Genomic DNA, 141,976 nt, shown 5'->3' on the forward strand with positions numbered 1-141,976 from the left:
AACAGGAAAACAAAAAATAAAAAGGGAAACTTCCGCTTTTTAAGATTGAATAAAAGAATCGCCAGCAGAGAAAAATGCCAAAGGGGGTAGAAATAAAAGAGGGCCAAATCTTTCTTGAAGGGCTTTACATGCAAAGATATGCGCACAACGAAAGAAAAAAAACGGTGAGAACTTGTTAGTCGAAAAATTCTCAAACGGGTTGAATGGTCCCCTATCCACACACACACACACACAGACACACACACAAGATCAAGGCATATGAAATAAATACGCATGCAGTGCTGTTGCTATATTTACGAGTTATTAGCGCGATGAGTGAGCGTGAGAGAGGCAAAAGGGATATATAGGATGGCCCTTGAAAGCCATTGCAGCACAGGAGGAGCCAAAGCTAATGAGTCGGAATGAGAGAGAGAGAGAAAGAGAGCGAAATGCGAGCATAGAGTAGCAGTCAGCAGAGTAGCAGCAGCATAATTTCACGCTTCAAAAGACGTCAAGCGGTTCGATCAACAGTTTCGCCTGATGCTGACGTTATATTATAACGCGTTGACGCGTCAATTTTCGAACCGAATTTGATCATCATCGCTGCTGCTTTTTGGGGCGGGGCTTCATACTGATGTTCTCTCACATACACAGCGAGATAGACGAGAGATTCGGGTGTCTTGATTCAAAGGGCAATTGACCGCTATTTATATGTCGCCATGTCGGCCATGTATAGAGAGTGTGGAGACTCCAATCAAGCCGGCGACGATGGGGTATTTACTCTGTAAGTAATCTATCTATATACGAATATATAGGAATAGTATAGGACTCGCCGCTGTAAGGGGGAAGGGGGGGGGGCAATATAGGCTCCTTGTATTAGTAATAAGCTGAAAGCGTTGAAGCTCAGCTTTAGACGAACAAAAGGATAAATCTGATGATCCTGACTGGGGCTAACTACTTCATCGGAACCGGGGAGAAAGCGAGAGGATGTCTGAGTCAAAAAGAAGAAGAAAAAGAAGAAAGATATAGGGGCTAGTTGTACCGCACAGCAGAGGAGCCGTGCGAATGTCGATGGCTCGTCCTCTCTCTCAATGACGCCCGGGGAATCCCACAAAGGGAAAAGAAGAATAAAGCTGCATTATAGTATATATATATATATAGTATGGAAGGCAAGCGTCCTGTATAGCAGTAAGCCATCAACGAGAGACCCGGGGTGTCGCTAATGCTCTTAACTTTTCAGCTTTTCTGTTCCCGTTGGTCCTTTTTTTTTTCTTCTTCTTCTTCTTCTTCTTCGTCTTCTCTTTTTTTTGTATCATTTTCGTTTTGTTTGTCTTTTAGTTGTACCCCAGCGTCTCCTGTAGCGACTAGCGAGGGACAACCCTATTTAGGAGCTAGAGAACAAGTTCCTTCTTTTTATTTCCTCTGATGCTTTAAAAAAATCCTGAACGGCTCATTCGAGAATTGCTTACGTTTTACTTGGATTCCCTCGTTCATCAGTTCAACAAAGTACAGTCTAGCCGTCGATCTAGAGGGCAACGCGGCACATAGAGGCAAATGCAGCCCAGTCTATATGGAGCGTTGACGTGCGCGATGTATTTCGCTATCAGGGCGGCGGCCTTCTCTCCACGAGTCCGGACAGCAGCTGCAAGATGTCGCACGGAGATGAGCTGATTAGGGCGTTAGCGTCTTCCTTCGATTCCTTTTAGCTCCAGCAGGCAGCAACACACTATAGAGGCTTGGGCGACGACGTCGTCATCACCTACTCGTAGTATATTTATCTATCCATGTACAGATAGCCTACAATGATACAACATTTGAGTATATAGTATAACCCGCCCATTGCTTGCGTCCTTTGTTTTGTGGGGGGGTCTCGACACCCGCGCGCCTCTTTATCGCAGCCCAGGGCCGCTGTACATATTATACGGCTCTCAATTATTCATTCAAATCGTCTCGTGTCTTGTTATTCTTCTTCTATTGTGAGCCCCAATATCGGCGATACGACTAATGCTGCATTATGTATGCTACTATCCTGTTCATCGCCTCCTTTCGTTTCCTTGTTGCACTATTACATATTTGCAATTAGACGCTGCGGAATATTGCTGCTCTCTTTAACACTCGCACACCTCTGGTGTTTGACGTCTACGTAGCTGACGTTTTTGGGGGGCGTCATAAGACAAAGGGGTTGGGCCCGCGTTACAATAAAACGTGAGGAAAGTTCTTGAAAGGGAAATAAAAAAAAAGACATCGATATTATCCACGGTGCGCTAAACCCACGCGCACCCCATAAGGTCAGTCACCTGTTCTGCGCTCGCCATATATAATAGCGACCCGTAGGCAGTTGTTGATTGGCACCACGGGGGCAGTTATACAAGGGGGGAATGTAACCCGTTATTTTTCTGCCGACAGCGCACAGCAAGTTTCTTATATATATACTATACTATACTATACGCTCGGGTTCTTATGGGGCGACGAAAAAGGGATCCCGAATAGGTTGGCCAACAACCTGTCCAGCTCTTTATTAACGACGGAATAAGGCGTGAGTGGGAGAAACCTACTGTGACATGTCATAAAAACTTTTGTTGAGAAACAAAGAAAAAAGTTTAATCTGTGTGGGGTGTGTGTGTGTGTGTGTGTGAATTTTCAAAGTTGCCTTCTGCTATTCGTCATCATCCAGTGTGGGTTGGTTGGCTGTCGGACATATCGCGCATAACGTTGCAAACGCATCAGGACGAGCGATGGACACCTGCGAAGTGACGTAAGCGCTCCTGTGGGACCTCATGAATATTCGTCGTCACTCACCACCTTTATATCACTCAGCAGCGGCTATTATCAGCCTGAAATGTCAATTTCACCCCTTTTTACATACGTCTGGCCAGCGATGTCGTGGTGGCCTATTATTCCACCACGACAAACCCTCGGGTCGTCATCAAAAGCGGGCCAGCTCCTTAAAGGAGCCTTTATATGGGTCGAGCGAAGATTTCACGTCGCGGAATGGCTCCGAAATTAGCTAATGAAAATGCCGTCAACGGTTTGAAGCTTAATCGCGGCGCCGTAACCATCGCAACGCAAGCAAAGACACACACACACACACACCACATCAATTTAAATTGGGTGGTGGTGGTGATGGTGGGGTGGGGTGGATTCTTTTTCCCTTTCATGTTTGATGTTTATTTATAATACGTCAGCAGCTAGACAGTTAGACAATCCCATCTCATTGCAGCTGCGTTCGACTCTTATTACAAAACCGGTGCGCATCGCCAGACTCTCATAATAACCGATCGTTAATAATGAATTTACTACCCCGCAAGTTCCCTGCTCCTCTGGTAGTTGTTGTTTTGGTAGTATAGGTAGGAGCAGTAGGAGCCGCTCCTGCTGCCTATATACACATCGAGTCGCGTGCGGGAGCCCAAAAAGAGAATGGAGAGCAGGGTGTTCAACAGTTTGCCCGAAGGGTTCTTTCCTCTATACGGTAAATGTGTGTGTCTGTGATGGCAACATGTGAATCATCATTATATAACCGGTGGTCGGTCACTATATGAGATGTGTGTGTGTGTGCATAAGAGTGAGGGACGGTTAAGAGTTTTTTTTTGGTTTAGTTTGGGGTTGTATAGGTATATAATAGTATGCGCTGTGCCGTTGATATAATAACGCCAGACATATAAAATTACCTCGGCATAAACTGAGGAGGGGGGAAAACTTAAATGTGGGCCAAACTACTGGGGTTCGCAGCCCTGTGTGTAGGTGGTGGTAGGAGGGGGGAGGTGGATAAAGGGAAAGAAGTAGGGTGGTACTAGTACTGGACGTGCGCTATTTTGGAAAACGAAACTCGCGCGGGGTCGGTTGATTGCGTTTGCGTGCTGTCCACAATCTCCCCGTTAGACAATTAAAGTGGGGCTATATAGATGGCGATGAGAAGGAGAGTACGAGAGAGAGAGAGAGAGATGGTATATACATGTATAAAAAGAGAGTGAACGAGTTATAAACCCGTCCATCTTCCCAGCCCCGCTCCTGCGGTATAGAGTGGCGGGGGGAGAGTGCTGCATGGTGGTGGCTGCATCATAGAACTTATTGCTTATACAAAAGTATTAGATCTCTATTAGACAGACTGCTGTGTAAGGAGGCCGAGGCCTGGCAATAACAACCTGGTTCCGTGCCAGCAGTGAATGACTGGAGAGAGAAATAAGAAGATCACGGCGTTCGATCAAAGCTGCTGCTGCTGCTGCCTGCGCCGCCCACTTGTGTTGCTCCTTTTCTAATACACACGGACTCGCGTCAACGGACGATACAACTCGAATAAGATACTCACGCTCAGTCAGCGCATATATTCTTTCACGCGGCTATTGTGTCCGCTTTGCTGAGCCGCTTTTGAACGGGAGAGGGAAAGGGGAAAAAAAATGGCAAGATCACGGCGGAATGCCCGACTCCCGGGGAAAAGTCGGCCCAGTCACACAGATGACAGACAGATCTTGTAGATACTCTGTACTGCTGCTGGTATACTTTATCCTGTGAATAAAAAGTGCAGTGAGTCGGGCCGAACGGAAAGAGACGGAAGGTTCAGCCCAGTTGACCCGCTGACTGCTGCTGGTTGCGCAGCATAGCACGAAACGTTTAAACGCACAGCAGATCTCTTCCGAAAGACTGCCCAGAATAATAGTACAGGGAGAGACTATGTGCAGCAGCAGCAGCTAGCAGGAGCAGCACTGTGTGTGTGTGTGTAAGGCAGAGCAGAACAAATTCGTTCTGATGGATTGATTCCGGGGACCGTGTGTGTGTGTGTGTGCTGTACTCAGTTGAGTGAATCAAATGCTGCAGCGTGCATATATGCAGTGAAGGAAGAAAGAAAAGGGACATGTCGCCCGCCCGGGGTAATTTTAGATAGATTGTGAGAAAAAGGAGAAGGGTCAACACAAGTTGAAAAAAGAAAAAAAAGAAGAAGGAAAAAAAAGGGCGGACTGATTCGTGTTCAGTTGGCCATAAGCAACCTGCTGCTGCCGCCCGCTGTCGCCCCCCTGCCCGTCCTCGGCGCGCACTTTCCGCTTGATTTGCTCGCATTACCCAAGCGCGTGCCCAGGAGTCCAGCCGTGGGAAACGCTGCTGCTCTCTGCTGCGCTCTGTCTGTATCTATACACGGCAGCGCAACTTAATAATATCTCTCTCCTTTTTTTTCTCTTTTATTATTATTTTTTTATTTTTGCGCTTCAACTCGCTTTTCACACAGGGAGCAGCTTTTTCTCATTTCTCTGTTTCTCTCTTTTTTTTTCGTGTTGTTATTGTTGGATATAATATTTGACTTGTGCGCTGCAAACTGCGTGTCTGTGCGCGCCCCTGTTACCATCGCCCCCCTTCTCTTTTGGCACGTGCTACCGACACCGCTCGCGCTCGTCCTTCGGCTTGAAATACTATAGGAGGACGGCACACGACGGTAGCCATTGCTTCCTGTGCCAGCAGCAGCAGCAGGCCTTTCGTCTTTTCCCCATCATATAGTCCCCCCCGAACCATCAATGAAACATGCAACTGGGGGTTCTTCCTTTTTTTTTCCCAGCAGCTAGTGCCAACTTGTTCCCTATCTCTCGCAGCGGCGTTATATCTGTTGTGTTGTTGTCTCTTTTCTCTTCTTCTTCTTCTTCTTCTTCTTCATCCGCCCCTCTATTCTGCAGGGTTCATGTGAGATCGTTGGCATTGATCATCCAACGACTTTTTTGGACGATCGCCGCCCATTGCAATACACTCGAGTGTGCGTATAGTTCTAGTAGACTTTTACTTGTATCTTTTGTTATCCGCTATCGTTTCCTTCGTGCGACCAGCAGTTTACGCGGAGAAGGCAGCCGTATATACGATATTATATGCCGGGTGAACACGCATCAGCAGGGCAGCACCGGCGACCAGAATCCTGTTGAATTGTTCATGGATCGATCGGCATGTGCGATCCACAGCAGCACAAAATAGACTTTTACTGCTCGGTTGTGTGTGTGATGGCAGCTACCAGCAGAGCCTGGCATTTTAGCTTTGTAGTCTCTATATCCTATAGAGATACTATTATAAGCTTCCGTATAGTAATAATTACGAATGCATCTCGAAAATCGACGACAATGTCCGTTTCCCTCTCTCCATAGATGCGCTCTCTCGCTCGCTATATCTGCACTGTTTTGACGTTTTAAATGATGGATGAGTTGATTCAATTATTTGCTATGGCGTCAATAACATGCCAAAAGTGGAAGGCACCGGGACATGTACGCCACGTGAACCTTCGACTTGACACTGTCGCTCGTTTGTTGAACAACAGACGCGGGCGGACATCGAGTTATTAACGAGTGCTACAACTATCTATATTATTCCTTCAACCTACACAGTATTGTATTGTATCTATGTAGTCTCATTAAGATGATTATTTTTATAGATGAATCCACCCACAGTTGGAGGGGGACGACGGTGGCGTTTCAAATCCTTTACAAGCGCCCCACTTTAATGCGGGGACGAACGAGCTGATAACGAACAAGAAAAAAAAATCCAATGGTGTACAATAAAAAAAGGAAGTCACGTCGGATCTATGCGCTGTATGTGAGGCGGCGAAAAAGAAAAGAAGAATTTGACTAACGGGAACTAAAAGCCTAGAATGATGATGAGAGCTGTCGAGTGGGAGCGGCTCCAAATCTCTTCACAATTCCCCTCCCCCCTTCATCGCAGACGTGATGGATACAATCCCGAAGAATTAAAACAAATATCGCACAAGAGGAGAGAGAGAGTCTAGCAGATAAGAAAAACGGCGCCGGTGACAGGGTGCGGCTTCGGTTGTTGATCCATCGATTTGCGGGAACACGAAAGGAGGGGGGGTGAAAATCCCAATCCAATTTTTTTCGTTTTTTCTATTTTTTTTTTTTTTTCCTTTTAGGTTCCTCCTTCTGCGACCCAGCACATTCTCCTATTAGTCCACACCTCGCATTCTATTTTCCGTGTTGATTCCTTTTTTTTCCTTCCCCTCTCCGGTCGATCCTCACAATGGGCTTTTGTTTTCATCGCCCTTTATTCTTTTCTGCTCTTTACTTCTTCCATTTATTTTTTCCGAGAAATTTGCGCCCTCGAGGCCCCAGCAGTTTTCAAGTGTTAACTTGGGGGGATGAGCAGGAGAGGTCTAGAGGAGCGTCGACTCAGGTCGTAATTAAAAGTTGCCAAGCTGATAATGATGGGGCTTCCAACGGGACGATGTTGAGGTCGTCTCCAGACATTGGACATTCATCGCGCTACTCGAGAGAAAGAAAACGCGTCAGTCTATGAGAGAAAACATTGACGTCTGCTGTAGCCGTCACATTTGCTGGGTCAGAAGAGACGTTCGATTTTCTTTTCATTATTAAATTGGGAGAAATGTTATTTACAAGGTAACCCTTAAAAATCGCGGGTATTTCCCGGATGGAAAGGTCATTTAAAATAAAAGAGTTCCCGCCCCATTGTTTTATAGCGACGGATCAATGCTGTGTCCCATTGGCTGCCGTTTTCGTTTTCGAATTGGGCGCCGCGGTACCCAAAAGATAATGGCAATGATGCGCAGCGGATTGAGAAGGAATATAGGAACACGGACATAAATATACAAAGTAATCTGTAGTCTTAACGATGTTAGTTCTGGTCTCATTGCACAGAAACGGTTCGTGAAAAGAGGACACTGCTCGGGATGAGGAATCTAAGCAGACACACCCACAAAGAGAGAGAGAGACACAGACACAGAGATGCTGGATAGTGGATACGGTAGTGATGGATATATTTAGGGCTTTGACGATCAATGTCCTGTTAGCTTTTGTCTATAGACCCTCATTCCGAGTGCCCACCCACGGTGATTAGCCTATCAATCAGACGGAGAGGAGAGCGAGAGAGAGAGAGAGAGAGGGGTGTGGGGAGTGAGGGGACGACTGTTTGTTTCATTACCATCGAATTAATACCACGCCACTGCGACAAATAGTACTCTAGCCGCGCTGCAATATACTATACTCTACAGCTTGTGTGTGCGTATCTCTGCTTTGCGCGCTATAAACTATATAGGCGTCGATGTTGTTGCTTCTCTCGTTACCCAAGTGGAGCGACTCGGCGTGAGCGTGTACACTAGTAGCTAGAAAATGGGACTCGTAAGAAGAGAAAACCAGCATTTGAAAATGCGAGACTAAGGAGCTAAGGACGTCAGAGTAGTGAAAATCTAGTCAGTATTAGCTTAGAGTGGATTCTGCCAAGTTGGCTTCAACACTACAATGCAAATGGCCTCTAATCACTGAATTTCGCTCAAGAAACTGTATAAGGCGCTTGAGCTACATTTCTTCATGGCGATGACGTAATACGCGCGTAATAGTAGGCCTATGGTTGTTCGGAATAGTGAGCAAGCAAGTCGATCGAATATGACGGCGATCAAACTCGGAAAACCGGTGGAGAGGGGAATATAAGGCATAAGATTGAAACTTGCGTATAGCACAGAGTAAAAGTGTACATGCATGGGCGAAATGCGTTTTCATATTGGATGAACCCACGCCCCGCTAGAGCGCCCTGAGTGCAGTGGGCAGCAAGCCGCAACATCCGAGAGAGAGAGAATCGGGAAAATGAGCGGGACTTTCGATCTGAAAGTGGATAAATAATTGATCGGGCAAAGGTAAGATCACGCCATGTAGAAAGCAAGAGTCTGTATGTCAAACGGCAGACTAACGTTCATGTTCGTCCGACCAGACCGACGAAATCGTCAAGCCAGAATAAACAAGTAGGGACGTGGCTGTTGCACATCTTCCAACTTTCAAACAAACAGGCCGACCCCTCTTCCCCTCAAAAAACAAAACAAACGGGGGTCCGCGCACCAGCGAATCATGAACGACGTGAACAGAAAGAGAAAAATAATAAAAAAATTCAGAATGTAATTTTGTGGAACACGCGAAATACATAACACGAGTCTCAACTTACAGCCATCACAACCAAAAGACTATGGTCTGTACACACACAACGCACAACGGCAGCAACAATAACAACGTCCTTGTACGCCATGGTTTACAAGTTAGGCCGTTATTGTTTTGGAAAAAAAACTCGCAATACATGATGCAGAAGGCAGGACGAATGCAACGTTAAAAGTAGCCCAAAACAACTATATAAGCACATGACGTCAGAGTTCTATCGAGTTGATTCGTTTGCTGGGCTTATATAATGCGCTGTAGGCCCAGAATTGGACAGTAAATCGAACCTCAATAGTCTATTCATAATGAAATGGGAATCTAGGGCATGGTGAATGTGGGTATACATACATATCCTATCATCTAGTATCCCATCTCATATGCGTAACAATAAAACTAACGTCTATCAATCTGTTGTCATCTCTCCTGTTCGTCATTTTTGCCTCCTTCTTATTGTTGACTGCATGTTGCAACCGATGTAGCAACTAGCAACAATCCGTCGGATGTGCATTGCACTGGCCTGCCACTTTTTGCGGATCCATCTTCCGTCCGGTTCTAAACAAAAACATCCGTGTACCTTATCTGACATGGAAGAATTTCTTTTTTTTTTTCCGGAAGAACCTACAACAAAAATCTTTTCTAATATTACACCCACCGCATTCCACGTGAATCGCATGAAGAATGAAAAAACAGTTGGAAGGGATGATAATGTACATAATATCATACAGCGCATTTTTATGTACATGAAGCCTCCCCTTCCGTATTGCACACCGCGATATACAGTGCACATGCTACATATAATATATACGCATAGGTATAAATAATGGTATGCTGTGTACAGCTGAGGATCGTTCACCCTCTTCTATCGTAGATGGGGGAGAGTCATATCAGCGCTCTTTTCTTTTTTCTTTCTTACTCGTATATGTGTAGCCTCGTATACATAGAGACACAGCTCGTCGGCAACTGCTTCTGTTGCTGCGCTTTATTGCGGCTGGCTGGCGTGCGCTTATATTCTTCTCTTATATTCCTTCTTCTTTTGATTTTGTTTTTCTCTCTTCCAGCAGATAGGAGGAAGAGGGGGGTGAAAAAGCGAGTAAAAAACAGAAGGGGGGTTTTTATACTGCTGCTGGTTGTTGGGCGTTAGCCAACATCCTCGGTCTTCGATGGTGCTGTTGATATGCGCTGCAGGCGCTCCGCGACGCCCATATAGCTCCCATACTAGTACTATTGCGACGCCAACAGATCTGCCGGTTGCCAATTGCTTTTTATCTCGTCTAGTTCCTTCTTTTTCCTTTCCTTTTGTTGCATTTTCTTTTCATTGGAGCCTTGCTGCGCCGATTGGATTCGGGTTTTTATTATTCGCCACCAATGACACACGTATCCTCCCTAAATATACGAGCCTCGCTAGAATGGCGCCACAGTGTGTCACGTTGCGCCACGAATAGTTACAGACGCGGGAAATAACGTAACGAAGTTCTTTCATCGGGAAAAAATCAGCACGGCAGCATCAGACATTTGGATACTTTTCTTTGGCACCAAGTTATCTCACCGTATAAGTTCAGCACCTTCGAACCGAATAAAGATCTAAGCGAATATCAGAACCGCTAAGGTTGTGGCGTGTCAACTATCATGACGATCATCATCATCATCATCATCATCATCATGTAGAATTGATATGTAGTGGCGATACACACACTCACAGGTCGTCCCGACGTGTTCCCGGTAAAGACTAAATAGTCTCCCTGGATTTGTAATTGTGTAACGTACCCGCGGTTCTTTTTCTACGCCCCCTCGTCAGCTCGTGCAACAATCCCGGCGGGGCTTTCATTATTTCCCGGTGGCGGGCATGTGATGCAAGACGAGCCGCACAAGAAACATCTAGACCGTCTCTATAATGTAACCCCAGTAAAAAAAATAAAAATAAAAGGGAATGCTTTATGTGGTATATTCCTGGAAAATTCAATTCGGGATGCATTCTGATATATTGCGGGTAGAATGCCACGGCTGGAGAAACCAGCAACCTCCAACTAAAAGAAGAAGTAGCTATACATTGGGCGTGGTGGTGCTAACAACACAAATGGGTCGTTTCTTTCCGTTTTTTTTCTTTCTTTCTCTCTCAAGAAAACCCGTGTCTTGTTTTCCAACCTCATCTTGACAAGTGGCCGCCAGAGAGCAGTCCACCAGAGCCCGGCAGGTTCAGGGGGAAAGACATAACACACACGAAGCCGCGTCGTTAATTTTCACAGTTCTAACCTTTTACAATTGTTTTCCCCTGGCTTGGCGCTCTGTGCTCTCTTGATAGATTTCTCTATACAGTTGCGTATTTTACTTCCTTCCGGTGAAAACAAGCTGAGCAGCTTGTTATAGTCCCATCGGAGGTTCTATTCCGTCCTTTTGTGGTTGTTGCTCTTGTGTTGTTGTTTGCAGTGTGTTGTACCACTGGTGATTGGTCTAATAAAGTTGAAGAATTTCAACGGCGAACGACTTTGAGGTCCCGTCGTCGGCAGACATTTGGTGGAGGTGCGCTAGAACCTGAAGAATGTGATGATTAATTGTTTTCTCGGAACAGATAATCAAAGCCGCTTCTATGGTACCCATACAGCAATTAAGAACCGTACACAATGCAAGTCAAAGTTATAACTTTGACGGCTTTTGGAAACAATTTCCGCGGAGGCTTATGTAGAAATAACTGTAGCATCCTCCTCCTATGGCAACAACACCGAGATCAACAATGCTTGTGCAACAAGTTTACCGGTGGATATACAGATGGGATCAATCAGGATTTTAGGGGGGATTTTTCTTTTTTAAAGACAATTCCAAATATATGTTTTGCGATCAAATTTCTCGGTAATGCGACTCGGAAAATAAGAGCCTGGGCGTAGCCCACGCACAGCGGCACAGAATATTCGATTTCCCATTGACTTTTGGCAGTTTGGCCCATCACCAAGGGACTTTTCTTTCAAGTGTATAGCGTTGCATTGTGCCGTAGTACTCGCGGTTGCCTTGGCTCTCTTGCCATTTCCACTCTCTGCTGGGCCACTCACCGATGCATAGAGTTAACGTCTCGTCGACTCGCAATCAAAGTTGGAAGACAGACGAGAGACACACACAGAGAAAAAGAGCATCAACCAAAGTTGCACGACACACGTCCAAACACACACACACACACACAAGAAAAGCTAAACACTACACGGCCGCCGACTCACGCTGCCTCGCCTAGCGTACATCAATTTGAGAAAATCCAATCTCACTTTCTGACATTCTCTACTCCACTGACACAAAAACCAAAGCTATGCGTGCGCCCAGACATTACGCGGCCTACTTCATGCGCTGTCAGAATTCTCTCCACTTCATTGCGATGGACTTCTCACTGTGATGCCCTCGGAAATTGTTTTTTCCTTAAAAACGAATCTTTGATTAATAATGAAGTCCAATGCGGATTTTTTTTCTATCACTTTACCTTCCCGAAAAGTGTAAGAGGAATTGAGTCGTCTTCCATCAAGTCCATGCGCCAGTGGGTCGTATGATCAAAGAAAATCGGACGGAACGCCCGTCAATTGGGCGTGGACATTGCAAAAACAAATCGATGCCGGGAAATTGAAACGACTCTGATATCGTCCATATCACAGCACCCGATGTTTATTTTTAGTATGTATAGCCATCGATGGTATTTTTGGAGTTGAATACAGAAACGGGAAAGCTGAAAGAAGAATGTCGGATCGCGGGTAAATAACTAGCGGACGAATAATAAGAAGAGTGGCATCAAAAACAGTTAAAAGGGGATATGGTGATGTTGGTGTGCATTGGAATCCGATGTCTAATTGAGCTACACATCAGCTAATGGATTGCTCGCCCCAAAGTATTTCCCCCCTTTTTTTGTTATTGTGTTTCTTTTGGAGTAATTTCTTCTTCGTTTGATTTCCCTCTCACATGTCGGAAAAGATATCTCGGTCATATGCGTTTTCATTCTTGTCCGACTGCTGGTTCCCGGTCCCCCCTCCCTTTTTTTTTCTTTGGGATATTTGTTGTTTTCAGTCTGTCCCGTTCCTTCATTCCTCGTGTTGTACCGCTCTGATACGGAATTTATACATCAGTATTGGTGCAGTATCATGTCCGAGAGCTGCTGCTGCTCTAAAAGAATGGCTGGAAGAGAAAAGTCCGCGCTGTAGAAGAAAAGGAAAAAAAAAAAAAAACACATGTCCTCCAGTTAGTGTAGCTGGGAGCGGGAATCGATTGGACTCGACACACGCACGATAGGATTGAATTATCGTGCAACTTTTCTCCTGGTGCCGGGACTATAGGAGCGGCGTGCGCGCGTGCTTAACTTTTTCCTTCTTCCTCCTTTTCTTTTGCCCTTTTTTTCCCCCCGTACTTCTTCATCTACTTCTTCTTCTTCGTTTTCACGATGATTCTCGTCTGCCACAGACGCACTCATTGTTACCTGCTCCTTTTCTCTATAGTCGCTTGTTGGCTGGTCTTTTTTTTTGTGTGTGTGTGACTGTCCGCAGTTCAGACAATCACCGGGCCATCGACCACTTCTTCCAGCAGAGTTTTAAAAGAAAAGGGGGCGAACGGGAGGCATCAAAACTTTCGGGACGATTGTTGAATGGCGGTCGGGACTTGTTGAAACGGGAGTCTCTCGTATATGCGGTTATACATGCCAATCAGAGAGGCTGTCAGATGAAAGCCCAGATATTTAGCCGTACTCGTCATCAAAGAAGTGTAGGTTTATGGCAGCAGCTCTCCGTGTGTCTCCTAAACAACAGGATGAGGGATAAGGAAGAGCTTGCGAGATATAAAGCGTTCACACTCGTCGTACTCTCTTCTGATTGGTTTGACGCCGTCGTCACGAGGGAGATGAATCTGCATTTGATAGAAGCGCCGCGGCCGCTCTTCTTATTTCTCCGATTTTTGAGCGCAACAGAAAGAGGAAAACGGACGCATGCAGCAGCACGCGCCGGGCTGCTTGTCTCCTGTTTTTCTTGTCTTCTTTTTGAAGAAGAGTTGAAACCTGTTCAAGAGTTGTCTGTCTGCTGGCTGGTCTCCGTGTCCCGTTGCCTGCTTGACTGCTTCTCCTTTTGGCTGAAACGGCGGGGGTTTATTGTTCTAGCCACGTACTGTATCTCGCTGCTCCTGTTTGCCAACTTCATCACCATATCCTCAGACTAGACTATACTTCTCTTAATGTTTCCAGTTGGAATGAGCCGGGCGGCAACTTGATGAGGGAAAACTGTCCTCATCATCTTTCATTTGCCCCAAACGTCCGTTCCTCTTCTTCCGACAATCAAATCAATGTGAGAGCTCCTGTGAGAGAGAGAAAAAACTAAACAACCACTGAACAATCAAAGACACGCTCTGACGAGGAACTAATTATCGACAAACAAACAAAACCAGAGAAATTGCTGAGGGGGAAAAAAATCAAAACAAGAAAAAACAAAAAGGAAAATGGATAAAAAGAATAAGCTACATGTTTAAGAAAAAGAAGAAGAATAAAAGAAGGGGGAAACAGAACACATAACCGAAACTTCATTGGATTCCGACGACGAGCGGAGTATACAGAGCATACATATATAGAGCGCACGACATGACTGGATCGCTCACATGTTGTATATTACATATCGGAGGAATAATACAAGAGAGAGAGAGAGAGAATTTTCGGTGCTGGGGGTTGTACGCATCACGCATGTAACCTCTTTTCTTCTCTCTCGTTTTTTTCCCTTTCCCGGTGGGTGGGTGTGCTGGGTTGTTCCGTTCGATCCTTCATAGATCCCGTCTTACTTCTTTCTCTACTCATTTTCCTATTTTTATTTTTTTATTTTTATTTCCCACTGTAATACACAGGACGTGATCCATCATCAACTTGTCACCAAAAAAGAGGAGGAGGGCCAAACAAAAAAGAAGTGGGGTGAAAAAAAAAAAAAACCTTTGCGCCCCTTCTTTCGTCGCGTACACCCTCCAAACACAGTCCTCTTTCTCTCTCTCTCTCTCTCTTTCATCGTCATTCTTCTTCGTGTACTTGAATCATCATCATCCGAGGAGAGTTCAAACTTTTCATCATCAAAGAATGGATCTAACCCCCGTGTCATAATGAACCTTCTCTGTAACCTCCACTTCACAGCTACAAAGCTCCTGGCTGACTGGGCTGGGCTCTCTCTAGCTCCTGTATACTGTACTACTGGCGCTCCTGCGCTCCGGCACCATCCAAAAAACTTGATGATGATATACTAAGTGCGTGCTGAATATAATATGCCATGCATGGCTGTTGTATATGCTTGCGCCCCGCTTTTCAACTGCCATTTGGAAAGGGGAAAAAAAGAAGCCGAGAGAAATCGTGTGTGTTCAATGCACTTATTGACATCATCAGCGTTGGCTTATTCTCTCTCTCTATTTTAGTTTCTCTATGTTCGATTATTGTCGTTTATGAAATGATGGGGGGGAATTCGAAACTAAGAAGAATTTATTTTTTTTTTTTTATAATTCCCCCCTTTAAATTTCTTTTTGACAACCACTGAATGTGCATATCTCCCCCCTTGAAAAGCTATTTTAAAAAATGCTGCAGTGTGATGTGAGAGCTACAGCAGCCGGGGGCAACAGATGTTCGGGATTGAAAGAAGTCAATCTGGCGGACACATAAGAGTTATATATCTTTATAAAAAAATAAAAAGCTCTGGGCATTGAATCGCACGAAATTCGGAAATTTAACTTTTGAATGATGTCTTTGCAGCATTTAAAAATAAAAAATCAGTTCACTCAACCGCGCGGAATTTAATTCAATTTCGATGGCGGGGCCAAATTTATAGATTCCAGGGAAAAGGTTAATTCCTTGCGCAATTCTTTATCCTGTCGGTCGAGTTAGTTTATAATGAAATGGGATTGGACTGATCCGCATCGGAACAGTTGGCTGGTGCTCCAAAGAGCCAAAGACTGTTGTGCAGGACAGCAGCAGTACGTGTAGTATAATAAGAGAAGGGAGGAGTGGGAGGGTAAATTTTCGTTGGCAGCCTCAGAGGAGCAATTCTTGATCCCAGTCTCCCCCCTTATCTTAAATATATATATATATCTATAGTGTGTAGAGCATCTAACATCAGTCAGAGCTATGGCGGAGAAGAGCGCCCCCGCTGATCTTCTTCTTCTCTATCTGTGATACGGAGCCAGTCATCTATCTTTCCCTCACTGCCGTGCTGCTGCTGCTGGATCCTCCCTCTCGATGTCTGACGTCTTCCACAGCTGGCCAAACTCTCCCTGATGCTATACTGCGGCACGGCGCTCGTCCTCATGCTTTACTGGATTGGGGGGAGAGATACTTATAGGGCATGCATTATCGCATGATGAAGGGACTGTCGATCTTGTTCGAATAACGCGCCCGTCTTAGCCGCCGATCCACTCATCGTGCACTACTCTAAGCCTCTCTCCTACGTAAGCCAAAACGGAAGAAAAGCGCAGAGTGGCTGCTGATGCTGGACGATGGTCGATGGTGTATAACGAGCTGATTGATTAGACCCGTGACTTGGAGCACAGCGCACCAGCAAGTCAGGCAACCGTTTGACCTTATTAGTGAAACACCCGTTCCACCAGCATAGTATTATCCTCTCTGTATATATATATATACGTACACATTCACATAGAAGATGTTTATAGTGCGTGTAACCATAGCGACGACAATTCGAACGCAAACGTCAGACATGGGAAATTCAAGGAACCAGAGAGAGAGATGGGAATGGAGATTGGCTTTCGCTCCGAAATCTATTTGCCGTTCTTGGGGGGCGCGAAGGGTGTGATGATGTCGCAAAAAAAAAACCAAACTGATTGCATGTGGGAGACCCGTTTATGTAGCGTCTAGCGTTTCTAGCCCGTCTCAACCGGTTTGGACGGTTAGCCCCGAGGCCCATCCATTATGCACCGGGATTCCCTGAACGATTATGGTTGAATTTTTTAGCGCGTTCAATTGCCAGCCGTGATCATTGTCGGGTCGACACAACTTTTGAGGCTAGGGGAAAAAAGGGCTGCGTGTTTTCTGTTTGGTGGAGGAATAATAAAAAAAAAAGGGATCGAGCGACGTTATTGGCAACACGGCGGAGTCGTTGCAATAGAGACGAGAGATATGCTATTACAGGTTGGTGCCTTATAGCTCAGGCGCACAATTGGGTTGCAACAAGGAACGGTTCAAACGCTCCAGGGAGAACAGGAAACCTCTCCCGATCCTGAGCCGCGCCTCTCACCATCAAATAACAGAAAAGCTGAGAGCGGGAGATGAAAGCTGAATATAAAGCCCAGTCAAAAAGGGATAGGGTAGGAACCTGTTGCCAAAAAAGGACTGTTTGACGCTGGCTGCAAAACTTGGCAGACGAAGGAGAAATCCTCATTGAAAAAAAGTAATGGAGCAAAGGAACCTATCAAGGGATTGAACTTTGGCAAAAGAAAATCGATGAAATAAGAAATGTCTTTAAGAAGTCGCTTATTAGAATTCCTTGTACGAAAATGCCATCGATGAAAGTTTTCCTTCTGAAACCTCTTGTATGCAAAGTGAATTCATTTCTATTAAAAGCTTATACGAAAAAAATGATGGGCTTTTTTTTCGTAAATGTTGAAAACGTAAAAACTGACTTTGGGGCGATGACCGTATCGTGCAGTATAGCTGATGACGACTTGATCCCTTCGTTACGTACGAATCTCTCGGCCATAAAACGCAGAAGGAGAAAAATATTATGACGTCTTTGCCACCACCAGTCGGAGATGCAAGGCTTTTTTTTTTTTTTACATTGCGTAATATTAATAATGGCAGCGCAGCAGCGCAGTTCAATTTGAGTCATGTTTATATGGCCCGTTTTTGCCTGCTGGCCGGATATGATTGTGTCCAATTGATGACTGAATGGACCACTTATTTTCGTTATCGATTTTAGGAAATCCTTTTCATCCTTTTCCTCCTCCGGCAACAGCAGGAGCAGCACATTATTAAGGGCGACGAGTCCGCTTATTTCCTGGCAATCCGCTTTCCGGATTTCAAAAATGCCCCCACGGTTTTATATGTTTTATTTTTTATTTTTTTTTTCCTCCTCCCATTTTTTTATTTCATTCCGGTTCTCTGCTGTTGGACTGGTTTTAACAGCGAGAGAGAGAGACTTGTTGTACCCTCTATCGCACCCCGGCTATACCAAAGAACTTATACGCTCCTAAACATCTAATAGCCTTTGCGGCTTATTGTTACATTTACTACGTTACGTATGGATGCTGGTGTTGGCCTTTTTTTTTTTCTGTAGGCGACGAGCGCGCTGTTCTGGCAAGACTTTTCCTCCAAGAAGTTGCAGCCATTTCATAATTGAATTTTCATTATAATTAACTTGAACTCTTTACACGTCTTGAACCGCCCGCTACGCTCTTCTAGTTTCCTTAACAGCCACAGCACGGCACACGTTCGTGTTTGATAGATAACGTTCGCCCTTATTCTTCACTGCTAGCAGTGTGTATTGAAACAAACCCAAGTCTCTTGCTGTCTCTCTAGCTCTCTTTCTCCTCTATTCTTTTATATAGGACCGGGGGTCGGACGAATCTAAAAGTTTTTCGGAAGGGAAAACTTTTTCTCCCGTGTGTTTTGTTTTCATTCTCTCTTTTCTATCTCTTTTCTTTCCCATTTTCGATGTACAGCCAAAAGAAGGGAAAAAAAAAGAGAGAGACTGGACAATCATTTGACGTCGAGTTCCACATAGCGTCGTCGTGGGGTGTTTTTTTTTTCTAGCCGTCGTTCCCTCCCTATCCGTCGGTGGGAGGGACTCCCTAGTGGTCCGTCCTTTTCCCGTCTCTCCTCTCTCGTCCTTTCTCATTATCGACTGTCGACCATGTTTCAGAACAAAACGTGACTTGTAGTTCCCTTGGTACTTCTCTCTCTCTCTCTCTCTGACTCTCTCTCTCCTTGAAGCCGGCCTACTCTAGCTTATATTCTTGCTCAAGTCTTTTTTTTTTTATATATCAAGTTCAACCCTCTGTCCGGGCAATGGGGACTTGGGCTCCTCTTTTTTTGTTGTTTCTCTTTTAGATTTTGTTTTGTTTTTCAGACTTGGCACAGGAGTAGAGCACAGGACGCCGCCACCATTGATGTCCTGTAATTTCACTCCCTTTTCTTGTTGCTTCCAACTTTTCTACCTCGTTCCATCTTCAGACAACACGTCTAGACACGACGTTATATCTAACGCCGGACCTCTTTTTATCAACTCTGGAAACCAATAAACGCCACTGCGACAATTGTTTTTACCTCGCCGCCGTTACATTATTACTTTTTTCATTCGGCCGGGCATGATCTGTTTCCACAATAGATGGGTAATTCTTTTTTCATAATATCAAACGTCGATAAATAACCGACTCCCATATTGATACCGACGTGATTTAGCGCAGAGGAAATCTCGTCGACATCTATATCTCCACCGCATGATTGATGAGCGCTCGATAATAATATAGTATATACGATACAAAAGGAAATAAAAGAATAGGTCAACTACAAATTCCTCCCCGACACCAGGCAGCCACCACATATCGTCTAAAAAAATATATCTAACGAAAATTAAGCTCTCTATGGCCCTAATCCGTTGGTATACATTTTTTTTCAGTCTTCTCTTTTGTCGATGAGTAGGAGGGAATCTTTTGACAGGCTGCTTTTCATATTTATTTTCGTTTTTTCTTTTTCTAAGGTTTCATAATTTTAAAAGAGTGAGGCAGACAGGTGGTAGTGCTGGAGGGGAGGGGGGATCAGCTTCCCTTTATATTTTGTCAAACCAAAGAGAAAATAATAAAAACCTAAAAAGTCAGTTGTGATGTAACGGTCACGTTTGCTGCCGCAAGGTGTGGGCGAGGTGACCGATTGGTCAGGGAGAACGATGAGTGTGAAGACCCTGCAAACACTTGCACAAACACGGAGGACCTGGGCAAGTCTTGTCCTCCTTGTTGGCTGTTGAATGTCATCTAAAGCTTCCTTTCACTTTCTGCTTTTTTGCCTTTTGGGAATTATCAAATTGATCACGGCACCTTGAAGCGAACGTCAACGGGTTCGTTTCTTTCTGTGTTCTTTTGACAATCCGCTGGCGCGTCTCACTTGCGCTGATAAAGCACGAAAGCGGCTTGACATCTTTGTGATGACAAGAAAGGGGCGAATAAGAATAATAACACAGCAAATGATAATAATAAAAAAAGAACACATCAGTCCCTTTTTTATATTTCACCAGGAGCAGAGGAGAGAGAGGGGGAAAAAATCCTGGAATTGGAGAGAGAGTCTTACGGTACACTAACAAACTAAAGAGACAGCAGACGGGGGCCGAAAAAACATGACAGGAGTGGAGCCAACAATAACGAGCCCATCAAAAAGGAGCCGTGAGCTCTCTCTCTCTTTTAAGATGTATAATGGCATCAAAAGCCATGAAACTGTCGCTGATAATATACGGCTGTCGCTCTTTAGACTCGGTGCCTCACAGTGCAGCGCACAGACCATCGGTTGGCACGCAACGGCTATATCAATTGGAACACCATATCTCGCTGCTCTGCTCTGCGATGGCTCCTGGGCTAGGACTTTTACTTGGGAAAAACACACAGAGTGAGATCGTCTTCCACATGTGGGCGACAGGGAGTCGAGAAACAAGGATGAGGGGACGTAAGAATAAGAAGATTTGACTGTTGGGGGATTCTCGTATCTTCTATAAACGGCATGAAGCATCAAAGGAAAAACACGGAAACATTATAGACCTCAGCCAAAAGATCTACTCACACTGGGGATGATTTGAAATAGAAAAAAAGTGGAAGGGGGGGGGGAGACAGAGAGGTGGAGCAAAGTGGGCGGTATCGCATGTCTTGATGGATTGGATGGATGGCAAAAGAGAAACCAAACATATGGGAGAAATACACATTTTCCTATTTTTGCTTTTTCTTTCGATCGGTTGGAGTTGACACTAAAACAAGTTGTTATTTCAATTTTTATTTATTACATCAATAAAATATTTGAGAATATTTTAATACCGACAGCAAAAAAAAGAGAGAGAAGCCGATCTAATACGAGACGATGAATAAAAATAATCTAAACGAAATCAAACGAAACCCCCTAAAATTTTGTTCACGTAAGTGTAAGAACGAAACGTTAAAGGAGGGATTTGATCCCATAAAGGAGAGAGACTATAGTAGTTGAATGTCACCTTTTCATTTCTCTTTCTACTTAAATAATCAAGGAGCGCCACATTTTTTTTTTTTTTTATTCACGCCAACTTATCTCCTTTTAAATCATGGCTTCTGTTTGGTCGCTGTTGTCAACGCCCATACTATTATATTCAGTCTACGTGTAGAATGTCGGTAGTCACCGACTATTCATCGCAAATTCACGGCTTCTTCCCTAAATACACGAAATTTTCATTCTTGGCTTGTTTTGTTTTATTCAAATTGAGTGCGAGGGTTAGAGTGAATCGTAGTGCAGCTCCGCTCTTGTATTTTATTCACATTTATTCCTGCTTTTTTTCCTTCAAAGGAATAGCAATATAATAGGGCTATAACGGAAATCAACTAAACAGCCTACGGTTGGCACTTTTCTTTTCTCCAGACACAAATAAGACACTGCAAAAGGCTCTCCTCGTCTATAGGCCTGGAGCACTTGAATCCACGGCATGTTAAACACTACTTACTGCCTGTCTCCTTCTTTCACTTTCTTTTTCGCTCTCTCTGCAGCTCTGCATCGAGCGACTTGGAAGTTGTCAAACAAAGTTGAGCGCGCGTAGAGTTGATTTTCTTCTTTCTTCTCTAAAGACAATCAAATCATTTCCAAACTTTGCGCTAGATGATCCAGAAGGTGGGGATATTTTGTAGATTGTTTCGTCCATGTCTATAATGACTCATTTTCATCTTTATAAATTGAACTGAATTAAAGCAAGCGCGTATTCGATCCTGGACAAAAATATCTTAAGTTGACGGGCGCGATGCGGAGCCAACCTAACCAGCACGGGCTGTTGCTGCCAAAGGGCCGTCGATGACGTCTTCTCAGTCTCTCTTGATTGGACAAGACACTCGCATGTGAAGGACTTGCGTCATATGGTCAGGCACCCACGTTACAAAGCCTCTGCAAGAATTGAAGGAGTCTCTGATGAATGTTTGAACGTCAGTGTGTTTTACACACGACCCGCCCGCTGCTGTGTATAGTAGCTCCAACAATGAAAGAACGGATAACCCCAGCCTGGCCGCGAAGGAAAAAAAAAAAAAGGTTTGCGCAAATACCTGTACGTGCGTGAACTGTGGATTTCGTTATGACCGAGTGTCCATTCTCTCACCTATATCTCACGCTACACGTGCAATAAGAAGTAAAATGGCCAAAGATTCGAGTCTCGATTTTTCTCTTCTTCTGAATCCCGAAATAAAAAAAAATTTTAAATCCCCTTTAGCTATGGGCGCCAATCCCGGACGTCACTCTATAATATGTCCCACGGTGCTCAAGGTTGCAGTAATGATTCTTTCACACACTAGCTATCTACTATCTAGAGAGTATATAGAGTATATATCTCGAGAAAGGGAAGAAAAACAAGGGACTCTGGGTTCGATTTTGGGGTCGCCTTTTCATATTCTTCCATCGATCATATTATCCAGCTCTCCCCCTCTCCTCTTCCATTTTTCGGGAGATAAGAGAAGGATCCTTCGGATATAGCTCAAGGTAAATACTCGTGAAGAACTGTCAGCATAGCCTCATACCCCACGTCAAACACACTCGCACACTACACAAAACTCGTAGAAAAAATAAATAGTGAAAATAATAGAACATACGCACCATTTATTATTTCCTCAACCGTATTATTTGATACGTATATACTCTGCACCTCTATAGCATATCTCCGTGCATCCTTCCTTTTGCCGACATCCAATTTGTGTGGCTTAATCGGTCGGAAGTAAATATAACACTCCCTCTGAAAAGGAAGAATAAGTATATAGCTTTAGATGGGTACGGTATATTATAGCTGTATATTCTCAAAATTCTCGTAGGCCATAAATTTTTACACAGACCCAATTTCAGGGTGAATGCAGTGACGTCACAATGGCCTAAGGATCATTTATAATCGAACGGTAAAAGCAAGACAGTGAGTAGTAGTTGGATGAAAGGTGAGAGCTGCTGGATAACTGGAATGAGGAGGCCTTTGCCTCTCCGTGCCTTGCAGCGATGCAGACAGGTGTTGGAAGATGGGATTTTTCCCAGCCGACATTCGATCCTTATAGATCTCTTTCAAAAGGCTGTGCAGCTATTCTGTATGTTTTAACAGGACAGGAGCAACACATACCTTTCATGCTGCACCTCTCTCTCTCTTTTTAGCTATTCCACTTTGTCTGTTATTCCTCACTGGCGGGGTGAAAAATAAATACAAAAGGAGAAAAGGAAAAATAGACAAGAAAACACATCCCGGCGGGCGGGGGGGAATATCGAGCTGGGAATGGCGGCCATCGAATCCATCTGTTGCTGCTCCCGCTCTCTATCACGCTCATACATATATGGATAGATATATATGCCCACCACCCGGCTGACTTTCCCCGATATCTCGTTCGACTAATGTGTGGGTCGCTTCCATTCCCGATTATTCGTCTCCCCCACTCTCTTGTTGCTGCCGTCATAATATTGACTGACTCTGCTGATTTCTCTTCGGCTGCCATTTGACAATCCAATGGGAATTCTCTCCGTCTCGTCCCGGTATAGAACACAAGATCTCGCCGTATTGGTTCAATACGGACAAAGAGGCTCTTGTGAACTGCATGCCCCCCTTGCTTCTATCTAAGTCTATGACGGGGGTTAACACATCAATCAACCAGCAGTTTCCTTTGCGTGAATCATCAAGTCGTTGGCGGATCTAACATACGCGGGAGGAGGATATATATATCTCCTTTTGATTCGAATCCCTTTTTGGCTAACTTATATACACATGACGTAGCCTCCGCATTCACTTGTTTTGCTTTCCTACTTCCTTTTTTCTCAAGTCCTTTTTTTTTCCTCGAATGTATTTGTCTTCTTCTTCTTTTTCGTTTGTTTTCGTTTCTCCTTTCTCGGTCGTTCATCTCTATATTCTCCTTCTCTATTTGACACTCTCTGATGTGCCAACAAAGCGACGATGATAGAGGATATATAGCGAAAGGGTCCAGGAAAAGCGAAGCCTCTTGGCCGGGCCGGCGTCTTGTTGACTCTCTTCTTCTCTCCGGGATTTCTTCTTCTCTTTCCCTCTACCGTCTCACTCGATTGGCGAAGCGATTGCTCCTTATATACTTTCGTTTCCTGCTTCCTGCCGCCTTATAGAGCAGCACTCTTTTTTCTCTTATTCCAGCTCACCATCTATCTTTTTTCTTTCCTATTTTTCATCTCTTTTTTTTCTACTTTCTACCCTTTTTTCGGACGCAAAGAGAGATCCATCGTCTATTTCGCATTCGCCAGTCCATTATTATACGACGTCGAGTAAACACACAAACACACACACACAGCCAGACTGTACATATACACACCGGATAGTCTATACGGTAGATTTTTCCCTTTTTTTTTCTTTTTATTCTTCTTGCAGAGTGGTACGTCTATTCGTCTATATGGTTGGACGACCCAAATATCTGGGTTAAGGTTTTCTTCATCGTTCGTTTGTCCGTCGACTAGCTGTACGTCTATACTAAAAAGATTTGCAGTTTCATATTCTATCTTCTGCACAGACATTTATAGAGCGTATATATAGGCAGACGCAAGTTCTTATAAAGGGTTATGGATGCGGATGGCGGAGGCTAGAAAAAGAAATGGAGTCGAAGAAGAAGAAGAAAGAGAAAGTGAGCGGATGATGATTTATAATACTGCACTGAAGAAAAACACTTGGCCCGGGACATGGAAAAACTTTTATACTGACTCGGTTCTTTTCTTATTTCTCCTTTTTCTTCTTCTTCTTATTCCCTTTCTCTAGCTCTCTTTTTTCTCCCTCTTTCTTTCATTCTTTCATTCCGTTGTGTTTTTACTCTACGACGCAGAAAGGGTAGAAAGAGGCAGACGTATTCTTCGCTGCAGCAGAACATATCCAGCAGCATCCACAGAGTCTCCTTTCTCTTTTATTCCCACTGTGTGCAGCAGCTATAGGATTCCGCCCGACCCGAAAAGAAGAGCGACTTGCTTGTCAGATTTGGATAACAAACGATTCTGTTCTCTCTTGGACTTGTGTATATATAACCATCGCCATGCAGCCATCAGGCTATTATATACTGGTACATCCAGCACTACTGGATGCACCACTGGATCTATTCTCTCTCTTATAGACGGAAGAACCGCAGCAGTAGCAGATATACTCTCGCCGGCTTGATATTCATTCACTCGCGTTGTTCGGCGTTTGTCCGTTTCTTATTCCCCCGCTCTCACTCCCCGACGCAGCAGTCCGGCAACTATACTATATCCACTACTATGTGATATGATAGAGAAGAAAAGAGAGAGACGAACCTTGTTTTCCACTCTCGGCCCGGCGCAGACCATCAACCAAAAGAGAGAATCTTTCATGATCAACGTCCAGAGTTTTCCCTTTTTCTTCTTCTTCTTCTTCTTCTCGGGCAATTCTCTCGACGTCTTTTGTCTTGACCCGTCTCTCTACTTGCTCTTATACAGTTACAATAGGCAGGGAATCTCCTTCACGGTTGGATCCTTTATTTTTCTCCTACTCCTCTTTTTTCGGATGGACGGAGGAACGTTTGTCCGCTCGCCGAATGGCTGCACAGACGGGCTGCAGAAGCCCAACTATTGTGTGAGCGCGGCCGCCGCCTGCATGGGCGTTTATGTGTTGTTCTCTGCCACACGGAGAGACGAGAGAAGAGACTTACTCCTCTCTCTGATTGTGTTGAATCTATTCCGCCTCATATAGTGCACATTGGGAAGACAGATAGACAGCTAAAGAGTCCAGACTTTTCTTCTTCTGCCTCCGCATTCTGCCGACGAGGGCGAGGCCGAGGCGTTTTCATCGTGAAAAATACTTTGCCGCCGGTGCGGACGGGTCCGCCGCGGTTGGCTAACTTTTTGATAAAAGCCTCAGGGAGAGAGATGATGGAGTGAGTTGCTGGAGAATAATAGCAAGATGAATCGGCAGCTTTTTAATTGATGGCGTTCAAGAGGGGAGGAAGTGCAGCACGGAAGAAGGGAAAAGGAAATGGAGGGAGAAAAGGAGAAACTCGTGTCAACTCATAACTTGTGAATAGCGCCCGTCGTCGTCCCTGCGCAGCCCAGCCCAGCATAGCATCGCATCACAGCAGCTCTACCGTAATCTTCACCTTTTCGTCCCACGAAACCCCCCGCAAAGTTTCCATCCATTTTCATAATTGCGCAGCTGAAACACTGGCTGCGACGAGACGACGACCCAGTCTCTCTTTCCACGCCAATGAATAGACTAGCTATTAGCCCATTTAGGATACAGCCGGCGCTAAGGTGTGTGTCTGTGTGTGTCTGCGTGTCTGTGTGTGTGTGCGGTTAGAGGACCTTTATTAGAGAGAGGCTGTATGCTTCCAGCAGCATCAGCACGAGAAATTAGATGGCTAGGCTATGAGTTGCGTCTCACAACAAACGTGGAAACAATCAATCAAGAGCTTTGGGGAATTGTAGGGCTGAGTTAAAAACATTTCAGGAATGGTTCAAACAAATTTTTAATGCCGAGCAATTAAAAGAAAAGCTAAAATGGGACTTCATCTTTAGGAAGAAGAAAAAAACAAAAGATCGGCACGCTGCTTGTACATACAAATGGGCGCGTGTCGTAGTACGAAAAGCCACTTCTCTGAAACATTTTTGGTAGAGTAAATGCAAAGCTGATTGAAATCTCTTGACAATATAAAATAGACCATATAGCAAAGAGGAATCTTTCTATTCTTTTTTTAATAATAAGACGCCAAGTCTCACGACAACAACAAAAAAGAGGAGGGAGATAATCTTTTTGTCGACGCAATTCAAATGAATAACTGACATTGGCGGAAGCAGCTCTCTTTATTACAGGATTTGTGACTCGATCAGAGTGAGAGCGAGTCCCAATCCGCTTAACAGCGATTTCCTTCTCCACCACGGCGACCCACCAAAAGACGAATAGGCCAAACGAAAACAAATAAACAACTAGCTGCTGGCCTAAAAAAAAATAGTCGAGTTTATGTAATAATGTGCAATATACAGTATATTACTGTATAATAGATATATCTTATATATAGGAGGGGGAAAAAAGGTGAACCAAAGAAGCCAAGCCAATTCGACGATCCCCTCTTATATAAATAGGCTACAAACACCTCGACCGGAATAATGCCTTTAGAGCTTCGTTGTTGTTGTCTTCCCCCGCTTTGCTTTGGCCGATTCTTCTCCTCTATGCGGAGAGAGAAGAAGAAGACATTCAGCTTAGAGAGTCGTAGGTATTACTTTTGACCTTTTTCTCGTTTCGAGACGTCTAAATCTATTTCGAGGTTTCATCTATCGTGTGTAGATATCAGGGACGACGACCAGCTAAGAAAAATTGTTCCCATCATCACTGCGTAATAACCAGGGACGCGAGCCAACAACAGGGCCTGGAGCGAAGCGCAACACAACATCGCGACCACCGGCGTGACACAGCCCCGCCTAATATCATTTAGACTCGACGACCTGCTGATGGGCATATATCCTATTACGCTACTACAACAGCCTATATCTACTTCACCGAATCCAATAACATTGAAAAGTTTTCCTTTGGTACCAGCGTATACCAGCTCAACGGGTGAAAATCAGAAAGATTTCGACGTCGACGTTTTTCACGGTGCAAATGTCCCAGCGCTAAGGTTTCCAGCAACAGGCGCTTGACAACAATATTAGAGAGCTCGGCCCACCCACCCAATAAGATGTGTCCAATAAGACATGGAAATATACACACACAGCACACACACACATATATACGTATATCCGCGTGCAGCAGTGGAGAATCAACAAGTCCACCGTCGGAGAGAGAGAAGGGCTTCTATAGGTATTAAGCATTGCGCCTCAGACCAACAGCACAGACAAAGCCGACCGCCTACATATTATATATATATGATATGATATGAATGCTAGATTTACAGTGAGTCTACTTTATATATATACGTATAACGTATATATATACAGTCTAAGACTAGAAGAGATGGGTGTTTGTGTTTTCGTCTAGGAGAGAATGGAAGAAAAAGGGGGAGCCTATTTGGAAGACGAGTTACGAGATCTCGAGTGGGAGAGCCGTGTCCAATCTTGCGAGCTTGTCGCCCTGCCGTCCGAAATGCGACTGCCGCAGTATAAATGCCTTGTGCTCTATGTGCTGTGTGGTGCAAGGGGGGCCACCCGGCCCTGCTATATAGCCTATAGCCCATATATATAAAACTCGGCAGCCTCCAACTTTTCTTTTTATGCTCTGTCATTTATTGCCTTTTTTTCTTTTTCTTCTTCTTCCATTTCTCGTCGGGGCAAAGACACACAGCGGCTCCTCTCTTCTATTCTCTTTCTGTGTGCAGGGGAAGAGGATGGCTTGATATATCTGGCCTTGTCTTCTAGTAGTATATTCCTCCTTGTTTTCTTCCTTTCTTCCATTCTTCTTGGAGACTATTTACTATAGATATTGATAGAAATTCTCAGAGACCCCTGCAGCAGAGGCGCTAGTTTTTCCCATGTATTAGACTCGATATCGTCCGTCGTCTCTCTTCTCTCTGTAAATCCCCGTGGCGATCGGACCCGCATCATCGGCCATATAATCACGCCTCGACGCAACAAAGTTGTTTGGCCGCTCTCCCCTTATATAATGTCGGCGATAGAGTCGAGAGATACGTATCGCTTCTCTTTCCTCATAGATGAAAGTAGAAGTTTCTCCCCTTTTGTTTTGGTGCCAGGATCGTGTGAGAGTTTCCGATATGATTATCAAACAATCGCCAGCATTACTGCAACACGAATGTGTGTATATAGAGTGCGGGTCATTTTCTTCAATTGTTTCTGGCGGTGAGATCTATTCCCCCCAACAGGCGAAGAATTCACACGGCTCTTTCAAGAGTCGGAAATGAAACGATACACGTCTCTATACTATCTAGCGCCCCGTTGAATTCAATAGCCTACTGGCATTTCCATTCATTCGCGTATCCAATAAACCTGCTGCTCCTGGCCAAACCTCCAACGCAATCTCGTTGTGCTTCAGCTGGGAACACAGGGAAGAATATATATATTATACATCTAAACCTTTAAAATATATATGTGTGCTTGAGAGCTATACAGACTGAATGCAATGCTATGAAACGGGGCGGTCTTTGAGTAGACTCTCGAGCGCGTCAGCAGTTTCAACGAACACGTCATTGTTGCTGTACTGCTTCTCCTGCTGCGTGCCGCCTGCGTGATCAAATGGAATTGACCGAGCCGAACTCTGCTATATACTGCATCAGTACTCTAGCCTAGTTCCCCCTCAACCTCTATTATAACCACACACCGGCCCAGCACCTTAAGGGAAATAAAACAGGTCAAATTGGTGGGGCGCCCGACGTCTCGAAAAGAAAAAAGAAAGAAAGAAAAAAAGTCAAAATAAATTCACTTCTTCGCTTTTCTTTCCGCCCTCCGTGAGGTTGGAGACTGCTGCTGCTGGGCGAGCGCGCGTGGCCAGACTCTCTAACGATTACAGCTGCTGGCCCGCCTAGACCGGCGGGCCGCTGCAAAGCCTTTAATAAATATGAAAGAAAAAGGTGGCGATGAATTCCGATCACGACATGCAAGAATGGCCATTTCAATTTGCGGTTCAAACGCTCAAATGTCTTTTTTTTTTTCCTTTTTATTTTTTGTTCGGCTGGTGCGGTAAACTCCGGCGGATGCCAAAGCGTTAGGGTTGGAGAAAGAAGATGACGATATGATTGGATGATATTCATAAAGGAACACGTACACATCTAATGGCACCCCCCGCCCCCCGCGCGCGCCCGCAGTTGACGTCCAATTGCCAATCCATTAGTCAGATGAGATAGAGCTACTAGTAGTGACGAGAAGAAAAAGGTAAAATTTGATTTGAGGTTGTTAGATACGTGTTAGTATTATTATTATAGAGTCTAATGCTCTCCATGCGACGCCATAAAATAACAAGCGCGTCCTCAAGACCTGTCGCCTCACCTCGTTTTATTTCCATTTCTGGTTGTATAAGGTTCACAGGCGGGTCGGTCGCAACTGGAATATAAATAAGAGCATCACATAATAAAGACTAGCGGGCTCAGGACATGGAGAGAGAAGAAAAAAAAGAGCCCCGCCTCTATTAGATCCCCTCCTCTATTTATACATTTGTTATTTTATGGGCCTATTATTTTCGGATGTACAGAAACGGCCAAAGCCGAGACGGGCGGCGGCGAGGAGGAGACTATTGGAGCGCGTCGTCCTTAAAAATGAAATAAAATAAGAAAAACGGGCGCCGATGTGATGACGACCATTAGCAGCAGCGGCTGTGAGGTCAATCACATCGTCGCTATGACGTGGAAGATGAAAAAGAAAAAAATTTCCGCTGGTGTCGTAGCTTAGCGCTATATAGTGCAGCGCACTTCTCTTCACTGCCTTACCTGATGGCTAAGTTGTTCTTTAGAATAAAAAACAAAAAAGAAAAAAGTTCCGCTCTGGATGGAGTGATTCGTTTAATATTTTTAAAACAACTTTTCCCTTCTCCCTACTTTAGACATTTTATATAGGCCTCGGTAGAATATATAACATACAAAATATATATAAAAGTGACGCGCGTGTTCTCCTCTGGGATATAATAGGAGACGTTCAACTTTCGAGAGAAAATCCCCCGCCATCAGTGCTGTCTAGGTGTCTTATCTATCGATAATCATTGAAATACTCATGTACACGGACAGGTAACACGATGTCTGGGAATGATGGATGAAATGATTGGCCCTTTTTGAAACTACACGACCGTTCAATTCGATGGTGTCTCAACAGGTGACGGGGAGTGAAGAAGAAGAAAAAGAAGATCAGGATTGTGGTACACTCTCTTATTTTTCTCTCTCTCTCAGCTGTAAGATCCTTCTCCCCCGAGAGGATACTCTCGGCACTCGACCAAAAAGAGAAAAGCAGAAGGATCCAGCAAATACAAGTAGAAAAAAAAAGGGCAAGTCCCTTCACGACCGTCGTGGAAGCTGTTGCAGTTGAAGAGCAACAAAGTGAGAGAGCGCAATCAATATATAACACATCCAGCACTCTCTATCTTTCACTCTCTCTCTCTGCTCTGCTCTCTAGTCCTTGTCTGTGAGGTGATCACTTTGTCGATACACACAGAGCACCGACAGTCTCTCCTGTTGGAGCCAAACATGTGTATAGAATAAATGTGACGAGTCTATAGGAGGCGATGATGATTCCATCTGCGGCAAAGTGCGGGATTTCGCTGGCAATTATTGTAACCCCCCTCAATGATTCAGACGTACATAGTGATGCCCCGATTTATTAATTACGTCGACATAGTTTTAGTCTATATAGATCCACGGTGCTATAGAGTACCGTAGTAGTAGTAGTGCAGATTAATACTATCGGATTGGTATTTTGGCTGTGTGCAGTTTTGCTCTTTAAACTTTTGAGCCCCCCCTCACAGCTATATAGGCAGACAGGATCGATAATGTAGGCTCGCCGACTAGTTGCCGAGTCGGAGGAAAATTCAGATTTATTTGTGTGTGCTCTGGTGTGTGTGTGTATGTTTTTTTTTAGGGGGGAGCACACAGCCGACACAGGCGCTGCTGTTCTCCCTCGCCTCTTCAATGTCAAACAGCGTCGATGGGGGGAAACTCAAAAGCTCGGCAACTTTTCTCTCCTTGTATATTCTCCCCTCTCTACCCCCCCTCCCCCTGGTCTGGTGAGGGTGAAAGACTGGGTGGGGTTAAAGCATCACAACAACAAGGAAGGGATAGCGATATGCGCATGTGCGAGCAACAGTCGATCGCTGGCCGCTGCTGCGCCACAAGATCCGTCGACTAGTTGAGTGCCGCTCCCGAATCCCGTTGCGCCGTTAGTTGGCGGCTTCTAAAAGGTGGGGCTCTCGCGGCACAGACACAAACACAACAGGTCGTCGTCGACGTTTGATTTTGATTTGGTTTTCTACCCCCACCGACGTGTCCGTCATCACAGCCCGCAGGGTCTCGGTCATCATCATCATCAGTGTCATGGGACTAAAAGAATTGACTCGTTTAGCGGCACATTGGCAACTGATTTGTTGAATCGTTGCTGCTGTGGCAGTCGTCGTCGCATTGTGTCCGTCTGTGTGTGTGTGTCCGACTGTCTGTCTGTGTGTGTGTGTGTGGCCGAGTGTACATAGTGTGTGCTGGGCGCTTGGTAACGAGGACCCCATTCAATCCGTGACACGGCGGTCGGTCTCTCTCGGTCTCGCTCTTCTCTGCCGACTCCACTCGTTGGATCGATCAACGACTCAACTGCTCCTGCTGTGGAGAGGCACCAGCGACTCAAGGGCCTTGGCCCCATCTCGCCTTTCTTCTTCCCATTGCCTCTGATATTTCTCTCTCGACAGTCGACTCGTGACATCTTCTTCTTAACAGGTGGGTGTTGAGACCTGACTGCAATCGATAAAGACTATCGAGACGAGTGTCTCACCTTTTTCATCTTCTCCAGTCGCCACGACCCGAAACTATCCTTTCAAACTTGAAACGAATTCGGCTAGCTCCGTGTGTCAATGCTCTTTGATTCCCAGCAGATATAATTATATTCTTCTTCTCCCCCACACGTTATATAGTAAACTATCTATAGGAGAAAAGGGCGGGTGTTATAGATCCTGCATTTGAGAATTTCCCCTCTGCTGGCCGACCGGCAGCAGGGGGATTGTGTGTGTTACTGTTGGCCGCGCTGAATAATAACGAATATAACCAGCGCGGGCGAGAGAGAGAATAAAAGAAAAGAGAGGGTGTGTGTGTGTGTGTGTGTGGATCGAGTCGATTGGTGTGTTGGGCCAGCAGCCAGACTGTGTATGTATGTGTGTGTGTGAGTGTAGGGTAAAAACTGGGCAGTGAAGAGAAAACTGTCGAAAATAAAAAGAAGAATCGACCGGCTTTTGAGTCAGCCAAAAGGGGAAAGAGCCGGGGCCGACAAAAGCGTAAGCCCTTTAGGGGCACAACGGCACACATCTCAACTCTATAGTACAGACTACAGAGAAAAGACGGGGGATTCGCATGAGTCACGGGCGCCAGCGGTCGGAAAATGGAGCTGCGACAACAACAACAACAACAGACGCGGGTCGGAGCAACACGGAGGAGGATAGTGTATAGCTCGATCCCATCGGTCCGTCCCTAGCAGATGACTCTCGCTCCTCCCGTTGCTGTTGTTGATGGTCACCACCAGCAGCAGACGGGAGCAGACGTGCGGGGTCTAATATTTCACACCGCCCAATTTCATTATGACTTGGCCACTTTGGCGAGAAAGAAGAAGAAGAAGAAGAGCTGAACGCTGAGTCTTATATCTCTGCTCTTATTATTTCTCCCACTCGGCTGGCGGACACAATCTGCCAGGAGCAGTTCAATTATTCGTCGCGCCACGAAAAGGACTTGATTCATCAAAGCGACAAACTCTCTCTCTCTCTCTCTCGCTGTGTACACGCAGAGGGAGGTGGAAATGGGGAAGCAAATATAACCAGCAACCAACAAACACACAAGAGAATAGTAAAACCCCACCATCCACCACAGTCTACACATACAAGAGGGGATCCCCCCCACCACCACCCAGTTCGCTCCTCTTTCTCCGCCTGTTGCTGATTATATTGCCGAGTAGCTCTCGCTGTGTGCTGATGCTGCTTGCGCTGTGTGATGGTTCAGCCTGGTGCAGACAAGACAACTTCAATCAGAGATTACGTATTCCCTACGGCCACACACACACAGCACAGCGAGCTACAGCAGCAGTAGCACACGTCGGCTTTCTCCAGAACGACAATATATGCATAAACTAGCAGTTCAGCTAGAAAAGGGAGAGAGACGCCATTAAATTAGAATGTTGTCACAACTTGCGTGCAGTTTTGACATTGCGATGAAAACACGCATTCTGTTTGTGTGTGTCTGCTCAATCCTCTGCTTCTTCTTCTTCTTCTTGTGCATCGCTCACGGCTTCTGCTCCTTTCCCGTGCTCGACTCCTTCATTTGATTAAAAAATGGGAATATAAGGAGAGAGGGAGGGATATGATAAAAGATGAACAACACGTCAGAAGCAGCAACAAGTATCCAATCATTCTTCGGCTTCCTCCTCTCTCGACTCACGTTTGGCCCATCTTGCGCCATGTGCAATAGCAGTGTAGTATAGGTACAGTAGAGAGGGGGTGCTCTCGACTGTACCTCAAACTCCTCTCTCTCACACGGTGTGTGTGTGTGGGTGTGTTACTATGGCTGCTCCCGGTCGCCATGGTAACCACTACAATACCGCAATAATCGTTCACCGAACCTTAAAAAGTTATATGGCCTATATCCCGGCGCCTCTCTCTCTCTCGTCTCTCTCTATGTGTGTGTGCCATGCCATCCCGCCTATCAGACTCCCTATCCCGGCAGATCCTTATTGATTACTAATAAGAATACCAACGCATAACTATAACATAACCCCGGCCGCGCGTCTAAAATAAATATACACAAACAGCAGAGAAAGAGAGCCCGGCTAGCAGCAGCAGCAGCACCGTCTATTACAACAACAACAACATGATCGACATAATATGATTGGTGGCGCTCTGCATTGACGTCACATCAAATGTCACAAAGCCTCCCCCCTCCCTCTTCTCCATACCCCCCTTCATCCTTCTTTGACTGGCTCATATATTGATCACGCCGGGGTTTGGCTGGCTGCTGCTGCTGCCTTATTTCCATCATAGTCTCTCTCTTTCTCTCTTAAAACATTATGTCCTCCATATATAATACCTTAATGACGCGGTCATTCGTGATAATTCTTCTTCATTAAACAAAACGAGCGCACGGGGGGTGGGGGAGAGTAGCTAGTGGGGGGCGAAATGGAAGGCGGCCCTCCCTACTCTCCTCTACATATATACGTATACGATATGCCATCATCGTCGTCTTTACCTATCAACTGCTGTGCTGCTGTAGCGCCGTTGCGCGACTCGTTTCAATTATGAGGAGAAAGAGAGTCTCTCCAGGGGGGGAAGGAGGGAGGTAGGTGGGTGGAGAAGTCGTTAAATGAGAAAAGATTAGAACCAAACGAGATGCGAGGAATCGTGCTCAGCCATGTCGAATACATAATACATCATTTATAGATGGGGGGGAGGAATGATTAACTGGCAGTTTTGTATCATCATTTCAATATTATCAGACGCTGCTGATGCCAGTTCACCTTCTTCCTATTCTCCGTTGTCACCTTTTGAACCGTTTCGCTCTTTTATGCTTTTATGTGTGCGACGCACAAAAGAACTTTGAGTTGTCGACAGACCGTGTAATAGGCTCATAACCTAATCGGATGGCTGGCTTTATATATACTACGTCTATCCATTTCCTTTGATTCTGTCTGTCTGTATTTCACCTTTCTTTTCTTGTTGTTGGTTCTCAACAGATCTTGACGTGATGGCCAGCGGGACGAGTTGGTTATCGGCCGGAAGGACAGCAGAAGAAACAGAAGCCGCTCACGATCTCCTCCAATTGGCTTATTCCCTGCCACCGTTGAGTGGCAGCAGTGATGGAGCCGACGGCGGAAGCGGCGGAGCTCATAACGACCACGTCATTAGGCCCACCCGAAACAACATCCAGCAGCACCATCAAAGAGCCACCGTCCTCATGGTGGCCGAAGCCGCCGAATTCGCCTCCAGACATCAGCAGCAGCCGGACAATCCGCTCCTAACTCCGCCCGTCTCCGAGTCCTATTGCAGCAATTCCTCCTCTTCTTCTTCTTCTTCTTCTTCCTCCTCCTCATCTTCGTCAGATTCCGTCGATTCCGGCCGGAGTTCGCCGCAGACGCCGTTGGGCGATCGGACGTCGTCCCATCGGATGCGCCACGTCGACAACGGCGACGGCCACCACCGGCGCTACGTTTGCGGCGAGTGCGGCAAGGCGTACGCGACGTCGTCCAACTTGTCCCGCCACAAGCAGACGCACCGCAATCTGGAGTCGGGCGGAAGTAAGCCGTGCCCGACTTGCGGCAAGACCTACGTCTCCATGCCGGCCCTGTCTATGCACCTGCTGACTCACGCCCTGACCCACGTCTGTCCCGTCTGCTCTAAGGCCTTTTCCCGGCCGTGGCTCCTGCAGGGCCACATGCGCTCGCACACGGGCGAGAAGCCTTACGAATGCCACCTGTGCTACAAGGCCTTCGCCGACCGCTCCAACCTGAGGGCCCACATGCAGACGCATTCCTCCGTCAAGAGTTTCAGGTGCGGCCAGTGCCACAAGACGTTCGCTCTCAAGTCTTACCTTCACAAACATCAAGAGACTTCGGCCAATTGCTGCGTCAAAACTTGACTTTGTTTGACCTTTTCTCTTTATCTTTCTCGTCTGCTCTCTCGTGAATATTTTGCGTACCATCAACTCATTCCAGTCACTCACCAAGTCATTTTGGTAATCGTGTTTTCTTTTTTTGGTTTGCGTCATTTTCGTACATGTTCAACCTGCGATAATCTACTTAAAAAGTCAACGGCGTCATCGGCAGCAGGCCTCCCCCGCTATTCTGTACCATAACTTCGTAATAATACTCTCTCCCAGGCCCCAGTCCCTTTTTACACCCAATTTCATGTGTGTTACGTTCATTTCGCTCCCCATTGTCTAGTCCTCTCTCATCGTGATCAGCCCGACGTCGCATAAGACAATTTCCTCTCCAGCAATATATATAGCGAACCATGATATATACTGTACTTAACCATTTCGATCTAAATAGGCTCTACACCACTTTATTCGAGCTACGATGATATGATATACTCGGTCTCATGTGTAACTCTGATACAATGACATACTGTATAGTGCGTGTGTGTCGCACAACGAAACGATAAATATTTCAGATTCATGCACCCAGCAGCGAGGGAGGCGAAAATGAAATAAGTGGGTGGTAATAATAACACGTACCAAAGTCGCAATAAATCGTGTCAAATTGCGTCGATTGGAGGCTCCCCCCCCCCCTCTCTCTCTCTCTCTTTCACTGTGTTATTCCCATCTGAAAATACCTAGCGTTATATTATTACTTTGGACGTTAACGGTCCTGTCAGCTTTTTTTTCCTCTTTTTTTATTTATTTCCCTCCTCCCAGTCTCAAACATTTGTCAGCAATATGACTCAACTCATCTACCTGTCATCCGACATTGATTGCCCTCCACGCCCCACCCAAAACACCAACAAAAAGACAACAACAAAAAGACACGACAAATTTAACGAATTTGCAACTCCGAAATAATTGTTTGAAAGAAAAAAAGTTAAAAAAACAAAAAAATATTACTTAATTAAAAAAAAAGATGTGTCTTTTGATATTACTACGTGTGAAATATGGCCGAGTCAAAAAGTGTTTCCTATGTCAAACAAAAAATCGATACCGTGTGTGTGTACTATATACATCTATAACTTATGGTGATTTTTCCAGCTTTTCAAGTATGTATTATTTGATTAATTATATACTCGATCAAACTGCTGGTCCTCGTCGAACGGGACGGGGAAATCATCGTCCAATAATAATACTTGTGTCATTCCACATGTTGAAACCCGATACATCCCTCCTATGAATATAATTCCTATAATATGACATTTTACCTACATCATCGATCGCTCCGTGATGCTGTGTGCTGTTTTCTCTCTCTCTATTTCTCTCTCTCTCTCTCCCAATCATACACGTCTCCTGAAATTTGACGGCTTCATTTTCAATTCGTTACGTTCCTTTGTCGTCTATTCTACACACAATGGCTCACATGAAATTTTCGAAGGAAAAGGAGAATCAGCAACCTCTTTCTCTGATCATATTAAAGGAATCGCCCTGAACCGATTAGTTACACACACATCAAAGTGGATGGGAGGGAACACACACACACACACACGAAAAAATTCATAATATCTAAAAAATAAAAGAATGGATGATGGGTAGAAAAGACAATGGCTGCTGCTGCTGCTGTGGTGGTGGCGGCTTCCGGGCGTGTTAAAGGCCAAAACCTATTCGTCATAGATGTTGAGCGTTATTAAGAAAACGTTGACGGCCTTAATTGGACCGGAATGAGAAGGGGCGGCCCATCGATTTATTTTTCCCCGTTGAAAAACGGAAGAAAAACGGCGAGAGAAGAGAAGAGAGAACGAAGAGAAAAAAGAAATACAATCATTTTCTAGAGTGGTGCTCATCCGATGGCGAGGTGGCTTCCTCTTCATCAAAGTGTTTCGGTTATTAGACTAAACTGTTCCTCTGTAGAAACAGAAGAAGGAGGGGGGGGGACACATTATAACGATGAAGCTGAAATGGATTTCTAATGAAAATTTTTAATCACCCGGAAATGGGCAAAGAACCAGCCGGAAATTAAATAGGGAAATGCGTAACCTGTCATCATTTCATAACCTCAAATATTATGTAGCTAATTCCATTAGAATTTGGCCGAGAAGAAGATAACGGCGCCCATCAGTCGGATGACTTTAGGCGCACACAAACAATGGGCGAAAAGTACTCCTTCACCCACAAAAGAGTCAAGTGCAAGGATCAATAATACACCGGTGCGTGTGTATATCACGGTGGGTATTTGATATCCATCGCTGGGCGCGCGGAACGAACGGGGGGATCTACAATTTCTATACTGTGCGTGTGTGCTGCGTGTGTCGACGTGCCATGCCATACACATAAGCCAGTAGCAGCTGAGGAGAACGATCTTTTCCCTCAAATGGACCCAGACTATCAATGAGAATGTTCTTCCGCAACGACATATCCATCGCGCCAAGTGCGCACTGGATTTTTATGCGACCTGCCCGTAGTGACGTCATTCACGAGGTGACAACAACCCCAAAAAAAGGGAGGGGGGAAGGGGTCAGTCCATCACGAATCGAGTCCCAAATCGCATTCGAATCAACCCGATACTCAAAAAAAGAAAAAAAGAGAAAAAAAGGAGGGCGCGGTCAGAGCGGAGAGAAATAAACGAGACATCAAAGACTTTTTACATGCATATCAAGATTTCCCCGATGTGAGCGCTCGGCCATGTATATTATAGACTGGACCCGGGTCCGCTCCGATGCCTTTGAAATAAATCTTTAAAATAGATCCACAGTGAACCTTATTTGGTGGAAAGACGATAACGAAAAGTGAAGCCGACCGATCTCTCCCCTATCAGGTTTCCTGCGCCAACAAAATAAAATCCAGCAGGCCGACGGGTGCTGCTGCGTATATAACATTTCAAATCAATCGAAGAAGAAGAGATGGTGAATTCGTGCAAATCAAGCGCCGATCTTTAATTTAGACGACCGCCCTCCTCCTATTATTGACTATTATGCATGAATCATCTGGTTGAAATGCTGCTGTCAATCGGTTAACATATCGATGATGGCTGAGGCGACAATGCGTGACGGGTTCGAGTCTTTGATGCTCGGCAATTCCAGCCGAGTCGCGTTCTCCTCCACTCACCACCACCTCCGTCTATATAATTGCCATTGGCAGCGCAGCTCCTTTCTATCTGTGCCGTCGTCTCCTCTGCTGTAAAGAGAATAATAAGGAAGAAGAAGAAAAAAGGCTGATGGCGTGTATATATACGTCTGCGATACATAAAGGCGACTGAACTCGACGGTGGCAGATGGGGTGTCTCCCCATAACAAGGAGGAAACGAGATCAGGCTCTCTTTTATGTCGGAGCTTACATACGTAAATAGCCCCCCCTCCCCCCTGTGAAAGAAGAAGAAGGAAAATGAGAGGGGGATATAATATGAGAATCTATTCACCGTCATCTTCCGAATTGTTAACAGTCTGCTGTCGCGGTGCTGAGACTGCACATCACCTCATTTCTTATTTCCGAAATGAAACGGCTGAGCCTTTTTTCGACTATTCTCATCAAACGCAATGATTCTATAATATGTAGACTTTTATTGGAATGGGCAGAATTCGATGAGTGCGATCGACCGTTTCCATCGATACAACTGCAGGTAGAAATCCATCAATAATTCGATGGGACGAAAAGGTGGGACGGAAAAGCGGACGTGACCGAGAGCTTTACTCGGCCAGATCTCAAATTTCTCCCAATATATAAATGCATCTATCAATACTGCGTGTAATATACAATATATGAAATGTACTGTAAATATCTAATAGCGCGGATTGGATCGCCCCCCACGCCGGCCGTCCGTATGGCAACGGGCGGCAACGGGCCGACGAGCCCGAAGAAATAAAGAGTCGTCAACATCTGACGATCCTGCCAGAGCGAAAAGGCCAATACTCTTGGCTGGCTGCTGGCAAACAAAGAAGAAAACGTGGAAAGTGCTGAACTGTCATAGCAAAATGCGTCCACTTGACACGGAGAAGGACGTGCAAACAAAGGCTCCAACCTCGTCCTATATCCGAGCTGGCCTCCTCCTCCTATATATTCCTGGATGTATAGACTGTACACACACATATATATATATTGAGATCGGGACGGGAGCTAGAGAGAGAGAGAGAGAAAAGTGCTGCGTCGCAGTGCACGTACAAGTGTTGTCCCAATAACAGAGCAACCAACACACACAGAGAAGCAGACAGAGAAAATAACGCCAAGTGCACGTGTTTCAGTCTTCACTCGCCCGAGCGCAATCTGCCGACTCTGAAAGAACACAACACTAATAATCTACCGACTGCATTCTACTTTTTTCTGTATATAGTATAATAATACTGTACACAAAACGGGGGGGTTGAAGGGAAAAGAAGGAAAAACAAAATTGGAGGGGAAAGTGCTTTTATTTCTATTCCGTGTATTATTGTATATGCTGTGTACTTATGTATATATCGTGTCGTTTGCTGGGGCTATCTATAGCGAAATATATGGGCTACAGCCTGTCTATTGTATTCTCTTATATATCTCGAATAAGCCTATTTGAATTCTCTTTTATTCATGGCCGGCGTATAATGCATACGGACGCGGGCAGTTTGGGTTGTACACACACACACACACACACAAAAAGACGAGGTAAAATGGCATATAAAAACTCTTGAGGAAATAAGGCAGGCCCAGTCAAAACTTTGTGTAAAGGCAAAGATCAGTCAAATTGGATTGGAAATGTCTCTCCGCACGAGGATGCGTTCAACGGTCTCGTCGACTCTCCTGATACACCGCTCCAGTTTCGACGGATCGGGTTAGTAGATTCTATTATGTACGTAGTACATGAGGGGTAGTGATGGTAGAACATACATACCTCGACCCTGATCCCCCAAATAGAATCAAATAGAAGGGGGGAAATTCAATTTTGAGGGCAGGCGAATTGTCAATTTAAATCAACTTAAAAAGATCCGCCAGTCTAACTCTTCTTGTGTATAGCGGCTGATTCTTCTCTGCTGCACCGAACGGCCTCGTCGTTTCACATGACGAGAGTCTCAATCTGTCAGCCAGGGCCTAGATCCCTCCTTCAGCACAGCCGAAGCTCTATAACTATATAGCCTGCTAGGCAAAAAAGCATTTGGGGCCTTAAAGGCCCTGCTGCTGCAACTTCAGGACGCAACTTACCCCGGATCCTTTCTTCTTATTTTATCGGCAGATTATCACGAATGAATGATGAAGACACAGTGAGAAATCCATGATAGGCTCCAAATGGATTTTTTCTCCATTTATTTCCTCCGCTGTGTTCCAGCAGGCCCACACTCTGTATATAGCCTCTATGTGATGATATAGTCGGAAAAGGGCCAGCGGGAGGCAAACCTGAAAGAAAAATGATACAGAAAAGATCTGCATGTTCGTTGAATCGTGAAGAAACTCCAAAAACCACTTCAGAGTTTTCAGAGAGTCTAAAGCTGATCATGAAAAATGGCTTCTAACCTCTCCTAACCAGATTTTCATGGGAGAATGCCGAGAAACTTGTCTGATCTCTTTCCACGATATGCGCAAAGTTGACGACATTGGGAAGAAGAAGAAAAAAAAGGGCCCAAGGAGAAGAGAGAAAAAAGAAAGGGGGGAACTTTCGGAGGGGTTCCGCACAAGTTTTTCCCAGAAGCGAATAACTTGCAGCAGCTGTATTTGAAACATATACGACCTATATCAAACGACATCCATCATAAGGCGGCCAGGATCGATCACAACCAATCGAGACACACGCAATGTCGTTGCCACTGTTAGATTTATGTGTACGTACGTACTACTACTCGCATTGTCATCTTTAGTGCACTAGAGTTCTATACGTAGGTGGATGGCAACAATCCGCCGGAGAGCAGAGGGCGGAAACATCAAAAGCCAACGGCAATTACCATGGGGGGGGGGGGAGGGTCCGTCTAATTGGTTACTCACTTACTTGGCTATGTGAGCGAGAGACAGACTTTTGATGACACACAACACGGAGAACTTTGAATCCCAGAGTCTGCAAACAGGTCGACATTTCGATTCGACGAGAAAATGACATCGCCTCCTCGATATTTTAGGCTATTATATCTTTCGTCGTAATTGTAGAGTAGAAGACTCGATCAGAAAATGTGCGGATAACGGAAAAGGAAGCGCTGCCAAGAAAGTGAAATTCACAAGTTAACTGCCGCCGCCGCAGCAGCAGCCGAAAGTCTTCTTTGGGCTGTGCTGACCGATTGTGCGCCAGTGCCGCTTTTATACATATGCGAGAGTATATCTAGAAATAAAAGATCTCTCTCTCTCTCTCTCGTATGATATCAAGAGAGGAGAAAGTTGGTGCTGAGGATCCGTCAGCTTTTCGACCGGTTGTGTCACACGCAGTTGGTCTAGCGAGAGCCCTGGCAACAGCACCCTCGTAATTGATGTGTGTGTAGGATAGATATACGATATGACATGACTACGCAACCGTATCCCATAGAGTACCATAATATACGTACATATAGTTTTCGACCTCTTTATACCCAGCAGCACTCTGTAATAAATTTCCAGTTCGGCACGCGCTCGCTCTCCCCGCGACTCTCAATGTCGATGCAAATGTGTGTGAGCGCTGATTTGTGTTTCCCGATGATGATGTGAGGTTTGCGGGGTTCTCTGCGGCTGGCCAAAAGGGGGGAGAATATCCATGTCAATCTGGGCCAGATACCTCCATGTCGTGTCTTTTGTGTGTACACAACCCCTTCATCAACAACAACAACAACAACAACAACAACAAATAAACGACAGGGCAAATATCTAGCATACCACTCTCCATCTTTTTTTATCTTTTCTCCCCCACAACCCGCAAAAACAGCAACAAATTAAAAAGGCGACTCGATGATTAATGAATTATTCATTGTCGAGAGATGCGCGGAATCCCAAAGTGAAAACTTCGCTCGTCCCGATCCGTTTTATAACTCAAATACTTTATCGAACGCAATAAGAAAAAAAGGGAGAAAATAATAAAATAAAAAAAGATGGAAAAATAAAAGAAAAACACGCAACCGGCGTCGCCCCATCGGTGGCGATGCTGGAACGAAACTATTCGGATCGATATTTTATATAGAGAGCCCTCTCTGCTCTCGTCCCTGGCCCCCCTCCCGCTGGAAGCATTCATCCATTTGAAATCGATTTTTTTTGGCCACCGTCATAAAAATGTTTGGGAGATTTCTCAACTAGCCGATGGGGCCGCCGCGCCCCCACCGATCGATCGACCACCACCCCCCGACCCCCACACTCTCAAAAGTAAAGTTTTGTTTTTGTTTTTATTCCCTATCGCTCCCGAGATTTTCTGCACGCACGTTCAACATGTTGAGGCTTCAACCGGTGATTCATTGGGTTCCACAATCACGGCGGTGGCGCACACGGTGAGAATGGGAACATCAAACAAGTGAGACGAACAGAAAATGAGGTACTACTACTACTACTACTACTACTAGCTACCACCACCGCCATCGTACATGTACATAATATACATACACGTCCTCCTCCTTCTTCTCCTACCTCCTCCTCATCGTCGAGTTGGGTGGATGGATATGGATGGGTGGAGGGTATTTTTAATGAGGTCGTCGCGAGCGTCGGATTCGGATTCATTAAGCGCTAACTGAACAAGGTAGGGAGGTGAAGAAAAACTTGGACCGGAGCTGCTCTACAGCTGATGCTGTTTGCACAACGATGGCGTACTTAACGGTTCAAACATGAAATACTTGGAATACACGGGGAAAAAAAACGCGGAATAAAATATCTACCCCGTGTACTATACATGAGGGGCATGTATAACGTCCCTTTTAATTAAATTGGAGGGCGACGCTACCAGTCGCAGAGAAAGCCACGTGTTCCACACTTAACATTATTAGAACAATTCCGGTTGTTTGTAGACTCCATTAAAATAAAAGAGTCGGACTCTATATAACTCCGATATATTTTCACTAACGAGCCACGTTTCTCCTTTTTGTTATCTTGCAATATTTTCAGTGGACACGTCGGATGTTTTGTTTAGCGTCGAATATAAGGTGAGCAAAGTGTCAATCATTCCCGCCGTGACTAACGGCAAAGACCCATCATCAAATAAAATGATTGGAATCATTTGAAAAAATGTGAGAGATAAAACTTGGGAGTATATATACTCTATCGTGAATGAACAATAACAACGTTTGAAAAATTCTATCGTGAGCCAACAAGTCTTTCTAGAGATCACACGGCAAACAATTTAAGAGTCTTACGCTTTAACACACACACACAGGGTGTAACTCTGAACCGGTCTCTATGGCATCAAGATCACGGATGATTTTTTCCCGGGAACGGCGTATGCACGCGGTTCTCCTGATATCAAATTTCACAACTTGTTTGATCTCCAGGGGAAAAACTGAAAAACACTTTTAACGGATATATACATACAACAACATCTCTACAATCTTTGTCATTGATCTCGACGTCGGGCACGTGGTTTATCATTCTTCCGCACACCACACGCACTGGATGCGTCTTTTCTTTAACGCCTATTGTTTCACTCACAATCTCGTTTCGGTACTTTCATAAACGCTTTGTGAGAAATTTGAAATCGAGGCCCCCGCTCCAACTTTAGAACGCGCCAATTCTTCTCCTCTAGTAGACTTCAATGCGATGGAAATCTTTTGAGATGAACAGCGCGTTATTATACAAATGGATTCACTGAAACCGAGATGGTTAAACTGAGCACAGGGAATTGTATTCCATTTGAAGAAAAGCCAATTATTTACATGTAATTACAGGCACTTCTTAGTAAACGTTTACATTCAGCGGGTCTGAGATAGAAAACTGGAGCCAAGAATAGAGTATTTTTATGCCACACCCTAAATACCTGACAAAAAGAAACATTTGCATTTCAATGCGTGAATGAGGAGACATGAACTGGGAAGAAAAAAAGAGAAATAAATCCAAACAAAAGAGACAGTTTACGTGAAACAAGATATCTCGGATATTTCATATCGTTACTGAGGATTGCGTCATCAAAATACAACTGCGTCATTTTTTATTCATAGTGTGATATCGGGCAGTATCTGCTTCGGCCAGCTGGATCACTTCCGCTAATGTTGGCTGTAAAGCAAGTAAAATTGATTAAACATTGAAACGAAAAGTATTAGTGAGAAAAATAAATTACTCGATGCAAACCACCAAGTCGGCGAACAAAGTGGAGTCCTTCTTCGTTGCAAAAAAGGGGGTGAATAGGAGTTACAGACGTCACAGACAAAGGGGACTTTGGATTCCAGGGGAAAACTTCGATTTCAATGACGTATAGTTGAGAAATCATACCCTGAAATAAAAATTGATTTTCAGTATAAACTCCAGTCAAACAAGCAATAAGGAGAAATTAAGGTTACAAAGTCATGCTGAGCTGAGGCATCCTTGTCACACCTATGCATAAATAATGATAGGTTTTAGGGTGAAATGTTTGTAGGCAATGTGGGCTATAGTGTTTTCTATTATTTATCACCAGCAATATTTGGAAGTCCTCAAGATGTGTGGAGTATTGCGTTGCTCAGGATCTACAGGAAAAGATGGGATGTCTGGAACATGATCATTTTCAGTCACAACAGGAACAAAATGGACTGTGTACATGCTGGAATCAACAGGAGGTTCAAATCTAGAGAAAAGATCTTGGACAGAAAGCAATACATGGTCTTTCTGGTAGTTTGTAAGATGGATGCCCTGGACTTCTCCGTTATCAGTCACACCACAATAGACCACTCCCCCAGCACCAGTGTTGAGAAAACCACAAAGATTCCTGCAATAAGAAAAGAGATAATGACAAGAAACACAAGTTCAATGCCAATAGCGATCAAACCTTGATATGGGTCTCTGTGTCTTGTTGATGATAGCTGCTTGAGGTATATCATCCTTAGAAAAATTGCGGTGACCTTTAAACTCGTGCAGCATATCCTCTTCAACCGTGAGTCGCTCTTCCTTGACATATACCTTTACAGCACTGTCCCCACTTTCACCACTGGAAATGAAGATTGAAGAATACTTTGACTTATTTAGTCATAAAAATATTAACGAAAACTTGAATACCTCGAAGTCATTTCTCTGCAGTATACAAAATTAGGTCGACTTCCCGTTTATCTTTAGTACAGTGAATCACAGCTGTGTTTGACAAAGATGACGTATCCAAAGATAATTCTAATTTTTTCGAAAATAAATATGAAAGATTTTTCAATCGGCGAGCAGCAAACGCCACCTAGGAGTCAATCGTCAATATAAACCAACTGTTCGACAGATGGTGTTTTGGGTATGGTGCGCCGTTTGTAGCAGCGAGCGAAATAGATACTTTTTTCTATCCCTTGTCTGCTACAGTCGTCTGCATAGCAACATTGCCAGATATTCTTTTGTGACGTTTCTTTTTAAAATCAATGGCATTTGCCACATTAATTTAAAAATAAATCATCTACAATTAATTGGAACTATTCTCTCGTACATTTTACCTTTTTTAATTAATTAATTAATTGTATTTACCCGGCCCATTCAGCTGACTGGCAGCCACCTGTCGGTTAAGAACTGAAGATTCATTTAATTCTTAAGCTTTTTGAGGTGCGATTGAATTTGATTAATTCAATTAATGCACACACATTATCACGGTTGCTTCTCCTGAATTGAAAGATTGTCGAGAAGTGCAGCCCGCATCAGCGTTCCTATTCGTTCCTCCTTCATTGGTGCAGGTTTCACCCAATTTGAGGATCGCTTGATTATATTTCTCAATGGCAACTTGAGACAACTCAAACAGTGTCTCGGAAAGCTTTGGAAAAAAAAAATTGTTTCAGCTTGCCTGGAAAAATAACAAAACAAAACCAATCATTAGTTAGTAAAATATCCTATGAATATCCCTAGTAGTTCCCAAAGGGACGAGACGTCTTTTGGACGAAGGGACCTAGGATATCCTATGGATATATTCTGCTAACAGGGTAGTAGACGCCAAATTCATGTACTTGTTTGTTTTGTCAATGTTTTTACCGGTAGACGGTTTGAGTTTTTTTTTGTACCTTTGCTTCCTGCCTGATCGGGTAGTAGTAGCTTGGTAATTGCTGTATGGTGGTGAGGCAGTGTTTGACTGCGTCGCTACACCTGAAAGATATAGAGAGCTATTAGATATTTCACCCGTTTGACGGAAGAAATTTACTATTGTACCTTGGGTTCTCGCTTGAGTGGGTGCATTTGAGGTGTTATCCGGTGTGAGTGCGGCAGCTGACTGCGTCACACGTCCTAAAGAGAGATATTATAGATTCGATCTAATTGTCGGAATTTTACTGTTACCTTGGTCGTACCGCTCCACTACTGGCTGGAGGGACTTTCCGTCTATAGTGAACGGTGTTTTTTTTTGGTCAAAACCCCCTCTTGGCACTTGTGGCCGAATGGCACCTCGGTCGGGCACCCAAAGGTCGGCGATTAGTGACTGATCTGGTGGTACGATTCTACTGACCGACCGCGTGCGGGGTCTTTGAACGTACGGGTCAACTGGGGAATCTCCGACAACTGGCACGACTACGTTTCCTGTTATTGTCGTCAACTCTTTTGTGAGCTTCAACAGTGGACTTATGCCCACCGTAGCTGCGAGTTGCTGCACTTTGGGGGGTTGCAGCTTTTTGCTAGGGTCGGCGCCTGCTGACACCGAACCCCGTTGCTCTTTGGGAGGTTGCAAATCCTTGTAGTTGGCCGCCTTGACGAGCTCTTGCCTGCTTGTGGCTATTGGAACCGAGGTTGTCTGCCGTGCAATACCGCTAACCCTCGCGTAGGCTAGTGGGACCTGTGCCCAGTTATACTGAACTGGGGTCTTCTCGGTTCTGTGGAGCTTAATCTCGAGCGCTTGGCGTTCACGTTCGAGTTTCCTGAGAATTCAGGCGGCGAGGTTTGACATAGGTGAACTTGGAGTAATTTTTCTTCAGATTCAAGACGGTTACGTAATCTTTACAGCAACTGGATTGTTAATATCGACTGTTTACCAAACTAAGTTGGTCAACATAATCGGTTCGCACTAATTGATAGTTATAAGTATAAAGCATTGTGTACCCGTAAACAGCAATCCGGCATTCGACACGCGGAAGGAATTTTTTAATGTTATTTAGGGTAAAACAGCGAATGCGGGACAGCGATCCGACTTATGGCGTTTGTGTGTAAACCCGAAATGCGAATTTCCGGACAAAACGCGAATGCCCCGGACATTTTTTCGAATTCCGGACAGAAATATTTTAAAAAACTAATTATATCAATCGATGCAGTTTTTAATTCTTAGTAAAATTGCTTAAGACATATAGTACAGTGCAATGAAAGTATTTTGAGATATTTCGATTTAAAAAATCAAAACATTGAGCTGTCAAAAACTGTTTTCGTCTGCCAAGACTTTTCGACCTGGGATCAAAACGACTTAACAACATAAAATTAATATTTTGAAAATCCCTTTCGTTTACTAAATTTCACAAGAACAAATAGGCCTAGAATTCTAAAACAAAAAACGAAATTAAAATCCGTATTCGAATTCTGGAGAAATTAAAATAGAAAGTCGCCCATACGTGACGCGAATGTCCGAAAACCACCGAAATTTGAAAATTTTCTTATAATTTCTAAGTTAAGATTTTTATAGAAAAATTGGTATCAATAAATGTAGAATTAAGTCCTCTTTATGTCTAGCTGCATAATGGTAACATGACGTTAATATAATTCGTCTAATTAATGAAGGTTCTTTCCCCATAAAGCCCTTGATGCGAATTCTGGACAGCAGAAGGAAAAAATATGACTAACACTGCATTACTCTTTATCCGTCGTATCAATAACAACATAGCACAGCGGTATAACATCTGCCTACCATGCGGAAGGACTGACGTTCGATACCTGCAAAGAGTAAATCTGCATCAAAAGATTTAGTAAAATCTTTTAGTCGTACATGCAAAGCATGTACGACGGCATGAAATGCAAAGCAAGCAACAGACATATTGAAACAAAAATAATATGGACATCAGCTAGGTTCATACGTAATAATGGCTTCTTCTTAAACCATAAATATATTCAATAATACATAATTGTAACAATTATTGAAATAAGTAAAATAATCTTCACTGTTACCATCACGCTATTTAATTTTAACGTTATTGCAGTTATGAGATTTGAACGTTCAACCTTCATGTTTACAAGCGGACCTTAACCCACACTGCCATAACGATACTTGTCTAAAACTATAAAGATCGATTCGCGAGCGGACTATGTAGTCTGTCCGGAATTCGCATCATGGCTCCTTATGGGAGCAAGACTGACGCTACATATAAGTGATTTTGAAAAAAATTTTACGCCCTTCGAACATTTTTGGGGGAATTTCAAGCAAAATGGGGTTACGGGCATGGGAATTAAATTAAAAATCACAAAGACTTTAATTATTTTACAATAAGAAACATTCCGGACGAAAGATACACCATTTTGGGGAATGGTAGTCATTATAAAACTAACTGCTCGATTTTTTTCAAAAATTTTTTCACTAAAATTACTGAATTATTACGCCTCTTAAAAATATTGATAAACAAGTGGAACGGGAAAGAAAAATTATGACGACAGCTTTTTTGGATCTGCTAAGATTCGATCCTCTTGTCGCTCAAATCTTTTTTTTTAAATAACGGAAAAACTATACAAAAAAACTTATAAACATTGCACATCAATCGATTCGCCTTACAATTCTGCGTCGATTGATGTATAGACATATTAAAAAACAGAAAATAGAAATTTTTCAAAATTTTCTGTCCGGAATTCGCGTCAGCTGTCCGACATTCGCATTTTGGCCTGTTTTCTATTTTCATCGATATTTAAGAAAATTCTTAAAAATAACGACAAAACCTTATATAATATTGTAGATCTTTCAATTCTCTATCGATTGATATAATTAGTTAAGGGATTTTTCTTGTTTTAACCTTAGAAATTCCTTACCCCGTAAAATATGTTTACTAACTGACAACACAGAGCCAAAGTTGTCAGCCGTATAGAAAAATTGAGAAATTTCATTTCATGATAACTCAATTAATACAGCGTATTTTTAGATGCCCTTTGGCTCAATTGTGTATCCCCTGTCATATTTTGAAATTCATTCATTAGTTTTCGTTAATATTTCGTCGTTTTTTTATAATTGTAAATTGAAAAAATCGACTTTTTTGTCCGGCATTCGCGTATCCGAGATGCTGTCCGGAATTCGTTGTTTTACCCTATTAGTTTTACAGTTGAAATTACTTGAATAGCTATAACAGTTGAAATCCACAGTGCTTTTTAGTGGATCGCTTCCTAATAAGAAAAAGGCAAGGTATAGAAAATTACAAATCAGCACTCATTATATTATATATTATACACCTTTATCCTTGGCGTGTCTTAATAATAACTCAATCTATTTACACACACACAGATGATGCATGTTGCTATTGGGCGTGTGTGTGTGTATCATCAACATTTATTCAAGCTTCCGCAGGGCGCAGGGAAAAATGCTGTCCGATATCTTCACGGTGTTTTGGAACCTCGTGAAAAGTTCCAGTAAATTTCCTCATTGCCTTAATTTATATGGCGTGTTGCTTTATAAATTATGTTTGAATTTCACTGATGTACAAGTAGAACCAAACTTTTCCATGATCTACACCATAAAATTTAATTTCTTCTACAAAGGCATTTGTCTAAGTAAGAAAATAGTCCATCTTATATGTGTCACCCATTCTAAAGTAGTTTTTTTCACCGCTGGTCGTTTGAAAATTGTTGTGCTAAAACTGTAATGCTGTGAATATGATTTCTTAATTATTTAAGATAATCGGAATCACTATCTATAATGTTTATACTGTTATGTATTGATATCTGATGATCGCAATACAGACACAACACGTACATATACTGACTAATGGCAGTTCACTTTAGAAATCTCTGCAGTTTGAATATTTATTATTGCAGTCTATCCCATAGTAAAACTCTAAGTATTCTTTATTGAAAGTTGACATGAATGTATAAGAGTAAAAAATCTATGCATTTATACATTCAATACAATGCTTTTGACGTAAGAAATTATTGTTTTCCTTACATTTTTATTTCCATTAAAGATAAATATATATTTTTTGTTCAACATGATTATTATTCCCGAATTAACACAAAATCAGTTTTGGTTAAAGGGAATGGGCTTAGCAGACGTTTTTGTAGATAATGATGGAGTGTGGCATCTATAAACATTAAAAGTGGTTAAATAATCTGAGGAAACTGCCATATGAAGTTGATCATTATCTACTTGAATATATTAATCTTTACCAACAAGTTTCTAATATTGAGCATTGTGACTATATCCTCAGCACATCTTATCGATAAAAGATTACACTGCTTGAAATTTGACTGGACTGAGCATAGTAATTTTAAAAATTCGTTCCCTGACATAAAAAAACTGTTGGTATTGCCACTGCTGGTTTTTTTGTGATAGAGTGAAAGGAACGTTAATTTTAAGGTGACGTTATCTTTTCTGCAGCTATTTGAAATCACTATGTTTGGCTTCATAAAGCATACACCAGTATGATCTAAGTGTCCCAATGTGGCGAATAATTATAGAATATTGCACCAAATGGTGCATCTTCGGAATTATGTCCAGATTAAAACCATTTTTTTAAACCCACAAGAAATTCATCAACTATACATTCGTAAAAACTGTAAATTTGAAATGGAAGAAGTAAAAATTAGTCTGCATATGTTAAACGGAGTTTAAAACAATCCCATGCCATATCATCATTTGGAATTTTTTCACCAACCATGAAGGGTAAATGTTTTCTCTGGGATGTGGAACAAGTAAATAAGTTTTCTTGATAAACTCGCTCTCTCTCTAAATTGGTTTATTTAATGAGATGAATGATGGATGATGAACGATGAGAGTATATACAGAATATGCGACAAATGTGGTGTTGTTTTTGGTACCAAATAAGTTCCATGGTAAGGAACGATAGGGCGAAAGACAGAAAAGTATAAGTTTACCTGAGAAGCTATAGCTAGCCTATGGGGTGATTTGTTAAAATAAACAAACATGTAACATACATAAATTACAGGTAGCTGGGACCTGTTAGGGAGAAAGGGGATATAAAGTAAATTGTAACACATGAAATATACAAGAATTATTACAAAGTGCACAGATAAATCTCACATCAATTAATCCATGGGAAAGAGAGAAAACACAGCTCGAAAGCTCGAAACCTGTCCAGAATGTGGACATAAATAAAAAGTTAGATTCGGGAACATGGCACAATTGTAAAATATACACCATTTAAGAAAATATAATAAACTGAATAAAAGTCGCACCACGAAAGTGAAACACTCTAGAAAGAGTAGGGCTACATAAATTGTAGTGAACAATTGACACGACGTGGTCAAATAGCAGCTTTGTAGCGGACTGGTTCGTTTTTTATTCAATTTTTCAGGTCTAGCTGAGGCAATGTCATGTTTTTTTTTGTTTTAATTACACCATTTAGCTCTTATAAAATACTTTTTCTTGAAAATGCAATATGTAGGGAGTTCACACTACTAACTGATAAAACACATTCCAATTTGTCGCGCATCAAATCTGAGATAAAATTACAAATTACATGAAAGCAACGTAAGTTCAAGACACAATGATTCTTAATACCATACAATGTAGACCAATGTTGTAAATCAGAATAGAGGAGTCAAGCACAATGCATGTCTTGGTCTTCCTTAGTTCTAGGAATATCTCTTCCTTCTTCAAAATTTTTGTCTTTTATATTCTCTCTAGTTGCAAGGCAAAACCGACACTTTCTGGACCCTTTTCGAAACCAGCGTTTGAACCTCCAATTCTATGACTTTCTGGGTTGTCTGCAACAAGGGCTGCTGAAGTCACAAGAATAATTTTATGGAAAAACGTATTCACACGCACTGAGTATAGTATAGGGCAAAAATTCCATACAAGAGTAATATTGTAAGGCAGAAAACTGCTTTTTTAGGGGTTCTTCGAATTATAGTGAAGATTTTGAGTTTCGGAACCACTTGACATAAGACCAATGAAAGATAATTAGGATCACGCACTAGTTTTTATATTTGTCCCAATTTTCGTTACAGTTTTATTAATCAATTAGTTGTTATTTCTACAATGGTTTCGTGCAATGGCATCAGTGTTACACTAGCTCATGTCAAGTGAACTTAGTGTTCTTCATAAAGACGATTCAAAAATATTAAATTCTGTTTTATTAAATATAATAATGCTATTTTCATTGTACATAGGGGTACTTTGTATAAGTGTGAAAGTACACACAAAATCTAAAATAGACGCATAGCTTATTAGCATTTGCCTTTTTATTGCATTGTGCTAGACTACTCAGACTCTCCTTTACCATGGAACATGTATGGCAGTTGCCAGGGGGCCACGGCGTGTATTACGTTTTCATTTTTTAAATTTGTCTTGTGACTACCTATAAACTCTAAGAGAATAAACAAATCGTTTTGAAATAAATATTATTTTGTTAATTGCAAAAAATATTGTATGTACACCAACACAAGTGCAGCTAAACTAGAACCTGTTATGCCAGGAATTTTAAGTGCGATAGGAATGGGCAATAGGTTGAATACAATTGCAACGAAATGGGTGAAATATTGTCACTTTTAAAGTTGCCGCTCTTAACCTAGGAATCCCTCTTTCCCCTGTGTTACTATTATGAAATACATCAATAACGTCCTTTTCCTTACACTCGCCTTTATAGTACCGTTTATAGAATGATTTGAAACGTTCCATAATCAAACGGGTACAAAAGACATATAGTAAAAACTGGAGGGTCAGCTAGAAATGAGAAACGTCGAAAACGAGTTAGATCCTTAAGAACGTGATTGTAAAGTAGAATTGTTCTTACAAGTTAAATGTGTAAGGGACGTGATTGTGAAGTGGATTATGGCTATGACTATTGCTATGGCATTCCGTCTGTATGTTGAAGCAGCGGTGATTTTCACATCACTTTTGGACATATTCTCATCAATAAAAATCCAGCCTGGTCCCCAGTAAAATATAAAAACCAGTGTGTAATTCTCGTTCATGGGTATTGTCTTTTATGTTTTCCAGAGATCTTTGTTACCTGAATGGAATAGGCCTACAGTGTTATATATGAAAAAAATCCACATAGAAATGTGAATTTCTACAATAGGGTTACATACTCGATTTTCGCCTCTCAGTAATTTTTTTCCTTTTCTTCTTAGGGTGATGGAGGTGGATAGATTAAGAAAAAAGGATGGGAGGTTACCTATCGACGGCCGGCAGTATAGTGAGAAAAGGTACAATTTATTATGGCGAAAAAAGATTTTGGCACCTACTACGCAGTTTCTAATTTCTACAGTGAAGATAGTTGGCTTTAAGCAACGCTTTATCAGTATTGCCGCTCCATGGGCATGGTTGGATGAGAGGGAATGTAACTGGATGTAGTCCTCATCGACGTATTTAATCATTATATTGGGATTTGATGTTGCATATGGTTCTTGGATGAACGCTACATCAACGTCTAGGTCGAGCAGTATTTGGGATACATAATTGAGTGCTGCCAACCGAGAATGTTGCAGGTTGATTTGCAATCATTTAATGCTTGGCGTAGAGGGGTTTGTTTGGTGGGTCATGAGACAATATAAGCTAAGTATTGGCTAATGGCCTTCGCGTTTAGTGGGCACGCCCTGGAACCAGCGGCGTGATTTCGAGGGCAATTAGCATATATAAAGGATTTTGGCTTAAGCACGCAGGAGCTAGTGAGTGATATAAGGACCAGCGCATTTACTGCAGGTCAAAGCAGCCGCTCTGCAAAAGGTGTACAGGTGACCGTAGTTCTGACAACGAGAGCATGACGGATTTCTTTCGATGGGTCTGCCTCGACAACAGCGTGGAGTTTATCGTCTACAGAATAGGGGCCACGTCTCTAAACGTTAGCATTACTCGGTCATCATATTTTTGAAAAGCTGGACAACCGGGCCATCTGTTTGTACCCTCAACAGCGAATCGATCTTGGAGACTGAGATGTTATCTTTTGGGGCTTTGAAGATACAAGTGATTAGGGTAGGCCTCATGTCGATCTGTTTTTCTTTAGGTGGATATTTGTTCGTTCTAGTTAGTCTGATGTTTCCAGTAAGAGTGGGATTTACAGTTTGATTGCTGATTGGAGGACTCAGTATAGTGGTGGCTTGGCCTGTCGGTCGCGTGGCTTCTAATAGCTGAATTTCTTTGTCTGAAATTTCATGTATTCGCATGCGAACCATGAAAATGATAGAGTCACTCTTGACAGTGTAATTGGGTTGATCTTATCCAGTTGTTATTGTCTTTTAGATCTTACTTGGTTTTTAAAGTTTGAACCAAAATTACACCTTTATCTTCCTTTCTGGAATTTTCTGTGTCGATGTGTTGTTGTTTCTTTATAAGCAGAAGCATTTTAGTAGGACATGCAACTGTAAAAGAAACATTGTCAGAATGCTAGAAGCACCTAAAATACAAACAAACCTGTTTTGCTTTGAGTGGAAGGGGCATCAGATCCACAAATTCCACTTATTGAGATAATAAGTTAAAACATATTTACATAGGTTCCTTTAACCCCAATAAAGGGAAAACTAACCTTCCATAGTATATAAGATAGGTAAGAGATGAGAAAAAGATTTGAATCAGTCATAAGAAACCTATGACTTTCCTGACATTTCAGAAAAAGCAATAAGCTATATTGATCCCAATCAAACGATCTGGATCACGGCTTCTGCTGGATCTGGAAAACCAGATTGAACTCCAGGAACCATTGTGAATTGCGATTTATTTCAAGCTTGTGTTGTGTTGAAAGGAAGTTCCACCGGATGTGGTTGGTTGTTCGTATAAAGACGGCCACCGTAATTCCCACCAAAAAATCTTACTTTCCTGAATATTATACCTTAAAATATCCAATAAATGATTACATAAGGCATTTGAACGTAACTAAGAATCTTGGGTTACATTACGTTGCTCGTTGCACGTTCACGAATTACTCAATTTTGTGGAGATTTTCCTTGTAATGCTTCTTCCATGGAATCGAGCTCTTTAAGTTGTCTGTACGTATTAATTTTGACCAACATCCTCCCAAGGTTAACAAAAACATGTGTTATAGAGTTTTCTTTGTTCCATCAGCTGGTTCTGGTTCGAAGCGAGTTCTTCAATTTCTTTTAGATCTGTGACAGAATATTCTTGATACCACTGACTGTTTTACGCAGTTCAAGTTCTTTACGGTCCAGTTCCTCGGATCCAACGTCCAATCGAATGTATTGTTATCTTTCTGAAAAATAAAGGAAAGCAATAAAATTAAACAATACAACAACAAAAGTCTCAAATTCACACCTAGTATGGCAATCGATTGCAACAATGAAAAATTCTCATCGCAAGGAACTTGTGGAGAGCTTTCTTGTAAACATGGCATGCGATTCGCGCATAAATCCGAAGAAAATTTTTTGAATAATGAATTTTGAATATTTTACTTTTCTTAACAGATCTTACTTTTAGATTCTTTCTTTTTTGATGGGTGACCTTCATCGTTAGAATCCATAAAATCGAGCTCTTTAAGTTTTCGTATTGATTTTGACCAACATCCTCCCAAGGATAACAAATGGAATGTATTGTTCTCTTTCAGAAAAATGAAGAAAAGCAACAAAATTGAACAATACAACAACAAAAGTCTCAAATTCGCACCTAGTATGGCAATCGATTGCTACAGTAAAGAATTCTCATCGCAAGGAACTTGTGCTTTTCTCTGAATCAATTGGAGATGGTTACTGCGAAGGCGTATCGATTACTGCCCTTCCACGCATTTTTCAGTTTCTCTAAAATATGGTAAAAATGATCTATCATTAATTTTCTGTTATAAATGTGTGCATGCAGTTTCGTCATTTCGGATGTCAGAAGTACTCGCTTTTCGCCGAGGCGTTGAGATTCGACATCAATATGTGTCAGAGTTTCCTTGATATCACTAGCAGCTTTAAGCAGTTCGTGTTCTTTTTTGTTCAGTTCATCGGTTCCAACGTCTAATGCGTATTCCAACGTTTTCTTCTCTTACGAACGAATGAAGAAAAGCAACAAAATTTCTAACGCTTGTACGAGCGTTCGAGTACTTCTCAACGAACAAAGAAGATATTAAGATCCATATCTGAACAGATACTAAGAGGATCAATTTTTCTAATTCCTTACCTTGCAGAGATAGAGCATTCAGTTCAGTCTGCATACTTTTCTTCTGAGTTGATCAAATTCATAGCTGGTAAGTCTGATGACGATCTTGACAAAGAGACCAAGTCTCCACTTCTCAAACTGATTACCTCATTAACAATCAATGAGCATCTTAGTTTGTGAAGTACTTGGAATCGTTGAAGTGAGTCTATATAGATTAGATATACATGTCAACTCCATCAAGCGAACCGAAGGTGAGCGTGTCTGTGTTACTTCTCAGTCTGATCCAAAGACGAACGCACATGAAAATATGATATGAAACTCACGCAGTGAGTCTCGTTGAATAGAGTTCACATGAGAGACAGATCAATCATATCTAACTTCTCAATCTGACTAGAGACTCCCACGGCATAGATATGCTCACCTGCGATTCGCTTGTGTTGATGACATGTTTATCTGTTCTACAGATACAAAGACGAACTCAGTAGATGGGGTTAAATGCTTATCTGATCTGAGACTCACGCAGTGATTCGTATCATATTGAGTTATTATGACGAACAGGTATACCTGATCTGAGACTCACGCAGTGAGTCACCTCAGTCAAATTAACTTCTCTGTCTGACCCAAAGACCTACACAGTGAGTCGTGTTAGTCTCTCTATCTGTGTTTTCTGTTGTCATGTAAGTTTCATACAAAGACGAACGTAGTGAGTCGTGTTGGTCTGACTCGCATACACATGCTTCTGAACATGGCAAGTTGAGATCAACTGAAAATTAAACATCTTTGCCAACATACATTGGATGTAAATGGATTTTTTTTTCAATTCTAGCAGTGTTTGTGTTTGCTATATTTGTCATACAGATTTTTTATATCTATCTCTACTACGATGAGATGTTCAGATATGGAGTTCCCTGGTAGCACGCCTCTATCTATAGGATGTACGTCGCCCATCTTTTGCAGCCGAGTGAGATGTCTTAACCCGACGTCCATAGGATTGCCTATGTCTATACTAATGTCGCGCTGTAAGACATCCAAATGGGTACGGCTTACAGCCGTCTTCAAAAGACTTAAATTTAAGCAAAAAGAAAAAAAGAATCGTTTCTCGATGGGCGCGAAACCACGTTCTTTGGATTGGTACTCCAGTGCTCTACCCACTACACCACTCTATATTACTTTTTAACTGTGTTTTGTTCAACGGCTTTAAATTAATACTAGCAGTTAAAATTATGAAAATGTAAAGTCCTTGTCTTCCTCATCTATCCTGTGGACAGATAATTTGGACATCTCACAGACGTCATGTTACGTCTGTCTGTTAAGCGTCTAATTTCTAGACACAAATGGATGTCCGTGATCGTATGAGAAACGTAGATCTATAGGACATCTAACGAAGATAGCATAAGGCCGTAGTAAATTGAGTATCCATGTGATATCCAATTTAGGTTGCAGATAGATCAGATTTGATTTAGACATTAAGACATCTATATGATAGACGATGGATGTAAGTGTGCTACCAGGGTTGACATCGTTCCCAACTATTGTTGACCCCACAACAACAAATCAAATGATGTGATCACTACAGAAATAATTCAAATAATGAAGATTCGTTGCATATGGAGGTGGCTATTAGGTCTACATTATCTCGTTCAAAAGATTCACTGTGGATTAAACAACTGGAAGTACCACGGTCTTTCAGAACATTATTAATGTTATATTCAGAACATACATATCCAACGAGTGCATCAGTACATCCAGATTTAAAGGAGTCGCAATACTTGAAATACTCTATTTCCACAAAAGAACAACATTCCATAAGCTGGAAATCACAATTTCCCAGCATTCAAATTTCTTACAATTCCACAAATCTAAATTTAATTTAAGATCAAAAACAGATTTTGAAATCTGACCATAAATTTTTTAGGCTAGGCAATTAGGCGCCATCTTAAAAATCTTGATGCTGCTGAGTAAATTGGTAGAACTAGGGTGCAGTGTGAATTGGTTTTTTATTTGAGCTGGGTCAGTAGCTGAGTAAGCTGACAGCAGTTGAGATGAAAGCCTTCGGCTTAAAATAATTACTAATGGAATACCTCTCACGTTTTTCTTCTAGAATTGTTTTCTACCACAGCTATGAAACTTACGGCTTCTACTGAATCACAAAAAAAAGTTTAATCTAATCTGAGCTTTAAAGATTATGCTATGGCCTACCTGAAACAATGGCAACATTAGGGAAAAGAACGCTTATGCCAGCAATTACAACATAGCCCATGTCACTTCCGTTCAATCAGTTCAATTTAAAGAATTCAATTTAGAGAGGGTTTTCAAGCATCCCTCTCGTTCTGAGCATACAAAAATAATTATGAAGCGACCATTGAGAGATACAAAAACATTTTCAGTCACTCAAATGACGGTCAAACTTTTCTGTATCGCAAGCCATTGAAACCTGATTGAATCAAAATGTTGGGATTAATAAGGGTTCCAAAAAGTTTTGAGGGCGAAAAAATCAAATGACATTGCTGTTTTGATTCAAAATAATGTTCATTAAATTTTAAAACTGCTGCCTTTCTAAACATTTTCCCTAAAAAAAGAATTTACAAGTATCCGAGGAAATTTTTTGTAACTTCAAAATAATTTCTATTCCCCCCATCTACTTTCCCACTTGACCCGTGTGTAGAATTATATAGAGAATTTCTTTGAAAGTATCCATTTTTTTATTCCCTTCTTTATTTGTACATTTAACATTTATTATCCCTTCAAAGATTTTGCCCTTTGTGGATTCAAGAAAAATCCTGGCAAATGTAGAGTGAAATTGAAGACTATGCAAATTTTTCAAAATTTTTCAATCACTTTCTTGCGAATGCCTGCTTTTATAAAAAAAAATTATACTATTTTAGCAAAACTGTGACAGCTATTGTCATTGAGGCCGAAAAATCTTGTTATTTTGAGAAAGGGCAACATGGATTTGGGGTGATATGTGTATGATGCTTCATGTTTTAAACTAATGACATTTACCTAAGACAGCTAAATGGAACATCAAATATCCTTATATAACTTCTTCTGCAGCTAATCATGGAACCTAAGAGGTAAATTTCGCGAATATGTGAGGTTGCATTTTTCAGATTGATTATTGTTTTGTTTCAGTCTGAGCATTACATCATAAATATGACTTCTTCGAATCCGTATTATCCTTTTTGACTTAACTAGAACCTGTTTTGGCCGGAAGTTAACGTGAAAATGTTATGAAATTGACATTTTTGATTGAAATCGAAAAATTACATCCAATTCATGTTGTTTTGAAATAAGCTATTTTTGATGTCAAATTTGTTCTTTAAAACTGACATCGAAATGACATGAATAATGACATTCGTAATTATTATTTAAAATGATTAAATCCTGTTGAGACTGAAAAAAGCTGTGAAAAAGAAAACGTAGCAGAGATTCTCGAAAAGCGAAGTTGCCTCATGATCCGACTTCAATTGCAGCAAGGCGTAGGATAGCTTTGTCATTTAGTACTTGAGACTAAGAAGCAATTCTTCTGCCCCCATTCCACCTGGAAAAAGAAAGAGTCTACACAAATCTACTGAATGATATATCTAGAAATTATCCCTTCAGTTTCCAATATCATAATTTTTAAAATTAAGTTTTACTTTTTATATAGGTAATGGACAGCAAGTTTCAGCGTCACTTACTCTTCGTCCACCACTAATCTTTAACGACAAGACAGCCAGGGTACATGGTGGAAATGTACGTTGAAACGATAACAACAAACACCGAATATGTTGGAGATCCTGGGAGGACAAGAGATCCACAGGAAATGTCCATACAACGAAGAAGGACTTGTCCGTCTTCAAGCATGCCATATATGTCATTGTTTCTCCAAAAGTACGTATCACATTTTTGAATCGTTATATTCATTTAGCTATCCTTAACAGTATTTTTATAGCTGTTGGGTCTGCCGACTATTTTAATGGTGCAGTTGGCCATTCATATTTGTCAGGACTATCAGAAACTACGTTGGCTATGTTTTCGAATAAAGTTCTCAACGCAATAAACAGGAGGCGATAAAATTGATTTTCATTTTTGAAATGTTACTATGTTTCAATGCTATAGATCGAAATCATTTCGATCTATAGACTCAGCAATCTTACATAAGAGACGCGAAGATGTCTCCTGGGTTGGTCTTCAATAAGTAACTTTTATTAGTAAGGGCCAAGTCTACTTGTATTTTCTATCTTCTTCACACGAGGTAGCAAGCGTAGTTATTGTAAGGGAGACAAAACTGGATAGAAAAGATAGCAGGCAACGGTGCTTGTCAGATAGAAACATTATTGCTAGATTGCACAATGTACACAGTGGACGGAGGAGAGAAAGGTATTGCATATTAATGTGCAATATCCTACAAACGGGAACCAACGTGAACTCAATAATAATGATAATGAGTTTCCGCTTTGAGGATCTGGAGCAGTTTTGCGGTAGCCATGCTTATTTAAGCCTTTTTCTTCTTCTTTCCATGGTCTGATAAAAAAAAAAAAACACATAAACAAACAATGTTTTGAATAAAATGTTGAAAGACAAATAAACCCTACCAAAATACGAGTCTATAGATAGAAATCTTCTCGATCTATAGACTCAGCAATCTTACATAAGAGACGCGAAGATGTCTCCTGGGTTGGTCTTCAATAAGTAACTTTTATTAGTAAGGGCCAAGTCTACTTGTATTTTCTATCTTCTTCACACGAGGTAGCAAGCGTAGTTATTGTGAGGGAGACAAAACTGGAAAGAAAAGATAGCAGACAACGGTGCTTGTCAGATAGAAACATTATTGCTAGATTGCACAATGTACACAGTGGACGGAGGAGAGAAAGGTATTGCATATTAATGTGCAATATCCTACAAACGGGAACCGACGTGAACTCAATAATAATGATAATGAGGTTCCGCTTTGAGGATCTGGGACATTTTCGCTGTAGCAATGCTTAGTTTAGCCTTTTTCTTCTTCTTTCCATGGTCTGATAAAAAAACACATAACCAAACAATGTTTTTAATAAAATGTTTAAAGAAAAATAAACCCTATCAAAAGTAAGACGGTCTCCATTACTGCAACTCCAAGTATGCCCCTTGTCGGTACCAAACATCCCGCAGTACTCGTAGAGAGGAACAACTGTCATCATCCAATCCTGTACCATCCAAACATGGTCTGGTGGCGGAGAAGGACTTCGTTCTGATGGTGGAGAAGGAATTGGTTCTGATGGTGAAATTCGTCGTCCAGAAATCCAAGTTGTTTCAGCCTGTACAAAAGAAGAATTGATTAATGATACCATAAAGCAATTGAAAAAATTGGTGCCAACCATTCACAGTAGCTCGAGAGTGTTTCTCTGGGGACATCATTCGGGGTTCCAACCAACATGTGAACCATCATTTTGTGTGCAGTATCATGTTTGGCTTTTTTTCCAGTTCTGATTCCTAGTACTGGTGTGAGATAGATAAATATCAACGGTTGGATATTATTTGTTGAAGTTGAATGTTGAAAGACAAATAAACCCTACCAAAATACGAGTGTATAGATCGAAATCATTTTCGAGCTTTAAATATTATTGTGTTTGTAACGTAATTTAACGTAACGTAATTTGTGTTTATCCAGCTATGATGGATAGGGTAAAGAAAAAAGTCATAATGTGTAATCAGAGGATAGCAAACTTAACGGAGCACATTAACAACCCCAACGCCCAGGTAAGTGAGATGAATGCCATACTAAGGGAACAGTCCCAGTCAATCACAATGTTGACAGGCGCTATGCCGGCCATACAGGAAGGTGTAGCGAACCTTAGAACTACCATACAAAACGATGTCGCCTCAAAACTGAGAGCAACAGAGGAAACCATTGCAAGAACATTGGCTACGTTAAGGAGAGAATCCAACACAGCCCAAGATGTTACAGCAACTGAACAAAGGGAATTGATCAGACAGATTACTGCTCAAATAGTATAGCTTTTTAGAGCCCCAAATCCGGACATCAGGAATCAGCTCCAACGTTTATAGGTTTCGTTTAATGATGGTAAGGCCAGAGAGATCGAGGAAAGCCCATTACTTGATTCTCCCCGTGTCAGTGTCAGTGTGTCAGTGGTTTCTTCTGTTGTTGCACAACAGTGTTGCACGATTGAATGTTTGATTTTAAAAGAAATTGCGCAACAATGTTATAAGGGCTCTATTCATACGGAAAATGATTTTAAATAAAAAAAATTTTATGCACATGAATTTTAAAGTAAAATTATGAAATAATTCACGGGACACGAGAAAGGGCTATGTAAAATTATTTTATAAATGGAGCAGTTGGACATCCTGCGTTGCCAGGTCTGGAAATCAGTTTGTGTCCAATAGGGCCAATCAGCGTACAGCATTTTAAAGATGCTGTACGCTGCCACGTTTAATTGTTGTTTAATTTTAATTTTATCTTCACGGCGGCAGCAGCAAACGTCACCTAGGAGTCAATGGTTAATTTACAACAACTGTTCAACAGATGGCGTTTGGGGTCGTTGCGTTATTTATTCATTTTTTTCGAGTTTTTTAATCACAAACTAAAATCAAGCGCAATATGCCCGTTTTGGAGATGACAACAAAAATCAATGGAAAACCCCTGGGCGTTGAAATGAACTCAATTCAAGGGCAGCCATCCACGAAAGAACGAGTCGGTGCGTTTGTCAAATATTAGAATTGAAACAGGAAATGTGCTCTTTCCTTTCGTTCAACGCAGTGACGAGTCGAAAAAAAGGAGAAATTTTTTAGCACGTATCGAGATTGAAACAAGAGATTGTCATTGGCATGAAAATAGTTCCTTCCTTTTTCTTAGTGTGTATATATACAATGCGTCGTGTTATTCAATGTAGGCTATTATTATTTGCGCGTTCGTGTTGTTGTTCCTGCCCAGCAGTCTTGGCCTCTTCAATACACAACAACAATGGGAACGTTGGAGGGCAGCAGCTAGAGAGAGACGGGCGGATGAGAAGGCACCTCTTCTTCTGAGATGGGAGTCAATAATCCCCCCCTGACGGTCTTCGTCAGCTGTCGGTGAGAGAAAAAGGGTCCCCGGTCACGACTGCGCATGGGCGAACTGACGTCAATAAGGTCTTGCTCTTTCTTGAGCCAAAATGGGGATCCCACAAAAAGCCGAGAGTCAAGCGCATGGCGGAGCGCGTGATCGTTCAATGAAACAACAAGGCCTCCTCCTTCACTTCCCACAATAATCGACAGCTCACAAAAAATCGATCCAACCTATGACATTAGGCAAAGCCGTGGAATCTGCAGTAAATCACCGCGCAGCCTATAATTTGATTCTCTTTCAAATGCTGATGGATCCAACATTTTGATGATTGCAATCAAGGGCAGTGAAGATGAATTCGCGGTAAACAAGAGTCACGCAACTGGTTTGATTGGATCCCTCCAGCATCAGTAATAATGAGTAAAGTTGGGTAGCAGCACACACACAACAAACTGCTGCTGCTGCAACAAGAGGGTTCTACGAGGTTGCCTTGATGGAGGGTGTAGCTCCGTCGTCATCTCTCGTGAAGAGCCGAGACCTCGAACGCACACACGCCGACCGGCATTGGTCTGTGCAAAAGGTTCACTCCTGTGCGCTCCCACCACCGCAGTTTCAAGTCAAAAGGAGAAAAGCATTTGGAACATCAACAACAACAAAACGCCAACACACACATTTTCAGCGACAGCTGACTTTCGTGACTCGACGGTTTGCACGACCCAATAGTTCAAAGAGTGCCAGTGTTTTTCACCTTAAGGAAAAATCACCCAGGAGGAGGTAACGAAATTCATTTCCACATATTTCCAAGTTGATACATCGTAGAAAACAAAAGACATTCCAGCTGACAAAGCCTTTTAGCTGCGTATATCGCTGGTAAATGTATAGCCGCTGTGTGGTATTCGTAATGTGATAGGATCAACCGACGCCGGCGTGAATCACAGGTAAAAAATGGAAGAGAGAGAGAGCGACGCCAGAAGAAGCGAACGAAAATGAGTAGATGTATTTATACTCTCACGATTGTCATTTGCGCAGCTGCACGCGTTGGATGACACACGCACATTCACAATAGACCGCACGTCTGTTGAAACTATATAAGTGTACCATATCCAGTTTCATTGCAGTGGTGATACTTTTTAAATGGACATTTTTTGGTGATGGCGCTCCTTTTTCGTGTCTTTTATCTTTTTCTTTTTTCTAAATTATTATTGACACAGCTGAGTGCAGCTGGGCCCCTTTTGGTAAAAGAGTAACGTTGCTAACATAAAATTCTTCTTAATGAATTACTAGGTTTTTTTTTCGAAAAGAAAAAAAAATTTCCCTCACTTCTACAAAGTCCGGAATTGACACCATCCGGCCATTTCACCATCAATTGCTTCCTCTAATCTTCGTCATCTTTTTCATGGATGAAGATGGACTGAAGATTGACACGAACTGGTTCGGGTGATGTGAATTGTATTCTCGTTATCGATCCGGTACCGCGAGTGTGTGTGTGTGTGTGTGTGAGTGTACAGCGTTTGTCGACCCCCCTTCTCCTACAACGTAAAAGGAAAAACATTGATTCCGGAGTGCGGAGAACCCACTAGGGGGAGGAGGGAAGAATTTTCGTGTTTGTAGTTTCGTGGATACCGGAGAACCGGATCAGCTGATAGTGACGTCATCATACAAACAACAACAACAGCAACTGCGTTGTTTCTTTTTTATTAGCTCTGTTGTTGTTTTTATTTATTTCCCCGTGACTGGTGTAGTCCCCGGCGTCGTCCGAGTGTCGAATGAGTAGCGGCGTGATTCTCAACGGCGGTTGTGCTGCCGAGAGTTTCAATTTAGGCACAGTGGAAGGCCATCGGGAAGATCCATCCGGAGAGACTTACGATGAGTGCTGGGAGCCGGAAGACTTGGTGGCCACCGTACAGTTTTTGGCAACATTGGATGACCGGTTACACGTGATGCCCAGCAGCAGCCCAGACGAACCGGATCCCGTTGTCGTGCTTTCGCCTTTCTGTCCCAACGACAACAGCAACAACTCTACCAACAACATCATTTCGACTGAGGAGAATGACGAAGCAGATGTAGGAAATCTCGGCGGAACGATGGATACGACGTCCTCTTCCGTTGAGGTTGAGGCCAACGAACCTCTTCTGCTCCCATCCAGCACCACCCTCCACTCTTTTGGGGACGCTTCCGCTCCCTCCGTTGCGTTGAGCGACATCACGGCAGAGGAGAATTCCGTCTCGTCAGCCGCCCAGACTCCGTCCTCTATAGAGGAACGATCCATCATCCGGACCTCCAACAAGCCAGCCCATCTCAAAAGGTATGGAACTTTTGGACAAGACCTTTTCTCAAGACGGAATATTTATACGACCAGGGCTATTGACGATAGTTAACCGATTTTTAGTGTCCCTATGTTTAAAGACTTATTGATCGATGAATGCTGTGCTGGAATATAACCCGCAACGGGGTCGGCCTTTCTCTTTATTTCTCCTTTTCTGGTTCACTCACGAAACCCTAATCAAACCCCTTGCGGAAATCGAGTTCTTTTGATTTTTCTTGTTGTCTTTTTGCCGAGACAATGAAACGCTCTTCATGTGTAGTACAACAACAACCCAAAAAAAGGGGAGGAGGACGAGGAGAGAGAGCGTCTCAATTTGGAACACGTGCCATAGGGGAACTCTACTACGTATACTACGACGACGTTCCAGCTGAACTCATTTGTTCCGGACGCGAAAGAGAAAGCCGAAAATACGGCGAAAAAAAACAAAACTTGTGTTACTCGCGCGGCGTATCTATATCTGTTTACGTGTGCACCGCCTACTGAAACAGTTTACGTTGCCATGGCGTTGACGCGCTTATATAAAGGTTATATGTCCCTTTCTCTTTCATCCCAATGTGTCACAATATGCCCATCCAGGAAGAACCCCAGCAGCACGTTAAGTATCGAAGAATGTTGAACGACCTGCTAATGCGTGAGAGGATTAAGTCGTCACCGTATATCGATTCGTGCGGGACTTATATGTGTATTTTAACACGCATGTCGAGAAGCCATTTGTCTGTCCATCGCGTTGTACGCACGTTGATCTCATCAGTGTCGACGTCAGTTGTGGCTCACATTTTGAGTTAGGAGCGTCGCTAAATTTTTATTGCACTTCTGCTGCTGCTGAGGTGTCCTTGTGTGTGCTGGGTGTGCTGGTTGTGTACACCTTTCGGATATTCTTCAAATTAGAAGCGACGCATTTGCCGAAGGCCAGACATGAAAGAAAAGAAATTTCTGCATAGGTAAGCTGGAATGTCGACGTCGATAACTTTGCTCATCCGTCAACTGTTGTGTATATGTCGGAGGGAGGGAGAGAAGAGAAAGACCAGAATATAACGGGGGGGAAGAAGAAGAAGAGAGAAAAAAAATGTCAGATTCGAGTTAAGAACATCCAGTCGGAAGGGAATGAATAGAACCAGCCGAGGAGGAGGAACGTGCGCGCTCATTGCAAAGAGTGTGACAACTGTGAGCTCTATAAGGGGGAAAAAGTATGAAAAGAGTGCTGGGGTTGTTGTTGATTTATCTATTCTTACACACAATCGTTTGAGAGGGTGTGTCATGTGGGGCTGGGGGAATCGACGGCGACGTCGGCCAGCAAGCGATTTCCAGACCCGGCCGTATTATACATATAACTGCTTCCGTCTGGTTTCGCCGAGGCGCATCAGCAGCGCAGCAGCCTGGAGCATTTCGTTATGGTATCGATTTCACAGGGCAGTTTGTTGTTGGGTACGCAGAGCCTGCGAACTGCGAATAAATTAGCATTTCAATTGGATATAACCAGCCAAAAAAGAATTTCAATTACCTGTCGAAATTTTCGCTAACACGTTTCCAAATCATCCTCGCATGACCGGGAATTGATCGTGACTGGCAGATTGCTATTGTAGTTCTTCGTCGATATACTATAATTCTAGTATTGGTAATCCAGGCGAGACAATCCTATTATTAAGATAGCGCTTGAGAACACGGCGGCTCTCTATTTATTATCAAATTAAAAGAGAATATATAAAAGGCTATGATTTATGGGTCGTGTTTTTGTTAGTGGCCCCCTCCACGTGTAGGTATCGATCGATGGGTCGATCGAGTCGACAGGAGCACAAGGGAAACTTGAAAGAAAAACGCGATAAGTTTTGTTTTTGGTTACGGCGGAACAGCGTGAAACTAGAGACGGCCCTCACTCACTCACTCCGTGTTATCTTTGGCAGTCGACGGGAATGCATTATTATTACGATCCTCTTATTTTAGTCTGAGCTTCGATCAGATATTGAGAGCAACTGGCGTTTAGCGATAGGACACAACAAAGACTTCAAGTCCCCACTTGGCTTATTTTAAAATTTTAAATAAAAGTTGGAATCGATGACAACACAATCCAAAGTGGATGTGCCAGAGTCGTGAGGAGGTGTCAAGTTGCTGGTTCAATTCCGAACAGCAGCTCGTCCTCCAGCAGCGCTCCTTTTCTATATTTTTTTGTCGAAAAGTTTATAATTAGAATTTTTTGGCTCTCTGTCTCGTTTGGTTTTTTCTTTTCCTTTCTCTCTCTCCTTTGGCGTCCCAATGTGATGTGAAAACCATTTGAATGGCCTCCAGCCGCGGGGAGCTGCTTGCTGCAGCAGCAGCAGCAACACATAAAATAAAAAGAGAGTCTGCTGTAGATGAAGGTCGTGTGTGCGCAGCAGCTTTTTAAATAGTGTCGGGGAGGCGCCGCTATACTATTTCCCCGGAACATTAAATACCGATCCCGCTGGTTAAAATGGAGGAGAAATCTTTTCCACCTGCTCATCCATCAAACAGCCAGCACTGAAAGGGGGGTTTTGATCATATTTTTCGGGGTCGTATGTGCTTCATTATTCTAGCTGGCCCCAAGGATCGCTGGAGAAATTCTATTCATATTTGATCACATTAGATAAACAGAGAGAGGAATTTCATTTTGATTTTCATTAAAAAAATATCATCGGCGCATTTTTCGGTTCCGCTCTGTTGATGATGATGAAAGAGAGGGCAAAAATCATCAACCCGACCTTCTATTAGGCCTGCGTACCACCAACTGTTCCCATTCTCAAGTAGCCATCAACTAGAAAAAACATTGAAACAGATCGAGTTTTCTGTTTGTTCGCAACGCACAAACACACACACACACACACGATCCATAACAGTAGAGGGACACACGCGGTGGATTTCCGGCCTCCATATATACACTGTACAACACATATATATGATCCCTTCTATATAAAAGTGTACACAAGGCCACGATCGATAGATCGTGACTATCGATCGTGACGATCGATAGATCGGGTTTTATGATAATAAAAAAAAGCTTAATATCCTGCTGACCCGATGATCATTTTTTGGTCGTTATTGTGGGGAAGTTGCTGGTAATACGCACTAGTTCCAAAATATCTTCCTCCCAGATAAAAAATGACGTGCGTAGTATATACACCGACAATTAAAGGCGGGATATGTTTAAACTTCCTGGATGACCTCATGAGCTCAGCAGGCTCGTTTGGGAACACCGCCCACCATTCCTAATTTTTTTTTTTTCCTTTTTTTTTTCTTTTATTTACTCTTTTTATTTTTGGGGAAAAAATGTGGAGAGAGTAGAGCTCTCAAAGTGTGTGTAATATATTCATGCAATTCGACCGAATCATGCTGACTTTCATTGCAAGGAAGCGTATGGATGATGCGTGTCGAAAGATGACGAGAGACAAAAAGAAAAAGTCGTGTTCATCGTCCGTTTTGTTGGACGATGACTAGCACACGGACCTTTTTTTTTATTTTTTTAAATAAATTCAACAGAAAAAAAAGAACAATTTTCCTGGTATATTTCAATTAATTGAAAGACTTTGTTAAACTGTTGTTAAACGGAAGAAAAACGACGAGAGAGAGAGAGAAAAGAAGAGAGAAGAGAAAAAAAGAAATACAATCATTTTCTAGAGTGGTGCTCATCCGATGGCGAGGTGGCTTCCTCTTCATCAAAGTGTTTCGGTTGTTAGACTTAACTGTTCCTCTGTAGAAACAGAAGAAGGAGGGGGGGGGGGACACATTATAACGATGAAGCTGAAATGGATTTCTAATGAAAATTTTTAATCACCCGGAAATGGGCAAAGAACCAGCCGGAAATTAAATAGGGAAATGCGTAACCTGTCATCATTTCATAACCTCGAATATTATCTAGCTAATTCCATTAGAATTTGGCCGAGAAGAAGATAACGGCGCCCATCAGTCGGATGACTTTAGGCGCACACAAACAATGGGCGAAAAGTACTCCTTCACCCACAAAAGAGTCAAGTGCAAGGATCAATAATACACCGGTGCGTGTGTATATCACGGTGGGTATTTGATATCCATCGCTGGGCGCGCGGAACGAACGGGGGGATCTACAATTTCTATACTGTGCGTGTGTGCTGCGTGTGTCGACGTGCCATGCCATACACATAAGCCAGTAGCAGCTGAGGAGAACGATCTTTTCCCTCAAATGGACCCAGACTATCAATGAGAATGTTCTTCCGCAACGACATATCCATCGCGCCAAGTGCGCACTGGATTTTTATGCGACCTGCCCGTAGTGACGTCATTCACGAGGTGACAACAACCCCAAAAAAAGGGAGGGGGGAAGGGGTCAGTCCATCACGAATCGAGTCCCAAATCGCATTCGAATCAACCCGATACTCAAAAAAAGAAAAAAAGAGAAAAAAAGGAGGGCGCGGTCAGAGCGGAGAGAAATAAACGAGACATCAAAGACTTTTTACATGCATATCAAGATTTCCCCGATGTGAGCGCTCGGCCATGTATATTATAGACTGGACCCGGGTCCGCTCCGATGCCTTTGAAATAAATCTTTAAAATAGATCCACAGTGAACCTTATTTGGTGGAAAGACGATAACGAAAAGTGAAGCCGACCGATCTCTCCCCTATCAGGTTTCCTGCGCCAACAAAATAAAATCCAGCAGGCCGACGGGTGCTGCTGCGTATATAACATTTCAAATCAATCGAAGAAGAAGAGATGGTGAATTCGTGCAAATCAAGCGCCGATCTTTAATTTAGACGACCGCCCTCCTCCTATTATTGACTATTATGCATGAATCATCTGGTTGAAATGCTGCTGTCAATCGGTTAACATATCGATGATGGCTGAGGCGACAATGCGTGACGGGTTCGAGTCTTTGATGCTCGGCAATTCCAGCCGAGTCGCGTTCTCCTCCACTCACCACCACCTCCGTCTATATAATTGCCATTGGCAGCGCAGCTCCTTTCTATCTGTGCCGTCGTCTCCTCTGCTGTAAAGAGAATAATAAGGAAGAAGAAGAAAAAAGGCTGATGGCGTGTATATATACGTCTGCGATACATAAAGGCGACTGAACTCGACGGTGGCAGATGGGGTGTCTCCCCATAACAAGGAGGAAACGAGATCAGGCTCTCTTTTATGTCGGAGCTTACATACGTAAATAGCCCCCCCTCCCCCCTGTGAAAGAAGAAGAAGGAAAATGAGAGGGGGATATAATATGAGAATCTATTCACCGTCATCTTCCGAATTGTTAACAGTCTGCTGTCGCGGTGCTGAGACTGCACATCACCTCATTTCTTATTTCCGAAATGAAACGGCTGAGCCTTTTTTCGACTATTCTCATCAAACGCAATGATTCTATAATATGTAGACTTTTATTGGAATGGGCAGAATTCGATGAGTGCGATCGACCGTTTCCATCGATACAACTGCAGGTAGAAATCCATCAATAATTCGATGGGACGAAAAGGTGGGACGGAAAAGCGGACGTGACCGAGAGCTTTACTCGGCCAGATCTCAAATTTCTCCCAATATATAAATGCATCTATCAATACTGCGTGTAATATACAATATATGAAATGTACTGTAAATATCTAATAGCGCGGATTGGATCGCCCCCCACGCCGGCCGTCCGTATGGCAACGGGCGGCAACGGGCCGACGAGCCCGAAGAAATAAAGAGTCGTCAACATCTGACGATCCTGCCAGAGCGAAAAGGCCAATACTCTTGGCTGGCTGCTGGCAAACAAAGAAGAAAACGTGGAAAGTGCTGAACTGTCATAGCAAAATGCGTCCACTTGACACGGAGAAGGACGTGCAAACAAAGGCTCCAACCTCGTCCTATATCCGAGCTGGCCTCCTCCTCCTATATATTCCTGGATGTATAGACTGTACACACACATATATATATATTGAGATCGGGACGGGAGCTAGAGAGAGAGAGAGAGAAAAGTGCTGCGTCGCAGTGCACGTACAAGTGTTGTCCCAATAACAGAGCAACCAACACACACAGAGAAGCAGACAGAGAAAATAACGCCAAGTGCACGTGTTTCAGTCTTCACTCGCCCGAGCGCAATCTGCCGACTCTGAAAGAACACAACACTAATAATCTACCGACTGCATTCTACTTTTTTCTGTATATAGTATAATAATACTGTACACAAAACGGGGGGGTTGAAGGGAAAAGAAGGAAAAACAAAATTGGAGGGGAAAGTGCTTTTATTTCTATTCCGTGTATTATTGTATATGCTGTGTACTTATGTATATATCGTGTCGTTTGCTGAGGCTATCTATAGCGAAATATATGGGCTACAGCCTGTCTATTGTATTCTCTTATATATCTCGAATAAGCCTATTTGAATTCTCTTTTATTCATGGCCGGCGTATAATGCATACGGACGCGGGCAGTTTGGGTTGTACACACACACACACACACACAAAAAGACGAGGTAAAATGGCATATAAAAACTCTTGAGGAAATAAGGCAGGCCCAGTCAAAACTTTGTGTAAAGGCAAAGATCAGTCAAATTGGATTGGAAATGTCTCTCCGCACGAGGATGCGTTCAACGGTCTCGTCGACTCTCCTGATACACCGCTCCAGTTTCGACGGATCGGGTTAGTAGATTCTATTATGTACGTAGTACATGAGGGGTAGTGATGGTAGAACATACATACCTCGACCCTGATCCCCCAAATAGAATCAAATAGAAGGGGGGAAATTCAATTTTGAGGGCAGGCGAATTGTCAATTTAAATCAACTTAAAAAGATCCGCCAGTCTAACTCTTCTTGTGTATAGCGGCTGATTCTTCTCTGCTGCACCGAACGGCCTCGTCGTTTCACATGACGAGAGTCTCAATCTGTCAGCCAGGGCCTAGATCCCTCCTTCAGCACAGCCGAAGCTCTATAACTATATAGCCTGCTAGGCAAAAAAGCATTTGGGGCCTTAAAGGCCCTGCTGCTGCAACTTCAGGACGCAACTTACCCCGGATCCTTTCTTCTTATTTTATCGGCAGATTATCACGAATGAATGATGAAGACACAGTGAGAAATCCATGATAGGCTCCAAATGGATTTTTTCTCCATTTATTTCCTCCGCTGTGTTCCAGCAGGCCCACACTCTGTATATAGCCTCTATGTGATGATATAGTCGGAAAAGGGCCAGCGGGAGGCAAACCTGAAAGAAAAATGATACAGAAAAGATCTGCATGTTCGTTGAATCGTTAAGAAACTCCAAAAACCACTTCAGAGTTTTCAGAGAGTCTAAAGCTGATCATGAAAAATGGCTTCTAACCTCTCCTAACCAGATTTTCATGGGAGAATGCCGAGAAACTTGTCTGATCTCTTTCCACGATATGCGCAAAGTTGACGACATTGGGAAGAAGAAGAAAAAAAAGGGCCCAAGGAGAAGAGAGAAAAAAGAAAGGGGGGAACTTTCGGAGGGGTTCCGCACAAGTTTTTCCCAGAAGCGAATAACTTGCAGCAGCTGTATTTGAAACATATACGACCTATATCAAACGACATCCATCATAAGGCGGCCAGGATCGATCACAACCAATCGAGACACACGCAATGTCGTTGCCACTGTTAGATTTATGTGTACGTACGTACTACTACTCGCATTGTCATCTTTAGTGCACTAGAGTTCTATACCGCTATACGTAGGTGGATGGCAACAATCCGCCGGAGAGCAGAGGGCGGAAACATCAAAAGCCAACGGCAATTACCATGGGGGGGAGGGTCCGTCTAATTGGTTACTTGGCTATGTGAGCGAGAGACAGACTTTTGATGACACACAACACGGAGAACTTTGAATCCCAGAGTCTGCAAACAGGTCGACATTTCGATTCGACGAGAAAATGACATCGCCTCCTCGATATTTTAGGCTATTATATCTTTCGTTGTAATTGTAGAGTAGAAGAATCATCAGAAAATGTGCGGATAACGGAAATGGAAGCGTTGCCAAGAAAGTGAAATTCACAAGTTAACTGCCGCCGCCGCAGCAGCAGCCGAAAGTCTTCTTTGGGCTGTGCTGACCGATTGTGCGCCAGTGCCGCTTTTATACATATGCGAGAGTATATCTAGAAATAAAAGATCTCTCTCTCTCTCTCTCGTATGATATCAAGAGAGGAGAAAGTTGGTGCTGAGGATCCGTCAGCTTTTCGACCGGTTGTGTCACACGCAGTTGGTCTAGCGAGAGCCCTGGCAACAGCACCCTCGTAATTGATGTGTGTGTAGGATAGATATACGATATGACATGACTACGCAACCGTATCCCATAGAGTACCATAATATACGTACATATAGTTTTCGACCTCTTTATACCCAGCAGCACTCTGTAATAAATTTCCAGTTCGGCACGCGCTCGCTCTCCCCGCGACTCTCAATGTCGATGCAAATGTGTGTGAGCGCTGATTTGTGTTTCCCGATGATGATGTGAGGTTTGCGGGGTTCTCTGCGGCTGGCCAAAAGGGGGGAGAATATCCATGTCAATCTGGGCCAGATACCTCCATGTCGTGTCTTTTGTGTGTACACAACCCCTTCATCAACAACAACAACAACAACAACAACAACAAATAAACGACAGGGCAAATATCTAGCATACCACTCTCCATCTTTTTTTATCTTTTCTCCCCCACAACCCGCAAAAACAGCAACAAATTAAAAAGGCGACTCGATGATTAATGAATTATTCATTGTCGAGAGATGCGCGGAATCCCAAAGTGAAAACTTCGCTCGTCCCGATCCGTTTTATAACTCAAATACTTTATCGAACGCAATAAGAAAAAAAGGGAGAAAATAATAAAATAAAAAAAGATGGAAAAATAAAAGAAAAACACGCAACCGGCGTCGCCCCATCGGTGGCGATGCTGGAACGAAACTATTCGGATCGATATTTTATATAGAGAGCCCTCTCTGCTCTCGTCCCTGGCCCCCCTCCCGCTGGAAGCATTCATCCATTTGAAATCGATTTTTTTTGGCCACCGTCATAAAAATGTTTGGGAGATTTCTCAACTAGCCGATGGGGCCGCCGCGCCCCCACCGATCGATCGACCACCACCCCCCGACCCCCACACTCTCAAAAGTAAAGTTTTGTTTTTGTTTTTATTCCCTATCGCTCCCGAGATTTTCTGCACGCACGTTCAACATGTTGAGGCTTCAACCGGTGATTCATTGGGTTCCACAATCACGGCGGTGGCGCACACGGTGAGAATGGGAACATCAAACAAGTGAGACGAACAGAAAATGAGGTACTACTACTACTACTACTACTACTACTACTACTACTAGCTACCACCACCGCCATCGTACATGTACATAATATACATACACGTCCTCCTCCTTCTTCTCCTACCTCCTCCTCATCGTCGAGTTGGGTGGATGGATGGATGGGTCATGGGTGGAGGGTATTTTTAATGAGGTCGTCGCGAGCGTCGGATTCGGATTCATTAAGCGCTAACTGAACAAGGTAGGGAGGTGAAGAAAAACTTGGACCGGAGCTGCTCTACAGCTGATGCTGTTTGCACAACGATGGCGTACTTAACGGTTCAAACATGAAATACTTGGAATACACGGGAAAAAACAAACGCGGAATAAAATATCTATCCCGTGTACTATACATGAGGGACATGTATAACGTCCCTTTTAATTAAATTGGAGGGCGACGCTACCAGTCGCAGAGAAAGCCACGTGTTCCACACTTAACATTATTAGAACAATTCCGGTTGTTTGTAGACTCCATTAAAATAAAAGAGTCGGACTCTATATAACTCCGATATATTTTCACTAACGAGCCACGTTTCTCCTTTTTGTTATCTTGCAATATTTTCAGTGGACACGTCGGATGTTTTGTTTAGCGTCGGATAAGGTGAGCAAAGTGCCAATCATTCCCGCCGTGACTAACGGCAAAGACCCATCATCAAATAAAATGATTGGAATCATTTGAAAAAATGTGAGAGATAAAACTTGGGAGTATATATACTCTATCGTGAATGAACAATAACAACGTTTGAAAAATTCTATCGTGAGCCAACAAGTCTTTCTAGAGATCACACGGCAAACAATTTAAGAGTCTTACGCTTTAACACACACACACAGGGTGTAACTCTGAACCGGTCTCTATGGCATCAAGATCACGGATGATTTTTTCCCGGGAACGGCGTATGCACGCGGTTCTCCTGATATCAAATTTCACAACTTGTTTGATCTCCAGGGGAAAAACTGAAAAACACTTTTAACGGATATATACATACAACAACATCTCTACAATCTTTGTCATTGATCTCGACGTCGGGCACGTGGTTTATCATTCTTCCGCACACCACACGCACTGGATGCGTCTTTTCTTTAACGCCTATTGTTTCACTCACAATCTCGTTTCGGTACTTTCATAAACGCTTTGTGAGAAATTTGAAATTGAGGCCCCCGCTCCAACTTTAGAACGCGCCAATTCTTCTCCTCTAGTAGACTTCAATGCGATGGAAATCTTTTGAGATGAACAGCGCGTTATTATACAAATGGATTCACTGAAACCGAGATGGTTAAACTGAGCACAGGGAATTGTATTCCATTTGAAGAAAAGCCAATTATTTACATGTAATTACAGGCACTTCTTAGTAAACGTTTACATTCAGCGGGTCTGAGATAGAAAACTGGAGCCAAGAATAGAGTATTTTTATGCCACACCCTAAATACCTGACAAAAAGAAACATTTGCATTTCAATGCGTGAATGAGGAGACATGAACTGGGAAGAAAAAAAGAGAAATAAATCCAAACAAAAGAGACAGTTTACGTGAAACAAGATATCTCGGATATTTCATATCGTTACTGAGGATTGCGTCATCAAAATACAACTGCGTCATTTTTTATTCATAGTGTGATATCGGGCAGTATCTACTTCGGCCAGCTGGATCACTTCCGCTAATGTTGGCTGTAAAGCAAGTAAAATTGATTAAACATTGAAACGAAAAGTATTAGTGAGAAAAATAAATTACTCGATGCAAACCACCAAGTCGGCGAACAAAGTGGAGTCCTTCTTCGTTGCAAAAAAGGGGGTGAATAGGAGTTACAGACGTCACAGACAAAGGGGACTTTGGATTCCAGGGGAAAACTTCGATTTCAATGACGTATAGTTGAGAAATCATACCCTGAAATAAAAATTGATTTTCAGTATAAACTCCAGTCAAACAAGCAATAAGGAGAAATTAAGGTTACAAAGTCATGCTGAGCTGAGGCATCCTTGTCACACCTATGCATAAATAATGATAGGTTTTAGGGTGAAATGTTTGTAGGCAATGTGGGCTATAGTGTTTTCTATTATTTATCACCAGCAATATTTGGAAGTCCTCAAGATGTGTGGAGTATTGCGTTGCTCAGGATCTACAGGAAAAGATGGGATGTCTGGAACATGATCATTTTCAGTCACAACAGGAACAAAATGGACTGTGTACATGCTGGAATCAACAGGAGGTTCAAATCTAGAGAAAAGATCTTGGACAGAAAGCAATACATGGTCTTTCTGGTAGTTTGTAAGATGGATGCCCTGGACTTCTCCGTTATCAGTCACACCACAATAGACCACTCCCCCAGCACCAGTGTTGAGAAAACCACAAAGATTCCTGTAATAAGAAAAGAGATAATGACAAGAAACACAAGTTCAATGCCAACAGCAATCAAACCTTGATATGGGTCTCTGTGTCTTGTTGATGATAGCTGCTTGAGGTATATCATCCTTAGAAAAATTGCGGTGACCTTTAAACTCGTGCAGCATATCCTCTTCAACCGTGAGTCGCTCTTCCTTGACATATACCTTTACAGCACTGTCCCCACTTTCACCACTGGAAATGAAGAATACCTTGAGTTAAAAATATTAACGAAAACTTGAATACTTCGAAGTCATTTCTCTGCAGCATACAAAATTAGGTCGACTTTCCGTTTATCTTTAGTACAGTGAATGTGAATCACAGCTGTGTTTGACAACGATGACGAATCCAAAGATAATTCTTTTTCGAAAATAAATCTGAAAGATTTTTCAATCGGCGAGCAGCAAACGCCACCTAGGAGTCAATCGTCAATATAAACCAACTGTTCGACAGATGGCGTTTTGGGTGCCACTGCGTTCATTCATGGACTACTTCATATAAGGACGGGACTCTTCGGCATTTCCTATGTCGGCCGTGTAAAATTTTTTTCGGGCGAATCGGAATCAGAATTAAAAAATAATCATTTAATTACCTAATGTTCTTATCCCTAAAATTTATCTTTATGGAGATATTTAAATTTTCTTTACTGAAAATTTGAATAGTGGGAAACACCGATGCCATCTAGGAACCAAACCTCATAAGCTCTTGTAAGTTTACAAGCAGATACCCATTGTGTGGAAGAGAGACCACTCTCTCATCTCTATTCCTCTGACATAGCTGCCTAACTCTCCTTTACCTTCTAGGTTATATTGGCAAGAGCTTAGGGTGCTTTATTGCTAGAGGGCACCGGTGTTTCCCACTTTTACCCTTACTGCTGAAAGTAAAATTACAATATCTTATTGATTAGTTAATTTTACTTAGATTTATCTACATAGTTATAATCAGCGAAAAAAACTGAATATTTTTGATATTTTTATTAATTTTTTCATGAAAATAGCGCACCCGACTCGCTTTAACACGGCGAGATAGGCGAAGAGTCCCGTCCTTATATAAAGTAGTCCATGATCCAAAGATAATTCATGGCCTACTTAACTTCTAGGCCGGCGGTAGAGCTATATCCCCTTAGTGTAACTTTTTACACCCCATCCCCTTCGTTAAACCCAGCCGGTACACAGCACCTCTAGCGGTCAGATCATGCTTGAATGGATATTTGCTACCCTTGCTGGAAATCTGACCGCTAGAGTGCTGTGTACCGTCCAGGTTTAAAGAATGGCCATGCAACCATCAAACCACAATTGCTGCCTACCAAACCGTTTGGACAAATTGGCTTGATTGGAGCGACAAAAAAAAATTCGGATCCCATCTCGCCTTCTCTAAATTCGTTTTCAATATTTTTCCCATTAAAAAAAAATCAGGTATGGACACTTACATTATTAACGTCCACCGCTTAAATAATTGGTAACTCTTGAATCGACACGAACCAACGTAAGTGAACATCCGTAGCTGATGCGCTTACCTGAAGGCTGCTATGGCCATAAGCCTCACGCTCGTCACTACAATGAGCTGAAGGGGTCCGAATGAAGTTCTTAATCATTTTCCCCTCTGGCGAAGATTTCCGCAAAATCAAAAACCCTCAAAATCGGTATCTTTGAGTGTCGGATCGTTTGTTAAATCAGCATCATGTGAATTTATTTCAAAATTAACCATATTTTTAATGTTAATGTAAAAATTTAAAATAATCTCATTTTATAGGGATAACGAAGCTCTTTATTCTTAAACTGTTCACGTTGTTGCAATTTAATTATTCTCCTACTTAAAAATTGGCAAAGTTGTCGAATTGCGATAAGGTTCCTCGGTGTGTTTCAAAAATTTTACATCCATTTACAATTGTCCAGCCCTTATTTATTACCAAAATCTGAAAAAAATCAGGGAGTCAAAGCTACAAATTTTTTTTGTCCTCTGTCAAAAATTCAATTTTTGGGAACGTTGCGAAAATGGCCTTTTTGCATGAGGTTCTCTGGCGCGTTCCCAAACTTTGGGTAAATACTGTAATTGTTCTTTGCTTTTAAAAATAGCTATCAACAATTTTTTGTTTTTGTTTATTTTAAAATGGATCCTAAAGGGGGTACAACGCTAACAAAAGCAATTTAATAAGTTGAATTCTATGTTGAATTGTATGTTGAATGTTCCCAAATGAAAATAGCCCCATACTTCTCTTGAAGTAATACTCCTGTTTTCCGGTAAGGGCAGGTCGTCCGCCAGGGGGTGATCAGTCATTTTCCCGTTTCCCTACTGTTTACGTGCTTCACCCACACGTATTTTCTGGTATAGGCTATCTGATTCACAAAATGTTTTTATTTTATTTTATTTTATATCAGAATTTTACATAGCCCTTCCTCGTGTCCCGTGAATTATTTAATAATTTTACTTTAAAATTCAAGTGTATAAAAAAAGTTTTATGACACACCCTTTTCCGTATGAATAGAGTACTTACAACAGTGTTGCGCGATTTCTTTTAAAATCAAACATTCAATCGTGCAACACTGTTGTGGGGACGCATTCATAGAACAGAGACCACTGACACTGAGGAGAATCAAGTAATGGGCTTTCCTCGATCTCTCTGGCCTTACCATCATTAAACGAAACCTATAAACGTTGGAGCTGATTCCTGATGTCCGGATTTGGGGCTCTAAAAAGCTATACTATTCGAGCAGTAATCTGTCTGATCGATTCCCTTTGTTCAGTTGCTGTAACATCTTGGGCTGTGTTGGATTCTCTCCTTAACGTAGCCAATGTTCTTGCAATGATTTCCTCTGTTGCTCTCAGTTTTGAGGCGAAATCGTTCGTTTTTTCGTGTATGGTAGTTCTAAGGTTCGCTACACCTTCCTGTATGGCCGGCATAGCGCCTGTCAACATTGTGATTGACTGGGACTGTTTCCTTAGTATGGCATTCATCTCACTTACCTGGGGGTTGGTGTTGTTAATGTGCTCCGTTAAGTTTGCTATCCTCTGATTACACATTATGACTTTTTGCTTTACCCTATCCATCATAGGCTGGGATAAATCCGCTGTAATACCGTCCAGGTTTAGTGTTGGTAAGTCCGGAGACGCTAAGTCTTGCGCGTTCTGTTCTGGCGGTACCATCGTTACACCCGCCGCCTCACCTGGTGAGTTTGGCCGGCTTGACGGACTTGCACTTGAGCTAGAAGTTTCGCTAGACTCTGAGCTCGAGCTTTGTGGTAGCTCGGCCCTACTGGCTTGCAGTAATTTAATTCTCAATCTTTCAGACACTTCGTCTGTTGAGGATCGTCTTCCTCCTCTAAGAGACGGTGTGACTGGCACAGCGACTCTCCCTCTGCCTGTCATGTTAGCCTGTCTCCGCTGTACTACCATTTAGAGAAATTTATATAGAATACACGTGTTTTTTGTATGCAAAATCGTTTATTTTTACCCATCTGAATACTTCTTCAGCCGGTGAAACTGCGGGCAAGGCCCAAATTAACAAAGAAATCAACAAAGCGAACAGAAAGAAATCGCGCCGTGTCCAGATAAGACTAGACTAGGCTAGACACAGAAAAACAATAGAATGACTTGACTTCTAAGTTAACACGAAACAGAAAAAAATCTTACCGAAAATTATGCGATTGGCGTCTGAGATTAGTTGTTCGGCCTAAGAAGGGTGGAGTTCCAGCTCATCGGAGTCTATGTCGATTGACTCCAGATCATGATACTAGATCTTCATCTCGTCTTTCAGGGTTTTTCCCCAATAATTAAAATTTTCTTTTCTCTAAGTTTAACTTTTTATTGTGCTTAGATTACTCCGACATATGTGTCAGACCAGATGACGCAAATTGACTGGCTTATGGGCATTATCTGACACTATGGGAAGAATTAAATGAAAGCCAAAAACGTGTTGGAGAACCGGTAGGAGTTGAAGAACGGTTTCTGATTCGAGCTATGAAAGGCACCGTCACTACAACGGCTCTTCGACAGTCTAGGCAAATGGCCATCCACCGACGATTCTATACGGCCCTTGCACTCCATGAATCAATGAATGAAGTCCGTCTAGCCAACGTGGCTCGAACCTACAAAATGAACAAAGGAACGATACAGTCTTTGCAGCAACAAACGGCTACTTTTGCTGGTATGTTTATTCAATCCTATTTATCAAACAAAAATTAAAAATGTAATAATTTTTTTTAGGTATGGTGACCATTTTTTGCCACTGACTCGGCTGGAACGCTGCTGTTGGTGTCCAACTTGAACTTTGCGATTTGATGCGGTTGCCATCCATGCTGTCTCATACCGCAATATTACTTTATGATGCTGGCCTAACGAATGTATCTGCAGTGGCTACAGCATCCCCCGAAAACATCGAAGTCATCTTGAAGAACGCCTGCCCTTTTAAAAGCGCCAAGGAAACGGAAGAAGCTAAGAAACTGGGTGAAACCGACGTCGACGCTCACGCGATGGTATCTGAAGCTCGGAAGATTTTACAGCTGGAACTAGAGAAATTAAGGACATCACTTGGGCCTCTTGATATTCCGAATTCAATAGAAAATAATTTGTCGGCCAACTTATCGGATGTCGGAATTCTCCAAAAGCGTCGACGCCAATCCTTAAGGAATCACCCATCCTTCGAAAAATCCTTACTCCACCAGCCAAAGTTAAGTCCACCATGAAGGAGAATTTGAAGCCGGCAAATATTACCCCTGACATGTTTGCCGAGTCATCAATAGATTCTTTGCAATCGTTTGCAGAGTCTCTACATCGATCAGCAAAAAATTAAGGAGTAATTCAGATACCATTACTCCATTAACTAAAGCCGCCGGAATTCTTGAGAGTCTTCGGCTATTGGACGATGGATTTTTTGATACGATACGTACTTCACCCTTTTCTGCTTGCATAGAGAAACTGGCACCTGTAACGGAAAAGCCATTTCCGAAATGCTCCAAACGACGCGTGTCTGTTGAAGATGTGTCTTTCCTAGAAGCCACTCCACAAAATCAGCACTCTATCGGCAAACGATCATTTGCCTTTTTCTCTTTTTGTCAGTTTTGGTCGGAAATGGGAAATTGTCTTGTTGTGATTCGGTTTTGAGATCTTCTTATCTTCCTTGACTTACTTCGGCGTGTTTAATACCATCAACTAAAAACGGATATCCGAGTTGTCCTAGTCTGTTGATTTGTCTTGATCTTCGGGAATCAAGAGTGGCTGATCACTGCCTAGACAGGTTTTGGTAGTGGTCTGCAGTTTTTCGTCTGGAATAAGAATGTCAGATTTTAATTCAAGTTCCGTTCGTTGGCTATTTTTTGTTGCCTTCTCCGACTTTTTTTTAGCTTCAGTGAACATTTTATATAATAAAGAAAAACAAAGTGCTAATAAGTCAGACTGAATTTATTGTTTCAATATTTTTTCCAAAATCCATTAGCTTCAATTACTACCCCATTATTGAGAAAAATTGTCAAATTCAATGGCCAAGCGTCTCAATTTAATCGAGGTTAATACTAAGTTACCGTAAAATTCATTAGCTTCAATTACTATCCCAGTATTGAGAACAATTGTCAAATTCAATGGCCAGGCGTCTCAATTTAATCGAAGTTAATACTAAGTTACCGTAAAGGTTAATACCTTACAACCGTAAAATTTTCTGGGCGACATTAACCATTGCGCATGGCAACTAATTTAAGTCAATCTTCTTGTTATCAACGTCCATATCAGCGTATCAACGTACGCTACTTAAAAATTTTATCGCGATATCATCTTCGTTTTTTATGTTTTTTCCCATCTCCAAACCTCTTCCCTCGAATTTTGTTAGGTGTGTTTCCGTTGAGCACATTGAGCTCTGAAGGTATGTTGGTTTCTCTATTGGGCACTTCTGCATAAGGGACCTTCCGCGTAAAAAATCAATAATCGGCGCGCTCAAAATTTTGATTTTGAAAAATAATTGGAGTGTGTATTGGATACACCGCCAATTTTACGGTTGTAAGGAAATCCACGCTTGAAGCCTTGCTTTTCATGGTAGCTAAAAACAAACCATACAGAAATAGAAATGCGATTACAAAGTGGTCAAAACTGTTGGGGTGGGCGGGGAGTTTTCTCCGTTTAAGAAGTCGTGTTCCCGTTTAAAAGTTCCACAGTAGATGACGACGTCGGGTGAAGTGGCCGTCACACTACAAGAAAAGAGGAATCGTCCACTGAAGTATGCCATTCGGCGGTTACTGCAATGGAAGCTTTCAAACAACAGCAGTGGCCCTGAAACCGTTGAATAAGAAATGATTGTAACTGACCGGACCTTTGTGATTTCCGGATCCCACGGAAGAAAAAATATAAAGCTGTTTTGGAGAAATGAATTGAACTGAAAGAAATTGAGCACAACTCAGAAACACGGGAAATGATAGACAAAGCTAATGTCTTGGAAAGAGTAGACAGAACAAGGGTTGAGTTAGGGGCGAGAGAGATAAAAATGCTTAAGAAGTGCGTCTGGATCCCACAGCTTATTATAGCGAGGAGCGAAAGGCTTAACTGCCTTCGAGTGCCACCAAGTTACAACCAACATATTCACTCACGTTGGTACCGTCAATGGGCTCAAGAGCCATCGATAAGGCTAACTTAAGGCGACCTATTCTCTTTGACCTTCTTGGAGAAAGAGAAGTTTGGTCAAGTCCAACAGTTCAACTTGAAGATATTGATCATCTGCGCTGCTTTACTCAACTGTAGTGCAGACATGTTCTACCAGCTGGTGAAGATGGTCAAAACCAATGTGAGAGAACTCTTTGCAAAGTTAATATCTAGACTGAAGATGAAACATGAAAACATGGACTACATCATAGACTTCTACTTTCGTGAAGACATCGTCATGGATGCAGCACATCTCCGTTCTTTTGAAAGGCAGGTGCTCATGCTGTCTTCGTCTCTCATAATCAAGTCGAAGATCAGAGTGCTAACTGCAGTTTTAAAGCATGCTGTAAATTCCAAATAATTCCAAAGAATGCTAACCATGCACCGTATCATTCTTTGGCCAGCAAGACTGAGGACTTCATATTCAACGTGACTAGCTTTGCATCTAAACTTCAATTCTGCGATGCTAATTTCAAAGTTGAGCATGGAGAAAGCAAAGCAAATAGTAGTGGAGACAAGTGGTATGATTGCATTCTCCATCTATCTTCTGGTTGGTATGAAATTCAATTTGGCTTCAAGCTATTCTCTTGTGAATGTCGGAGAAGACGATTTCATCGGTCCCAGTTCATCATCTTTGCAATATAACAGAATACATCTACCCATTCTCTCTGAAGCCGTTCATCTCGACAAACCAGTTCAAGATAGAAGGATACAAATATTTTGACCTGTTGCGATTTGGAGACCTGTGCCCAAACTCTTCAGTTTAATACCAATACAACCTTGTCACACCAATCAAGCCAATTTTTCTAAGCAGACTGGTAGGCAACATTTGTGGTTTGATGGTTGCTGACCATGAGAAGGTCAATAACGTTCGATGAATTCTCTGACTTTGGAATCTACTCTGGATAACCTCCACGCGGAGAGCAGGAACCTGTCTGACTGTAGAAGGGAATGCGGCTTCATTTTGGGTGATGATGTAAGGGTCCAGATGGAAAATGCGTGTCATGTCGATTGCCACTTGCAGTAGGATGGGAAACCATGATAGCGACGGCAAAAGTGGGGAAAGAGGATCAGATCCGCCTTGTCCTATTTGATTTCGCTATTTACTGGGGAAGGAGTGAGAAGGGAGGAATAAACGCACGTATGAGTGAAGAAAATTCCAATTTAGGCATCCAATCGAGGCAAGGTTGTGGTTGCGGGATTGATTATGATGATTACTCTTCTGCATTGCACTATTTCCATTTAACATTTCCCTTGATTTTCGAATACAAGATATTTCAAAAATATAAATTTATAACACGGCTTGATATTAAAAAAAGACAGAACATTGGAATATTGGAAATGGAAAACCCATGACAGCTCTGATAAAAAAAGGTTTTAAATATAACCATAAAGGTTTAGAACGCTAAACCTTCACAAAAAATAAGCAGATAAGGTAAAAATAAACTGATCATGATTCACAAATAAACATTGTATTCAAAAATAAGAACTTGAGGCAATACAGACAATGAGAAAAAAACCAAAACACCATAAAAAATGGCTGACATCGATCCAAATCGTCCACATCGGTCCAAATCGATTCGATTGATCAAGTTCCATTTGAATCACAAACTGACAATGCGGAAGATTTGTAGGCGAGGGTTGAAGCTATGAAGTTAAAAAAATTAGGCTTCTATCCACCACAAGTTATTTCATTTGAGACTTCGTGTTACGCACTATATTTAAAGCTGACAAGCACTGCACAGGGTGTATAGATTTGGTCAAACTCAGAAGCCAGGAATTTCCCCAGCAAAAGAAAATCTGAAGGCCAATCTCCGAGGGCGATAGTGCCAACAATTTAGACTCGTTGTGGACGACTAGTTCAGTCAATAACCAACAGATTAGGATATGGACAAACAGAAGAGCCAAAGGTTTCCTGGATAGACGGTTTCACAATGAACAAATGGATCTCAAAGGACAAACTGCGTTACATTGTTTTAACTTATTCTTCACTGCAATATCCGGATTCTGAATTCTGCCAACTTGTGTGAAATTTATGGTGTACAACACTCCCAAAATTGCTTCTCCCGTTCTTTGATGTTGGTATATGTAACGGCTGTTCCTGGTATTATGTTCAAATTTATTTCTTAAATTAATTTAATCTTCACAGTTTTGGTATTCATTTTCAAGAAAAACAGAAATGAATCGGATACGCCGACGTCAACTCGTAAGTCCTTTGCTCCGAGCCAGTCTCTGCTCATCTCATCCGTAATTTTATTGTCTGGGTTTGGGAAATGACGTTGGAATCGAATCGCAAAAATCGTAACACGATACGTGAAAATCAGTCGTGATTGATTTTGTGTGTACTCTGCAGTTCATGAAAAGTTCAACTTTATAAAAAAATCAATTCTATGAAAAGTTATACTTGATAAAAAAAGTACAACTTGTTTGAAGGTTAGCAGTGATAATGTTTTATTTACATTTGAAAATACACTGAAAAATTAAACGAAAATTTTTCAAAATAGTAGACATAACGGGTAAGGGCACGACCTTCCCACGATAATCCCTTTAACACTTTTTAAAGTAGCTATCGACTTGAAATTGTAATTTCTTACCAACCCATTCACTATAGGCTTTAGGCTTAGCTTTATTTCTAACCCAATATCCTTCAAACTATTTGCTGTTCTTAAAATTATTTAATACTGATGATTTGTCATTTTAAGAAACATTTTATGCAGGCGTGGAATTTGTTTGATTTTCAATTTTGAATTTGTTAGACGGTCAAGTGAGATGGGTGAAATGGAGGCCATTTTCTCTCACCAGAATGTCACTAGCATCACTGACGTCAAGGAGGCTATCAGCGCGAGTCTTGGAGCAGAGCTCGTAAATTTCCAATAGAAGCGTATCGCATTACAGGAATCGGAATTTATGTGTCACGTCCAGAAAATCTAGGTCATGTTCATTCTTCATCACGTCACTTTTGTGATGTAGAATTTTTGAATGTAATTTTTTCCTCTATGGGCGGGACAATGGTTTTTGGATGTCGGTTGCCGAGAGAATCAGTAACAACTTGGAAACGGCCAGCATTTTTTCGGTGCCAAAGTTTTCAAGCGTGGGGCTGTGCTGTGTGGAAGACTGCGGCAAAGTCAGGCAGTGATACCCAGGAGCAGCACAGTTCCAGCTTGATCAATATACTCGCTATTTATTGACGTGAGTTAGACTCCCTCGTTATGCGTTGGCCCCAAATCGAGTTGGATTGTGCTGTTAACTTTGCTTCTCTCGACTTGCTAATTTTACTCTACTTTTTTCTCTCTTTCTGTGTGTGGGTCCTCTTATGTGTTTTGTTTGTTGGTTGCTTGTGTGACGTGATGGATATGGGCGGCTCTCTGTTTTGCCCATCATGCTCGCTTTAGATTGGGCTGGATTACATGAATGTTCCATTGCTATCCCACCCAGTTTTTCTTCCAGTCGCCATGTTGCTGTCCCCCTTTTTCATCCGACGGTTGTCTTTTGACGAAAATGAGAAGAAAAAAGCTTTTTTTGATAGTTTCTCCAAACTGGGATCTATCTCTTGCAAGTGACAACAGCCACTCCTTAAAGTGTATAGGACTATAGGAGCTATAGTCCTATACACTTTAAGGAGTGGCTGTTGTCATTTTTTTTTCTTTTCCCCTTCAATTTGAAATCTCCATATTACCAGAGTTATGAAACGGGGAATGGACTGATGTCTTTTAATTTCTTGGAGAGAAGGACACTTGGCTGGCTGAGAGTTGTTTTGAAAGAGAAACTAGATACGACGAAGGAAAAGAAACTTGGCAACCTGAAAAAAGAGACTTGCTGGTAAATTATCATTATATGATTTTATTCAACTTAATTAATAGTTTTTTTCTATTTTTAAGGTCCTTCTTTGACAAGAAGAAGATAATGAGCGAGTTATACGGAACATTTTAGCCGATTTAAAGGGCAAATTTCGGGTGTTTTTCAGGATTCACCAATCGAACCCCACTGAAAAAATTCTGAAACTTTATTTAAAGGTCTTAAATTACCACCAAACCATTGAAGAATCTTAAGAGCCACCAATACGGAAATTTAAATACGTCCGAAAACATCACAGGAACAGCTATTTTCTGAGGTATCCCCATTAAGAACTGGCTCCAACGTGCCAGGAAAGCACGAATTTCCGCTGCCAACAGGCCAATGATGAATACTCTTCAAGGAGTCACGGCATCGTGGCCACTTTTTAAAAAAAGAAAGAGAATGCCAACGAAATCCTTGAAGAACATCTGTTTTATTTTTTTTAATTCGAATATTTTCCATAGCTCTAAAGTTTTGTTTTTGCAGGAACTTTTTATCTGATTGATTTGGCGGGATCTGAATCTGAATCTAAAGGCGCTCGTCAAAAGAAAGGAGAAACGTCCCCCATAAACACTTCTCTTTCTGAACTCACCTCGGTTTTCCGAGCTTTCTCCGAAAAAAAATTATACTTTTCAAATTCTATTTTGACTTGTTTCCCAGAACTTTTTGAACAGCAGCATCAAAAGTTCTAATGATGTTGAATGTGGCCCCTATTGATAGCTGTTCTCGAGCACAGGTGCATGTGCACTTGTGCACATGTGCCAACATTGGCACAGCTGTTGATGTTGGTTCCTCATCAGAAGTAGATAGTGAGAAAGATGTAGATAGTGATGAGGAGGACAAACCAACTCAGAGCTAAAAGAAAACTGTCGTGCCAACTACCATCAGGGTAAATTCAAGTATTCACTTAATTATATTGTCACGGGCAGTTCTGTTGGGTTGCTGTGGCCGATCAGAAAGAGTGTTTTCCAGTGCTGGCTCGAGCTTGGAAATAGCGCAGTCTCCGCAAAACACTGTCACTGTCGTCACTACACTACTTCGACGACAGTGCCCATCACCCAAAAACTAACTAAAAAGAGAACAAAAGATCTGACGAGGGATCAAGACATTGTAAAAGACTAACTCTCTGGTGGAAGGTGAAGCTGTATTATATAGGGAGCGGAACAAGGTGACCTACCAGTCGGAAGGGTCACCTACAAAACAAAAACGTTTTTTCCACCACCACGCATATGTACATACGTCTCAAGTCCGTCGTCATCTTACACAATTTTAATCACATTACATTTTACAAACAACGCACTTAAGATAGATTTCTACTTCTGACGACATTCCGTCGTTCCCCTTGTACGTTTTGTGCGCGACATTTTCCCCCCTTCCATGGTAGGATCCACCTCGATCCTTAAGAGTGATAATAATCAGGCGGCTTCAGGAGAGGTTTGAGTCGAAGGAGGTGTCGACGAGATCTCGTGATGGTAGGGGAAAAGGTTTGGGTTGGTCGCTCAATTTCTGAATTTTCCACTGCAGGAAGGACGACTTTAAATTTTCCACCGTGTCCGGTCCACCCCAGGGTTGGTTTTTGCCACATTTTCGACCATGGTCTCGCCTGAGTCCTGCGCTCTGCACTCTGCTATGCACTCTGCACTCTTTACGTTGATTGCGCTCTGTGCTCTGTGCTCTGCTATGCGCTCTGCGCTGTGCCGTATGATCTTTCTCTTTTGGAGGCCGGGCCGCTATACGATTCCTCACCCGAGTGGGCTTAGCTTGTTTATCTGTCTTGATGGTCGGCTGTTCACACACCACTGAACGGTTTGTGCTCGTGTCCACTGAAAGTATTTTGTCAACGCCATCGGAATGACGGGTGAAGTATGGTTTAAGGTTGCAAACGTGGACTCGATCGCGGGTCTTTTTTCTTTCGTTGACTGGAACAACAACGTAGTTTAGTTCGTTGATTTGTTGCACCACCTTATAGGGTCCAAAGAAGGGGTGTAAAAGTTTTTGCGATCGTCCCTTCTTCCGCAACGGGCGATGAATCCAAACTAAATCGCCAACCGCATAGCGAACTGTTCGACGGTTGTGGTCATACCGTTTTATCTGTTTCGCTTGTACGACGATCAGCCGCCGTTTCATTTGTTCACGGATAACACTGAGACGGTTCGAAAGGCCACGAATGTTTTGAGCACTGTTTTCACTTTTCACAATGGGGTTAGGGTTCCTACCCAATGACACATCAATCGGGAACATAGCCTCGCGTCCATATAGCAGAAAGAAGGGCGTTAAGCCAGTTTTCTCCTGCCGACTGGTGTTGTAGGCGAAAACAACAAAGTCCACAACTTCATCCCAATCATCATGGCAGGAGCTCACATACATCGATAGCTTCTCGGCAAAGGTGGGATTAAACCTTTCGACCAGGCCGTTGCATTGGGGATGGTACGCGGTTGTTACGAAGTGGTTGGTCTGCAGAGCCCTGTACATTTCTTCAGCGAACCCAGCCGTTAAACATTTTCCCCTGTAGGATATAAGGTATACGGGAGCGCCATGCTGCAATACTATCATTCGTATGAAAAAATTTACCACTTCCCTGGTTCCCGCATGCGGAACTGGTTGAGCCATCACCCATTTTGTCAGGTAGTCAACTGCAACAATTATATATCTATTCCCTGTTTTAGTCAGAGGGAAAGGGCCTATGAAATCGACTCCCATTTTTCGCACGGTTGCAGGGTTTTCACACTTTTCATGAATCCCGCACGTCTCTCGGCTGAACGTTTTTTGGTTTGGCAATCTGTACATGAGCGTACGTAACGGATAACCTGTTGTGTTAGTCTCGGCCAGAAAAATCGTCTGCGAATTTTGTTAAGCGTGCGAGTGACGCTCAGATGTCCGGCGGTCACGTCATCGTGACAGGCTAATAATAGGACGTCGTTTATTAGTGGTTTGGGAACGTAAAGACGGAAATACTGATGTCCACCCCAAATTACACGGTGGAAGAGGACCCCATCCCGAAATACAAATTTATTTTCGAGTCGTCGTTTAGCCGCCGAGTTTGTTTTCGAACGTAGCTCCTCAATGACTGGCTTCCACCATGACGAGTTTTTTTGTTCTTTTTTTATTATTCCTGTCCTTTCTTGGGGTAGTAGGAGTAACGTGGGGATATCATCTGTTACCCCGGGCTGTTCTACCGGGTTTCGTGAAAGTATGTCCGCGTCAGAATGGAGGTTCCCACTTAGGTGTACAATTTCGATATCTAGATCCTGGAGTTGTAGACTCCATAGGGTGAGTCTACCGGCGAGATCCTTCTTTTTCAAGAGCCAACACAAGGCGTGGTGGTCGGTGATTACTTTAATCTTGGCCCCCCAAATGTATGGACAAAACCTCTGTACAGAAACAATTAACGCTTGGCATTCCCGTTCCGTGACTGAGTAATTCGTTTCTGCCTTATTTTATAATCGACTCGCGTAGGAAATCACTCTCTCTCTCCCTTCCTGTTGCTGGACTAAGACCGCTCCTAGACCGTAACCACTCGCATCGCAGTGGATTTCCATGGGCAACGCATAATAAAGATGCCCGAGAATCGGAGGCGATTGTAACGCGTGTTTTAACGCGTCAAAACTTCTTTGTTGTTCGTCAGCCCAGGCGAAATGACGATTTTTCCTAGTTAGCCTCGTCATTGGCCGCGCGATATTCGCAAAATCAGGGATATAACGTCGATAATAGGTAGAGAAGCCAATGAAACTTTGTATATCTTTTACGTAACCCGGGGTCGGAAAATTGCTCACCAAAAGAACTTTCGATGGATCCGGCGACAGCCCCTCACCGCTAACAATATATCCCAAAATCTTGAGCGATGTGGCGAAAAAAGAACATTTCGAGAGTTTTAATTTTAAATTCGCTTCCCGTATCGGTAACAGTACCGCCTCTAGTCTGGACAAATGTTCCGAAAAATTTCTAGAAAAAATCACGATGTCGTCAAGATAGACGAGGCAGATATTCCATTTCAGACCCGAGAGTAGCACGTCCATCATTCGTTGGAAAGTCGCAGGAGCATTAGTTAACCCAAAAGGCATGACTTTAAACTAATAAAAACCGTCCGCCATGATTAATGCCGTTTTCTCGCGATCCTCCGGTCTCATTCCCACCTGCCAATACCCTGACTGCATTTCCATAATCGAAAAATAACGGGAGCCCTCTAGACGACTGAGAGCATCTTCGATCCGAGGAAGCGGGTAGGCATCGCGAGTGGTGATCGCGTTGAATTTTCTTTAATCTACGCAAAAACGCCATGTTCCGTCTTTTTTCCTGACCAACACTACCGGCAGGCGGCCCACGGGCTACCTGATGGTTCTATTATTCCAGCGCTTTGCATGTGCCTGATTTGTGTTTGCGTGATCTCCTGTTCTTTCCATCCACTTTTATAGGGGGCTTGATGAATCGGTTTGTGATCGGCCGTGTCTATGCTATGCTGGACGAGGTTGGACAGGCCCATGTCGCTGTCAGAAGAGGCGAAACACCCCGAGAGTCTGCGTAACATACACTCGGCCATTTCACACTCTTGGGGGGCTAGTTCACTGTTAATGACATCACCGAATTTCAGCGCCGCGTCGTCGGGTGAACGATTATTACTCGCCACGGTGTCTTCTTCCCCCCTGTCTCCGTCGCTACTTCAACAGGAAAAATACTGCCCAGTACGGTCCCTTTGTTAAGCCACTGGTTTGTTAAGCACAAGAAAAATTTACTGCTTGAATTTCGACGGTATATTTTAATTCTTCATTTGGTAACAAGAGATGACCTACCGAGACGCCCTTGTCAATTAATAGTTTATTGGTGGGTTCGATCATCTGACGCGTTTTGAATGTATAAGACGGCTTTTTATCGACTTCCATGGTAACGGTAACTATGGAATAGGCGGGTATTACTCGGGATTCTTCGCTCCTAATCATTCCCATCTCACCTTTCTTTCCCTCCACGTCGGGCTCGATTCCGGGGTTAGCTGAAAATATCGTCGCCCCATCCCTTTCGTATTCGATTTCGATTACATCCAGTTGCCGTAACGCGTCGTTTCCCAATATCACTTTATAGCCGTTTATCGGAAGGACCGCCGCTTCAATGTAAATAGGGGTTTCTTCCACACAAATTTCAAGACTAACGGAGCTTCCGGAGTAATAACTGCCCCATTTGCCATCAAAAGTTTCGGTCCTTCCCATCGCTTCTTAGGTACAAGTTTTAAAAATTTACAAAATTCAGGGGAAATCACAAAAATTCCCGCTCTTGTATCCACAATGGCTTCGAAATCATGATTTTTACATACTGCTTTGGTGAAGACAAGGTTCGATCGATTCTGTGAGGGCATGGTAAACAAAACTGCGGTGGAACTCCACCCATTGTCCACCATTTCTAGTTTTTGTAGAGTTGGATGGTCCTGGTTCGGCTTTTGGATTCGCGGAAGGTCCATCCCTTCCCCCAGCATCGTTGCCCTTACCGCAAAATCGAGCAATATGTCCCGGTTTGCCGCACGCGTTGCAGATAGGCCGCCCATCCCTGGTTCGTTTATTTCCCCGATAGTTAGCTGGTTGTCTTCCTTGATCGTTTCGGTTGTGGGGCGGCCCGTATCAATTCGCCTGTTCAATAGCTTTTGTTATATTCTCTAAGATTCTTTTTTCTAACTGTTTCAGCTCGTCTTTTGTAACGCCACTCGTTCCCTGTTGGCTACTGGACGTACTGGATTCTTCTTCTTTTATAAGCAGGACGGGTTGTGTCTGTGGTACGGTGTCTGGTTGGTTTTCCCGTTTGGAGGCGATATCCTCCCCTTGAAGGAAAATTTGGGCCTCCCTAAACAAGTCATTCGTCGTGCTATCCGGCGTCATAAAGCGATAAATTCCCCAAACGGTGTCTGGAAACAGTCCTCGAAATAAGTGTCCAATCTTCCCTCTTTCAGACATGCCAGGATCAATTCGGGAACACATAAACATAACTTCGTGAAAGTAATCGATAGAAGACTCTTCACTTCCAAAGCTTCAAAAATGATCCTCGTAATTGACGGGTTTAAACGCGCTAAGCAGCTCCTGACGCAAGGCATCGAAAGTTGCCGGCGGCCGTGCTCGCGTCATTAAACCAAAGTACCATTTTTCGGCCACACCTTCAAAACACATTCCGATATGTCTCAAACGTTGGCCCGGATCCCAGTGGTTATACTCCGCTATTTGTTCAAACCTTATCACCCATCTGACCACGTCTTCCGCGGCAGTCCAGCGAAAAATCGGAGGGTCCCTGTAGCGAGGCTGGAAAACCGGCTGCTCAACATTTCGTACCAATGACGGCGGGTTGGGTTCTATTATGTTTGCGACGTCGATATCAGCATTCACCCTCCTCCCTCTACCACGACCGGCTTCAACACCTCTAGTCTCGCGACCAGCCATATTCGATTCTAAACGCTAGGTTGAACAAGTACCATAAAGTTTTAACGAGGACTACAGTGGATTAGTGCTTCGCAGCAGCGTGATCGTAATGGGCCACCAAGCTCAATTTTAAACCAAAATGACCATTCAGTGTGCATTCTCTTCTCGGCAGAGGTAACGTCTGACATTCTCTTAAATTTTGATATGTAAAATGAAAAACATAAGAAAAACGAAAATTGTTGAAATAAGGTCGTTGCATCGACTTCCTCAAGCACTTCTGCAATGGCGTATAAGAAAAAAGGTTCTAAAGAGCCAAAAGAACCTTTACGTCCAATACAAGAAGAAGATTCCGATGTTGATGAAAGTGAAGATGAGGAAGTTGAGAAAGAAGCAGCATGGCCTACGAAGGACGACATTGAGCTCATTAAGCGTATTAGAAAAGCATTTCCAAAGGAAGACCGAATAAAGTATGACTCGCGAGTGAACAATTTGAACTGGGAAAGTATTAAGTCACCACCACGCATATGTACATACTTCTCAAGTCCGTCGTCGTCTTACAAAATTTTAATCACATTACATTTTACAAACAACGTACTTAAGATAGATTTCTACTTCTGACGACATTCCGTCGTTCCCCTTTTACGTTTTGTGCGCGACAATATGTTGATTTTTAACTAATTGAATTTTGTATTTAGATGAAAACTACCAAAATTCGATTTTTTCATCGCACTATACTGAAAAATAGGGCTTTTTTCAAGAACCAAATGAAACTTATGAAAGTTCTGACGAAGAATCGCAACCGTCGTGATCGAAATAAGAGAGAACCGACAACTGAAATGCATGATGATGGCATATAGTTTGTAAGAATGAATTGACGACTCCGGTATGGTCTGGCAATGTTGGCAGAAGCAGTCCAATTGCATGGGGGTAGGCATATAATTGTTAATCTAGGTTTAATGGCTAGCTGGTTAAGGCGTTAAGCTTTAAATGTCTCTTTACTGGATACAACATCTAAAACACTAAAATTGTTTTTCGTATACTATACAGCATCGTTTCTCCAGTCCCGCTATAGCTAGAATTTTAATATTTTTCTTTAAGCTCGTTAACGATTTCCAACACGAAATACCCTTAGTTTGTTCAAATTTTAGCCATTTTACCCCGCAATTGTTTTATCGGTTTTTCGCATAAAATATTGTTTTCTACTCATTTCCTTGTTTCAACCGGTGCGATTTTTGCTCTGTGTGCAAAGTTTAGAAGGTTCAAACCACTTATGTTTTTTTAAACATTGAACATTCATTGATGTTTGTCTATTTCTAAACAAGCGTACGCTTGGTTTTTGTGTGTTTCGTAATCTGTATTGCAATCTGTATACATATAATCTAAAATACAGAGTTAAAAGAATTTAATAAAAATGTGTACTACATCACAACGCTAAACTGAGGCTCTTTGAGTGATGAAACTTTTAACTGATGACAATGAGTCAAAAACGTTTAACCCAATGCTTCTCAACATAACAAGCGGAGTCCAAGTTGTTCCATACAGTGTTAAGTTGTCAGGTCCAGGTAGTTAATTAAGTAAAGTAACTAAGTGTATTCGACGAGGCGAAAGAGCTACTCACTACCAGCTAAGCCGAAGCAGACTGCCCTTCTTCCTGCTCGCTGCTTCCAAGCACCAGCGCTTGAGCGCAGCACGACATCTAGCGGTCACGGGAAGAAGGGCACAATACACAACAACTCTCCCCAAGCTGCAGTCTTGCCGTAAGCGCTGACCGATCGCTCCGCTCGCGCTCTAGTGGAGATTTTTAAGCGGAAGCTTAGCTAAAAATTTTTGAGCGAGCGGTAAGCGCCGCCTCCGCTAGATTTACTCATGCGCCATCTATCAATGAATTTTGTTACTAGGTGTATGTTTTTATTTGTTTATGTATTTTGTATGCATCTCGCCTGTCTCGGGTCTAATAAACGAAGAGTTTTAAGTGCTAAGCCTACATTTTCTGTAAAATGGATTTACATGGTGGTACAGCTGAAAACAGGTAAACTTTTTTTCATAATCGGTGGTTTATTTTTGCTCGAATAATTAAATCATTTTATTACTTGAAGCTGCCAAGAGGAAGGAAGTGTGGCATCCAAAAAGAAAGTCTGGCTTCCACCAGAAATGTTTGAATTTGTGCGTGAAGTAAAAGATGTAGCCACATGTGAGTATAAATGTCTATTAGGATGTACTCCCCCCAAAAAAGCGGATGGCTCTATTAAGTTCTTACGGGCATCAAATACTAGCAGACATAATGCAAAACGTCACATTGAGGTATTTAAGTTTTTCAGTTCTCAGCTTATGACCGTGAATCACTGTGATTTAATATAGGAAAGCCATTGCACACCGACAGACAATACTGCAATGACTCGGTTTCTTGATCTAATCGCTAAAAACAAGAAAGTTACGGAGAGACTAAAGCCAGTAACAAGTATCGAACAATGGGAGTTTCCAACACAAGATGCGTTAGATAACTACATCACTGTATGGGTCGCAGCTATTTACGTTTTCATTATAACATTTACTGATTTGATTTATTTGTATGTTTTACCAACAGGAATACTTGATAGTATCAAGACTTTCATTCAACCACGTTGGAAGTGAAGCTTTTATTACTTACACAAAGAAATTAGCTGGTGAAAGCTTGATTATTCGCGGAAGAACGTTTTTTACAAAAAGGTTGAACAGTTGTTCGAATTGAGAAGGAAGCAGCTAGCTGATACACTTGAAAAGATTGATTTTGTTGCCACTACTCTAGATGGCTGGAGTAGCCCTCACAGAAAAAAATTTATTGGTGAAACCGTTCATTGGTTCAACGAAAGAGATAAGAGAATTAGTGGCTGCCTGACGATCAAACGCATAATTGGACCAACTACCTATTTAGTCATTGGCCGTCTTCTTGAAAAAAATCACAGCAATTTCAACATTAGTGGAAAAGTGTCAATGATGACCACAGATAACGGCTCAAATTTTTTTAAATCGGCAAGAGAATTTAGTGTACATTCTGGTGCTCCAGAGTTTGACGAAGAACAATGCGATGAAGAATACAACCATGTTGAATTTCTTAATCTCTCCACAATTTTATCTAATCTTCCACAACCAAGTCAGCTGCCTAGAGGGTTACTGCCAATTTGCCTGCCACCACATTCGAAATGAGCTTGCCACTTGTCAAATCTATGCTGTACTGTGGACTTGGATAAAATTACTGATCCCACTTTTAACACCATCATGAAAAGTGTTGAAACGAAAGTTACTAAACTTTGCATCACACAGAGCTTCAGTGACAATACGTCAGGTATGATTAGAATGGAACTTGGTGGCCTTTTCGTGAAGAAAAACGACACAAGGTGGAATTCAGGATACAACTCAAAGTTCAGAATGCATCAATTTGCTACAAATAAGAAAACGGAATTATTCAAATTGATGGTGACATTGAAAATTGAACCGTTCCAGCCAGTCGAAATAAAATTCCTTGAAGAGTATCTGAAAATTCTAAAAGAAGTAGTTGATTTCCTTATCATTATGCAGGGTGAGGAAAATATCGGTATGGGTTATTTACTTCCAACGATATTTATTTTAGAAGAAAAACTGCATTCCTTTAAAGAAGATCGTACTATTCAATTCTGTGGCCCATTGGTTGAAAAACTAATATCATCCTTCTCAACAAATTATTAAAAAACTGTTTTATTGGTAGTAAAAACACTAATAGAATTTCTTATGACTTTCTTTCATTTAAGATTCTGCGACATCAGGGAGTCAAAACTACAAAATTTTTTTGTCCTCTGTCAAAAATTCAATTTTTGGGAACGTTGCGAAAATGGCCTGTTTGCATGAGGTTCTCTGGCACGTTCCCAAACTTTGGGTAAATACCGTAATTGTTCTTTGCTTAAATAGCTATCAAAAATTTTTTGTTTTTGTTTATTTTAAAATGGATCCTAAAGGGGGTACAACGCTAACAAAAGCCATTTAATAAGTTGAATTTTATGTTGAATTGTATGTTGAATGTTCCCAAATGAAAATAGCCCCATACTCTCTTGAAGTAATACTCCTGTTTTCCGGTAGGGGTCAGGTCGTCCGCCAGGGGTGATCAGTCATTTTCCCGTTTCCTTACTGTTTACGTGCTTCACCCACACGTATTTTCTGGTATAGGCTATCTGTTTCACAAATGTGTGTTTTTTTATTATTTTATTTCAGAATTTTACATAGCCTTTCCTCGTGTCCCGTGAATTATTTAATAATTTTACTTTAAAATTCAATTGTAAAAAAAAAGTTTTATGACACACTCTTTTCCGTATGAATAGAGTACTTACAACAGTGTTGCGCGATTTCTTTTAAAATCAAACATTCAATCGTGCAACACTGTTTGGGGACGCATTCATAAAACAGAGACCACTGACACTGACGAGAATCAAGTAATGGGCTTTCCTCGATCTCTCTGGCCTTACCATCATTAAATGAAACCTATAAACGTTGGAGCTGATTCCTGATGTCCGGATTTGGGGCTCTAAAAAGCTATACTATTTTAGCAGTAATCTGTCTGATCGATTCCCTTTGTTCAGTTGCTGTAACATCTTGGGCTTTGTTGGATTCTCTCCTTAACGTAGCCAATGTTCTTGCAATGTTTTCCTCTGTTGCTCTCAGTTTTGAGGCGAAATCGTTCGTTTTTTCATGTATGGTAGTTCTAAGGTTCGCTACACCTTCCTGTATGGCCGGCATAGCGCCTGTCAACATTGTGATTGACTGGGACTGTTCCCTTAGTATGGCATTCACCTCACTTAACTGGGCATTGGTGTTGTTAATGTGCTCCGTTAAGTTTGCTATCCTCTGATTACACATTATGACTTTTTGCTTTACCCTATCCATCATAGCTGGATAAACACAATTTACGTTACGTTACATTACGTTACAAACACAATAATATTTAAAGCTCCTGTTAAAACTATTTACAACTTTGTTACTTGTGATTCGTTTCCATATAGGGGACAATATCCTAGAAGATCTAGAAGCCACCATTTGAAATTATCTTAGCCTAATTGCCTTTAGCAATTGAAAAAAACAAGAAGAAAAACAAACCAGGGTTTACCTTCTGCTGTTGTACAGAAATATGATGAAAAGAAAATTACCACGTTGTTTCCCTGGCAAGTTTATTGTCTTCAGACAGGAAAAGTATCGGTTGGAAGCAACCTGATTTACAGTGCACCTACGTCATCTGGCAAAACCCTGGTTTCTGAATTGCTGATGTTGAAAACAGTGGTTGATTTTAAAAAGAAGGGTAAGTAATTCATTTGTGTATTAATATAATGATTAATAGAAAACTCACACTTCCTTACACTGGTTTTTATTTTGCAGCATTGTACGTTTCACCTTTCGTAGCTGTTGCAAGAGAAAAAAACTGTTTTTTTGTAAAGCGTCACGGAAGACGTTGGTATTCGAGTGGAGAGCTTTGCTGGATCCAGTAGTCCACCTGGTGGCCTCAATAACTGTGATATAGCCATTTGCACCATCGAAAAGGCAAATAGTCTCGTCCACAGACTAATTGAAGATTGTTCCCTTGACCAGTTGGGTATAGTTGTGGTAGACGAGCTTCACATAATTGGAGACTCTCATCGTGGATATCTCCTAGAGTTACTGCTAACCAAAATGTTGTATGCCGCAACTCGTAGTGGAAGTCGATCTCCCATTCAAATAGTTGGAATGTCAGTGACCTTGCCAAGTCTTGAAATTCTTTCAAAATGGTTGCGTGCAGATCTTTATCAAACAAACTTCAGACCCATCGCATTAAAAGAACACATCAAAATCGGTAAAGAGATTTGCCACCCGGACTTTCGATTAATCAGAAAGATTGATCCGGCTCGTCTCGTCCCCAACGACATGGAACATTCGATCTACTTGTGTCTTGAAACGATGCGTGATGGTCATTCGGTTTTGATCTTTTGCCCGTCTAAAGAGTGGTGCGAGACAATGGCCCAGAATATCCGCGACGAATTCGTCAATCTTTGATCCTTTCCAAAAACTTTCTACGGCGCCATTCTCCACGAACAACTGAAAAGAGATTTATTAGCACAAGTTGCTGCTGGACTAGATCCGGAACTGGGTAAAACGATTCGCTTTGGTGTGGCTTTCCATCACGCCGGTTTAACTACGGAAGAAAGAGAAATTATCGAAGCAGCATTCCGGAATGGCGTTATTCGAGTATTGATTGCTAGATCCACCCTTTCTTCTGGTGTCAAATTGCGTGTTCATCGAGTCATCATTCGTACCATTATATTTCACGGAACGATGATGGATCAACTAGTTTACCGACAGATAATTGGACGAGCTGGTCGCTTCGGTGTAGACACGGACGGTGATAGGTAATATAAGACTCTGGTAATAATTGTAGTTTCAAATTTTAACTTATATCTATTTTTACAGTTACCTCATCTGTCAACCCTCTGAAAAACAACGAGTTCAAAGAATGTTGAACGCTGTACCTCCACCGTTAAAGAGTTGCCTACTCTTAGATTCAACACCTTCTACTGACTTATCTAGGACTGTTACCTCCAGTATGAAACGGGCCATGTTAGAAGTTATCGCTACAGGATTAGCCTCAACAGAAGAGGATTTGAAATTGTATGCTTCGTGCACACTGCTCGCATTGTTAAATGACGTGCCAGATGCAGCGATTCAAGCTTGTGTCGCTTGGTTAGTGAGCAACGAATTTATTCGCCGACAAATAGTCGATGAGGGTAAAGAACGCCTGACTCCTACTCAACTGGGGCTCGCCTGTTTAGCGTCGTCGCTGTCACCGGACGAGAGCTTGGTTCTCCTTAACGAACTAAAAACGGCCAGGAGGAGAGGGCTAATCCTAGATAGTGATCTTCATCTCGTCTATCAGGTTTTTTCCCAAAATAATAATTAAAATTTTTTTTAACTAAGCTTAACTTTTTATTGTGCTTAGATTCCCGACATATGTGTCAGACCAGATGACGCAAATTGACTGGCGTCATTATCTGACACTATGGGAAGAATTGAAATGAAAGCCAAAAACGCGTTGGAGAAGCGGTAGGAGTTGAAGGACGGTTTCTGATTCGAGCTAGGAAAGGCACCGTCACTACAACGGATTCTGAACAGTCAAGGCAAATGGCCATCCACCGACGATTCTATACGGTCTTTGCACTCCATGAATTAACGAATGAAGTCCGTCTAGCCAACGTGGCTCGAACCTACAAAATGAATAAAGGAACTCTACAGTCTTTGCAGCAACAAACGGTTACTTTTGCTGGTATGTTTATTCAATCATATTTATCAAACAAAAAAGTAAAAATGTAATAAATCTTTCTAGGTATGGTGACCATTTTTTGCCACCGACTCGGCTGGAAAACGCTTTACGTTTTGTTGGTTACTTCCAGTCTCGCTTGCAGTTTGGAGTCCAATTTCAACTTTGCGATTCGATACGGTTGCCATCCATGCTGTCTCATACCGCAAGATTACTTTATGATGCTGGCCTAACGAATGTATCTGCAGTGGCTACAGCATCCCCCGAAAACATCGAAGTCCTCTTGAAGAACGCCTGCCCTTTTAAAAGCGCCAAGGAAACGGAAGAAGCTAAGAAACTGGGTGAAACCGACGTCGACGCTCGCGCGCTGGTATCTGAAGCTCGGAAGATTTTACAGCTGGAACTAGAGAAATTAAGGACATCACTTGGGCCTCTTGATATTCCGAATTCAATAGAAAATAATTTGTCGGCCAACTTATCGGATGTCGGATGTCGGAATTCTCCAAAAGCGTCGACGCCAATCCTTAAGGAATCACCCATCCTTCGAAAAATCCTTACTCCACCAGCCAAAGTTAAGTCCACCATGAAGGAGAATTTGAAGCCGGCAAATATTACCCCTGACATGTTTGCCGAGTCATCAATAGATTCTTTGCAATCGTTTGCAGAGTCTCTACATCGATCAGCAAAAAATTAAGGAGTAATTCAGATACCATTACTCCATTAACTAAAGCCGCCGGAATTCTTGAGAGTCTTCGGCTATTGGACGATGGATTTTTTGATACGATACGTACTTCACCCTTTTCTGCTTGCATAGAGAAACTGGCACCTGTAACGGAAAAGCCATTTCCGAAATGCTCCAAACGACGCGTGTCTGTTGAAGATGTGTCTTTCCTAGAAGCCACTCCACAAAATCAGCACTCTATCGGCAAACGATCATTTGCCTTTTTCTCTTTTTGTCAGTTTTGGTCGGAAATGGGAAATTGTCTTGTTGTGATTCGGTTTTGAGATCTTCTTCTCTTCCTTGACTTACTTCTTCGTAAGTATTTATTATTTCCCAATGTTTCATATTTTCTATATGCACAAACATTAATTTCTATTTTCTTGGTTGTTTTGTCCTTGTTGCCACTGGGGTGGCTCCATTAAAAGTTGACGCATAATTTGCAATTTCTCCATTGACTGCCGGAATCGGATCTACTGCCTGAATCTGATCGACTGCAGGAATTGGAATTATTGGAACATTTGCAGGTATTTGGTAACGTGCCCTTGCTTGAAACCGTTGTAAACGGAATTTTTTCAATACGTAGAATGGAATCAATTGTGCTCGATATTTTTGTAGATAGCTATCGATTTCTTCACGACACACATAGCCTTCTTCAAACATAATATTCATTAATTGCGAACATTCGCCATGCAATTTACGAATTGAATTCCAGTTTTCAATTAAGCATTGAGGGGTACATTCCTTTTCATTTTGCATATTTTTGGTTAAATGAAAAATTTTATCTGATTCATTGCATTTGGCGCACAATTTGTGGCACATTTTGAGTATGAGAGTGTTGTGGTTGATTTCAAACAGGTCTTTATACTAAAAGAAAAGAATGAAATGGTAGGTATGTTAACGCCGAACATATGAAATCGTACCGATGACTCTGTTACTTCCATGGATGAATTTGGTATCATTGACTCAACTTTTCTTATTAGCATGTCACCTCCTTTCTCTTGTCCATTTTCAATATCAGATAAATATGGTTCTTATATGTCATCCATGTCATGGGTTTTTTCCTTTTCTTCTTGGAATTCCAGACATTCTTCGTCGCAGGGTGGATGCATTTTATGCGCAGTTGAAGTGAGATATTGTAATCTAAGTGAAATGCTTGTTACTTAATAATTAAATCAATAATTTCATGGTTCCAAAATGTAGCTTTTCCCAATTTTAACTTCAAGTGATTTGGAATTGCGATGGTGATCAGGATATTTTTGAATAAGGAACTGGTTTTGTGCGATTGTCAGTTCTCAAAGGTTGGATCGCGTTTGAAATCTTGAATGTCTTGTCGTTTTGTACACGATTTTTATTCAGTCGTCTTGAATTAAGTCGAATTTTGCCTAATTTCTTTTTCTTGTTATTTTTTTTTCTATCTTTGTGTTTTGGGAACTGTCGTTTCTGTGACGCTTTTTTGAAAGTCACTCGATCGTAGGTTATTTTTTTGCCGCGCGTTTCTATAAAAGTGTCGATGAGTCTTTTCATGTCAGGTTGGAATAAAGACAATTCACATCGCGGTTTATCGTGTCAATTGTTTTTATGTCCGCCATTTTTGTTGGTTGTTTTGGTTTTCTGTATTGGCTCCCCATACAAAGTGGAATTTGGTAATCAGTTTGTTATTTTTTTAATTTTTTTTTGTGTCAGTTAATTGCTACGCATCTTGTTTAGTATGTGTCGCAATTTGTGTTTCCTGATCATATTTCATGTATTTTTTAAAAAATGTTTTCCCCCTAATGCTTACGGTTCTAGAGATCGAATTGTCGGAGAATCAGCCCAATGGTAGAAAAAGGAGAAAAGGAAAATATGAAAAAGGGGGATTCCATACTTATTATTAATAATAATATTACTTATTATAATATAATAATTAATTTATAAATTACAAAATTAAAATAAACACACTTATTTTTATCTGTAACCCAGGTAGCATTGGATGTCATTGGGATGTCTATTTGATATTCCCATGTCATTTTGATGTTCCTGTCAATTAGTTGACATGAATTTGACATGAATTTGTTATAAATTATTTGACATCCCATGTATGATACGAAATGGATATGTATGTGACATTACATTTGTTAATGAAAAATTCTAATCTATTTTCTGATATTTTTTAATGTATTATTTACTGTACAAAAATTGACATCAATTTTTGTATATGCAAATCACGTGAATTTGACATTCAGTAATTTTACGTAAATTAAAAACATGCGAAAATAATGTGTAAAATTTGACATCATATTCAAAATATCATAACGACATGTTATTGATGTAACGTTTTCCGATACAATTTTTTGAAATAAAAAATTGACATGAAATTGATATATTAATATTGACATCATATTTCAAATAAGAAAATGACTTGCTATTGACATTCTTTTTTAAATATCATTTTTCGAATAAAAAATGGACACGTACTTTAAGTGTAAAATTCGATATCATTTTTAAAATATCATAACGACATGTTATTGATGTAACGTTTTCCGATACAAATTCTTGAAATGCAAAATTGACATGAAATTGATATATTAATATTGACATCATATTTCAAATAAGAAAATGACTTGCTATTGACATTCTTTTTTAAATATCATTTTTCGAATAAAAAATGGACACGTACTTTAAGTGTAAAATTCAATATCATTTTTAAAATATCATAACGACATGTTATTGATGTAACGTTTTCCGATACAAATTCTTGAAATGCAAAATTGACATGAAATTGATATATTAATATTGACATCATATTCCAAATACTTGCTATTGACATGCTTTTCGTTATATCATTTTTCGAATAAAAAATGGACACGTAATTTACAAATTTATGTTCACATCGTTTTTCTTTTACAATTTATGCTATGAAACGGACATTTAAATGATGTACTATTTTCTATATAATACATTTTCAAATAGAAAATGGACATCTTAATAAATAAATTAATGCTGTTTAACATCCTTTTTGAAATATGAAACGCACACATTAATCTTCCACTGCTTTTACCAATAACATATATTTTTTTAACTGCCCAAATAAAATTGAAAAGATCACATGAAACTGACGTGCAGTGAACCAAAATTGTGTATTAATCAAAAGTATTTGCAAACTACTTGTCAAGTAGATCAATTTTCATTTATACATATCACATTTTCCAACTTGAAATATTTTCAAGCATGCATCCCTTTCCTTTTATTAAAATTATATCGATTTCTGAAAACGTAAGTATTCTATCGTATAATATTAAGTTTAAGTACTAGTTTTTTCGACCAACACGCCCGCTACCCTCTAACTCTTATTTTCTATACTAACAAAGACTATAAAACTTTCTAAGTCCTTACGTACAGGTTCAAATGTAATTCATAAATATATAACATTTAAATAAGTCAATTGGTCAAGTGGTTAGCGAGCTGGGCTCGGAAGTCAAAGGTTGAAGGTTCTATACAGGCCCATGTCGTATCTTTTATTAGTCTTCTATACAACCCCGAACGTTTCGTATTGCGATACGATACAAATTTTTCGGGTTTGGGAACCCCAGATCTGGTTTAGCGAGAATTTAGGGCGTTTATAGTTGTTAAGTTTTTTAACAGTGATATCTAATTCATGCATTTTTATTGATATCAATGTCATGCGGTTTAATTGACATCCATTTAAGGCAGTGTTTTGTATATCTTTGTTATAAACATAATTAGACGTGGTTTCAATGTCATACGGAGAAAAAATATTCAAACGTCATTTTCATGTGACAAAATTGATGTTATTTTTTCATGTCCAAACGAACTTCGTTGGCGCGACAACATTGATATCCAAACGATATTACTCTTTTCATTCTTTTTTTGTCTAAAAGTTGATGTCAAAAGTATTTCAACAGCACATCAAAACGACATGAAAATTGTTACCTGGGAAGTAAGTAAAGTTAGACACATCTGATTTTTGTTTTGTAATTTTTTGAGGGGTTTTACTTCGATTATGCCACCTTTGGTGGTGTTAATTGAGGTTTGTTGAATGTAGATGTTGGTTGTGGCATGATGAATCGAAATCTTGTAGTAGCAGCCTTTGAGATCCAGGTTTTTGGTGAATTCAGTGTCATCATTCCAAAGGACAAGTTTAATCTGAACATGATTTTTTTATTTACAGTGTTGTTTCAAACTTTGACTTCAATTTGTGTACGGTTTCTCCAGGTGTTAAGGATTCATCGAAGACATCAAGTTCCTTTTTAGTGTATCCACCCTTGACTACATGATTTGGTTCCCACTCTTTTCGGATGATGGCCTCAACATCTAATGGAAGTATGTAGTAATGTGTTTTTATTAGATCGGAGGGTTTGTGAAATTTTGTTCCTTTTGCAGTTTCATGGGGAAGATCTTGAGTTTCTTTGAGCAGAGTTCTTTTAACCATGTTCGTTCCTGGAAAATCAGGTTCTGTGTCATTTTTTTATCCGGGAGAAGTTTTGTTAGATTTGGTTGGGCCTTTTTGTAAAGTTTGTTTAAATTTTTTTTAAGTTACCTGCGTTCTTTCTGGTTTCTGCTATTACTATTTCGTGAATCAATGGAAAAATCTGATCAGTACTGATCGCTTCGTCTACTCTGGCATATTGTAGTGTGTAAAACTGTCCTTTCTTGATAACGTTGAAGTATTTCTGCGCTTGTTTTCCGAATGCTTTGATCCTAATCATTCCTAATTGATCTCGCAGACCGAAGAAAAATTTTTTATTGTAGTTTTTAATAGGAAACAGTCTTGAAATCCGTTCTCCCTTTTATTTTCTATCTGAAATGTGAAAAATTGGTTAGTAATGAAGACTTATTTAAAAAAAATTAATAAACGTGCTCAATCGATAATACGTTTTGAGTTGAGGAGCGATTTCGGTGACTTTGTTGTAGGATTCCTGTGATTTCGCCGATGTTTTTTTCGCTTGTTCCGGTTGTGGCTTGGTTGTTTCCTTCCTCGCCGCTCGAACTGCTGTCGCTCTCTCGAATCATTTTGACGAATTGTGTGCTGCGTCGATAGAACCGAGGGTTATTAAAAGCAAAGTCGGTTGTTGGTATGTCGACGATGGTTTCGTTGAAATTACGATGATTTCTTTTTATTAGCTTAAGTGGGTTGGAAGACGGGGTATATAATGTTTAACCTACGTCTGGTAACTTCTTTGAATTGAATTTTTCTTTTGATTTGATGTTCTTTGAACTTTGGATGGGTCTTTTATTTTTTATAATGTATTTTTATTATTGATTTCTTCTGTCGTCGTTGTTGCTTTTTCTCAGAGAGATAGAAACCTTTTAGATTTTTTCTTTAATTTTTTTCGTTTCATCTACGTTCCAAATGACAAATTTAATTCTAACTTACTTGCTTCAAAAAATATTGTATATAAGAAGTATATCACAATAGGCAGAGTGGCAGACATATATGCCAAAAGCCTTAAAATGTTTGTTACAGTCAATAATCAGTTGACCACAACACACAAGGGATGGGAGTCTTCTGTTTAAATACCTTTTTCCAGGGGTAGCAAATTGGGAGGTAGCCAGTGACGGCTTTATGGGTAGCTAGTGTGGGGTAGCGAGTGCCGAATGTAGCAGGAGTCCCCATGCCAACCCAAGTCTATGATTCCCGAATCAAAATGACCGGATTCCTTCGCCTGCAGTCACAATAGCTGTCATGGTGTCGCAAAAGTATTTGAACAGACTGTTCTGAATACAATCAGGCATCCCCAGAAGGCGGTTCAGAAATTTTGAAACATTATTTGCATAGTCATCATCCAGTTTAAATTTATCAGAATGGTTTTTGCATCCATGAATAATACCTACATCAATTAATGTTACCGCAACATCTTCGAAGGGATAAAAAATATATACCTAATGGAGGGGTTTAACCATAAAAGAATGAACCCTCAACCCTCACCCTCAAAGAAATTTCCGATGTAATCAGAAGGAGGCAAGGCAGGTGCTGATAGAAGAATCTTTTCTTGATATGCAAAGAAAATTGTTTGCAGTATCGATCTCAGAGCATCTCGGCCATAAATGGTATTGATGTTGAACTGAGAGAGATCACACGTTTCTGTGGCATGTCTATCATCATGGGTAAGTGCACCCAAACTTTTTAGACGTTTTGCTACAGCAGACGCAAATCGCCGCTCTCCTGCCACACCGGAGATTAAAAAAACATATTCTGGAGCACAGATCTGTAAATAGAAAATAAAACAAATTTTTAACAAATCTTTTCGTTTCCTGAAAGTTACTTATAAGCGTACTTGGTTACTCCTATGGGTGCGACCAAACTGTTGAAGCGCCCGCTCGGCACTGCATGGTAGTTCCAGAGTAATGTGAACACATTGGCGTTGATTTATGACTCGTCGGTCAGCCTTAAAATACCAAATAATAGTTGAAAGGTACACACAGTTTCGATGTATTAGGTAGATACCTGTAGCGAAGTTCCAACACTGGTGGCCTCATAAATTATGGCTACATTTTTGTTTCAGCCATGAAACGATTTTTTTCTTCAATGTTAATCATTTTCAGAGTGACATATTTTTCGGTTCACGACATTTGCTGGATCTAAAAAGGAAAAAAAAATTGTTCGAAAGTAAACAAATATATCTTTTCGAAAATGTTGATTACCTAACAATCGTCGTTTTTAAAGAGTCTACTCTTCCGTCCTGTCATTTCTGCCACACATTGTGGACCTCCCAATTTTTCTATAAGCTCATCTATAGAATTACAAGGTAGTTCGTTTTGATCCTCAATCATTATCTGTATTTCCAGTTTCTTTTGAACAGCCAGTAGTTCATCTAGACTCAAGGTCAGAAGGATGGCTTCAGATGGCTGCTGGTTGGCTTCAGACGAAGCTAGGTTTCCTCCACTAGTACCTGGATTTAAAAAGTATGGTTATTGGACTGGAAAAGAATGCTTATATTTTAGTGGCTACTACATTCTCCGAATGACTCAGACATGATGTAACGCTGGTCTGGAAGCACAGTACCTTTTTTCCTATTCAGAACCTCTTCTGAATAAATTTAAACGGACAGAGAGTGGGAAATGTTTGTCAACCAGGGTTTTCAATACCCCTTCCGCAGTAGAAAAAAAGCAGAAATATTATTTTCGTTGCTGGGGTGCTTTAGAGATTCTGCCTCTCCAGTAGATTGGAAACACATTTCAGGGCAGACTGATTGTTTTTATTATCTTTAATAGTTACTTTTATTAAAAATCACGAATTAAAAAATTAAAACTATAATTGAATTTAGCTTGTATATTTTCCCAATCAGTAAACGACATAAACTTCTATCAAAATTTGTCTTCCATTAATAGAGGGAAAACTGCAAAAGTATTGTCATTTGGCACGGTGGTATCATCGTCCGAAATATTGCCGTCGTTATTTAAAATTGGGATAAGCATTGCTTTACATTTAACATCGGAAATGCGTACTTCTGATAGGACATCTTCCAACAACTGGACCTCGGTAATTTTTGAAATATTTGCGGCGTTTCTAAGATTCTCGTACAAGCTTGATATCACAGACATTTTTCGGCTAATTAAATAAACAAACCTAGCGCGTTGCACAACTTGTGAATCAAGAAGAAAGTTTCATTGTTTAAGTAAACACAGTTGTTGGGTGGCAAGCACGACAGCCTCCAGTGATCACACTGTGCTACTTTGAATTGGCGTTCTCTGGTGTTTTCAAATGGATTAGTTGGCCCATTCTTATGCTCTTGTTTTAAAATCACTGAATTTGGGGTAGTTTTCAATCCGCAATAATTCTGAGTTTTGGATGATTCACTAAGAGGTTTGACTAATTGAGCAAGTGGGTTGCTGCTGCGCCTAATGCGTCTTTTCAATTGCTGTAAGTAATTTTCAAACGGGAAGCTACTAAATTTATCCAAAGGACCGAATGGCATGACATCATCAGGTATCAGGTATCAGGTGGCTGGACAGTGTACATTAAATGTTCTGAAATGCCCACCGTACAGCTTTTCTGATTCCCTGGCAAAATGTTTCAAAAACCGTTCACATTAATGATTATGAGTAAAACAGAGAGGTTGTGAACAAAGAAATGTGATTGCCACATGGAAACATAGGAAATGGTTATAAAGCGGGGAAGGAAGAATTCCCTTTAGCACAATTGGGCCAGTATAAAGCAGCAACTGTCTTTATTCAGTTGCTTTCCAACGACACAGTTCCGAAAGAGAGCGAGGAAGTCGTGAAAATTCACTTGGAACCCAATTTTTTAATAATTCTAGACGGTCTTATATTTATTCAAGCATTTCAGGAGTGATTAAATGCTGTTTAGTTTGATGATTCATCCAATGAATGAGAAGTTTATTACCCATCACACCCATGCAGACCAAATGCATGTAGTCCAAAGGAATGTCTTTGATCATGTCAATTTGAAGGTTTTCTAGAACTGATTTCATTTTATGACGTGCTTGTGTTTTTCTGTCGGTAAAAGTCTGATGCGTGCGAAGTGCAGCATGCATATCTGGAAAAACTATCCTTCCTTTTTTTACTAGGCTTTACAAAGTTGATTCCAATAGCTTTGCATTTGGGACAAGCAAATTTCCCTGTAGTACACATGTGCCGGCAACGAAAGACCGAGCATGATCCATCATGATCTATCCAAATCACATAAGAAACCCTGTTCTAGAAAGAGGGCTGAGGAAGATGAAGACCCCACACATGAGTGTGATGAACAGGGTTTTCTATCAAAGAAAATGAAAATCGACTCTCTCCTGCCTGAAATTCAAAACAGAAACCTTGCTAGGTTGAAGGCTTTGGTCCGAATGGAATTGATGTAAAAATCCTTGGTAGCTTCTCGTTAAGTGAAAAACACAGATTTGTGGCTGTTCCAGCTCTGTTTTCAGCAACCCTTTCGGACAAAATTTCCATCATTGATGTCATCGTTGGGAATTACCCCCATTTCCCTATTAAGGAGAAGGCGCCAACAGACCCAGATGGTTTGATTCTACCTACTGACATCGACACAGAGCAGCTCATCGAAATACTGGAGCTGGTCGGAGCCGTCTGTATTTCTCACATCGATGATGGTGTCCGCAAATACGGCTGGGTATGCTTGAACGAAGCCATGAAATTGCGAGAAACCAGTGCCATTCCGAAGACTACCTTACCGCAGTCAAAATGGGGAAAACTCGTTTTGAGGAAAAAATGTGAAATTCAGAATTCTGACGAATTGAAAAAGTTGTTATCACAGAGGCATACACATTTGGCCACTCAAGCGTTCTTCACCAGTCGACGTATCCCTACAAAGGATGTTTTCCGAATACTTTTGTCATGTTCAATTTGTATAAGTTTGCTCTGGAAAACTGGGAAACCCGCTGGATAACTCCATCCCGCTCTTTTGCTATCGCACTATACCTCTTTGAACTGTTTGGAACAACAGATTTTTTGGATCAGCTAGTCCAAAATCCAACAGAGTCGAAAGATGTTTTGCATCTAACTTACATTGAATTCTATAAAATACTGATAAGGCGAAAACAGTTGCGATGGGAGTTAAGGAAACCCGATACAGTTTTCACGTTTGACAATTTGATCCTCGCCTTTGATTTCTCATGTGAATACCAACTTAAAGTTCGCGAACACGGTCAAAATGATGCAACTCAAAAAGAGAAAGATACTGCCGTTGTAATCCTCCATCTTCTGGAACTGTTTCCGTCACTTCCGAAAGCATCAATATTGCCATCTTAAGTATCTGAGTGCTTAATTGTAACACCTCTGCTCAGCGATCTGTACAATCCCGATAAGAGTTGATTCCGTTTTGGTTCCCACTAATTATTTTTTCTTCCGAAATTTGTCTTATTATGGGATGTCATCTATGCACATCATAATAACCTTCGCTTGTGGATAAATCAAAAGGGTTAAAAATTTATTATCTGATTTTTCACAACTGTTTTCACTTACAAGGCTTTTATTAAGTTGGCCACTTCCGCATTAATATTCTCAGTTTTTCCTAATGTCGAAAGGTACATGGGTTCTTCATGCTAGTACCCCTTACTGCAGTAGTTATTCTTTCTTTTTAACACAATTCCAAGATTCCATGTTAAAGTTTAAAAAGGAAAGAAAAAGCTTAAGATGTTTCTGGTTTATTTTTGCATACTGACGATAGATTTTGCTGATGTAGTTCATGCCGTGGCAAAGTAAAATTGCTTACAAGTTTGGATTCAATTCCATTTTAACTTGCATTTTACTTCGATTTTGAATATTTATCATGTTGTCTACATCAACAACTTATAAATAATGGTGTTACATAACAAGATTTCATAAAAACCGCCCAACTGTTATTAATTTCCGTTATTTTATTTATCGCAAGGTGGCAGATCGACTTGAGATTATTCGCGTAATCGGGTTTGGGTACTGTGTAGGCGTGCAGAATGAACATGCAAAGACAATGGCGGATGGAACATGGGATGGAAGAAGCCAAGAAGGTAAACATTGAAAATTGAAATGGCTATACGAATAGTTGAAGCAAATACGAGCCACTAATTGAAATCGAATGATCAGCATTTCCATGATGAAAAATGTTGGTCATTTAGCATTTACGGTCTGCACTGAAAAGAAAAGTATGAAGTGAGCGCTAGGGGATATATTCAGTGTAATCCTTAGTAATCCAGTTGCTAGTTAGTTCCAAAAAGCTATAAACATTAGGCTAATCTATGTAAATTTGTGTTTTGATTAAAATTGTGCCAGGAGAAGTAAGCTATTTAATTGCTGTGTTTTCATAAGTTACTTGTGTTTGAATTTTGAATGAGTTTGACATGATTTACTTGTCAGGGTTAGTTTGAATCAAATCTGAGTTTTATAAATTATTTCGGTTGGAAATTGGTAGGTTTCGTGGTACTTCCCAACTTCATGACTTTAAACATAATTTTTATTCGAGAATAACATTTCACTTAATTTAATAGGTTTCTCCGTTGTCAGTTGATGTTTTTCTTGATAAACACAACTGGATATTTTTGCTATTTGACAAGTGGTCTAAACATTCCTGCCTGAGCCTAAACAGGTGAGTTTGCTGATGCACAATTTTATTGTGAATGTTTGTGCAAATTTCTTTTGTTATTTCTTAAAATGTTCTTTGCTATTCAATTTGATATATAATCAGATGGATTTACATGAATGGTTGAAAATGAAGAGATAGAGGTGTGTCATTTGTACCCTTGCCAATATCTGCCAATCTGGGTCTGCAGACAAGCAGATAGGCAATGCATTCCAATAAATGTCAATAAAGTGCAAGCATGATTCTCTCAGTTACGGTAAGCCAGTTGTTATAAATTCTTTCATACTAGTTATAAATAAAGACCATTAAAATGTGCTCACAGTGGTGCTTTTTATAGTTCAATTTTAGTAACATATGAAAGATTTGTCTTGACAATTATTTTGACTGCTTTTCGTGTCATTCTATTTCGTTGTTTTCACTGTTCTCCTTACCATAGAAATCTGCAAGGGAGCCCTGGAAGGATATAACTATGCGGAACCGAATCACCTACGCCCTACTCTTCTTCGGTTTTCTAAAAGAGTTCTTCCGCTTCATCAGACACTAACGACATCTATTCTGCTGCCGCTGTGAAAGAACTCTTTCGCTCTCATGCGCTGCAAGGTACTCTGTGAATCCTCTAATGTGAACATCCTGGCTTCCAAGTTCAAGAATCCTCACCATTGCACATCACAGCTGTGGTGTGTTGCACATCCAAACAGCTGTCATTCTGCTTAATCGTGTTATATATCGTGCTTATTCGTGTTGTATTGCTTAATTGATGTTCATTTGGTTCACCAAATACACGACGAATTGCTTTTCGAGGTAAGTTTTACAGAATAAAAGATCAGACAGTTTATTTATTCCATTCGTATTGCGAACTTTAGATACCAACTAACTGCGTGGAATTATCACAAATCCTTTGGACCGACACATGTTAATTGTGTTTGTTGTGAAATTTTGAATGTCTAAAAGTAGAAATGTCACGTTAGGAGAAAAGTTTGAAATTGACAACTGCAACAATATTTACTTTGATAAGTCGAATGAAAAGAATCAACAAAGAGCTGAGCCTCTTCTTCGCTGACATCCAATTGTTCAGCTAAACTTTTGCAACCCATTCCGTAAACAATTCCGTAGCATATTTGTTTAGCCTGTTGCCTTTCATCATCTGTGACAATTGTGACATCCTCCTGTTTCTTCTTTTTCCAAACTGATACGATACCGCGAAAAACATCACCGTTAGTTTTACTTAAAATAGAACAAAGCCCGGTATCTTCACTCAAATGCGCTAATATTCGTAGTTCTAGCTGGGAATAATCCGCAGAAAGCAAGGTAGTTCCTAAATTCCAAAAAGGGAGTTTAATTTGTGAGAAATTTTAGCATATCAAAATGAAAAAGATCATCACCTGTAGCTGCATGAAAAGCACTTCTAACATTAATCATCCGGCCATCAGAAAGTGAAAACGGCCTCGGGATGTGTTGTAAATTCAGTTGGACAATATTAACTCGGCCCGTAGCATTTCGGAATTCGCACTCTCAAGCTATACGTTCCACCCCACTCACATGGAATGTGGATGCTTGCAGCAAGGGGCAGATGATGGTTTGAATAATAGCGCTGACTCTACGAAATTCTACTACCACTCTCGGCAATGGATGAATTCGACCTAATTCTATCAGCGATGCTTTACTGACGGAAAGTGGCTGGAACTTCTTTTTTAACGGATTGATGAAAGATTGTGGATTTTTTTCCTCGATACAGAGGTTCAAAGATGCAACTATTTTGGATACTTCTTTTGTGCTAGTCAACGAAAACGACCGCCCTGCTATTCGATGCGCGGCTTCCTCCAGCATTTTCTAATGATTCCGCAATAACTGCAAAATCAATTCGCAATTGGAACGATCGAAGGCGATTCCGATTTGTTCCATCCATAGCATTGTGGCCACCATTGGCATCTCCACGTCAACGTAAGGTTGCAATAATTCCTCTTTACTCAGGCGTTGCTTTAGCTGATGGAAGATGTCTAGTAGAGCGCAACACTCGTGTAGGATTTTTTCTCGGCCTCTATACATTTTAGTAGGTGATCCTTGTTGACTGTACATCTTACTAAGCTTCTGTAGGCTGACGGAAGAGTTGGACGGCTCCAAAAGCCATTGGCAGAGATCGACATCACGAAACAGCATCTCGTTGAGTAAACGATGGAACAAGGGGCGAAGATCATTGGCGGTTGATCGTATGTCATAAACAATAAACTTGACCTTCAGTCGAATGAGAGCCTCTAACCAAGATTTCAACTTAGAAACCTTGGCTAAATCCAGATTGGAATCGAAACGCTCTCTGAGCTGGATGTAGTTGACAGACTGACAAGACCAGGCAACAGCTACACCCAAGATGGAATTCTTCTCTTTGTAGACGTTGATGGCCAAGCAATTCTGCCTCATGGATTCTTTGATGAACAACTCTAAACGGGAACTTGTTGTGATTTCATCAATCTTAAATTTTGACATTGGCATGTTTGAAGGAATGATGGAACTATCATCAGAAGAGAACGATAAGGCGAGCGGGGATTGAACCTCTATCTTAGGTTGAAGTATGGAAACTGGGGGTGTAGAGAATTTGCATTTTTGGTTACTAACATGCAGAGCTCTACGGCGGAGTCAAATCATTAAGGTACCTAATGTATCTGTATCCAAACTTAAACCTGCACGAATTTCTTAAAAATATGATTGATCCTGGATACTTATGAAGTTAATTTTATTTTATATTCTTCGGTGGAAAATGCTGACAAGATGAATGGATTGGCTGGTTTGCACAATGGACCAGATGTATTCAACAAAACTTTAGGCAAATTTATATTAATTTCATCTTTGTCTATGAATTAATCCCATTCTGATAACATTTGTTGATGTTGTGTATAGGTTGCGTTTAATGATGGTAAGGCCAGAGAGATCGAGGAAAGCCCATTACTTGATTCTCCCAAGTGTCAGTGGTTTCTGTTCTTGCACAACAGTGTTGCACGATTGAATGTTTGATTTTAAAAGAAATTGCGCAACAATGTTATAAGGGCTCTATTCACACGGAAAATGATTTTAAATAAAAAAAATTTTTTGCACATGAATTTTAAAGTAAAATTATGAAATAATTCACGGGACTATGTAAAATTATTTTATAAATGGAGCAGTTGGACATCCTGCGTTGCCAGGTCTGGAAATCAGTTTTGTGTCCAATACAGTTTTAATGTCCAATTTGGACACAATTTGACACAATTTGGACGATGTCCAACTGCTCCATAAAATTTAAAAAAAAAAAAAATAAATTTATAGATCAGTCGTTTCACGGCTGTGTTTGCTTCCCTATCCCGGTTTCAGGGTAAACGTAAGCTAATTTTCAGAGATTTTATGGCGGAGCCTGTCAGAATTTGTGAAGTGGAAACGTTAAAAAGAGCCATCTAGGCTCTCAAAAGTAGCTGAGCGTAGTAACTGACACACTCACTAGAGGCGCTTTTAAAAGTTTCCAAATCGGCCTTCTTTTACCCTGAAACCGGGATAGGGAAGTCAACACAGCCGTGAAGCGACCAGGAGTCTATAGCTCTGAAATCAGATAGCCTATTAACTGAAAATACGTGTGTATGAAGCACATACACAATAGTGAAACGGATTAATGTTTTAAAAAAATAGTTTAATTTTAATTTTATCTTCATGGCGGCAGCAGCAAACGTCACCTAGGAGTCAATGGTTAATTTACAACAACTGTTCAACAGATGGCGTTTGGGGTCGTTGCGTTATTTATTCATTTTTTTCGAGTTTTTTAATCACAAACTAAAATCAAGCGCAATATGCCCGTTTTGGAGATGACAACAAAAATCAATGGAAAACCCCTGGGCGTTGAAATGAACTCAATTCAAGGGCAGCCATCCACGAAAGAACGAGTCGGTGCGTTTGTCAAATATTAGAATTGAAACAGGAAATGTGCTCTTTCCTTTCGTTCAACGCAGTGACGAGTCGAAAAAAAGGAGAAATTTTTTAGCACGTATCGAGATTGAAACAAGAGATTGTCATTGGCATGAAAATAGTTCCTTCCTTTTTCTTAGTGTGTATATATACAATGCGTCGTGTTATTCAATGTAGGCTATTATTATTTGCGCGTTCGTGTTGTTGTTCCTGCCCAGCAGTCTTGGCCTCTTCAATACACAACAACAATGGGAACGTTGGAGGGCAGCAGCTAGAGAGAGACGGGCGGATGAGAAGGCACCTCTTCTTCTGAGATGGGAGTCAATAATCCCCCCCTGACGGTCTTCGTCAGCTGTCGGTGAGAGAAAAAGGGTCCCCGGTCACGACTGCGCATGGGCGAACTGACGTCAATAAGGTCTTGCTCTTTCTTGAGCCAAAATGGGGATCCCACAAAAAGCCGAGAGTCAAGCGCATGGCGGAGCGCGTGATCGTTCAATGAAACAACAAGGCCTCCTCCTTCACTTCCCACAATAATCGACAGCTCACAAAAAATCGATCCAACCTATGACATTAGGCAAAGCCGTGGAATCTGCAGTAAATCACCGCGCAGCCTATAATTTGATTCTCTTTCAAATGCTGATGGATCCAACATTTTGATGATTGCAATCAAGGGCAGTGAAGATGAATTCGCGGTAAACAAGAGTCACGCAACTGGTTTGATTGGATCCCTCCAGCATCAGTAATAATGAGTAAAGTTGGGTAGCAGCACACACACAACAAACTGCTGCTGCTGCAACAAGAGGGTTCTACGAGGTTGCCTTGATGGAGGGTGTAGCTCCGTCGTCATCTCTCGTGAAGAGCCGAGACCTCGAACGCACACACGCCGACCGGCATTGGTCTGTGCAAAAGGTTCACTCCTGTGCGCTCCCACCACCGCAGTTTCAAGTCAAAAGGAGAAAAGCATTTGGAACATCAACAACAACAAAACGCCAACACACACATTTTCAGCGACAGCTGACTTTCGTGACTCGACGGTTTGCACGACCCAATAGTTCAAAGAGTGCCAGTGTTTTTCACCTTAAGGAAAAATCACCCAGGAGGAGGTAACGAAATTCATTTCCACATATTTCCAAGTTGATACATCGTAGAAAACAAAAGACATTCCAGCTGACAAAGCCTTTTAGCTGCGTATATCGCTGGTAAATGTATAGCCGCTGTGTGGTATTCGTAATGTGATAGGATCAACCGACGCCGGCGTGAATCACAGGTAAAAAATGGAAGAGAGAGAGAGCGACGCCAGAAGAAGCGAACGAAAATGAGTAGATGTATTTATACTCTCACGATTGTCATTTGCGCAGCTGCACGCGTTGGATGACACACGCACATTCACAATAGACCGCACGTCTGTTGAAACTATATAAGTGTACCATATCCAGTTTCATTGCAGTGGTGATACTTTTTAAATGGACATTTTTTGGTGATGGCGCTCCTTTTTCGTGTCTTTTATCTTTTTCTTTTTTCTAAATTATTATTGACACAGCTGAGTGCAGCTGGGCCCCTTTTGGTAAAAGAGTAACGTTGCTAACATAAAATTCTTCTTAATGAATTACTAGGTTTTTTTTTTCGAAAAGAAAAAAAAATTTCCCTCACTTCTACAAAGTCCGGAATTGACACCATCCGGCCATTTCACCATCAATTGCTTCCTCTAATCTTCGTCATCTTTTTCATGGATGAAGATGGACTGAAGATTGACACGAACTGGTTCGGGTGATGTGAATTGTATTCTCGTTATCGATCCGGTACCGCGAGTGTGTGTGTGTGTGTGTGTGAGTGTACAGCGTTTGTCGACCCCCCTTCTCCTACAACGTAAAAGGAAAAACATTGATTCCGGAGTGCGGAGAACCCACTAGGGGAAGGAGGGAAGAATTTTCGTGTTTGTAGTTTCGTGGATACCGGAGAACCGGATCAGCTGATAGTGACGTCATCATACAAACAACAACAACAGCAACTGCGTTGTTTCTTTTTTATTAGCTCTGTTGTTGTTTTTATTTATTTCCCCGTGACTGGTGTAGTCCCCGGCGTCGTCCGAGTGTCGAATGAGTAGCGGCGTGATTCTCAACGGCGGTTGTGCTGCCGAGAGTTTCAATTTAGGCACAGTGGAAGGCCATCGGGAAGATCCATCCGGAGAGACTTACGATGAGTGCTGGGAGCCGGAAGACTTGGTGGCCACCGTACAGTTTTTGGCAACATTGGATGACCGGTTACACGTGATGCCCAGCAGCAGCCCAGACGAACCGGATCCCGTTGTCGTGCTTTCGCCTTTCTGTCCCAACGACAACAGCAACAACTCTACCAACAACATCATTTCGACTGAGGAGAATGACGAAGCAGATGTAGGAAATCTCGGCGGAACGATGGATACGACGTCCTCTTCCGTTGAGGTTGAGGCCAACGAACCTCTTCTGCTCCCATCCAGCACCACCCTCCACTCTTTTGGGGACGCTTCCGCTCCCTCCGTTGCGTTGAGCGACATCACGGCAGAGGAGAATTCCGTCTCGTCAGCCGCCCAGACTCCGTCCTCTATAGAGGAACGATCCATCATCCGGACCTCCAACAAGCCAGCCCATCTCAAAAGGTATGGAACTTTTGGACAAGACCTTTTCTCAAGACGGAATATTTATACGACCAGGGCTATTGACGATAGTTAACCGATTTTTAGTGTCCCTATGTTTAAAGACTTATTGATCGATGAATGCTGTGCTGGAATATAACCCGCAACGGGGTCGGCCTTTCTCTTTATTTCTCCTTTTCTGGTTCACTCACGAAACCCTAATCAAACCCCTTGCGGAAATCGAGTTCTTTTGATTTTTCTTGTTGTCTTTTTGCCGAGACAATGAAACGCTCTTCATGTGTAGTACAACAACAACCCAAAAAAAGGGGAGGAGGACGAGGAGAGAGAGCGTCTCAATTTGGAACACGTGCCATAGGGGAACTCTACTACGTATACTACGACGACGTTCCAGCTGAACTCATTTGTTCCGGACGCGAAAGAGAAAGCCGAAAATACGGCGAAAAAAAACAAAACTTGTGTTACTCGCGCGGCGTATCTATATCTGTTTACGTGTGCACCGCCTACTGAAACAGTTTACGTTGCCATGGCGTTGACGCGCTTATATAAAGGTTATATGTCCCTTTCTCTTTCATCCCAATGTGTCACAATATGCCCATCCAGGAAGAACCCCAGCAGCACGTTAAGTATCGAAGAATGTTGAACGACCTGCTAATGCGTGAGAGGATTAAGTCGTCACCGTATATCGATTCGTGCGGGACTTATATGTGTATTTTAACACGCATGTCGAGAAGCCATTTGTCTGTCCATCGCGTTGTACGCACGTTGATCTCATCAGTGTCGACGTCAGTTGTGGCTCACATTTTGAGTTAGGAGCGTCGCTAAATTTTTATTGCACTTCTGCTGCTGCTGAGGTGTCCTTGTGTGTGCTGGGTGTGCTGGTTGTGTACACCTTTCGGATATTCTTCAAATTAGAAGCGACGCATTTGCCGAAGGCCAGACATGAAAGAAAAGAAATTTCTGCATAGGTAAGCTGGAATGTCGACGTCGATAACTTTGCTCATCCGTCAACTGTTGTGTATATGTCGGAGGGAGGGAGAGAAGAGAAAGACCAGAATATAACGGGGGGGAAGAAGAAGAAGAGAGAAAAAAAATGTCAGATTCGAGTTAAGAACATCCAGTCGGAAGGGAATGAATAGAACCAGCCGAGGAGGAGGAACGTGCGCGCTCATTGCAAAGAGTGTGACAACTGTGAGCTCTATAAGGGGGAAAAAGTATGAAAAGAGTGCTGGGGTTGTTGTTGATTTATCTATTCTTACACACAATCGTTTGAGAGGGTGTGTCATGTGGGGCTGGGGGAATCGACGGCGACGTCGGCCAGCAAGCGATTTCCAGACCCGGCCGTATTATACATATAACTGCTTCCGTCTGGTTTCGCCGAGGCGCATCAGCAGCGCAGCAGCCTGGAGCATTTCGTTATGGTATCGATTTCACAGGGCAGTTTGTTGTTGGGTACGCAGAGCCTGCGAACTGCGAATAAATTAGCATTTCAATTGGATATAACCAGCCAAAAAAGAATTTCAATTACCTGTCGAAATTTTCGCTAACACGTTTCCAAATCATCCTCGCATGACCGGGAATTGATCGTGACTGGCAGATTGCTATTGTAGTTCTTCGTCGATATACTATAATTCTAGTATTGGTAATCCAGGCGAGACAATCCTATTATTAAGATAGCGCTTGAGAACACGGCGGCTCTCTATTTATTATCAAATTAAAAGAGAATATATAAAAGGCTATGATTTATGGGTCGTGTTTTTGTTAGTGGCCCCCTCCACGTGTAGGTATCGATCGATGGGTCGATCGAGTCGACAGGAGCACAAGGGAAACTTGAAAGAAAAACGCGATAAGTTTTGTTTTTGGTTACGGCGGAACAGCGTGAAACTAGAGACGGCCCTCACTCACTCACTCCGTGTTATCTTTGGCAGTCGACGGGAATGCATTATTATTACGATCCTCTTATTTTAGTCTGAGCTTCGATCAGATATTGAGAGCAACTGGCGTTTAGCGATAGGACACAACAAAGACTTCAAGTCCCCACTTGGCTTATTTTAAAATTTTAAATAAAAGTTGGAATCGATGACAACACAATCCAAAGTGGATGTGCCAGAGTCGTGAGGAGGTGTCAAGTTGCTGGTTCAATTCCGAACAGCAGCTCGTCCTCCAGCAGCGCTCCTTTTCTATATTTTTTTGTCGAAAAGTTTATAATTAGAATTTTTTGGCTCTCTGTCTCGTTTGGTTTTTTCTTTTCCTTTCTCTCTCTCCTTTGGCGTCCCAATGTGATGTGAAAACCATTTGAATGGCCTCCAGCCGCGGGGAGCTGCTTGCTGCAGCAGCAGCAGCAACACATAAAATAAAAAGAGAGTCTGCTGTAGATGAAGGTCGTGTGTGCGCAGCAGCTTTTTAAATAGTGTCGGGGAGGCGCCGCTATACTATTTCCCTGGAACATTAAATACCGATCCTGCTGGTTAAAATGGAGGAGAAATCTTTTCCACCTGCTCATCCATCAAACAGCCAGCACTGAAAGGGGGGTTTTGATCATATTTTTCGGGGTCGTATGTGCTTCATTATTCTAGCTGGCCCCAAGGATCGCTGGAGAAATTCTATTCATATTTGATCACATTAGATAAACAGAGAGAGGAATTTCATTTTGATTTTCATTAAAAAAATATCATCGGCGCATTTTTCGGTTCCGCTCTGTTGATGATGATGAAAGAGAGGGCAAAAATCATCAACCCGACCTTCTATTAGGCCTGCGTACCACCAACTGTTCCCATTCTCAAGTAGCCATCAACTAGAAAAAACATTGAAACAGATCGAGTTTTCTGTTTGTTCGCAACGCACAAACACACACACACACACACACGATCCATAACAGTAGAGGGACACACGCGGTGGATTTCCGGCCTCCATATATACACTGTACAACACATATATATGATCCCTTCTATATAAAAGTGTACACAAGGCCACGATCTATCATAAAAAAAAAGCTTAATATCCTGCTGACCCGATGATCATTTTTTGGTCGTTATTGTGGGGAAGTTGTTGGTAATACGCACTAGTTCCAAAATATCTTCCTCCCAGATAAAAAATGACGTGCGTAGTATATACACCGACAATTAAAGGCGGGATATGTTTAAACTTCCTGGATGACCTCATGAGCTCAGCAGGCTCGTTTGGGAACACCGCCCACCATTCCTAATTTTTTTTTTTTCCTTTTTTTTTTTCTTTTATTTACTCTTTTTATTTTTTGGGAAAAAATGTGGAGAGAGTAGAGCTCTCAAAGTGTGTGTAATATATTCATGCAATTCGACCGAATCATGCTGACTTTCATTGCAAGGAAGCGTATGGATGATGCGTGTCGAAAGATGACGAGAGACAAAAAGAAAAAGTCGTGTTCATCGTCCGTTTTGTTGGACGATGACTATTGCACTATGCACACGGACCTTTTTTTTATTTTTTTAAATAAATTCAACAGAAAAAAAAGAACCATTTTCCTGGTATATTTCAATTAATTGAAAGACTTTGTTCATTTTAACAAAGCACGATGTTGTTGGAATTGAAATCATGTGCGTGACATTTCTCAAAAAATCGATTGTGCAATAGAAACCAGTTTTATCCTTCCTCGTTTATGGTCCTGTTATATTTATATATATTCCATTTTTGAATGATATGAAATGTTGGATTGAATTTTAAATGCCACCGGTTTTGTCGCTTAAGCTATTTTTGTTAAAGGGAATAATGAAATTCCCCGTCGTCCTTGTCCTCGTTGTGTAATGCCAATCACGTATGTGTGTTTCTTTCATTTTGATAAAATTGTATTGATCCAACTCTTGAAATTATCGATTGCTGGAGATAGGGTTTCGTTTGGAAGCACAAAGGGATCGATGGTCGAGACCCTCATCTACGAGAATCCACACAGCGATGAGGGAACTTCTGCCACGCCATCCGGTTGGAATAAGACAAACGTGAGCGTGAAGAGCAAGAATTTGCGGTCAGTCATTGGTTCCGTGCCGGAATCGCTACCCGAAGAGACTGTCGCACTACTCAGGTAAATAATCCAATTGAGTTTTTACAGCTACGCACTCGCAATCGAGCCCAGGCTGTTTATTGATGGCAAGTTGTCGTGATCGCTTTAGTGCACAACTCTAAAGCGGGAATCAGTCAGCAACTTATTGCCCGCGCCTCTCTTGTGCCTATTTCACGTGGCGAATGGCGATCGATATTTTTTACACCGAGATACTGTACGTCGGCATTTATATCCATCTATCTATGCCACCTTTTATATATCGGCTCAGGTCGTTCACGAACGGCTTTTGTGCAGGGAAATGACTCGCCATAAAAGCAACAGATTGCAGAAAACGCCCCACCCTGTCATTTTAATAGCTTTATTGAATGAGCTCATTAAACACTGCGTTTCCTCCTTTTAGAAAGAAAAAAAAACCCTGAATGCATACAAATAAACTGTCCAAAGTTTCCATTTTTGATTGTGATGAATCGACGTGAATCACGGAAAGTGTATTTCACAGTCACTAGGTGGCAGTTTGCATAGAAAACGGGGTGTAATTCAACGAGTTTCATTAGCTCTAAATTTAAAAGAATACATAAGACAATAAAATAAAAGTGGTAATCTAATAAAAGGTGACGAGGTAATTTCTTGGTTTTATATCCCCCCTAGAGGCCGGTACTGCTAACGCACGATTTTTTCTCATCAAAGAAACTGGTTAACCAGTTAATCCCCATCCGACAACGCTGTACTCGTATGGCCTGCAGCGACGTTATTATTTCTTTTTTTCCCTCCTCTTTCGTGCCCGTGTCGTCGGCTCTTTTTTTTCCCGTACGTGGCTTAACGTAGACAAAGTTGTGTAGTGTTGCACCAAAGCCGACTCTGTTCAAGTTTAAACGGGTACTACCAACCACTTGAATCCCCTCACCGGTAAGGAAAACGTGTGCATTTTGCATCCCGCTTCTTCTCGGCTTCCTTCCATTTCTCCTGGCCTAGGCTCGAAATCGCTTGTTTATATATACAGGGGCCCCACCCATGTCCGGGCGTCTGTAAACAACACAATCGGCCCGGTATCCAACCCGTTAGCAGTCATCCACAAGTTGCTCTATTATTAATTGTGTATCTACTTAACTTTTCTACTCACTCTATTATTAATTGTGTATCTACTTAACTTTTCTACTCACATTGCCCGTTCAAGGTGAAATAATGCTGTTTTGATAGTTTTATACCTTCACAGTCAGGTCCCGTTATTCTATGATTTGGTTACTTTGGCTTAAGCAGAAGCCACACAAGAAGAATATCCTTGAGCTCTGTTGTTCGGCTGCAGCTGACCTAAAAGCAATGGAACTGTGCTGTCATTCAGTGTGCGTGCTGGTTTATATGAAAGGAAGTAGGGTCACCCATCGGCTTGTGGTTTGCAAAAGTTCTCTTCTTCCTGTTTTGTGTCATGATTGTCGATAAGCCTCATGGTGGCAACTAGCCAGCTCTCGCAATTCTATTTCCAGGTCACCCACTGGTGCTACCTTGTAATTAAATGGCACACAGATTGCACGGCATTAATTTCTTTGGTCACATTTGGCAAATTCACCAACCTTCTATCTGTGGGTGCATTCCTTAAGGCCAGTGTTATGCGATGTGGGCTACTAATTTGTCTGTTGATTTTCGGAGCAGCAAAAGGCGGGCACGACTGTTGACATTATACAGGAGATTCCATTACCTCGCGAATGTGAAACCTTTAAAAGCAATCCCATTAGCCAGGGAATCCAAGGCAATGAAGAGAAAGGGCCATTGCAGTAGGAGAAGCAGCAGCAGCTGCTGGTCGGCGCTTTTCAAAAAACAATCTACCTCTCTCCCTGTCTCTATGAAAATCTGTTGGATCTTTTGTTTTCTCTCTGTCGAGCAAAGTATTTCACCAAGATTTTGGAGGAATTCCAAGAATGCGCTCGCGTCGCGGCGCCCACGTTTTGCCTTGATTTCTGGTATATCATCGACTGCGTCGTGAGGAGTTGCTGGCTCGTTGCTTCGGTCAAGTGTACTTTGGCCGGCAACCTGGCACAGTTGAGCGCCGTTTATAAATAGATTGAAGCAACCCCCCCAAATGATATCCGCTCCCCAAGCGTTCTCGAAGGAAATCACGGACATCATCACTGTCCGCAACACGGGAAAATAAAACCTGTTTTCTGCACGGGGGAAAAACTTCAAGTTCATTGTTTTTTGGTTTTTGTTTTTTCTAGTTAAAAGAATTTTTCTTCGATTCTGGCAGTGGCATCTTTTCTGGAGGCTCCTGGGTATTTCCGCCATCAGCTGCCTTATTTTTCATTCTCTTAACGGGCTTGAAAACCCGCGAACGTGATGGCTGTACAGTACCGTCATCAGCAAGTCTAATATTGTAGAGAGAGCTGCTGCCCCCCCGGAGGCGGAGAAGAAAAAAGAGATAGCGTAGTGATCCCGTGTGCTCTCACATCCCTGGTCGTGGTTGTTGTTTGTTGTCGATTGTCCGCGCGCATTCACGATTCGACCTCGCTGGGCTTTTTTTGAGGCTGCACGCTTGCCTCATCCCTCCACAGCTTTCTTTCTCTGCTAAGGTCCCTCATACCTCCGCCAGCTGCGAACACTGGCGGAGGCTGACAACAAAAGCTGGTCGGATGATGTTGTTGCAACTCGCGTTTATATTTAAGTGGTCGACCTTGGCATCGAAACCAAACTGGCGAAAGTGAACATCAAAATACTCCCGGAATCGTCTCCGTGATTTCGCATTTCGTGACAGTGGCAAATATAAAGCGTTTTAGCGATTTTCGGTTGCCATGGAAACTGCTAGTTACCAGACGGCAGACCCGCCTTTAAAGTAAGCCCGTTATGGGTGTGGGTGTGTGTGTGTGTGTGTGAGTGAGTGCGTGCATGTATGATGGGAAAAGGGAAAGAAAAAAATGTCTGATAGGGAGGGGTACACGAACGACTCTGTTACGTGACACGATGGATCAGTCTGATTGGCCGTTTTTGTTGATCGACACAACCGTCACCCACGTAGGATGTAACCGTTTAAACGATATTTAATCTTCTTTTTCCTTTGTCTCTTTGTTGTTTGAGCAGTGAATCGGCTCGTTCGGCCTCCAAAGTCCGAGTGACGTACTTTGAATCCAAACGACCGCTGACGCTACCATCGCCGGAGGCGTCTGATGCGGAGTGGGACGACATGGCCGAACCACCTCCGCAGCAACAACAACTCAATTACACCCGACAAACCAGGTAAATATATCAAAAAGAGCGAACATAAATGCAATTCGTCATTGTCCATCAAGAAAGTCGACTTTGTCCGTCGATCATCCATCATTTGCCAATTTGGTTGCAAATTAGACTTTGATTTGATTCGATTAGTCTTATTGTTTTAGCTTAATAGGGAAGTTGCTTTCATAAACGTATCCCGGAATAGCCTCCATCCGCTTTGTTTTTTGATTCAACAAATGCTTCCGTCACTCACTAACACAAACACACCGAGGGAACTCGGCGCGCGCGTGTGTGTGTGTGTGTGTGTGTGTGTGTGTGTGTGTGTGTGTGTGTGTGTGTGTGTGTAAGGTGTGTCGTGATCGACAAGAGAGAAGAGAGAAATAGAGGAGGAAGGGAGGAGAGGGCAGGGCAGGGCAAGCTAGGGCTGCTGCTACTACGAGCCAGACAGTCTACAACTCACGCGGTTGCCGTCGAGACGTCGGCGCACGCGTTCTTATCGTTGTACTCGTTTTTATTTTCGATATTTAGACGAAAATTTCTTCGTCTATTTCTGTATTTAAAATTGGTTCACTACCAAAGTGATCCTTGTCGAGTGGATTAGACGTAGACCCGGGGACTACTGCTGTGCTGTTGTTGCGTGTGTGTGTGTGTGTGTACGCGCGCTTATACGAGTGTTTGGGTACTTGAACGGGGACCCCGTCGTTTCCCTTAGCAAAAATCTTGGGTCGTCGACGAAGGGTGGGCCGCCAGTTGAGTTCTCTTGCGAGTGTGTAGTTTTTCTTGCCGAGGGCAGTTTATATTTAGACGATTACGCCATCGTCTGCTTCGGAGGCGTCGGGAGTGTCCGCTGCTCTATGACAGTCGTCATACAGCTGGCAGCAGGACTGTGTTAACGCCGTGACCGTGAACGTTTTGATCACTGTGATTGATCGAATGAGTGCTGCCCTGACAACCGAGAAGCACAAATGCCGGCCATGAACCGATCCCACGGAGGCAGACTCTATTACGTTCTACGCCTTCCCGATGGGACCAGGTACAGATCGAGTTGAAACTCGCAACGACTTAATTCTCCGCTTTTTACGTCTCGCTAGGAACTAGCTGTCTCACAGTAGCGCCATATCCTTAAATTGCTTCTGACTTGACGACTTGGTATTATAGAAAAAGAAAACCGTTTTGTCAACTCAAACGGCTTGGAATAGATTCGAGTCTTGTTGATTGGTTCCAGCGGGACACACACGCGTGCAACGCCATGTTTGATTTGTTCCAGACTGCTGCTCTAATGGAATAAAATTAATGAATGGGATCCTCCCGACGAATCTTGATGGATGAACAGGCTGAATGATGTCACGTGTTTCTTGTTTGTTATTTTTTTTATTTTTGCAGCACGGAATCGGGTCAGGACAATCCATTCCGGCCGGATGGCGATCTAAGTCGGGAGGCGGACGAGCTCGTCGAATTGCTTAGAGGCGGACGGGTGTCCATCTCTGAAGTGTTGAAGAACAAAGAAGGAGTCCCTTTACAATCACAGCCGACTTTTGTTGATGATGAGCAGCAGCAACAACAACAACAAAGTCCGGAGCAAGCTGTCCAGCTGAGCGGATCACCGCCACGGAATGTTTCTACCCCTTCGTCACCGCCCACCAGCAAAGCTGAATCTCCAGACGGCGGCAGAATCAACGGCAATTTAACGGAGCAAGAGAAGAAAGCTGCAGAGGCGGCCGAAAGCGGTGCGATCGAAGTCCAGCGTGGAGTCGTGGCTCCCGTAGCCGGCGAGAGTCAAGTCGAACACGTTGTGATCAAGAAAAAATCCAAGTGTCAGTGTTGCGTCATTCAGTGATGATCACCGGTGTTGTGTGCTGATTGACTGTCGCGGCCGTCTCCTATCGCTGCCTCAGTTGGACTCTCTTTTTCTTGTTTGCTCCTCATTTTTTTTTTCATAATTATTATTATTATTATTATCAGTTTTTTCCCTCTATCTCTCAAGACTTTTTGACGCGGTTGACGCCCAACTATTGGATGAAGACTCCCTCTCTCTCTCCCGTTCTGTCTGTGTCTCCTATAGATTCATAATATTTTGTTTTATTATTTATTCATTTTTTTTTTCTCTCTCTCAAATGGCGGATTCGGGACAATTACTAATCGTCTTCTATGGTGACTAGACAACCATAGTTGTTTTTACCCTTAACAATTCCTGTTCCGGAATCTTTTTTTGACTAAAAGTCGTGAGAAGGGTGGAGGGGGGAAGAAGAAGAAGTTGAAGAAGAGGAGAAGAAAAAGTTCCGTTGTATTTCTTTCATCTATGAGTGAACAGAAACTTTGAATTTCCTATTTGGGGGGTCGAAGAAATATCGAGTGTTCTCCCCATATATTTGCTAATGGTACACACACAACCGTACGGTACTCTTTCGCTCCTTTATCTTTATTTAACCTTTGTCCCGCAATAACCTCTAGTACTCCCAATCCTTCGATTCAACATACTGCTACAATGCTCTATTCACATGTGTAACTTGTGGTACATAGCTCACGCTGCGGTTCGTTCGTGAGTGGGGAAGAAAGGGAAGTGAAATGTCAAGAGATGAAAAAGCTAAAAAACAAACAAAAACAAGGAGAAGCTTGGCCATTGGATTTCGACGACAACAGTGTGACGGGGGGCTTTAACAACTTGTACGACGTCCTAAATATATCGGTGTATGATGTACATATGTTTTCGTCTGCGTGTATTCCGGTTTTTTTATTTCTCCATTTATTGTGGGAGGGTTTAGTTTCCATTCTATGGAAATCTTTTGGGTTTGCCGCTGCTGCCGCTGCTTTATATTATTATTTCTATATTTAATCGTCGTATTGTAGGTTCATATAAAGATATCCTGCTGCTTTCTGCGTTTGGATGATCGGGCTTTAATTATGACGACGCACACACGGTTTTGTTCAGAGGCGTTTCATCATCCCACCACGGTGATCTTTGAACACTTGATTCAAAGACGGAGCACAAGGTGCTGTCCCCCTTTTCCTTCTCCCCCCATTATTTGGAAATCCATTGGCCAATTTATGTAGACCGTGTCAGCGCCAGATGACATTAGTAAGTGATGTCGCCGTGTCGACCACGATTCCATTTGACAAAAGCTAAACCAAGAAAGCCGCAACCGAACGAAAGGATAGCTTGCTCGTGTTCTGACTCTGTCGTCGTCCCACTCCTGTCGTGTATGTAAACACTTTTGAAATCGCAGCCTTTTTTCCACGTATTCTCTCGCTCTTAACCCCCTTTCTTCTCTTCCCCTTCCCACCGACGCCAGAAGCAAAAGAAAGAACCTAAAAATGAGAATGGAAAGAAGTGAATATATTCAACGTGAAACAAAAAAGGCCACTTGTATCTTCATTTCGAAACAAAACAGGAACAAAATCCTATTTACGTCAAACACGGTGAAATGTTGTTACACAGCTAAAAAGTTAAAAATAAGAGAAAAATATGTCAGTAGCTGAAAAAGAGAAAAAAATAAGTTTCAAAAGTTAAAATGCAAAATAATAAAATTAAATGCAAACAACTTTCACGCATTTTCATCTTGCGAGATTATGGGACTATAATCGGACTGCCGAGGGCGAGGTGACAACGGTTCTTGAGACGCACGAACACGGGAATTATAGACTCGTCGTCGACGTAAGACGAAAATGGAGGTGGCTATCACAATGCAGATCAATGCCAGCGCCGATAGGAATAACGTCAAAATCAGGCTCCCATTCTCAGCGACCTTGGCCCGCTGAGCGATTTTCAGAAAATGGTCGGTCATGGTAGGATCATTGCGGAATAGGACGTGTTTTCCGTCGAGGCAAGACTTCATGTCGTTGACCATCAGGTGAGAGATGGTGCAGATGTGATCTCGAATGCAGGCGGCGTCGCAATCCTGAAATACGTGCCCCACTGTGTTGAAGAAGTAGCTAGGGTAAGCAAATAAGAGAGTTAGAGGTCTGAATTATTCAAGCAAGAAAAAGAAAGCCTATGGCTTACTAGCGCTCGAAGACTTTGGGATCTGACAACATGTCTCGGTAGATCGATAACATGTTCGCCGGACTGAGATCTTTCACGCCATAAGCAACTGTAGCTTGATAAAGTAGTTGCCATTGAGGAGTTGCCTGTGTTTTTACAGCCATTCCGGTTAAGTTGAAATAATATTGCCTGGAAAAGAAACGGTAAAAACAACTTGACCTAAAATTGACGTGAAAAATTAGCATACCAATAGTCTTTTATTCCGTCCGAATCGTAGCTGTAAAGCCTCAGGGATGGATTGACCCCACCCGTGTGGAGCCAGGGTGTTACCGATGGCGATACGAAGGCTACACTTTTCACTTGGCCTAATTAGAATGAAAGCTTAATATTTTCTCGCTTGGAAACAAGACAATGATGGATGGAGATTACTTTGGTTGTTGGCAATAATGCGAAAAGAATCGGTGTGGGTATGGCCGTAAACTTGAGTTAGAATAACGTCCCCATAAATTTGAATAAGCTGGACGTAGCGATCATTCTGACCAGGATTAAAAAATGGCGGTCCTATCCATCTCTCGAAATAACCAGGCGGGATATGGGCTGCAATGAGGACCTTTGAATGATGAAATAAACTAGGTTAACAATCTCATTTCGGATGTGCTTTAAAACAATAAACTAGATTAACGTACTTTGGACTTCTTTGATTGAGCTTCCTCAAGTTGAAGTTCAAACCATTTCAGCTGCCCACAAGGATCGTCTTGGTTGCGAGTCAAATTGTTGGGTTCATTGTACAAGTTTGTGTTCAGGATGACAACCTAATAACGAAAATTTTCTAAACACTGAAAAAATAAGCAAAAAGAAACAAATTTCCAGTACCTTTAATTCAGGCGTTACGTTAAGCGAATAGAATCCGCATTTCCCAAAGGACTCTTGCGCTTGCTTGTCTAAAAGTTCGTTCCAACCGCCATCTCTGTTTAAAAAGGAATTAAAATTACCATTACTTCATCATTTTTGGGACAATAAAAAAAAAAATTTATCTCACGTCAAATATGCGTGATAAAAGGCTTCAGCTTCAGCTGGATAAAGGTCTTCAGGAAACACATCATGATTTCCAAGCACAGGAATTAGGGCTAAAATATGGTTGGTCCAAAACAAAAATTAAACATTTTTCTTTTGTAGCAAAAATATAATCTTTACTGGTGTTGGGAAAGTTCTTTCTTATTGTGTTGCTGACGTTACGAAGAGAGGAAAAAATCACTGACCAGTCAGGAGATGGATCTTTGACGTGAGGAGTATTGTCTCTGTGACAGAAAAAATTAGGTATTTTATATAAAGATTTCATGAACCAAATAATTTTACCCAGTCCAAATGATAAAATTGGGAGCAGCAGAGTTTTCAGCCATTCCTCTGATTGAAAATTCGATGAGATCCCAAGGGGCATCACAGCTGTACATCCCATACTGACCAGCACTTATATAATCACTGGAATCAGACTTGGCAGATGAGAGCAGCTTGTGCTCTTCATTTGCATGGCACATTGATCCTGGGTCTCCATCTGTGCTGTATCGCTGATCCCAATGAAGATCTGTCAGCTGCCAAAAATGACCTAGGAGTTCAAATGTAGGTATTCACATTTATATTAAACAGTCTGTACAAGAAATGCTTTAACATACCTGGCTGTTCTGCTGATAGTTTTATAAAAAAGCTGCTGAACTGGATCAAAGTGAAGAATATTTTTACCGTTCCTGAACTAAACTCCCACTCTCGATGCCAGGTTATCACCATAGCACACAATGGAAGGTCACGAATAATAAAAATAGGACAGTTGATCCTAGAAATAAAAACAAAAACACGGTAATAAAAGTAAGAGCAACAAATGTTGTTGAGTGCCTTTCAACACTCAGCAAGTCATTGAACAGTTATTTGAAATGAAACAAATTTCTGAAAATTACTCACTGTGACTTCTCGGAATCTGTAGGGGGGCGGAATGAACTCGCGACAAGCAGACGTTGTTTGTCATTTCGAAGCCGATCGATTGAAGCGGAATCGGCGAATAAATCGTAAAAATCCCAACCAGGCAACACTGGTCGTCTGCAACTACACGAGTCTCTTGAGACAGTAAATTTGTAATTTGACATGAGTTAAAATAACATTTAAGTCAAACAGATGTGGAAATTTTGAACATTGTATATATTTGAAAATGAGTAGGTTGAATTACGTTGATAAAATAATTCTAGCTCCGATGGTTCGTATGGGTACGTTACCTTTACGTCTGTTAGCATTACGATATGGAGCAGATATTGTTTACACCGAAGAAATTGTTGATAAAAAAATGGTTCGAACTAAACGAGTTGTCAATGGTAACAATAGCTTATAAAACACAAAAATATGAATTGAAAATGACTTTTATTTACATGTTACAGAAATCCTAGGAACTGTTGACTTTATTGATGAATTTGATGGAAGTGTGGTGTTTAGAACCTGCAATGAGGAATCCAGTCGTGTAGTTTTCCAGGTTGGAACAAGTGATGCTGAACTAGCCCTTAATGTAGCCAAACTTGTGTAAGAAATAAAGTGTATTTAAGTTGGTATGAGTTTAAAGAACTACATTTCAATTCATCTTTATCATTTTAGAGAAAAGGATGTAGCTGGTTTTGATGTTAACATGGGATGTCCTAAAGAATTTTCCATAAAAGGAGGAATGGGTGCTGCTCTCCTCAAGCAGCCAGAAAAAGTTAAAGATATTTTGACAAATTTAGTATCAAACACATCAATTCCAATCACATGCAAGATACGACTGCTGCCTACCATAGAAGAAACAATTAGTCTTGCCAACATTATTCAAAACTGTGGTGTTGCTGCAGTAGCAGTGCACGGAAGAACTAAAGAAGAGAGGCCTCAACACCCAAACAATAATGAAGCTATTAAAACAATAGTAGAGAACCTCAAAATCCCTGTTATTGCAAAGTAAGCTTCCAAGTTTCTTTATTGGATTGGTGTGATTAGTAATTTTGTTCTGAATTTTCATAAGTGGTGGTTCCAAGGAGATCGAAACGTACGAGCAAATCTTGCGTTTCCACAAGGCAACCGGCGCATCGAGTGTGATGATTGCCAGAGCAGCTCAGTACAACAGTTCTGTTTTCCGCTCAACGGGTAAACTGCCGCTTGATGAAGTGATCCCGGAATATTTGAAGCTTTGCATCGAATACGACAACGTTTTCTCCAATACCAAGTATTGCGTTCAAATGATGTTGAGAGATCTTCAGGAGACTCCAATGGGAAAGCGCCTCCTGGATTCAAAAGTAGAAGAAGAAATCTAGTAAGTTTTTGTAATATTTTTACGATTCAGTTTTTAACAAATTTTCATTGTTTTTTATTTCTATAGTCAAATTTGGGGACTTTTTGATTACTACAAGGAGAAACGGGAAGAGTTTAGGCAACAATCGTTCAAACTAAACGTGACATTACCGAGCATGGGCCATCTGGAACCGGCGAGCAAAAGGGCCAAAACCGAGTCGACCTATTTTAGTCGGGTTTGCGAAGACAACGAGATTATCAAAGTCATGATTCCACTTCGAAAACCTTATCAGAAGCATATTCTGCCTAAGACTGTTCTACATGAGTATGCTTGCAAAGCTCAACATAGCAAACTTCCCCTTTATCACTCAGAACAAGTTGATAAGCTGTTTTTTTCAACCGTCGTCGTGGAAGGCCAACGATACGCCAATCGTTACTTGTAACTAAAAAAAAAAATGTTTTAGCACTTGTTAACTCTTAATAAAGTTTCGTTTTATCAAACAGGGAAAAAAATAAACGGTCCAGCGAACAGGCGGCGGCCCTGGCTTGTTTACACGCCTTGAATCTACTGCCAGCTGATATCATCGATGAATTTCCTCAATCCACCAAATAGGTCTTGCTTACTCAATGACCAGTAAGGAATAATAAATTTCAAAAAAAAAACCTAACTTGTGGTATTTCCCCTCTCCCCAAGAGGGGTTTTTACCTATCCGACTTGTAATCTCTGATAACCTCGTTGGACAAAAATTGAACCGGAAAAATCGGGCTAAAACTGAATGTTCCAATAAACAAGAGATAAGTGCAACAACCATATCTTTCTAGTGTGCTTCAATGCTTGTGTCTTGTGTCAATAATGTCAAATTGTTTAATATTGCATGACGAAAAGTGCTCAACTCCGCATTGACGCGCTAGGCAAACATTTCGAATGTCAAACATGGGTGGTGCAATCTTATCTCTGCTGAAATTTGGTGTACTACTTTCAGTATTATGCGTTTATTTTTATTTGCTATTTTGACCAAATAGCATGCAGCCAATGCAGGGTAACTCAACAATTCCTAGGGAATTCAATCATGAGAAATGTTTGTTTTCAACCGGCTGTTTGTAAAGGTGAGGGAGTTGTGGATAAAAACAAAAATATCGATCGCCACTGTTTGAACAAATAAGTTGAATGCGCCGTCGTGAAACATCGAAAGGCATCCGCTCGGTGGTTTATATACAATCCTAAAGGCAGATGGGACATCCAGCGATGACTCTACCTAAACAAACCAGTACCATGTGGTTTTCCACATAAACAGCAGTTACGCCGGCTATCTCCTTGGCCAGGGGAAAATTGCTGTCGAAACCCCGAATTATTTTGCGACACGCCGTCGCTTTTCTTGTGCAATGTCTGCCTTAATCACATGTAAAAATATCCTGATAAAAAATTCCTACTAGTGTCTATGTACAGATATATCCCCCTTGCCATTTGATTTAAATTAGTGTAAATACCATGAAAGAAGGAGGGGGGGGGGCTCTATTTTTTCGCAGAGCGGAATGTGGGTGTTTGTTGACCTATCGACTCCAGCTCGTTAACCCAAACGCGTTGTTTGACTTCGTTTGCTAACTAAACCTCTCTTAGCGAAGAGATAGAGAAAGGCAAGAGCAGCAAGAGGGACGGGCTGGTTTTTCTTTTCCTGAAGATGTGTGTTATACTGATGTCTACTAAGCTTTGTATATTTGTTTGCTTCAGGAGCAAGACGCGTGTGCCGACGCGGACTCTGAAAACTGGCCGCGGAAGCGCGTCTGGTATCAACCCATCAAAACATGTCGGCGGCGGTAACCGCGTCACTTTTTTCACGTGTTCTTTTTCTTCTCTCTCTTTTTCGATCCTCTGCCTTTTTCTTTATTTTGCGTCGATACAACTCAGATCCATACAGATATACACTATACAATAGTATATTCTCTACTGCTGTATTATAGAATTCGATTAGTATTTTCGGTTTTACCTTTAATCCGCTTGCGTGATCTTTACTTCGTTGCTCACTATCTATCTGAACTTTATGGCGTAACATATTTGAAGGCTTGTTTATTTTTTTTTTTTCATTTATTATTTAGTTTTCGATAAGAAAGAGAGAGTCTCTAAACAAGGTCCGATCTTTGTCGACAGTGGCTGCCGTGTTTGTGATCACGTTATGCATATTGCGTTTTCTGATGGAATGTTCAAAGTTCTCTTGATTGACAATCCAATGTATTTGTTCCACTTGAAAGAGGATAGAAAAAAGATGACGGGTTCATTATATAACTTAAGACAATCAGTCACAATGATTCGTCAAATTATGAAGAGACAAAGATCGAGAGACAATTCAACAACAAAAGGAGAAAAAAAAATCGCTAACGAACTGACGAATTGTAGAAATCAAAGGCACCAAATAAGCTTCACCGGTTTTTCATCTTTCTCGTCACACACCAATATATATATCATAACGATCGTTTACGTAATTCAGAAATAAATCAAAGAGGGGAAATACGTAGAAAGAGGGGGAGAGAGATGCAGACATTTTTTAATTAGACGCTAATGAATAGCACGTCACAAGATGTACATAAATATAAAGCCTACTACACCAATTAAAGTTGCTTTAATTGGTTTGAAGTTGCACACAAAAAGAAAACAAAAAAAAGTTGATTTTTCTTCTTTTTTTTTCGCTCTTTCTTTCTGTCGCTACCGATTACTAACTATGTTAATGAGTTGACGAAGCGGTGATTGACAAGCTGTCCCGTATAGCAGGAGACGAGTGGGAGAGGCGTGATCTGCTCCCGCTGATCGGGTAACGGATCTGGCCGAAGGATATTTTCAATACTGAAAACAAACTTATCCTCACGCCGATTCAGTTGAGACTGCTGTTGCCCCGTTGCTGGGTGAGTTGATGCTGGATGGATCATCCTCGGCTTTCGCTTTCGGCGGCGGTAGTTTCCGGCCTCAAACATGTCGTAACAGGCCGGGTCAAGAGTCCAAAATGCGCCCTTGCCCGGTCGACCTTTCTCCCGCGGTACTTTGATGAAACAATCGTTTAGGCTCAGATTGTGACGGATGGAATTTTGCCATCCTTGGCGATTTTCTCGGTAGTAAGGAAACCGATCCATGATGAACTGGTAGATGCCATTAAGGGTGATTTTCTTGTCTGTAGCCGATTGGATGGCCATGGCGATTAGTGCTATGTAGGAATACTGTAAGTACATGTAATAGGTTAGCCAATTAATCATTTGGTGATTTAAAAATAAAATTAATAAAAAGTTGGGATTATTACCGGCGGTTTTTCCGTTACGGCCGCCGAGGGAATCAATTCCAGCGCTGGATAACCTTCAGCCGCTGCTGCTGACCAAAGGTAACGACTGAAGGGACTGTAAGAGCCAAAGTGTTGCTGGGGCAACCATCCAGAAGGATTGCTCGGAATTCGAAAGTAGTCCATCAAGGTTTGCTGTGAACTAATAGCAGATGAACCGTCCATATTGTTGGTTCCCAAAAGAATGGAGCGGGCAAATTGTCGTGGCAACCTTAATGTCGACGAGAAAAAAAATAAAATTCCCCTAGGAACTTTAGTATCACGCCTGCCGATGAAGTCACTCAACAATAAGCACATCCCGGGCTGATAAGATACTGACACCCCCTTCACAAAACAACTCATAAAAACAACAAAGTCCGAACAAATTAAACAACAAACGCGGAAAGCCCAACATTCATTTAATCACGATCAATTCACGTGCTTTGTACTCTGGCTAGCTTAAAGAGACTATGACGTTATTGACTGACATATTACGCCTACCTGTGTTTGAACGAAGTTTGGACTCGTGTTAATTATCAGATAATTTCAATTCTGTGTCAAGTCGAAGAAGTCAACAAATGTGGACTGTACTTTGAATGGTTCGCGCGCCGTGTGAAAGGATTTCGACGGATGAAACTGCGGCGGCGGCATCGACTATCTGTTAGGTGGAAGCGGCAGGTTCGAGAGGCACTGGGCGTGTGTCAAGATCCAAGCTCCTCCTTCCGAAACAGCTTCTCTCTCTCTTTTTCTTTGATCTGGACGGGAGAAGTGGTGCTGGCTTGTTGGCAGAAGCAGCTCCATCGTCAACAAAACACACCGAGGTCTGGAAACGAGTGAAAACAACAGCAACACGTATAACTTGGTGCATAACTGCCAGTCGACTATTTGTGACCGCCCACGCCGTTTGAAGAAGAAACAACTGCCACTTCTTTTCCTTTTAATTATATCGTTCACGAGTCGGCCTAATTAACTGATGAAGCAAACCGTTATCGACACACAACTCAAATCAAAAGGAAAACTTTGAAAAGAAACGATAAACTTTCAAAATAATAAGACTTTGTTATCAGTCGATAGTCGATCATTGTTCAAAAGGCCTGTTATTATTAAATTCAAATCGAAAATAAAAGATCCGCAACAAATTGTTGAAAACGCATTTAGAACTGTGGAACAATGGAATATAAAGAGAGCGATCTTCTCTTCACAAGTCAATTCGTCGTCAACAGAGTGGAAGTTAGGCCACCCACAAGTCCCAAAAAGACTATGGACGAATTGAAGACGCAAGCGTTGCTGGCTGCTGCTTAGCGCGGGAATAATAATACTAAAACGGAGAAAGAGAAAGACGTCCAAGTTTATTTGTTGTGATTGTTCCAAACGAAGATAAACACTGCAGCAGCAGCAGCCAGTGGAGCCTGACTCTACACTACTTCTTCTCTCCAACTTGTCTCCCCCTTCACTCTCTTCTTCTCTCTTTGCTCTATCAACACCATCAACAAACAAATTGTCTACCCTGTCTAACTAACATTTGCATTTAGTCTCCCCCCCCCCTTTTTTTTATTCAGTTGAGTTGTGGTGTCATTATTGCCAACTGAATTCATCCCTAGAATTGACTCGGGCGATGTCATATGCTTCACATGCAGATGCCTCCAGAAATTTAATTACATAGAGTAACACGCGGAAAGAACTCGTTGGTCGATCGAAACCAAACAAGAGTACTGAGCTGTTGCGTCGAAGAATGACTGAATAAGGGCCGCCGCCGCGTCTTTTTGAGTACATGTAGGAAAAAGAGAGCAAGACGTCATAGAGGGACCAAGATGTTTATTTTCCAACTTGCTGTCTGTTTGGTTTGAAAACACCACCGTATTTCGCCGCGCCCTATACCTCGCATCTGTGTGCCTGTGTGTACATAACCAATGCTGTGTGTACACAACCAAGACCCCCATCCAGGATTCAATCAGCTGGCAAATCGCTAAGCTCAAGAAATATATATACACATACAGTCGCTTTATATAATCTAAAGTATTTGTGAACGCTGTCTTGTAACAATAGTCGCGCCAAGTAAGCAGTGTTAAAAAATGCCTTTCCTCACTTTATCAGATCATATATTCCCGCAGATTTGTAAAACATGGCGCATAAAATAAGTTATCTTTGAACCCCAGCATAAGACTATGCTGTTCTAATTAAAGGCCAAGGACTACTGATTTATTATTAGGCTGTTCATTAATACTAATAAGCGTTTGAGTAGGTAGGTAGTCTATCTAAAAATATTTAAGACTTTTGAAGGATTCGTCGATTGCATTGTTTTTTTCCTGGAACGCTTGATAATATATTCCCTATTATTGAGTAATAATACCTGAAACTTGAGCGGCACGGGAATGTCAATTGAGTAAAAATTTTAATGCATAGACCTTCTTCAAAAACAGAAAGAGAAAGGGGACGTACATTTCTGTTTTTATCAAGAATAAATAATTTTTCCTTCATCAGCACACGGCTGCGCAAAATTTGTACCCGTATACTGTTTCAAGTGTTGGCTTATTATGTAACCAAGCAATCATAATTTGAGATGCACAAGGAAATGACAGAATTCTTGAAATCAAAACAATTAGCGAAGCATTTTTCCAGTATAAATTTTTATTGCAACTGGACTGTATACAGTACCATACAAACCGTACACAAATTTGAATTTCAGAAATCCCCCACACACGGAATGACTAATTTGTAAATAAAACGGGTGGTAAAAATAATTGATTCATGGTAATAGCACTGATTGTTATGATGCGGAAAGTGTATTTCACAGCAGTCACTAGGTGACAAAAATATCTGACGGGTCATCTAATTAGAACTAAATGAACAATGTAAATGCGGAGGAAATAGAAAGAAGCCATTCTTATAGCAGTGTTAATGCGCGTTGGTATTTATCATTGGAAAAACGAATAAATCTTAAATTGGTTGAGTTCATGTCAGATACATGTCAGATATTTTTTGGCAGATAATAGCATATTATACGTAATCCCCTGGGTTGAGTCGGCTAAGGAATCGATTAGTAAACGGAGCACCACGATATAATGGGAAAGGTACACTCTCGCGCTATCTTAGTCTCTTGGAAGTTGGAAGAAACGGCGGGTGTTTAGTAAAGGGTCCCAAGATTCCCCGCCAGGTTCGCTAGGTTAGGAGACCCCTCGCCTCTCGGGGGTATAGTAAAAATAGGGGTTTTTCGTTCGTTATTTATAAAATTACTAACCAATGTGTCCAGAAATTGATTTAATTTAAGCTTAATTTAATTCCCT

General features: G+C 41.8%; 9 protein-coding genes, 3 long non-coding RNA genes and 1 pseudogene across 19 annotated transcripts; 6 read left to right on the forward strand and 7 right to left on the reverse strand.

The window, feature by feature from the left end:
* The first annotated feature begins 31,822 nt into the window (after positions 1 to 31,822).
* LOC124338510 (transcriptional repressor scratch 2-like) lies at positions 31,823 to 37,657 on the forward strand. The gene is made up of 2 exons (XM_046792590.1): positions 31,823 to 32,402; positions 35,392 to 37,657. Exon 2 carries the CDS (start codon positions 35,403 to 35,405, stop codon positions 36,291 to 36,293), a length of 891 nt encoding a protein of 296 aa, XP_046648546.1. The 5' UTR covers positions 31,823 to 32,402; positions 35,392 to 35,402; the 3' UTR covers positions 36,294 to 37,657.
* A 7,348-nt stretch (positions 37,658 to 45,005) lies between these two features.
* Positions 45,006 to 46,531, reverse strand: LOC124335969 (protein tofu-2-like). Of its 2 annotated transcripts, XM_046789476.1 has the most exons (6): positions 46,371 to 46,531; positions 46,144 to 46,302; positions 45,793 to 46,083; positions 45,680 to 45,713; positions 45,460 to 45,612; positions 45,006 to 45,395 (listed from the first exon to the last, which is right to left on the reverse strand). In XM_046789476.1, the coding sequence occupies exons 1-6, from the start codon at positions 46,379 to 46,381 to the stop codon at positions 45,324 to 45,326; spliced, it is 720 nt and encodes a 239-aa protein (XP_046645432.1). In that variant the 5' UTR covers positions 46,382 to 46,531; the 3' UTR covers positions 45,006 to 45,323. The 2 variants fall into 2 exon arrangements, with proteins under 2 accessions (XP_046645432.1, XP_046645433.1); XM_046789477.1 differs by lacking the exon at positions 45,680 to 45,713 and having other exon boundaries at positions 45,975 to 46,083.
* Positions 46,532 to 62,251: 15,720 nt separating this feature from the next.
* Positions 62,252 to 63,562, reverse strand: LOC124335971. 3 transcript variants are annotated; one of them, XR_006916975.1, is made up of 4 exons: positions 63,024 to 63,562; positions 62,826 to 62,946; positions 62,547 to 62,765; positions 62,252 to 62,486 (listed from the first exon to the last, which is right to left on the reverse strand). It is a non-coding gene; the product is annotated as an uncharacterized LOC124335971 (long non-coding RNA). The 3 variants fall into 3 exon arrangements; XR_006916976.1 differs by having other exon boundaries at positions 62,252 to 62,765; positions 63,450 to 63,562; XR_006916974.1 differs by having other exon boundaries at positions 62,252 to 62,765.
* A 1,287-nt stretch (positions 63,563 to 64,849) lies between these two features.
* Positions 64,850 to 81,974, forward strand: LOC124338517. Of its 2 annotated transcripts, none has more exons than XM_046792604.1 (3): positions 64,850 to 65,287; positions 65,798 to 66,818; positions 72,419 to 74,325. In XM_046792604.1, exons 2-3 carry the CDS (start codon positions 66,280 to 66,282, stop codon positions 72,588 to 72,590), a joined length of 711 nt encoding a protein of 236 aa, XP_046648560.1. In that variant the 5' UTR covers positions 64,850 to 65,287; positions 65,798 to 66,279; the 3' UTR covers positions 72,591 to 74,325. The 2 variants fall into 2 exon arrangements, with proteins under 2 accessions (XP_046648560.1, XP_046648561.1); XM_046792605.1 differs by lacking the exon at positions 72,419 to 74,325 and adding an exon at positions 81,511 to 81,974 and having other exon boundaries at positions 64,909 to 65,287.
* On the reverse strand, positions 77,356 to 78,874 carry LOC124338516 (protein tofu-2-like). 2 transcript variants are annotated; one of them, XM_046792602.1, is made up of 6 exons: positions 78,704 to 78,811; positions 78,494 to 78,652; positions 78,143 to 78,433; positions 78,030 to 78,063; positions 77,810 to 77,962; positions 77,356 to 77,745 (listed from the first exon to the last, which is right to left on the reverse strand). In XM_046792602.1, the coding sequence occupies exons 1-6, from the start codon at positions 78,712 to 78,714 to the stop codon at positions 77,674 to 77,676; spliced, it is 720 nt and encodes a 239-aa protein (XP_046648558.1). In that variant the 5' UTR covers positions 78,715 to 78,811; the 3' UTR covers positions 77,356 to 77,673. The 2 variants fall into 2 exon arrangements, with proteins under 2 accessions (XP_046648558.1, XP_046648559.1); XM_046792603.1 differs by lacking the exon at positions 78,030 to 78,063 and having other exon boundaries at positions 78,325 to 78,433; positions 78,704 to 78,874.
* A 15,324-nt stretch (positions 81,975 to 97,298) lies between the features above and the next one.
* On the forward strand, positions 97,299 to 103,416 carry LOC124337819 (annotated as a pseudogene).
* Positions 103,417 to 103,424: 8 nt separating this feature from the next.
* LOC124335949 lies at positions 103,425 to 115,373 on the forward strand. The gene is made up of 7 exons (XR_006916966.1): positions 103,425 to 103,622; positions 103,733 to 103,831; positions 107,520 to 107,627; positions 113,650 to 113,764; positions 114,242 to 114,339; positions 114,439 to 114,589; positions 114,770 to 115,373. It is a non-coding gene; the product is annotated as an uncharacterized LOC124335949 (long non-coding RNA).
* Positions 115,374 to 115,439: 66 nt separating this feature from the next.
* On the reverse strand, positions 115,440 to 116,951 carry LOC124335948. Its single transcript, XM_046789457.1, has 2 exons — positions 115,716 to 116,951; positions 115,440 to 115,648 (listed from the first exon to the last, which is right to left on the reverse strand). Exon 1 carries the CDS (start codon positions 116,818 to 116,820, stop codon positions 116,164 to 116,166), a length of 657 nt encoding a protein of 218 aa, XP_046645413.1. The 5' UTR covers positions 116,821 to 116,951; the 3' UTR covers positions 115,440 to 115,648; positions 115,716 to 116,163.
* A 2,170-nt stretch (positions 116,952 to 119,121) lies between these two features.
* Positions 119,122 to 130,818, forward strand: LOC124337486. Its single transcript, XM_046791490.1, has 5 exons — positions 119,122 to 119,360; positions 119,871 to 120,892; positions 124,749 to 124,940; positions 127,986 to 128,141; positions 129,504 to 130,818. Exons 2-5 carry the CDS (start codon positions 120,354 to 120,356, stop codon positions 129,955 to 129,957), a joined length of 1,341 nt encoding a protein of 446 aa, XP_046647446.1. The 5' UTR covers positions 119,122 to 119,360; positions 119,871 to 120,353; the 3' UTR covers positions 129,958 to 130,818.
* On the reverse strand, positions 125,735 to 127,072 carry LOC124337487. 2 transcript variants are annotated; one of them, XR_006917394.1, is made up of 3 exons: positions 126,488 to 127,072; positions 126,125 to 126,418; positions 125,735 to 126,000 (listed from the first exon to the last, which is right to left on the reverse strand). It is a non-coding gene; the product is annotated as an uncharacterized LOC124337487 (long non-coding RNA). The 2 variants fall into 2 exon arrangements; XR_006917395.1 differs by lacking the exon at positions 125,735 to 126,000 and having other exon boundaries at positions 126,100 to 126,227; positions 126,296 to 126,418.
* A 639-nt stretch (positions 130,819 to 131,457) lies between the features above and the next one.
* Positions 131,458 to 134,249, reverse strand: LOC124337484 (acid sphingomyelinase-like phosphodiesterase 3b). The gene is made up of 11 exons (XM_046791488.1): positions 134,053 to 134,249; positions 133,770 to 133,927; positions 133,456 to 133,702; positions 133,294 to 133,397; positions 133,139 to 133,226; positions 132,973 to 133,066; positions 132,786 to 132,911; positions 132,529 to 132,709; positions 132,347 to 132,464; positions 132,121 to 132,288; positions 131,458 to 132,050 (listed from the first exon to the last, which is right to left on the reverse strand). The coding sequence occupies exons 1-11, from the start codon at positions 134,232 to 134,234 to the stop codon at positions 131,663 to 131,665; spliced, it is 1,854 nt and encodes a 617-aa protein (XP_046647444.1). The 5' UTR covers positions 134,235 to 134,249; the 3' UTR covers positions 131,458 to 131,662.
* On the forward strand, positions 134,174 to 136,206 carry LOC124337485 (tRNA-dihydrouridine(20) synthase [NAD(P)+]-like). Its single transcript, XM_046791489.1, has 6 exons — positions 134,174 to 134,456; positions 134,520 to 134,658; positions 134,731 to 135,063; positions 135,128 to 135,415; positions 135,482 to 135,832; positions 135,898 to 136,206. The coding sequence occupies exons 1-6, from the start codon at positions 134,297 to 134,299 to the stop codon at positions 136,004 to 136,006; spliced, it is 1,380 nt and encodes a 459-aa protein (XP_046647445.1). The 5' UTR covers positions 134,174 to 134,296; the 3' UTR covers positions 136,007 to 136,206.
* A 1,288-nt stretch (positions 136,207 to 137,494) lies between these two features.
* On the reverse strand, positions 137,495 to 139,608 carry LOC124338171 (forkhead box protein L1-like). 2 transcript variants are annotated; one of them, XM_046792244.1, is made up of 3 exons: positions 139,194 to 139,608; positions 138,678 to 138,924; positions 137,496 to 138,597 (listed from the first exon to the last, which is right to left on the reverse strand). In XM_046792244.1, the coding sequence occupies exons 2-3, from the start codon at positions 138,876 to 138,878 to the stop codon at positions 138,106 to 138,108; spliced, it is 693 nt and encodes a 230-aa protein (XP_046648200.1). In that variant the 5' UTR covers positions 138,879 to 138,924; positions 139,194 to 139,608; the 3' UTR covers positions 137,496 to 138,105. The 2 variants fall into 2 exon arrangements, with proteins under 2 accessions (XP_046648199.1, XP_046648200.1); XM_046792243.1 differs by lacking the exon at positions 139,194 to 139,608 and having other exon boundaries at positions 137,495 to 138,597; positions 138,678 to 139,022.
* Between the last annotated feature and the right edge of the window lie 2,368 nt (positions 139,609 to 141,976).

This window comes from Daphnia pulicaria, chromosome 4 (assembly GCF_021234035.1).
Source record: "Daphnia pulicaria isolate SC F1-1A chromosome 4, SC_F0-13Bv2, whole genome shotgun sequence".
Lineage (NCBI taxonomy): Eukaryota > Metazoa > Arthropoda > Branchiopoda > Diplostraca > Daphniidae > Daphnia > Daphnia pulicaria.

Excerpts from the sequence above, each read along its gene's own strand:
- LOC124338517 (XM_046792604.1), top strand. The coding sequence starts at position 66,280 with ATGAGTAGCGGCGTGATTCTCAACGGCGGTTGTGCTGCCGAGAGTTTC. Across the intron at positions 66,819-72,418 it reads AAGCCAGCCCATCTCAAAAG|CGCGGATTGGATCGCCCCCC; the intron begins GTATGGAACTTT and ends AATATCTAATAG.
- LOC124335969 (XM_046789476.1), bottom strand. Across the intron at positions 45,613-45,679 it reads CCTCAGCTCAGCATGACTTT|GGTATGATTTCTCAACTATA; the intron begins GTAACCTTAATT and ends TTTTTATTTCAG. Across the intron at positions 45,396-45,459 it reads GACTTGGTGGTTTGCATCGA|CCAACATTAGCGGAAGTGAT; the intron begins GTAATTTATTTT and ends CTTGCTTTACAG.
- LOC124337484 (XM_046791488.1), bottom strand. The coding sequence starts at position 134,234 with ATGTCAAATTACAAATTTACTGTCTCAAGAGACTCGTGTAGTTGCAGA. Across the intron at positions 132,912-132,972 it reads ACGTAACGCCTGAATTAAAG|GTTGTCATCCTGAACACAAA; the intron begins GTACTGGAAATT and ends TTTCGTTATTAG. Across the intron at positions 132,710-132,785 it reads CTCAATCAAAGAAGTCCAAA|GTCCTCATTGCAGCCCATAT; the intron begins GTACGTTAATCT and ends CATCATTCAAAG.
- LOC124338171 (XM_046792243.1), bottom strand. The coding sequence starts at position 139,010 with ATGTGCTTATTGTTGAGTGACTTCATCGGCAGGCGTGATACTAAAGTT. Across the intron at positions 138,598-138,677 it reads CCGTAACGGAAAAACCGCCG|TATTCCTACATAGCACTAAT; the intron begins GTAATAATCCCA and ends ATGTACTTACAG.
- LOC124335948 (XM_046789457.1), bottom strand. The coding sequence starts at position 116,820 with ATGCCAATGTCAAAATTTAAGATTGATGAAATCACAACAAGTTCCCGT.
- LOC124338510 (XM_046792590.1), top strand. The coding sequence starts at position 35,403 with ATGGCCAGCGGGACGAGTTGGTTATCGGCCGGAAGGACAGCAGAAGAA.
- LOC124337485 (XM_046791489.1), top strand. The coding sequence starts at position 134,297 with ATGAGTAGGTTGAATTACGTTGATAAAATAATTCTAGCTCCGATGGTT. Across the intron at positions 134,457-134,519 it reads AACTAAACGAGTTGTCAATG|AAATCCTAGGAACTGTTGAC; the intron begins GTAACAATAGCT and ends TACATGTTACAG. Across the intron at positions 135,416-135,481 it reads AAAGTAGAAGAAGAAATCTA|TCAAATTTGGGGACTTTTTG; the intron begins GTAAGTTTTTGT and ends TTATTTCTATAG.
- LOC124338516 (XM_046792602.1), bottom strand. Across the intron at positions 78,064-78,142 it reads AGGACTTCCAAATATTGCTG|GTGTGACAAGGATGCCTCAG; the intron begins GTGATAAATAAT and ends ATTTATGCATAG. Across the intron at positions 77,963-78,029 it reads CCTCAGCTCAGCATGACTTT|GGTATGATTTCTCAACTATA; the intron begins GTAACCTTAATT and ends TTTTTATTTCAG.
- LOC124337486 (XM_046791490.1), top strand. The coding sequence starts at position 120,354 with ATGAGTAGCGGCGTGATTCTCAACGGCGGTTGTGCTGCCGAGAGTTTC. Across the intron at positions 120,893-124,748 it reads AAGCCAGCCCATCTCAAAAG|GGTTTCGTTTGGAAGCACAA; the intron begins GTATGGAACTTT and ends TGCTGGAGATAG. Across the intron at positions 124,941-127,985 it reads GAGACTGTCGCACTACTCAG|TGAATCGGCTCGTTCGGCCT; the intron begins GTAAATAATCCA and ends TTGTTTGAGCAG.